The 133,421-nt window shown below is 54.4% G+C and overlaps 6 protein-coding genes and 1 long non-coding RNA gene across 14 annotated transcripts; 3 read left to right on the forward strand and 4 right to left on the reverse strand.

Annotated features, from left to right (window-relative positions):
- Positions 1-2,654: 2,654 nt before the first annotated feature.
- On the reverse strand, positions 2,655-29,250 carry ST7L (suppression of tumorigenicity 7 like). Of its 3 annotated transcripts, XR_012584396.1 has the most exons (17): positions 28,917-29,250; positions 27,936-28,018; positions 26,211-26,370; positions 24,939-24,993; positions 24,148-24,263; positions 22,112-22,190; positions 21,137-21,291; positions 20,516-20,613; positions 19,768-19,882; positions 17,887-17,959; positions 17,137-17,239; positions 13,870-14,020; positions 13,632-13,724; positions 10,734-10,873; positions 7,217-7,382; positions 5,843-6,202; positions 2,655-5,639 (listed from the first exon to the last, which is right to left on the reverse strand). XR_012584396.1 is itself a non-coding variant. In XM_074564672.1 (16 exons), exons 1-15 carry the CDS (start codon positions 29,119-29,121, stop codon positions 5,867-5,869), a joined length of 1,680 nt encoding a protein of 559 aa, XP_074420773.1. In that variant the 5' UTR covers positions 29,122-29,250; the 3' UTR covers positions 3,873-5,639; positions 5,843-5,866. The 3 variants fall into 3 exon arrangements, 2 of the variants coding, with proteins under 2 accessions (XP_074420773.1, XP_074420774.1); XM_074564672.1 differs by lacking the exon at positions 7,217-7,382 and having other exon boundaries at positions 3,873-5,639; positions 5,843-5,920; XM_074564673.1 differs by lacking the exons at positions 2,655-5,639; positions 5,843-6,202; positions 7,217-7,382; positions 10,734-10,873 and adding an exon at positions 10,881-13,534.
- Positions 29,251-29,267: 17 nt separating this feature from the next.
- Positions 29,268-39,792, forward strand: CAPZA1 (capping actin protein of muscle Z-line subunit alpha 1). Its single transcript, XM_074564675.1, has 10 exons — positions 29,268-29,513; positions 33,604-33,667; positions 33,930-33,981; positions 34,828-34,891; positions 35,735-35,941; positions 36,356-36,435; positions 36,863-36,941; positions 37,439-37,510; positions 38,135-38,197; positions 38,774-39,792. Exons 1-10 carry the CDS (start codon positions 29,343-29,345, stop codon positions 38,912-38,914), a joined length of 993 nt encoding a protein of 330 aa, XP_074420776.1. The 5' UTR covers positions 29,268-29,342; the 3' UTR covers positions 38,915-39,792.
- On the reverse strand, positions 31,878-42,415 carry LOC141733790 (uncharacterized). Its single transcript, XR_012584397.1, has 3 exons — positions 42,249-42,415; positions 33,910-34,052; positions 31,878-32,339 (listed from the first exon to the last, which is right to left on the reverse strand). It is a non-coding gene; the product is annotated as an uncharacterized LOC141733790 (long non-coding RNA).
- A 569-nt stretch (positions 42,416-42,984) lies between these two features.
- MOV10 (Mov10 RNA helicase) lies at positions 42,985-49,672 on the forward strand. Of its 3 annotated transcripts, none has more exons than XM_074564100.1 (22): positions 42,985-43,174; positions 43,826-43,922; positions 44,044-44,177; positions 44,270-44,499; positions 44,579-44,819; positions 45,061-45,183; positions 45,290-45,443; positions 45,523-45,677; positions 45,810-45,986; positions 46,072-46,219; positions 46,310-46,471; positions 46,557-46,660; positions 46,876-46,973; positions 47,073-47,192; positions 47,278-47,380; positions 47,596-47,719; positions 47,799-47,990; positions 48,133-48,207; positions 48,291-48,416; positions 48,579-48,667; positions 48,839-48,960; positions 49,172-49,672. In XM_074564100.1, the coding sequence occupies exons 1-21, from the start codon at positions 43,041-43,043 to the stop codon at positions 48,951-48,953; spliced, it is 2,901 nt and encodes a 966-aa protein (XP_074420201.1). In that variant the 5' UTR covers positions 42,985-43,040; the 3' UTR covers positions 48,954-48,960; positions 49,172-49,672. The 3 variants fall into 3 exon arrangements, with proteins under 3 accessions (XP_074420201.1, XP_074420202.1, XP_074420203.1); XM_074564101.1 differs by having other exon boundaries at positions 49,141-49,662; XM_074564102.1 differs by having other exon boundaries at positions 49,407-49,662.
- Positions 49,673-50,019: 347 nt separating this feature from the next.
- RHOC (ras homolog family member C) lies at positions 50,020-59,513 on the reverse strand. Of its 3 annotated transcripts, none has more exons than XM_074564106.1 (6): positions 59,382-59,451; positions 57,601-57,865; positions 51,838-51,995; positions 51,443-51,563; positions 51,018-51,148; positions 50,020-50,845 (listed from the first exon to the last, which is right to left on the reverse strand). In XM_074564106.1, the coding sequence occupies exons 2-6, from the start codon at positions 57,620-57,622 to the stop codon at positions 50,672-50,674; spliced, it is 606 nt and encodes a 201-aa protein (XP_074420207.1). In that variant the 5' UTR covers positions 57,623-57,865; positions 59,382-59,451; the 3' UTR covers positions 50,020-50,671. The 3 variants fall into 3 exon arrangements, with proteins under 3 accessions (XP_074420207.1, XP_074420208.1, XP_074420209.1); XM_074564107.1 differs by having other exon boundaries at positions 57,793-57,865; positions 59,382-59,404; XM_074564108.1 differs by lacking the exon at positions 57,601-57,865 and having other exon boundaries at positions 59,382-59,513.
- A 1,463-nt stretch (positions 59,514-60,976) lies between these two features.
- PPM1J (protein phosphatase, Mg2+/Mn2+ dependent 1J) lies at positions 60,977-69,759 on the reverse strand. The gene is made up of 10 exons (XM_074564109.1): positions 69,432-69,759; positions 67,978-68,104; positions 67,172-67,486; positions 66,517-66,629; positions 65,031-65,115; positions 63,357-63,475; positions 63,075-63,138; positions 62,802-62,909; positions 62,516-62,667; positions 60,977-62,237 (listed from the first exon to the last, which is right to left on the reverse strand). Exons 1-10 carry the CDS (start codon positions 69,671-69,673, stop codon positions 62,090-62,092), a joined length of 1,473 nt encoding a protein of 490 aa, XP_074420210.1. The 5' UTR covers positions 69,674-69,759; the 3' UTR covers positions 60,977-62,089.
- A 6,615-nt stretch (positions 69,760-76,374) lies between these two features.
- TAFA3 (TAFA chemokine like family member 3) lies at positions 76,375-95,526 on the forward strand. 2 transcript variants are annotated; one of them, XM_074564133.1, is made up of 6 exons: positions 76,375-76,543; positions 83,204-83,288; positions 83,577-83,692; positions 91,566-91,715; positions 92,740-92,864; positions 94,176-95,526. In XM_074564133.1, the coding sequence occupies exons 3-6, from the start codon at positions 83,578-83,580 to the stop codon at positions 94,185-94,187; spliced, it is 402 nt and encodes a 133-aa protein (XP_074420234.1). In that variant the 5' UTR covers positions 76,375-76,543; positions 83,204-83,288; position 83,577; the 3' UTR covers positions 94,188-95,526. The 2 variants fall into 2 exon arrangements, with proteins under 2 accessions (XP_074420234.1, XP_074420233.1); XM_074564132.1 differs by lacking the exon at positions 94,176-95,526 and having other exon boundaries at positions 76,411-76,543; positions 92,740-93,215.
- Positions 95,527-133,421: the final 37,895 nt, after the last annotated feature.

A 133,421-nucleotide genomic window follows, 5' to 3' on the forward strand; every position in this document is an offset into this window, starting at 1 on the left:
AGGGAGCCTTTTCTGCAAGATCATCTTCTAATTATCCTGTAGTCAAAAGCACGTCTGAACTCAAGGACAAGGAGCAGAATTAATTGCTTAATGAGTTCCTGAATAAATTACCTTCTCTGAAGCAGCTGGACAGGGCACACAGGAGAAGGGAGAAGGCACTGGAAACACAGCATCCATGTAAATCCAGGGCATTTCTCTACTAAACCACGTGCGAGTGAGTGCGGGCTTGGCCCAGGTGACACCACGGTTTTTCAGGAGGGATGCAGGGATGAGACGGATGGAGTTCGGAGTCCCAGCAACGCCAGGGGCACACACTGCTCCGCCGCAGCCCCTCTCGCTGCCCTGGGCCCTTCCAAAGGCTTTGCTCCAGCCCAGGGGGGGCATCTGCTGTCACAGGTCCAGCTCTCGGGGACAGACCTATTGGGGCATTTTCACTAAATTTGCATAACCGGTCAAGACCAGAGCTTTCCCGGGGTGGGCTGGGGGGGCTGTTACTACACTGGAGCCTCAGCTGTGAGTCAACACGGGAGAACGCACCAGTCACCCACTGGGTCACAGCGCTGTCACTGGTGACAGCCTACGGCCAAATTAGAACAGAAATCAAGAGGTTCTTAAGAGAAGGGTCCGAGCTGATGAGGCCACGCTGTGATTGCACAATTCCGTGCATCCAGAGTCAAAGGAAAATGTCACTGGCCAGAAATAACCAAAGAAGATGGCCAGTGGAGACACGTACTCCTCTGGGTGGATGCAGCCCCGCTGATGCAACGAGTGCGGGTGTGTTATCCGGCTTTCCCCGATGACCAGACTCACCAGAGTCTACTGGAAAGCACAATACAGCAGTCGAAGCTGGAAATGAGGAAAATTCCAAGCACATGATCGGCATCCCTGGTTGCCCTCTTCCCCTGCAGTGCTAGGGGCCGGGGCAGGCAGAGCACACCCCGCCTGGGGGGCGCAGGGAGGGAGGGAGCCAGGGGACCACGGGGCTGGGGACCGAAGCTGCTGTTCCTCTCTATCCACATTTGTCACAAGTTGGGGGAATTCAGACCACAGAAGACAGTAGAGAAGCCCGCTATGATTGCTACCATCAGCGTAACCTCATGTTTAGGTTTATGACCCACGAGCAGAAGATCGGAATAGCTCATACGTCACCCAGGCGGCCGTACAGCCTTAACGGCAGGAGAGAGAACGGAGGAGCGAGTCTGTCCTTCTCAGCAAAACAGCGCAAGCCGCGTACTGCCCGGAGGCTGGCAGAGCACGAGCCCCCCTGCTCTCCCCGCCCTTGCCACCAAGGCTGTCCTTGCTAAGGACTCGGCACCGGGGCACATCTGGTCCCTGCTCCACAGCTGGGCCCACCCCGTGCCCCGGCGCAGCCCCCCGTGGCTCCGGCCACACACCCCATCCGTCAGGAGCAGGGAGGTGCAGCTCCCCGCAGCCGGTCCTCTCGGGCAGGGGAAGGGCAACATTAATTTATGTCTGTACGAGCCCCGTACACACGGCTCCTTTTCTCTAAGGGAGTTTGCTCTCATATTTAACCTCTTCATCCTGCTGGCACCGGCGGCGGATGATGCAGCTCGTAGAGGTGCAGGCACTTCTCTCCCCCTCCCCCTGGAATCTTCCTCTCACTTGTGGTCCTTGGGATTCACCCAATGTTTCTCAGAAAAAAAGAGGACCTCAAGACAAGTATGCATTTAATAAGTAGTGAGACAAATAAGCTCCAGTTATCCCAGCAGAATTACAACACCAGAGAACAATTTTCTGCATTCCTCCGAAGGCCTGAAGGAACCCAATTGCCTGCTCTCAGCCTAAATAGGTACCAGACACCAAGTGCTCCATAAGCAAACAGAGCCCCCAAAGTGCAAAAATGAAATAAGTAAAAAGCTTCACATTACATATAAACCAGCCGTTTGCACCTTGTTATTAATGGTCTTGACTATGACCTTTAAACCCTCCTTGCTCAGAGTCATGGATCTCCGAGCCTTGGCACCCTCACAACAATTCCAGGACGAGGAGCAGGGAATAAACAACCCTGCCCCGCACCGCAGGAGCTGCGGAGGGAACCGGCGGCGACAAACCGGACCGAGAACCGCCGCGGTGCGGCAGCCAGGGCTGAGGGTGACCCTTCCCACGGAATCTGTCACCGTACCCTGGGTGAGCGGGGCTGCTGAGGGCACGAGAAGTCCTGCTGCCGCACAGACACGCGCATAATAGCCAGGAACGCACTCATCTATGCCCAGTTTCAAAGGACGTGGGGCTCACAGCATGGTAAATAACTGCGAGGGGGCTCATTGCCTCGAGGATAACTCCCACGTGGTTTATAAGCCCCCATGAACTGGAGTTCCTCGCGCAGGCCCTGTTACCCAGAAATATTTATTAGTCTGACTTTCCTCACCGCTGCTTGAAGAGTTTTATTAGTGTAATAGCGCCTATACCAGTGGGAAGTTTTCCCCCTTGGAAGCCATTGGGTACAAACCACCCCCTCTGGAGGAGGTGACCCTGCAGGAGCCGGGGCTGGTGGGGGCTCTGAGACATGCGTGCTCCTGTCCTTCCCTGGGGACCAGCATTGGCCACCTCCGAGCCCCCACCACATCGGAACATCCCGGCTGGTGGGAAGGGGCCATCACAGCCTGAAGCCCTGGCACTGGCTCCTCCAAACTCAGCAATTCCCCAGCTAAAGCAGGAATACAGGGGGAGCAGACCTGATGGACATGTGTCGGGCTCACAGGATTAGTGTGTCCAAATGACAGCAAACAGCCAACAGCATTTAGGTATTACCTTTCAAATACTTCATTTGAAGTCAGCCAACATGAGAAAGTTCTGTTTCAACAACAGGATGACAAATCATGCTCGCGTGAGCTCTCCAGATGCATATGCAATGAAAGTCCTGATCCACAAACGTCTTCTAGACACTTTTCATTACGATCAGTGGTAAGACAGGGCAAATTCACACATGAATTTAGCTGCCTAACTGCCTCGCAGACAATAGCGCTGCTCTCTGTGACAAGACTGCCCTCTTTCCTTCCCTGTCTGCCCTTTTTGGCGATCACTTCTGGAAAAGTAAGAGGTTGGCAGGAAGAAAGGCAGCGTTCCTCTGCCTGGACATTCCGATCAGAAACCGATCTGTCATAGCACGGTGAGGCACTGAAAAACCCATCAAACGAAACCCACCCCACCCTCAAATCCTGCCTAAATGCACCAGAGACTGTAATTACCGTTTTACAAATACACGTTAGCATCAGGTACATAAATAAATGCTGCTGTTCAAGTTCCTTGACTTTCACTGGCTGCTCTGAAGGAAACGGACTTTTGGGAAGTCACTACCATCGACACAGCCTCCCGGGAAGGCTTTTGCCAGCCCAGTGGCTGTAAGGTCACCCTAGTGCACGTCTCAGGGAAACGGCAACAATCAGCGCTTACCTGTCGTAAGCCATAATTGGTTTTTATAAATATATATATATACACACACGTATGCAGCTTAATCGCGTGTGGGCTGAGATGGCATTACTATGGTAATAGATGGCGAGTCCCTGCTCCTAAGTGGCAAAGGCAAGTTCCTACAAAGCACGGACAATCCCGCCGGGAAGCCACAGAGAGCTCCTCCTTCCTCAGGAGTTACTGGCACTCCTAGAGTAGGGAGACGGTCATTACGCAGCCTGCTGCCAGGCAGACTGTCAGCACGAGCCCATCCCCTCCGTTACTGTTCTGTCAGGGGAGGACAGTGAGAGAAAGCAGCTCTTGGGATGATACATGGGCAGCAGCGCTTCATTTATAACCCCACACAAACGCTGGAAAATGTTCAACTTTAAAAAGCATTAGGTTGGTTACCTTATGGGCCCCTGCGGAGCGAGAAGTGAAATTGCATGAACACAACATACCTATTAATCACCACAATGATTCCACAGTGCGAAACAGCCCCAGTGGCGAACACGCAACTGGAAAGAAAGTTGAGAAAATTACCTACTAGTAGTTAGGCAACTCCAAAAATTTGGTACTACCTTTCTGTAGGGCTGCCCTCTTGAATTCCTCAGCGAATTCAAGTATTTAACTTGGATTAAAGCCCAGTCAACAGAAACATGCAGTGGAGAGTAACAATGGTATTTCTACCTAAACGCGCATGTCTCCTCCCCGCCAGTCACCAATAAGCTGCAGTGATGAGATGCACAGGTGACTGTCCGCTTCACAGTACTTTGTTTATAAGGTAAAGGATTTGAAAAAGGAAAAAAAAAAAATCCTTCAGTCTTCTGCATCAAGATTGATTATAGGTCAATTCAAATTGAGCTGTAATCGATTGATTTAGGTATTATTTCAAAGAAGAGAACAGGCTGCAGCAAGCTTCTTCCATCCAGGATTCAGTAACTAGAATAATTTACACCACCTTTGAAAGAAGCCATCAACGTCACAGCTTACCTCAATCCTTCACAAAGACCAGTGAAGATTAAACACGTAGAATCTCCCTAGTTGTTACGGGTAAGTGTATGTGTTTATCTGTAAAAGGGAAGATGATGGACAACTTTTCACGTGCTCAGAATTAGCATTTCTCCACAAGCCTGTGCTGTTTTTATCATTTCCCTTTGAAGGAGCCTTGGCTAACATGCCTCTGCTTCCTCAGCAGCGAGCAGCAGACCCCGGCGTGAAGACGACGTTTTCTCTAATGGGGGAGAGTGGAAATGGAGGTCACACCAATTACCTCAAACCACTTGGCTGCCACAGCCATCTTTTCACCTTTGCAGTAAACAAACCCTTGTGGCTGGTCTGTACATGAAGCAATTCCTTTGAAGAGTGCTCCACATCTCAGTTCTCTTCAAGTCTTGAGATCAACAATGACAGTACTTTGGACCAACACTTGAAAGTTCACGTCTCCCCAAGACTCCCATGCAGATACCACAACCACTTTTGGCAGTTTCAGAAACCCTCTTGTTTCTTCAAGGCAAAGTGGTTTGGAAAGATAAAAGATGCACAATTAAATCTAAAGAAATAACAATATGAAATAGAGGAGCTTATACTCCAATTTCCTTGTGTAATGCAAGCTTATAGGATACAGAAGAAAATCTTTGCTGCACACTATAATCTATATTAAACAGACGCTTAAGAAGTCAACAAATTCAACGTGTTACGAAGCAACCTTTTAATAAAGAAAGCAAAACCATACTTTGCTGTTAACAAATATTTTGAAAAAGGCTTATAAAATTAAATCTAAGCCAATTATCTGGTGTATCTGCAGCTGAGAAGGAAGCGCCAATATTCCAAACATCTGCTCAGTGTGTGTCCTCTCCTTTTTACAGAGGAAGTATTAGCTTCCAGTCCTACAAGTGATTGAGAGAGCAATACGGTATTGCTCAACAAAAAACTATTTTCTTAGATGATTACAGACTAAGGCCAAAGAAGAAACTCATGTTAAGCACCTTTACCAACATGGAAGCCTGTCAAAGATACCAGTTGGACCGGCACAGCTTTCATCCTTGCCCCCCACGTCTAGGGCTGCGCTAGACAGCGGGGGCGAGGCTGGTGAGAGCAGCGAAATCGAACCATGGTGGAAAGCACCCCAGTCACACTGGAGTCTGCTGAGGCCAGAGACTGGGCAGCAGGAGGACCTCGATGTATTCCATAATGAAGCTGAAGGGTGAAAGAAGAGTCCTAAAGCACTGCAAGAAACAGAACACAACGACAAAAAATGAGATCGCTTCCAAAACCACGATCCTTTTACAGGCTGGAGGTATGAACAAAAACCCACCCTGTATCTTTCCCTCAAGGCAACAGAGCTACGATCCCTCCCCTCAGTGCTGATGCCACAAAATAAACATTGGCCAAGACACACAGAAACACGGCTCCAGCCTCGTCCACTCACCCCCGGCGCCCGCGGCGTGTCCACTCAGCTGGAGGCCAGAACGCTGGGAGCACTCACCGGCCACAGCACCCGCAGCACCTGGGCAGGGGCAGAGGCGTTAGGATGGCGTTTGGCTGTGCCCCAGCACCCCCGCAGAGGCAGGGGGGGTTAGGATGGCATTTCCCTGTGTCACCGCTCTTCCAGCTGCCCTGAGCACCGCGCCTTCAGCGTTGAACCGACCGGGGAGGAGGGGAGCGCATTTTCTTGGGGATTCAGGCATGGATTATTTATAGGTCATCGACTCAAACGTGTGAAAACTGAACAGACCATCCACCAAGGCTGGCCCGTGCTTCCAGACAGGATCCATATTCTAGATGGCATCTAAACAGTTCCACAAGTAAAGATTAGGCTAAAACAAATGGTGCAAACTCCCCTGCACCTTCTCAACCCATCCCCCAAGTACTCCGCTGGGACTCGGGTTATCCTCGTACAAACCCTCTTTTCACGAGGCAGCAATGACAGGACTCATTTACTTTGAGGGTTTTACTTTGGCCCTCCTGGCTTCTATCATAACCCCAAATATTACATTAAAAAGGCTTTTAAAACATAACATTCACAGCAGCGCAGGAGCTTTCCATTGCAGCCAGCTTCTTCCCCGCCTGTTTGCGTGTGGCACCTTCACATTAAGTGCATGAGTTAAGATGTAGATTAGCAAGGCAAGAAACCTTTGCCCTTGGCATCGACACTCAGCTGTGACAGGAAACTTCAGGCTTTTTTTCTCTGAAGTGTAGAACCACTCATTACACATTGGCAGGGAAGTGCACATCTCCAAACTATACACATTTTCTCTTAGATAAGCAAAAGACTCAAGTGTTTATAAATATGAAAAGTTCAGCAGCTGGCTAAAAAGTTAATTCTCCAGTCTCACTTAATGAGCTTTGGGGAAAGTGGTAGGGGGATTTGTTCAGAAAGCAAAGCAGAGTGTCACAGAAAGCAGGACTTGCCAGACGGGGCTCTGTTTAGTCCTATTTTCCGTCTCTCGATGGCTGCTATCAGCAAAATGGCAAGGAATCCGCTAACAGGGAGCAGCAGAACCACCAGAACGAGAAATGTTTTCTCCCAATCTTGCAATCGTAAAAATTAGCCAATTTTTAATTTGAGTCCCATGACTTCTTTCTTTGTTGTGAAAATATCAAGTGATCCATAGCAAAACACTCTGGAACATGGACTGTCTTAGGATTTTGTCCAGTTCCCTGAACAAGGAACTTGTTTCCAGCAGGATTCAGCAGGATCACTGCTGCAGTATTTTTGCAATACTTTAACTAATACTGGTCTATTCCAGTAGCCTGAGGTTCAGACTTAAAATAAGGGACTGGTCTGTTGGAAGGTAAGCACCTTGGCTGTTATCAGGAACTCCTGAGGAGACCATTTGCGGTGCCTGCTCTCACTCCGCATCTCTAGTTCTCTGGAAGGCAGACCTCTCAGTGCCTTCACAAGACAGCACAGGAGTTGTGCAACATCGCTTTTGCAAGATGATACGTAGCCACCCCGTTCTCCACCTCTGGAATGGTTAAAAAATAAAAATTCATTCTGAATGGTGCAAAAATCAGACCCTATTGTCTGCGGTTTCAACAGAAGCTGTTTTATGTACCAGAGCATTTCTCAGCTTGCTCAGAGAGCTGCATAGATGACCGCCATCCCATCCCTCTTGCGTACCTCCTCCCTTCTGTCACGTACTGAGAAAATTCTGAACAGCAGCTACTTGAGAAACAGAGCTGTCTGATGACCAAGAGCAGAGTGATTCTCCACAAGATCAGAAACCTGGCTGCAACAAAGAGCAATGCTGAGCTCTTGCCCTCTGAGAGCGCCTGCACTCGTTGTGGGTCACACGGAGCGCTCTGCCACCGCCTGCTCGCTGTCCTCGCCCGCACCCACTCACACGGTAGCTCCCCTTCGGCACGGAATATCAAAAGAACGAACAAGCCACAGCTGACTAACTGCACCCGTGAGCGCAAAGCACATCTGCCAGCACCAGTCCCTGCCCTCCACCTGGGCAAGACGAGGAGAACCCTTGTGGCACCTGGTGGCAGGGCAGGACTGCCGGACTGCCGCCATCCCGGGATTGCCACTATCCCAGGACTGCCACTATCCCAGGACTGCCGCCAGCGCTCAGCCTCCGTCCATGGAGCATTACACTGTATACATTGGAACCAGCAAGCGCTTCACTGTGATTTTTGGCCACTTGGAATATTTTTAGCAATTTGCCAAGGTTTACCCTGTGATTTATTATGGAGGAAACAAACTCAAGCACTAACAAATGAAAATATGTAAACTCAGACTTTTCAAGTCAATAGAAAGGTATTCAACTTCTAAAAGCCCTTTAGAGGCATGCAGTTTGCTCTAGATTCAATTGCTGGAGACTACAGTTTGATTAAGAAACAACTGAAATGTAATCTAAGGAGTCATACTTAAGACTTAGAGATTTACAGTGAAAAATTCCATAGACACGATACTCTCCAGTTGTCGTTCCTAAAACTGTGTTCTAGATTTGTTGGAAATTCAACAATCTGTTGGAAATATATTTTGTATCGCTTTTTCGGTAAGGCCAAAGCACTCCACGTAGCTACCAGCTAGAACTTTATTATCTGAAATTACTATACTTAATAACTTAAAACACAGTATCATGAAAAAATACTTGAAATAATTAAATACACAGGAAAAAAAATCCTTTTAAAAGCTTAAAGCACTGGAATTACCTGCAGATACAGCAGATACAGATACTAGATACAGCAGATTATAATTGTTTTATTACAGTATTCTTGGGTGCAGAGGCAAGTGTCATTGACTAGAAGGTAAACTTCCATTTTCCATATGAAAATTCAACTAGATGCTACTGCCACATACCTCCAGAACACAAGAGAGAACGCTTTATAAAGTGTTAACGGCATTATCTATAGTTAAAATACTGAAGCCATTTATGAATAAATTCAGAAGTGTTAGTTTGATATTTAATATCATTGCCTTACAAGTTTTCTGAAAACATCAGGAATGGGATCAAGAGTACAATAACCTTAAATTAAAATAAGGGAGACTATTAGTCATCACAGTATATTGGGAGTTAACATTAATTCTATCTAAACCAGCAGAATACTGGAAGATGGTATTTCCTTCTCAGCTGTCAATCTCAAGACATTAATAAAGAATTGACGTCTGGCCTGTTCATCTCAATACCCAGTTTCCACTTTTACCGGTACTAAACTAGCTCAGTGAGTGGCAAGGACCGCTCTGTCTGTGTGTGCCACCACTGGGACATGGTTGGTGGGATGATCGGGCGATAAACGTGCTTCGATCATCTCTCCAGCCGAATAGCCACTATCCATCCTTTCCTATGGAAAATAAGTGAAATAAGCACACTGCCAAACGACCAAACCCTGGGAGTTTTTTCCCCACATTTGGACACGTCACTTGACATTCAAAAAGCCATTATGCAAAGCCAACTAACTCGTACTAGGGCTTTTTTTGGTTCAAGAAACCCAGCAGAGAGAACTTCACCAAGCAATTCTTTGTTAGCATAACATTTGACCTTGTATCTCTTTGGAAATCATACAACTTTGCTAATGCAATCCTTACAGAATTAATCAAGCAGATAGTTAGACCCTAGTTACTATGAACCCAGCCAATTATGAGCAGCACTGAAATTTGTCACTGGCATGTCCAGCTACATTTTCCAACATAAAGATCAACAGAACTGTGTGTAAGTGAGGCCCCGCTCTCGGACCTGCATGACTTGGACACCGTAGACTAGAACCGCTAGCAAAGCCAACGCTTTTAGGAACAAAGTATTCGCAAGAAAAAGGCTTAGCTCCCGAGACTCCATTACCTGCTGCATTAAGACAGCAAGAAAGCGCAATGCCTTTCACCCTGTGTTCTGACTAGCAAAGCTAGAGCTGAGAGTTCAGAGCTCTTTACGTGCCACTCCGCTCTACTGCATGAGATCCACGGCTCAGCAAAGGCCAAATACACTGCGTGGCTTAGCTTGGGGAGGGGAAGCTGCCCACGCAGTTTCTCCCTCTGTCAAAGCCAGAGAGCACAGCTTGCAGGGCCCAGGGAAAGATGACGAGGTGCCGGCAGCAGCGATGGTAAGGGAGAAGCAGGGAAAAGAAACCCTAAAAAGAGGAGGGGGGAGAGAGGGAGAAAGACGATGGGCACAGGAGGCACCCATAGGAACAAATGGCTCGAGAGCAGACACACTGAGATATATTTAAAGCAGCACACAGAAATCAGCTAAAAGCCTGATGGCCATTGTCAAGTCCCGTTTCTATCCTTGAACAGGTACTCAAATGACAGAACTGTGGTCACTGAACACGTTCTCCGTCTAGTACCTGGAGCCAGATGAGATATAAAACCATCGGTCTAGTTCCCAAAAGGGAAGTGACAGCTAACTAACTCCTGAGCCTGGCTTGGGCATTAACAGTTCCCTTCCCATCATGCTGCCAGTTCCAATGCTCAGCAACAGACCCGTTTCCCTGCAGCCCAGCCTGCCTTCTGCTCACTGCTCAAAATCTCCAGTCAACGGACTTAGTTCCGAGGCTCTCGCCCTGCAGTCTTCCACCGCTATGAGAATAAAACCCGTACTCACCACAGTGCGCTCTGGTGCCGAAATGCTGCTCTCTCACAGTAAGAGTGCAAATTAAAGCCCTGCTATGTTATAGTAACAGTTCACCTCCTTGTCAAAATAGACATTTTGCCCAAATTTCAACAAGCGTTTGTCACTAATTAGATTCTTACAAAGGGAGATAAAATAATTCACGCCCCACAAGCATGAGACTGCCCAGAGCCTACGTCACTGTGGACCTCAAGACTCCCCAAGATCCCCCAGTTCCTGAGCGAGCCCCGGAGAGACGATACTTACAGCTTTAGCAAAAACGACCATCAGCTCGGGGAACTGGTGCGTGAGGAGGGCGAGCATTGCCGAGAAGGAACATAGGCCTGCTGTGAAATGGATGAAAAAGGGAAGTTCCTTCTGTGGGTAAACGGAGACTTCATGAAATGCTGAAAGGAAGAAAAATGAATATTGGCATTGATAATTGAGGACAGTTTTCTGAATTATTTACACGCTCTTGTAACTCGGGTCTAGACTTTCAGCAGTAAGCATGGACTCAGGACTATCGTGCAGCACGTTAGGTCCCAGTACCTAAAGGTCTCAAAAATTTCTCCCCTAGATTAAATGCTTTTCTTCATTATTAATAGTCATTACATCTTTCTCTTCCCAATCTTCTTTTCCACTTGCACGGGCTTTATTTTTGCAGCACTTTATCAGGCTTACTTTTTGGTACCCGCTGTTCTAACAGGACAGAGGGAAGAACTGTAAAATTCACAAGCTGTTAAGATTTCCTAGACCAATTTAAACAATTCAGGCGTTTTCAACCCTCTGCAGCATTAATCCCGTTACCTGAAGAGAACGGCACATCTCCCCATCCTATAAGCAGCTCAGCAGGTACAGAACAACCATCACGATATACATACATGCAAGGTAGCTCCTTAATTCTTTTCCCAGATTTCTGGTTGGTAGGCTACGGTAAATTTTTCAGAGCAGCTGACAGAGCAGACCTCAAAGCAAACAGTGCCAGGACTAGGTTATAAATTCTGTAGGTAGCAGCTCCTTGCAATTTCCAATCTCTGGTAACAAAAGCAGAGGGCCGTGGCCAGGCGGGCTGCGGGCTGGCACGCGGGGCTTTCAGCACTCAAGACACTACTACTGGTTACTCGCCCAGGGCCCCGCTGGTGAACTGGCAATTACTTACTGGCGCTGAGTACCTGCAGCTCTGACTTTTACCCAATGACTTTAAATGAAGAAAAAACCAGTTTCTATAGACATAAGTCATTATGAAAGGGCTTCACACTTCCTGACAAGTTGTTTTTAAAAATCTAACAAAAGCGTCAAAATGTAAGTTGTTTGGAAAACAAGAAGTGTAATTGTATTCAATTTTTACTGATTTTTTCATCTTGTACTTGTACTTTTTTGGCTTTTGATAAGCATTAAACTGAAGGAGGAAAGAGACAGTCACCCTCTCAGTTACTGTTTCTGAATGCTGGCACAAAGAAAGATATTATAAAAACAAGCCCAGCAAAAGCAGCTCGGGCTGTTGCGACTCATTAACGGCAAAGTGTTTGGGGGTTGTTTCGCTTTGGAGCACAAGCAGGCAGACCTTTTGGAGTTCCATGTCTAGCGCCCATCAGAGATGTTTAACGTTATCCCAGGGATTATCGGTTCTCACCAAGCAAGCAGCCCTGCCAGGCCAGGACGGCACCACACTCCTCGACTGAGCAACCCGCGAAACCACCGTCTGCCACGGACCGCTGTTATCCTCTCACACTGCACAGAAACTCACCTGACTTTTACAACATCGAGCAATATAATTTAGGAAAGGCCCCAACCTAAATTAAGAAAGCGTCTAAGCAATAAAGGCAAGGATTCTTTTTGCGCTACATTTTCCTACACTGCGAAATTAAGATCAAATCCCAAATAGATAAGGACAACTAAGGATAATTCTATATGTTCAGAGCCATTTGGGAATTGTTTCTAGGTAGACCAATACAGATTTTTGAATCATTAACTTCGCCAATATTATTTTAAATAGATAAATTTTAAAAAATTAAGTGTCAAGATTTCTCGAGGAAGTACTGCAATAAAAGTGTTAAGATGATTTTATTTATGGGTAGTTTTATATTTAAAACATAACAGGAATGCGTGAGTGATCGTGTTGAAATATCTGCATGTGTTGGTGTTTAATTATGCTGGGAAGTCTACAATTTAGGGTTAGTTGCTAACCAAGGAATTCCTTGTGCAATATCCTGCATAAGTGAGAAATGAGTAATTTAAAGCAGTCTAGGGGCAAATTTAAATTGCACATTTTAAATATAACTTCAGGCTTTTAAATAGAAACACGTATGTGTAGTTTTCCTTTCCACAGCTGTGGTCTCAGTGGGTCTGACAAGGCTTTTGCAGTAGCCCTTTCCAGTCCCCCGGGACCTGCATTTCTTCATGATGCAGAAGCTCCCCCTCAAAGGAATTCTATTAACGTGTACAATTAGCAGTCCAATTCTAATCTAAATTAATGCCATTTTTCTAAATATGATGAGCATGGGCCCAAGTGGTTTAGTTTGTTTGCCTTACCTAAAGAAAAAAAATACGTAAGCTCATAATTGCATAAAGTAATGTGAAGTAATGGGCAGTTGGAGACCACTTGCTTTTCAGCATCGAGTGTCAGTACAAATCCATAAACACACCTACACGGATAAAGGTTCCAGGAAGCAGAGCGTCCAGCAGGTGAATACGCACCCACGAATGAAGGACAGAAAGGAATACACAACCTACAGATTAAGCAAGGATTCTCTGTAAGATCAGAGACAGGTTCTGCAGATACCCGACTGCAGGACTGGAACTGCGCATTTATTCCTCGCCAAAAGGAAAGAGCTTCTCTACAACAGTGGTCAAATCCATCACTTCTTTTAAGAGTAAAGAACCGGTCCATTTTGTTGTTCTCAAAGTTGGCCAAACTTAGTCTGAATGTACCACACACAGACTTCATCTTCGAAAGACTTCTGTTATTGCAGAATCAAGCTAGCGTTCAACCACACACGTCAAGTGCTTCGGGATCTTGTGGGAGGGACATCAACAAATAGCTGAACTCCCTTCGCAGGAAGCTCAAACTAAAAAAATCACAGTAAGGTAAATACAGAATACCGCAAACTGAACACGTCCTTAGCTTATGTTTTATTATCATTACTGCTTAGAAAAACCACTTACTTGGCAACAGTTCCCTGTCTGCTGTTTCTGTGCAACTCGGATAGGGATAGAAAAGATGACCTTTCTCTAACGGGTACGGGATCATCCTAAATGCTGAAAAGAGAGTGAGCGACATTAGATCTGTATCTAAACCGAGCCACCAGCTTCTCACAAAGAGAACCAATCGTGTTTGAGGTGAATAAAGGCAGTGAGATTAGTCTACTGTACAGAAAAAAATAAAACAAGGAGAGATACTTACTGCCTTCCCATGTACAGTGCAGCAGATTCAGAGCCCCTTCTATCCTCTTCCAGTGCTGGAGGTGGAAAAAAGCATACGCCACTGCCTCGCTGTCCCCTCGTTTCAGAATGTGCTCCGGAGGCAGCACTAAGCTTTTCATTTCTAGTAAATACTGAAAGTACAAATGGAAAGCACATGCGTTTACATGGAACATTCCAAAATTTGTAATTGTGGAACATCAACGATCACTTGAGGCAGAACTCATTGATCACACCGGGGCTGACTCCTACCTGCTGAAGAAACAGCCCAGCCCTGGCACAGCGCCTACGGCCTGCGCTCGCCCGGCGAGGGAAAAGCCACAAAACACACATCTGGGTATGAGACTCTTACATTGGGATTTTCACATACAAAATACCAGGTTTAAAAAGTGCATCTTCAGTCAGCCAAAATAAAAACACATTCTTGTGGAATATACACGAAGTATAATGCTGCAGCCACAGTATCAATGAGCTACAAGTTTAGGCTAACAAAAAACAACCGCCACAGTATTTTTTGCTCATCACCGAAAGTTTCCATGTAGGAGAGCTAACAAGGACCGAGCCTCAAGTATGAGTGGCAAACCAGAAAGTGTCAGGATGCAAACCAGAGGAAGCATAATAAACCAAACCCGGGAAAATCTTGGTTTAATGTGGTTTTGCTGGACTACCACAAAGATTCTCTCATTTCAGATTTGTTCAGTTTCAGCCTTCTCCCTACATCAGCAGAATCTCTGATGCACAGAAGGGTCAAAGAACACGAGGATTAATCATTTTCCATTTCGCCTGAAACACAGGACATGCGATTTTGTTTTCTCATGATACATTAAAAAAAGACAGGTATTCATTTTAACTTAGCTTTTAAAAACAGATGAGTAATTTTTACAAGAACAAAATGAGAGTTTCAGCTCTAGTATTCACCTGTGAGCTGCTCTCTCCTAGCACACAGTGTCTCATTCAATAACAGCCAAAGTTAATCCGCATCTTTGATCAATGTAGCTGGCAATTCCTTTGACTGTCTCCCGAAGTGTAAGAATGCAGCGAACTCACCGATTTATTTCAGCAGATGCCACAAACTATGAGATTATTTACTAATCCAGTTTGAGGACTTAACTTTTCCCATTCAGTTTCTTGAAGGAATGTAGGAGGGGTTATGCCCCGGCCAAATAAAGCACATTTACTGCCTGGCTAGGTTCTTCTCTTACCGCCTTGGGCCTACACTCCGGAGGGTAATATTCTTGCTAATCCGCTCTAATCCTCTTCAATTTTTTTTTTTTTTTCCAAATTTTTTTTTTTTTTTAACACAGTGAAGGATCACTCACACAGGGCTGCTGTGGGAAAATGGTCTCAAATATCTGCCCCCTGACCTCCGGCAGTGCCCGCTCTTCCCCTGCGGTGACTGCGCGGCGAGCGGGAATAGTGGCGCCGCAGCGGTGAGGACGCTCCGCGGCGAGTTTCGCCCCCGCACACCAACGCTGCACCCGCGCTTTGGTGGCTCTGCACCCATCGTACCACGGGAACAGAAAAACCCCAGGCTGGTAGGTTTTCCCATCCGTGTTTAATCGTAAGAAAGGTTCGGTATCGGCACTGAAAATATCTTGGGGTCTGCAGATTTAAGAAAGTCTTTCTACACAACACAAATTTGTAAGATATTGAGAAGATGACTGGAAAAAGATGCTTTCATACGTTACCAAACGTCATTACAGATCTCCAATTTGAAATGGCTTAAGAATTCCCATTTTCTAGCACTGTAAAATGCCTTCCTAGCTTTCCAAACAAAACCATCCTTGTAAAAGCTTTACTCGGAACAAAGAAACAAACATTATTTTCCTTATGCAAAACGATGTTATGTGCAAAGACAACCACTTTCATCAGATGCAAGAACAAAGGGATTTCTACTTTACATACTCATTTCTTTTTAGTCCATGGGAAAGAACAGGCTGAAAGTTCAGAAACCAGATGTTCTTCCCCGCTAGTCCATTGTATCCCATTGGGAAGTTCCTTCACTTGTTTGTGCCCTTCTTCACTTGTTTGCTCTGACTACGCGCCTTTCAGAGCTCGGAATAGCCAGTACCGCTGAAATCCTGCCCTGCCGTCTCATAAATTGGTGTTTCATGGCAATATTGTAATAAAAAAAAAAATGAAGACGACTGGGTAGCCATACAATTAGAAGAGAAGATCAAATTACTGAAACCTGGAATCAGTTTCCGTGATTGTCTATAGAACTACGGAACGTGTTTGGCAAACAGCCTGTTTGAAATGATATCTAACTTCTTTGAAAAGGTACATGAGGCTCCTGAAACAACTGAAGGATATACGAAATAAAAGAACTTTTAGATAATGATAATGCGTTATAATCTTCTTCCCCTAAAGGCAGAGGCTAAAGAAAAATCTGTCTGAGACTGTCTGAAATGAACTTGCTACGCTCTTGATCAGTCATGCAAACAAGCAGCAATTTCTGCCAGCAATTAGCTTTCTCAGTGCACATTCTATCGGATTGGACAGGCAGACAGAGCGGAGCGGCTGGAGAATTCAAGCCTTCACAGCAACAGTCACTCGGACTCCAGCATCATTTGCAGAGGATTAGCTCCAGGACTAAGCCAACCTTCCGCATTCAAGGTTTCAAACCAAAAGCAGCACAATGCGAGTACAGTAAAAAGCAACTGAAGAGTTTATTTTCACTCAATGCTCAGTGGAATCCACGTCTTGGCCACCTCAAGTCATGCCAGACACTAAACTACAGCCTGTGGCAATACGGACTCTTAATCTTGCTTACACTTGGATGAAGAAAATAAGTGACGGCAGATCTTGCGCTAACCCGAGTGCTGGAGCCGTGCTTGGACGCACAGCAGGAAAAAGTATTTTGAAATTCTATGAGTGGTTATTGTTTGGAGAACTTCATTTGGCTTCAGGGATTTTAAATATCTGAATTTACATTTATTAATGCTTGCCCTTGCCCACCAAAGGGCCTTCGTTAATACATTACCGGGTACTTTCCAATGAGTTAGAACATTTTGAGTTTAAATTTTTTGTAAAAAACCCAGTTTAAACATCACCTATTGCAAAGAACTAATTCTGGCCAGCAGACCTTTATCACGCAAATATTAATGCGTTTAACAACCCAACAGCTGGAGTTATAACCACCTTCAAGAAAAGAGGGGGCTAGAGAGGCTCAAATAACAGATGATAACATAACACAACCTCTTTCAGAAGACAATAAAAAGTGGCCCAACAGGAAATAGAATACTCTTACCTTTGGAACATGAGGGTTAAACTCCACAGCTCTGTGAATTGCTTCCACAGCATTAATTTCTGCTGTACTGAGCCCTCTTTTGGAGGCAGTTTCTGGGGAGAACCTGAAGGGAAAAACCCACGCTAAGCAAAGGTAACTAATAAATGCTAACCAGGTGTTTATTTGCATTTTAAGTTCATTAAAAACTGACTGATTTATCAAGAAAGATAAACAAACCCTTCTAGGAGACAAATGTTCATGTTAATTTAGATACCCTGACTGTCCTTCATACCCATACGACAAAGCTATGTTCAACTTTGTGAAACTTCATGCCAATGAGGTAACTGAGTGCCCAGGCTTCCGTAGGATTGTCACGGCATCACCTACTCGGAGGTAAAGCTGGAGTCAGCGGTACGGACAGACCCGGGCCAAAGTGAAATGCCAACATCAACTACTGCAAATCTCCTGCACCCACCCACAAAAAAAAGAACTGCTGAACATCACGAGCATGACACTGAAAACAGATTTTATACAAAAGCACATGTGCAAACATGGCCTCTTGAAAAACATCTTCACCTGCATTAATTTTACGGATGTTTAAAAGAAACTTTAAATTATGTTTAACTACACACACACGTATATATAAATACACTTAACTTGCTCTTAGAAATGTAACTGCTACATATTGGATTTAGACCTTTTTAGTTCCTACTCTACAGCATAAGCCAAGATAAGCAACAAACCACTGTTTTCACACAAGTGCTTGCTTACCTCTCTGAAACCGCTCTGGCTTTTAACAGGGCTGCTGTGTAACATATTGCTGCCGATTTTGGAAGACTGATATCTACAATAAAATAAAATAATTAAGGTGTAACATTCTAAGGCAAGACAAACACGTTAAGCTCACATCCTTTGTGCTTAGAGATTTTTACTTGGGCAGACACTGAAGGCAACATCTGGAACATTTCAGCTATGATTAGAAACTTTGAATTTCTTTGTATAGTCTTCTTTCTGGTCACCAGTCAGTCTCAGATTAAAAACTCAGAGTTGTAGTTAGGTGGTAAAGAGTAAGTTTTTCTTCGAAACGTTCCAAGACACTGAAACTGAATTCAAAGAGGAATGCATGCACAAATACACACTTAAGAACAATGTAGTTCTCCTGTATTAACTCACAAAGGTTTAAAAAAAGCTTCTCATCTTTACCTGATTTTGCAGCTGTACGTTAACACACTTTTACGTAATAGTGAAAGAGACTGACTAGAAGCTGACCAAAAAAATTACATTACAGGCAGGTAGACAAATTTTAATGAAAATGCAGTTTCCATTCTTTTCCAGTTCCATGGGGAAAAATTCTATTAGTTCTAGGTTTTATAGAATATCTGAGGCCAAGTTTGAGCTGACAATTATAGATTAGAAGGTTAGCACTCCACAGTACAAGTTTACTTTAAAAGCAGACAAAGTCTGGGGTCTAATTCTCAAGTACCATGCTGTGTATAGTCAGATGGCTCTTGCTTTTTTTGTAAATCCCATCCTGGGCTTGTCCATCACTTACCAGAAGTCTGGCTGTCGCGTCAAGCAAAACACAGGGGTACTACAGAGAGTTTGAAGCTCATACTCATTTCTCCAGATGCTTAGAAAAAATCAGCAACCCTTTCTTAAGAAACTGTCGCAATTCCTGATGTTAACATAAAGAAGCACCAGGAAAAGAGCAAATGGTTTTGTTAAATTAGTAAGAATCCACACAGAGGAACGTGGACGGTGAAGTAACAGGAGCAGGCAGCTAGGGCTGCTATGCAGAAGGGGCAGAGGATTTGGGCAAGAATATTGTACTTTCGACTCCCTGAAGCAACAAAGAGAGACACGAGAGAGAACATTACCGACTTCTCAAGGGCAGGGAAGAATTGCCACAAAATACTGCTTCTGTGTCCCTCTATTCTAATGATGATTTAAGGGACAGCTTTGACAGCAGCACTTTGTACACTAATGATGTGGGCTTTATCTAGGTGGCAAAACTCTGAGGACAGTAAGAAAATAAGTATATATTTTATTAACCTTTATCGAAACTTGCACAACTCCTGGAACTTATCAGTTGAGATGGAAAGTGAAAGCAAACTACAGCCATTTAATGGCCCAAAGCTTGCATCCCACTGATCCCCGGGCAGCAGCACGCCTGCCTGGGGCTACGCTCTGGCTGTAAGCTCACCATCACAGAGCCACGAGGCCAAGCCTGGAAGATGACAGAAGGGAAACCCAGCTTTTCCAGCTTATTTACATCAATTACTTAGGGGGCTATGTGCCGACTGAAAAAGGCTGATGAATTTAGGCATAACCAGGGATGTAGAACAGATTAAAAAATTAAAATAATCCTTGAATTGAAGCAAAGTGAGCTCCAAGTTTGCTTTACAGATTAGAAGTAACTTAAAAACATAAAAAGTAATTTGTATGCAATTTAGCTTGCTCAAATTTGACCTCATCATTCAAAATAAAAAAACCCAAAACTTGACTTTCACTCCAGAAGCGCCTATTTGAGGCTGAATCTAGTTGAGTAGCTGAGATCACGGTCAGACACCTGCTTTTGGACAGGCACACTGTGCCCGCTGCACCTGTGCTCTTACGCGAAAACACCAGGATTTCCCAACAGACCTCACTTACCATCGTACTTGGCTAACACTGCCTGGACATCCGCGTAAGCCTGTAACTCCAGCAGTGCCTCCAGCAGGTTTTCATGAATATTCAGCATGCTGAGAAGTGGAAACTCTTTCATCAGCTGCAAAGCAGTAAAGAGAAATAAAATGGGCACATACAGAATTGCACCTGAATCCCTGAAATACTTAACAGAAATCCCTGCAATAATGTAAGCTTTTTCTTTTTCAATATTCTGTTCTTTCAGGGTGTCAGAAACTGGCATGTAAGCAGCATGAAAAGAATTGCATCATTTCTACCTTGAAGGCATTGCTTTTTTCACCTACTAGACAACAGGCATACTGAGGTTCAGACAACGCAGCCCAAATTTGCACATCTCCCACAGTGAGTTCTTTTGGTCAGTAATATTTTCCTACATAAAAATAACTTACAATACACCTTGGGCAAAAGCGAAAGAAAAATTATGATGAAGTATCAAGCTGCTATTTTGACAAGTTAGTCGTTGAGTCAAGCATGAAGCAAACTGGACAACAGAACTGTGACCACCTGGCATTCTATAATTTAAAAATTTAAAATCTAGACATAGGAACTAAAAAAAATGTTCTCAAAAAAAAAATCATGAATAGTGATGTGGCAAATCTCATCGGAAAATAACTCAATTAGATTCATTATGATGCCTAGAAAGGAACTTCAAACCATCAATTCAGACAATGTGACTGAAAACACCAGGAGTTGCTCACTTTTTTCTTTTACTTACATCTCTCATCATTTTCACTGCTTCTCGTATTCTGCCAAGCTTTCTTGCACACATGGCTAGTCTCCTTTTCACATATACCAATACATTGGTGTCTCTTCCTGATTAAAAAGACAAAGAAAGTTAGTCTATCAGTTTCATTCCTCACCTTACTCTCCCTCTCTCACCTTCCCTCCCAAAAAAAAACCACAACCTTTTTCCTAACTGCACAAAAAGGCACAAAATCATTACTACTGCTATCCCAGCCAAGGCCCATCTGCGCTAATGCCAGCAACTTTTACCCAGGTTAAATGACAAAAATTTCTGCTTTTTTCCAAAACCTTGGGTGGAATGAAAGACAGTGCTACTGACACACACTAATTGCTTCGTTAGGCTGCTCTACCTACCCCGCCTTTCAAGACAACACCAGCCAGACACCCCACGAAGGATACACAGCGTACCTGCCGCTGCTTACATTCATTCGGGTACGAGAAAAGATCATACCGCAACCACGCGGAAGCGGAGCTAAAATAGTAGGCACTGCCTCACCAAATTGGGAATCAAACTGGAATCACTAATTATAACTTTAGTTTTACATTTCTGCTCACACAAACCCAAGAGTTTATGTGATTCAAAAGCACTTACTCAGCTGTGCTTCGTGCTGGGGACTTTGGGAATGGCAGTTCTGAGACTTCCTGTAAATCATTTCTCCTGCTTTCAGAGCCTGCTTGAAATACCTCTCAGCATCCACAATCGTTGTTGCCTCTTCCTCAGCCAGGAGGACATATGCAGTGGCACAACTGTAATAAGAAAAAAACCCACTAATTATTCAGAGGGACAAAGCTTAGTATTTTTTTTAGTAAGCGTTAAAAGCGTTAGAAATGGGCACTTTTCACTTACCTTTAATATCTAAGCATTGACAATATTAAAGTACCAAAATACTGACATGAGTTCAAATGGTGAGTGTCAGGAAAACAGAAACCTTTTCCATTTTACAGAAAAAATGCACATTTGGAAAAAGAACAAAAGAAAGAATCGTAACAGCAAGTCAAATTATTTTCCTTGAAATATCAGAAATGCTCTGGTAATTGTCTGGAGAGGTTTTCTTGTGTTTGGTTTGCTTTGCTTTTTTAAAACCAGGAGGCAGACATTTTACACAAAAACAATGAGACCACATAACAGAGCAGAACACAGAAGTGTGTGAAATTCTTTGGTTTGTGTTATAAGAGTATTTTTAAATCCCTTACAGGAGTGCCATCTGTGATCTCCAAATACACACAATGCCATCTCTGAAACACATGTGATCTCACGTTCAATTCAGACCGTTCCAGTCTGAGCAAGATTTCTCATTTGTTAGTGCTATGGAGACAAAGATTAAAAAGAAAAACCTTTCCCAAGAAAAAGAGAAAATAAAAGCTAATTTTTATGGACCAGTTCAATACTTCAGTGCAATTGACAGCCCCAAGTGCAATTCTCATAATAACACAAGTCCCCTTTAAGCTATTCAGAACTTTGCTCAAAGTAAATGATTAGAACAAGAAACTGGTAGCGTGTTCAGTATCGCTCCACCTAATCTCTCACAGCAGAAATGCAGCAGCTGAACTTGTACTCCAAACTCACTCGTTGTTCAACTCCAACGCCTGATGTGCTGCTTTAATCCGGGCTTGCGGGTTCCTCTCGCGCCAGGCTTTCTGCATAACTGTGGCAAAGACAGGGAAAGGCTGGTGAGGGACAGGGACAGCGGCCAAACACTGGGGGGGCTGCGGAGGCAAGGCTGGCTGCTCACGCCTCAGCTCTACGTTAACAGTCACCTCCGCTCTGCAAATTCCGCTTTGCTCTATGATTGTTACAGGGAAGAGTAAATGAGTGTTTTAATTCCAGCATGAGTTTCTACCACAAGCAGCAGAATCTCACAACTTCTCATTACGCCCCAAATTTAATTGGAGAAAGCAACAGCAGCAGGAAGATAATTCACTGGCCATTCAAGAACTCCTACACTGAGAAGCAGAGACAGCTCACATCACCAGGCAGACGTACAATTTCTAAATTGCTACAGATTTTTGGAAGCATTTCCCAAGACTTGTTGAAAGCTTGGCAGGAGCAATTGTTAAACACAGGCTCTTGTACGGACCTGCACAGAATTTTAATTTAAGCTTTCAAACAGAACTTCAAAGAAAACAGTGACAGAATAAGCTGTGTCTTGCACAGGTGTAGTTTCATACTTAGGTACTTAGACAACCACCGGATCATAAAAGGTTAAACAACTTCCTTCTAAATTTACAAAGCACATTGGAGTGGCATAACATGGCAAAGCCAATTCAAGATAAACCGTAGTAATTTATCACCTTATTAGAAATATAGAATGTGTTGGGTTGGAAGGGACCTCTAAAGGCCATCTAGTCCAACCCCCTGCAGTCAGCAGGGCCATCTTTAACTAGATCAGGTTGCTCAGAGCCTCGTCAAGCCTGGCCTTGAATGTCTCCAGGGATGGGGCCTCCACCACCTCTCTGGGCAACCTGGGCCAGTGCCTCACCAACCTCAGTGTACAGAACTTCTTCCTAATGTCTAATCTAAACCTGCCCTGCTCTAGTTTAAAGCCATTGTCCCTCGTCCTGTCACTACACGCCCTTGCAAACAGCACCCCCCAGCTTTCCTGCAGGCCCCCTTCAGGGACTGGAAGGCCACTATAAGGTCTCCCTGGAAAGTGTTCTAGGAAACAATTACAAAGCGTGAAATCTATCTATTCAAAAGGGTCGATTGAATTACAACCTGAATTCAAAATTATGGTCAGATAAGGAGCAAAGAAACAGTTCAATGCAGTGAGTGTAAACCCCTCCCCACTATGTCTCCATTAGGGAAAAATGGAAATCCCACACTGAAACCCAACTTCTAGCAAAAGAAAAACAACATACTTGGAGCTACCATTTTCTATGCAGAACTAACAGCTTTCACACTAAGGAACAGTTCTGAAAGAACTCCAAAGCCTTAGGTTCATGGAGTTACATATCTGGCCTGTCTCAAGTACGATAAGAAAACTGAAGAATCTATACATGTTTCTTTTGGAACGAAACCTTCTGCTGTCCAGCAAGAATAACGTGGAAAAATGTTTGAGTTTTCTTTTGGAAACAAAATATTAGTCTTGGCTTAGTGAGTGAGACAATACACTCCCTTTGTGAAATGAAAACATATCAAGCATGTCACAGCCAGCTGACAAGTAACACTTCCGGAGCTTGACACACTGACAATAGTTCGCACCTACTCTGACAATAACCAGGTAGAGAACATTTTCTGCACTAAACATGTGGAACAGAACGAAAAAATTCTGGAGACTGCACTATTCATCACTAAGGTTTAAATGAGACCGCGTCTTTGGCTGTTGAGAATGCAATCCAGGTTTTCAATATCGCACTGTTAATTATTTGAAAAGTGTGAGATCTTGAAATATGTCAGGATTCTGACAGCCTTGAAGTCAGCAGAGAAAGCTCAAGGTAAAAAAATATCTTTTCACTACATACACCTATTAAACCTCCTAAGCAGTAAAAAAGGCTATCATTTCCCAAAATATTTGATATAACTTGCACTACCTCAAAATATATTACAAATACCCACTTTACACACTTTAACAGCTATACACCTTACGCATACGACATCAGTACCTGTATCTGAAGGCCGAAGGGCATCTGTATCGCACGTGAAAAAGTTTTGATGATCTTGAGCAGACAAATTCATGTCATAGTACGTAAGAGGCTCCTTCCCAGTCACCCACATGTACCTGTAATGGGAGAAATTTCAGTAAGAGGCACTCCCAGTAAGTAGTAATGCTGATACCAAGGGGGAAATTTGATGTGCTGAACAACCAAAGCTAATGCAGAAAATTTTTACTAGCAAGAGACTGGAGCTACTAACCAGAAGTTTTCGAGTACTACAGCTCCATAACTTGCACAGGTTGCCAGAAGGCTTCCTGCAGGGGGGAGAGAGGAAGTATTTTTTGATCCTAAATTTCTAAACAACATGGGAGGTGCCTTCCTAGAAAGCATCTTTTCCTATGAAATAACACAAGGAGACTTATAACACAGCCATATCAGTCTAATAAGAGAGAATTTAGATTCAGAATCACTGTCTCAACCTCTGAATAAAGTAATAACAGCTGTAAGACCATTATTTTCACAGGGGTTTTGAAAAGAGGAGGAAAGTCATTCTGGGAATATTTTTCTCCTACTTTACTCTCAAAAAAACCTGTTGTTACAGTAATATTTGCATTCTTAACATTGAAACTGCCAAAGCTTGGACAGATGCCTTTTAAACACAGGATTGGCATCAATCACCCCTATAATCTTGCAAGTCTCAGCTGTCTCCCCATATTACTAGAGCCAGCTCTGTGAAGAAGTCATGTGTATGCTCCCAATTAATTTTAAAAATATGCAATGGAAAGTAAGATAATTAATACCTGCTATACTCTGCCCCTCTGAAAAGATTGAGAGGATTTCGCCACACTTTGCACTCTGAAAAGAAAGAAAAAGTGCTTTTTTAATTAAGAGCACAAAAAATACTACCTTTAAAACACAGTAATGCAAATGCAATTTTACTTTCACAAGCTGCTTTAATGTTATTTTTATACAACCTGACCACAATCATACGATCTTCTCCCTAAGCTTCTGCTATCCCGTAATATTTTTCCTCCCCAACATTGCTGGGGTACAAAAGCACATGGTGGAAAGATTAAACACTGTCATTTATAATGACACAATGTTTGTCTTCCACATATTTAAAATAGCAAGTATTGCATGTTACTGAAACAGTTTTAGCTGAATGTGTAATATACAGGGGCACAAAAAGGCTGGAGCCCCTCTGCTGTGGGGACAGGCTGAGAGAGCTGGGGGGGTTCAGCCTGGAGAAGAGAAGGCTCCAGGGAGACCTTCCAGTCCCTAAAGGGGCTCCAGGAAAGATGGGGAGGGACTTTTTAACAGGGGCTGTTGCGACAGGACAAGGGGTAATGGCTTTAAAGCAAAAGAGGGAAGATTCAGTCTAGATACAAGGAAGAAATTGTTTATGCTGAGGGTGGTGAGCTGGCCCAGGTTGCCCAGAGAGGTGGTGGACCCCCCATCCCTGGAAACATCCCAGGGCAAGTTGGACGGGGCTCTGAGCAACCTGATCTACTTGAAGATGTCCCTGCCCATGGCAGGGGGTTGGACTGGATGGCCTTTAAAGGTCCCTTCCCACCCAAACCATTTGATGATTCTATGTACTTTCTAAAAGATGTTTTTAATAACAAATGTTTTAGATCAAAGATACATTATTACTTACTTTATCTTTACCATTACTAAAAAAAAACCCACATTGTATTGGGGCAATGGGCACAAGCTAGAACATAGGAAGTTCCGTTCAAATACACGGAAAAACTTCTTTACAGTGAGGGTGACAGAGCACTGGAACAGGCTGCCCAGGGAGGGTGTGGAGTCCCCTTCTCTGGAGATTTTCAAGACCCGCCTGGATGCAGCCCTGAGGGATGTGGTTTAGGCAATCCTGCTCTAGCAGGGGAGTTGGACTAGATGATCTCTAGAGGTCCCTTCCAACTCTGAAGATTCCGTGATTGTAAAATGTAGGTGTTTCTCCAGTTACGCCAAGCACTAATGTAAAGTCAAAGCCATTTAAAAGCCAGTTCATGTCAAGCAGCTGCCTTGAAGCTTAGAGAAAACTGCTGGGAAACATTATCAGTCACCTGGCATGTTCTGCCTGCTCATCTCATTCTCTCCAGCCGAGAACGCTGCTGGTGCTGGGGGGCTGTTTTCTACACCACCGATGAGGGGCCTCAAATGACTCACAGAAACCTGCTCAATGAACGACGTGCCATATTTTCGAAAATGCCACCACTCAAATACCTGTCACAAGAGGAAAAAAACCACCAGAAATTTCCTTAGGCAACACCCTTCCAACATAAACATCAGCAATGAATTGCCAGTTGTTCACAGCCAGGACATCCCCTTGCTAATGACTTTAGGTGGAACTTATCACTAATCCACGTACAAATCAACACTATCTATCTGTTTTGGCCTGTCTTGTCATGCAGGATCACCTACATAACGTGAAAGAGATTGAAAAAAAACCCAGTATAATTTTAGTCAAACATGTTCCTCCCTCCCCAAATCATTAGGATAACTTCTAAGCCCTTCCAGGAAGCGCCTGTATAGGGAAACTGCACACAGGGGCAAGAACTACAAGACAGGTGAAGGCTTTTTCATTTCACAAAAATAATCTAAGAGAATAAAGCACAAAACGGACAGTTAAACCTACGTGTTCTGCCAGTCAGAAATGCCCAAGAACCGAAGGGTGAATTAACAGCAATCAAGTTCACTTACCAGAAATTTTGTGTCAGAAGTATTACTCTCTCACTCTTTGAAGCTATTAAAAATACGTGCACATCACAGTCCTCCAGCACTACACAATACTGTCTGCCCTGGGCCAACTTATCTGAGTATTCCCAGTAGCATACAGAAAGAACTGATGTTTAGACAAACTGTATTTTTTATTAAGAAGCATTACTATAAGTAGTGGCTAACCAACAACTACTTTTTTCTCTTGAGAGCAAGCCTATGTAAAAGACACAAGCAGAATCCATCTCCTTCTATGACTTTCTTCAAATCCTTCAATCAAAACCCAAGCAACATTACTTACTGCAAACAAGTTGTTTCCAGCACATAAGACACTTTTTTTTTTAAATGGTGGCTACAAAAAAAATTACTTAAGAAAGATTTTGCATATTCTTCTAAATAGGTTTAATTGATGAGAAGAGATATATTCTTTAGCTTTTAATACTGAAAATAAAGATTTGTATGTGGTGTCAACAGTGTGCATCAGGGTCAGATGATCAGCGCTGCAGAAACAGCTGCGCCAGCAGAACCGACCATGCAAGGGTGCCCCATTCATTTGGTGCAGCCACGTCTGTGCGCACTCTCGTCTGAAGATGAGCTGAATTATTGGCTCATTTTCACACCAAAGTGGTTAAGATAGTTACATGATCACGCATAAAAGCCCCCCAAAAATTACTGTGGGAAGTTACGTTCTTAACGACCTAGATTAGAAAAGATAAAAATCTCAGTGTTTTCTTTACCCAGAGAGGTCTGCAGAGTTTGCATGTGTATTTCATGCTTTTTAATCTATGTACACACATATACCTAGACACACACGTGGACACACCCCTCCTTGAAACAAGCCCGAGTTTCTAAAACAGGTACAGCTTATTTCCATAGACTCACCCCAAGGTACAACACACATAGCAAAAGAGTATGTATAATACATCAGAAAAGCTGCTCAACAACAAGTTCCTTCCTAGTACAAAGGCACCCTCTAGAGTCTGATCAAAAAAAAGCCGATCGCATTTACCCCAAATGAGAGCATTCCAGAGGTGCTAAGGTTGTTTAAAAATAATAAAAAGTGGACTACTTACAAATATCAGTCCAGATATAAAAGACGACGTCACTGTAAGGGCAAAGTAGAATTTTGGAGTCAAAGTGCTTAAGAACACAGTCACTGTTAAGGGAAACAAAAACAAAGACTTAACAAGCAGAACTGGAAAACACAAATAGTTTTTCATTAAACAATGCCAAATGAAATATATGCAACTATATAATATAATATAGTCCTAGTAACTTTACAGATAACATTACTTTGTTAGAGAACCTTTTCCATATATTATTTTCTGTCTGTAACCACCTGTGACTGTGAATTAGGTTATATCCCCAATCTAAAAAATTCAGTGTAAGCTCTTGGCCAAAGCAGCCTATGGTTTCAACCGTATCATGGCTGGTGGACAGCATCAAGCCAACTTAATGTATTATTTCATTTTAATTCAACCAGAAACGTACTGTTTTGATGCAGGTCCACGTTCAGTGTTAAGAACACAATTTCACTACGGACCTCTCCTTCCCGGTATTCACAGCACAGGGCAGGGAATGCAGATTTTTAGCGCTATCCTGACCATGGTTTTGACCCAAACCGCATATGAGTTTTGTCACCCGCCGCCAGCCGGCCCGGAGGGAGCCCCGAGGGGCTCTGGCGGCCAAGGGCGGCCGGGCCGGGGGCAGGCGAGGCGGCTCGGACCCGGTCCAGGCCTCCAGCCGGGCAAGGCACCGCCAGGGCGGTGGAGCGGGGACACGGGGCAGGCTCGGCATGCCCCGGGGCAGCGGGGAGCCGTCCGCCTCCGATCCCTACGGCGGCCCCGGACACCGGGGTGTCCCCAGGCCCGGCGGCACAGCGGACGCGCCACCCCGGGGCCAAGTGGACGCGCTCGGTGTGTCGCCGCGGGAGCCCCAGGACTCAGGACCGACCCTGCCCGGCCCGACGGCCCCGCAGCCCTCCACGGGGCCCGGCGGGGACGGTCGTCCCCCGGCGAGCCCTCAGCCCCCCGGCGCGGCCCGCCGCGTCTCACCGGCCGCCAGGCTGTCCCGGAGCCGCAGCGGCACCCGCAGCACCAGGTAGAAGAGGCCGAGCCCGGCGGCCACGGCCAGGAGCCCGCGGGCCCACGGCGCCGGCGCCGCCTCCGCCACCCGCCGCCGCAGTTGCTCCCAGCGCCGCAGCGCCGCGGCCGCTCCGGGGCACGGCGGCCCCCGACCGCTCCCGCCGCCCTCCGCCATGGCCGCCGCCGGGGGACGCCGGGAGAAGGGCGGGCCGCGCGGCGGGGCGGGGCCCGCTGGGCTCCGTTGGGGCGAGCAGCCCGCTCCCCGTGCCCATCACCGCTCCCCGTGCCCATCACTGCTCCCCCACTGGCGGGGCGAGGCCCAGCGTCCCCCCGGGAGCCCTGAAGGCCCCCGCCAGCCGCTGCGGCCAGCCCTGGCTCAGCCCGCCCGCTCCTACGATGGCCGCCGCACGGCGTCTGCCCACAACCAACAAGGCGCTGGCCGCGCTTCCGGCGCAGCCCGGCGGCACCGCCCCGTCGCTGCTCCCGGCATCCTCCGCGCGGGGCTGGGCCGGGCCCAGAGCTGCCAAAATGGCCGACTTCGAGGACCGGGTGTCGGATGAAGAGAAGGTAGGGAGGGGGCCGCTCTGCCGCGCTGGGCCGGCATCGCCGCCCCCGCGGGAGGGCAGCCTGCGGGGAGGCTCGCCCGGTGCCGGCGGGCCGGTCTCCCGCTGCCTCCGGGCGGGCGGGCCCCGAGGCCGGCCGGGCCGCCGCTGCCCGGGTGAGAGGCCGGCCGGGATCAGCGGTTATTTATCAGGGCAGCGCTTTGCATTTCCATTTCCTGACTGCCTGGGTGCCGCTGAGGCGCCTTGGCGCGTCTTGGTGCATGAAAATGTATATTCTGCATGGAAATATATTTTTCGGCTTTCTTTTCCCAGGACAGCAAAGTTAACGGCGGCTTTACAAGGTGCCGTGAAACCTGCTCGGTTCCAAAACTCCTTCAGAGCATGTTTCCACGTTATCTGCTTGCCGCAGCCGCTGACAGTAACTTTGATGTGGATCCTACAAATTACACTGAGTGGAGGGACTAAGTAGGAGCAAATAGAGCAATATTTATTTTAGGAAATGGCAAAATGAACAGATTGTTCCTTTTGTGTAGGAATGTGGAAAAAATGACAGTCTTACAAGCAGCACTGAGTTTCATGTAACAAATTAACAGGTAGTTAATAATCACTAGTTACCTACAAATGGTAGTTTAAAAATCCACCGCTACTCCTCCTTACATCATAAAAATACGACATGTAGCTTTTTGCTTTGTTCTTGAATGTTAGGGAGTGGGGCATTAAGGCTCATAGATCTTCAAGGATCCTAGAATTTGTTTCCTGCTTTCATTTGTCTCTTAAACTGACAATTTCAGCCTCATTACAGTGACATTCATTGTGAAACAAGCAGATGCAGCTTTAAAGGTGCAATTCATCCTTTAGTTAATATTTTAGATCACATGAGCATCGTTTGAAACGAGTACTCCAGGACAGAATTCAGAATAGGCCTAGAACTTTTATGCATATGTTTCATTTTAAGTCTGAGTTTACCAGTGCTTTAAAATAAAGCAAAGAAACAAATCAATAGAGCAACAAAATTAATTCATTCCACTTCCCCCCAAGCCTCACGGTTTTATCCTCTATAGGCATATTTTAGGTAAGCTCAGGGATTCATTTTGGTGTAAGGTCTACCCTGTTGTCTGCTTCAGTTCATTCTGCTGCTGTTTTGACAGCTTAAACTAATGGCGGAGCAGCTTCCCTCTCAGCTGCTTTCCCCATTTGAGAAAGGGGAAGTTGGTTTTGCTGGCGTGCTGCGAGCTACCTGAAATGGCAGCGATGGCCAGGAAGTAGGGCAGGTTGCAGAAAGTCTTATTTTTGTGCTTCTGCAAATGAACATCCTGCCGCTGGGCCGACACCACTTTGAAACAAGTCAACTCTAAAACAGCGGTTCAAATGCTTGACATTTAGAATCACTCCGCAGCCTGTTTCCTGCACTCCACTCCTGATTTCAGTAGTTTGACTTAAATGCTTTGTGTTCTGTTGCTCCAGAAGTGAGCACTTTTCACTTGCAGTGTTTGCTTTATTTATTGCTGGTTTTGTGATAACGCTTGATTGAAATGCAGAGTCCATTCTGTGTTGACTTAATTTCGTTCATCCTTCCAAGTGGAAGACTGTAAAAATCTCTCCAGTAATATTTGTTTTTTTCACAAGGATCTGTTTATGAGAATCTGTTAATCTAAAAGTCAACCTATTAAAACAGTCATCCCTTTTATGAGGGTTTCATGTACAGTACAATTCTGCAGACACAACATTGTTGCATAAATTTATGAGATACTACATTTTATGGCTTTTTAGGGGCCTTATTTTCTCATATGTTGAAGCACCTTACAAAAGGGAATCTGTTCATCTGTTCAGTTAATTTGCAGGATATGTTCTAGTGCAGTCCTCCCACTGAAAGGCATCACGGCATGAAATGGTCCATATTTGTAAGCGCTTTAGCATGGTCTGATGTGCCTGTACTAGCGCTTACATTTGTGCTTTCTTGGAAAAGCACATGCTGTCATTTCAGAAGTCTTTCAGCCACGTAGGGCTGGCTGTTGGCAAAGTCCACAGAGGATATAAAGCAGCAGTGTCCCTCTTAATTACTGCTAGGTTATCTTCATCACCAGCCAAGTTTCTTGTAGCAAAATTGACAAGATTATAGCAGCAATGTGTCCTAATTACAGTGAACATTTTTAAACGGGAAGAGCTATGTGTTTAGCATTGCTGTACATACCAGCCTCATCTAAAAGCGGAAAATTAGGAGAAAACAGTTTGACATTCTGTATTGTGTCAACTACATGAGTGACCAACTTTTTAGTTTTTCAGTTATGTTGTATAATTACTTAAAGCATAAAGAATGTATATATATTCTTTGAAATAGATGCTAATTTGGAAAATGATCTATTTTTATCTGAAGCTCAATCCAGTTAAGGCAGAGTTGTTACTTGATACTGTTGGAATAAGGAATATACCCTTTGTTTGGGAAGGTGTTTATTTCCTTTCATGGCTTGCTTTAAATCATTATGTGACAAACAATACAAACAATAATTTCTAATTAAAACAGGCAAGGCTCTTGAGAGAAGCAAGTTATTTCCAGCTCTGGCAATAATTCAGCTGAAGTAGTTGGCTGTATGCACGTTCCTTTGTTTTACTGTTCAAAATGAAGAGTAGAAAAAGTAATCAGAGTTGTAATGAGCACTGTTCTGCAGTCGTCTTCAATAAATGTCTAGTTGAGCAAGAAAGGCTTATTGCACAGCTTTGTTAGCTGTGCTTATTGGAAGAACGGTGACATTTTTATTATTCTAAGGGAGAGGTTTAATTTTGTGACATTTCCTCTTTCAAGTCTTCCAAGATGATTCTATTCCCTGTGGTCCTGTAAAAACCATAAAGGATTTGATTATGAAAACCATAAAGTCTTACTAGTTTCAACAGAATCAATACCTCGACCACCTAAATTCTAACAATGCAAGACATGTATGTTGCATTTCAGAACACAGTGCAGTGTTGTTACTGTTTAGAAGAGAATGGGTTTTTCCTTTTCCAGCTTCAAAGCTTGCAGATAATCAGGTATTTTCCTTACAGTTGGCCTTTCAGTTATTTTTTGTTTCACTCACAGTTCCACATGCCTTAATTCTTCCACTACTGTGACAGTTCGTGTCTGGACTACAGTGCAGTTTCCAATAATACAGTACTTCAAGATAAGAGGAGTGACGTGCCCCAGAATGGCACAGGTGGTGTGCCTGCTGCTCAGCATTAGAAGTGACCAGGGCAGCATCAGAAGACGATCAAGAAAATAAAAAATGAAAAATCACCTGCTGAAATATGGATGGTTTCATTTGGAGGCTCCGTCTGACCTCTCGAGTTCATTTTGGCACTTTCCATAACCTCCCCCATTTCTGTCAGTTCCCAGCTTTTTACTTCTCCCTACCACTTTCATCACTCTGAGCACATCAGTGGCTTTTCCAAGTCCACGAGGCTTAATTAACTCTGGAAGCAGTCCCACGGATGTTGACGTAATTGATTTACTGCTCCATTTCTAGAGGGATCAACCTTTCATCCTTCAGACGCTGTTTGCTGTGAGGGAGCGGCGTCTCCTTCAGCCAGTCATCAGCAGCAAACAAGTTGCATCACAGGAATCGCGCTGCGTGTCAGACACACCTTAGCTGTGTGGTTGTGCTGTAGGTTACCACCTAGTTAGTGTTTCTTTTACTGCAGTGTTTTCTTACTCCCTCTATACCTTGGCATTTAGGTTTCTGCTTACTAGCAAGGATCAGGAAAAAAACATTGTTTAGGAATGTCCCCAAGAAGAGTGGCTAGCCAGCATTCCTATTCTTTAAACAGGTTAGTACTGTGCAGGTTGAACAGTTCCCATTTTTGCAGGCGCCCTGTGAAGTTTGCATTTCTTCCTGAGTGCATTTGGAATTCCTCTGCTTGGTTACATTGAAAAAAATCTGGTCTTAGAGACTGACTGTTTCCATTTTGACAATGCATGTCTAGATTTCTCCCTAAATCTGGCACTTCCCATCACTGTCTGAGTTGATTTTGTTGGTGAATTGCTTCAGCGTCAGTCGCAGTGTGTATGAACTCAGTAAATTATCTTCTGTCTTTAGTTTAATGACTTTTCTCCTTTATTGTAGGTGCGTATAGCTGCAAAATTCATCACTCATGCACCCCCTGGAGAATTTAATGAAGTATTCAATGGTAAGTAAATAAGGAAAAATGATAGGTGGTGTTTTCTTCACATTTCATCTATTATAAGAGTCTAAGGCTGTGCCACGATATACTGCTTGTAAGGTTAAGAAGTGGTGAGGGAAAAGCGTGCTGTCATTCTGTGACTACATGTGCTTAATGAAGTGATTTAATCATTTTAATGTTTGCATTTGTACACTTGAAATTGAAATGCATAAAGAGAAACATTTGATCAAAAAGATCCAGTAACCTACCTGAACTCTCTCTTCTCCAGATGTCCGGTTATTGCTCAACAATGACAATCTTCTCAGGGAAGGCGCAGCACAGTAAGTACTAGTATTTCAAACACATGTCAGATTACCATCAGAGATGCGTGTGTTTTCTTACACCCATAATTCTGCAACAAAGAAAAACGTTTGTTGTATTGAGAGCAATCTTCTGCAATTCCTAATCTCCCTAACAAAATACATAACAAAAGGCATGGATTATTCTTTTTAAAAGCCCTAAATTGGAATTTGTGCTGTAGAGGCCATATAAAACTGACAGGAAGGCACTCTGACAGAAGGTTTAACTCTGCAGCAGCAGGAATGTCTGATCTTGTTGAAGCATGATGTGTAAAGCAAGGGAGGCCTGAAATACTGAGTAATCCTTAGCCGAAGTTTAGAAAAAGGACTGCCCTCAAAAAAAAAAGCTTTCGAAATATCTCCTTTACTTGCATTGACTCATTAGAAGGTGCTTAAAGGTTATGCATACAAGCTTTTTGATATTAAGGTTTTACTTCAAGCTAGGTGACATGTCACTCAGCAGGTCTTCACATAAGAAAATTGTTGTAAATATTAGTCTGCTAATTTGTTTACCTTGCTGCTGTCTAAATTGTGGCTGTGGTGTTCCTGTTTTGCCTTGGCTTGCTCATATTCCCCCAGGCTGCCTGCTGTTCTACTTTTGAACTCTGTACTTTCCTAATCATCACTAAATAAACCTGGCGTTAGACCTGGGTTTTTATAGCTATCATCAGTAAAAGGTATTGAAAAATCCTTTAAGACTGCTCATGTGTATTATTTGCCAAATTGAGTTGAAATTTTCTGTAATGTAAATCACACCATGTACTTATTCTTGAGTCAAAATAAATATGCACATACAGCTAAAGTTCATGTTATTTTAATTCTTAACAGTGCATTTGCACAGTATAACATGGACCAGTTCACTCCGGTGAAGATAGAAGGGTATGATGATCAGGTAAGAGAAAACTTGTTACACTTGAGGTTTGTATTACTACACTGTGCAAAAACAATAAATATGTTGTTTCTTTGAGATCTTGACTAGTTTTGTTCTACTCAGAAGTTATCACCGCTCCTCCTTTCCCCATACACCATTATATCTCCAAACTTGCATTCTTATAGAAGTAGCATAGGTGAAATGTTCTCTTAAAGTATTGTCTGATACTGCCTAGTAACTCTAATTCGTTGTTCCTTGAGTAAAGCTCCTCCATGCTGTAGTAACTGGAGTTCTTCTTAGAGTATGAATGAGTAAAGATTACTGTGTATTTAAAGCTCACTTGCAACTCCTTATATTGCTGCCAGCTTACAGTTCTTGCTGACAACTGGTAGTAGACTCTTAATAGGTGATTTTTTTTATTTTCTGCATTTTTAGTCCGTTCCCAGTTACTCTGAAAACATATTGTGTCATTGATTGTACCGATCCAGTCTATGCCAGCAAAAGAATAATTTTTTTGAGAACAAGCAGCAAGTCCTACAGCAGATGGAGAGCTGGCCTGACTGTCTGTTCTGAGCCGAGCACTGACCTCGCGTCCCTGGTGTCCCACATATGTTCATGGGAGGCAGGCAGTTTGAAGAGGGCTGTCCATAGAAATAGCTTTGACAAGGGAAAGTTATAGTACTTGGCCTCGCTACATCTACTCGTGGTTGAAATGATTACTGACAATCCTTGTTTATTTATGGATATTATAGCTCAATGAAAGAATCTATTGAAACATTGATATCTCTTCAATTAGTCAGGGAAAACGCAAAACGACACATTTACAGCAGCATAAGTGTATCTTCGTTTCAACTTCTTTTGCAGGTCTTAATCACGGAACATGGTGATCTGGGCAATGGCAGATTTTTAGACCCGAGAAACAAACTTTCTTTTAAGTTTGATCATTTAAGGAAAGAAGCGAGTGACCCCCAGCCTGAGGACACAGAATCAGCTTTAAAACAATGGAGAGATGCCTGCGACAGTGCATTGAGAGCTTATGTGAAAGATCATTACCCCAATGGCTTCTGTACTGTTGAGTATCCAATTGTTTCACTACAGTTCGTTGCTCCATGTCAGTCAGTCCCGTGAGCCGACTTGGTGCTGGGCAGTGCTGTTGGAGTTCTCCATCCTCACTAGCAGTTCTGCTAACTTTGGAATCACACGTTCCAAAGAGGGGGGAAATAGCTTAGCATGCCCACAGGGGTAAAGATGTCTTAGAGGTTTTTTTCTTCATAGTCCTGACTGTCAAGCAGCTTAACACCTGCCGTTAATAAAAAAGAGGCATTATTTGCACATTTGTGCAAGTGGAGGTGTTGGACAACGTAATTAGTGGTACATGTCCCAGTGAGATACCACAATAGCAAGCCTCCACAATGCTGCCAAGAACAGAAATTTAGAATGGCTTTCCTCAGTTCTGGGCCTTTTTAACTCTTTTTCTAAATACAGGTTTATGGTAAATCTATAGATGGGCAGCAGACAATTATTGCCTGTATTGAGAGCCACCAGTTCCAGCCCAAAAACTTCTGGTAAGACCATTTCAACATAGTCTATTTTCTTCCTTTACTAGTCCTCAAACCAACCCATGCTCTATGTCTTCTGACACAGTCTGAAGGGCAAGCAGTCTTGGGCTTCCCCAGAAGCTCTGCTTCTCATTCTGTAGTCTCTTTTCCTTGCACCCCCCTGGGTGTGTGGCTCAGTGACCTATCCAGAGAGGAGGGCGTTAGTGGAGTTAGATACTCCCTTACACGTGCCAGAATACAAGTCCACTGCAGCTAGCCTGTACTGAAACTGCGTTGTATTCAGCTGCGCTCCCGAAATTGGATTCAATGCCACGTAAAGGACTGTAATATTGGTCATAAGACAAAAGCAGAAACAACCTCCTTTTGTTAATTAGGTTCTTTTTGTTGTTAGAGCTTTTTGGAAATACAGTTTTCAAGCTTTGATTGTTTTTAGGAACGGTCGCTGGAGATCAGAATGGAAGTTTACCATCACACCACCAACAGCTCAAGTGGCTGCAGTGCTCAAAATCCAGGTGAGTTACTTTTTCTGGCAATAACAGGAGAAGCTGCATTCTGCTTCTCTTACACTAATGCATTCAACTCAGAATGAGATGCTGAAATACAGCCGAGATGTTCTTCTCAAGTCAAGATGCTATTAAACTATACAATTCAAGAAACTCATTGCTAAAACTAGTGTTTCAGGCATAGTCTACAGTCTGGCCTGCGGCTTATTATCTAGCATTACCCTATTTGCCTCCACGTCTGCTTCACTTTATAGGGCTAAAACCTATTTCATGAATTCTTTTATAATTGCTCTTATTTCAACTCTAGGCGTTTACTGCATTAACATAATCTTGAACAGTCTTGACAAAGAATGAAACCTTTTAGAAAATCCATCCTGCTTTTAGTCTCCACGTAAGCAGAGAAGACTGGCACAACGATGCTGTTGTGCCATTCTGATAGCATTTGGGGGCTCTAGGGATTATGAAATGAGTGTTAATGATAACCTGCAATTTGTTTCTTTGTTCAGGTGCATTATTATGAAGATGGCAATGTTCAACTGGTTAGTCATAAAGATATCCAGGACTCTGTACAGGTTTCAGTAAGTATGCTAAAAGATCTTTTTATGATAAAGCAACTATTTTATTCCTTAAACGTCTCATGAAGCGTACACTTCCATGACTGCGTTCTCTTGACTTTAGAGTAGTGTGATTTTAGGGCGACTCGTCAGTGGTAGTTACAGTGTTGAGAGTCACGTGGGAAACCCAGATTCTCAATTGCTTAAAGCGAGACCGTATTAGAAAGTACAGTCTCTATTGGAAAGCTTATCTTAGGAGTTTCAGTTTAAGAGGGCAGAATATGCTTTTCTACCTATGTGCACGGGCAATGGGCAGTAAGAGCGGTGTACCAAGGGAAAACAAGTCCTGCAGTACAGTAGAGGGAGCAACAGTCGCCAAATCCCTAACCTACACCACGAAGCTCTACTTGCCTTCTGCTCACTAGGGTGCAGCCCTGTTTTGGTTCGGAGCACAAGCCCTAGCCAGGACGTTCCTCTGTCCTGACCCTCGCCGAGACATCCCTAGAAAGGAACCCAGCTACAGGCATGAGGCAGAAGCTGCTGTTGTCCACTGCATCTGTACTCAGCCTACCATTTGAGAAGAAATCTATTGTATAACTTTTGTAAGTTGCTCTTAAACATATAAACATTTCTTTTTCCCCTTTGCAGAGCGATGTGCAGACGGCTAAGGAATTTATTAAGATAATAGAAAATGCAGAAAACGAGTACCAGGTAAGATTAGTGGTTGTTAAATAAATACGGTGGAATCATAGCAGTCTCCATTTACAGTGAATGGAAACATGGAAAATTGGCCTCTAATTCTGTTTCTGGCTGAGTCTAGTATTGACCGTAAGAATTACTTCGAAAAGGGCAGTAGCATTTGCTTAAAGAATATAGTTGTAAAGCTATGTGTAATTAATAATCGGGTTTACTGTATAGTTATTTTAAAGGGTTACAAATGATGCCTGGAACAAGCACGGAAGGGGAGTGGGTGAGTCTAAACGTTTTCCTCTGTGACAGTTAAAAATCCTGAAGAGGAAACGTGTGTGACAGCTTTTGACGCTGTCCCAGCCCGTGCAAGGAGACTGGGCACCGCTGTGTCAGTGAAACGCTTAAGGAGACGCTGCTACATTCACAGGGGATTTTAATAGAAGGCCCTTTACTTGCACACACACACTGGTGACCGCGTTATTAAATTAGTTACTAGTGTGCCTTTGCCTTGGAGAAGGGGTTTTGTGGCTTTAACGCCACCTCGCACTTTCTAGAGTGTCTTATTACTGCCGTAACCGAAGCTCCCTGCCATTGCAGACAGCGATCAGCGAGAACTACCAGACCATGTCGGACACCACTTTCAAAGCCTTGCGCCGGCAGCTGCCCGTCACCCGCACCAAGATCGACTGGAACAAAATCCTCAGCTACAAGATTGGAAAAGAAATGCAGAATGCTTAATGCAGAAATAAGGAGATTTATGAAATGTTTGTGTGCAAAAAACAAATGTGGTCCTCTGCCAAGTAGATGGTTTCTAAACCAGTGCAGCATTTTTCTAGGGCTTTCAAAGTTAACAGGTTTTCTAGCCTCAAAGAGAACTGTGGAACAAATAGCGTTGTCTTTGTGTTTTGTGTTTCCTGCCGCATAAACTTCCTATTGTGACTGCATTTACTGATCGGTCGTTTTAATTAAGCCATGTTCATGGTTCAGAAGTATAGCTGTTTTCAATCACTGATTGTACTGGTTGGAAAACTTCCTAGCTGGAAAAGCCCTATAATAAATAGAGCTGAGGGTGCAGAGCATTCCCTTCACCCCTCTACAGCACTCCAGGTACTCCAGTAAGTCTGTCAGATCTGCCAACAGCTCCGGGCGCTATGCTGCAAGGTGTAATAAATGCGAAAGACAGCAAGTCCTCGTGTATCCTTGTTACTGACCTCCACAAAGCAAAAAGGCTGCAGGTTTAGATTTTACTATATGAAGTGAGTTTACAAGATTCTTTACAGAAATCTCCACACAGCCAGCTCTTTCAGGGACATAATTTTTTTTTTTTTAATCTGAAGATTTGAGCCATGTTCCCAAAAAGTGAACATTTTTGCTCTTTCCCCCGCTCATGTATGTACGGTTATCAGACATCTGCATTTTTGCAGAACTACAAGTTCCTGTGTTGAATCACTGCTGATCCACGTAGGCTGGATGGTGATTGAAAATGCAAGTGTCTGCAGAATAATAGGTATGTTGTGCTTTAATGCTTTGTGGCAGGTTCATGGAATTTGTATCACAGGTGTATGGATGGATTGTGTACAAAATAAATAAACTTGCACCAAAGTGAGAGAAAAATATCTTTCCATTTTGTCTCAATTGTGGCCGGTTTCTTGTCATACTTAAAGGGGATTTGGGAATTAATCTTTTTGTTGCTCTCTAAATCCTTGCTCTATGTTACTTGTTGTTTCTGTAGGATCAGAAGTAACAGTCCTACGAGTGTCTCTTAAGGGGAGGCGGGAGGGGCGCGTGTGTCCCTTTCTTGGTCAGGGCACGGATTCACTGCGGGACGACTCCCTGTGATGAGCTCCCGTTGCTTTGTTCGCGCCTGGTTCTCTCTGGGCCTTCTTGCAGGTTCTGGTTTTCAAACTGGCTTGTGTCTTCCTACTTTTAAACATACAAAGGGGTTGGGAAAACAGGGATGGGACTGCCTGTGCACCGCACTTCAGGTGTGTAATAAATAAAATCATGTTTGTTAATCAAATCAGGCTTTCTTAAAGGCTGGTGAAAAATTACAATGTTTTGACCCTTCACATACTTAAATCACAGGCATCCGGTGTGCTATCTGGTGCGCTTTGACACCTCAATACCTAAATCACAGGCATCCAGTGTGCTATCTGGTGCGCTTTGACACCTCAAGGTCTAAATCACAGGCATCTGGTGTGCTGTCTGGGGCACTTTGACACCTCAAGGCCTAAAATCGCAGGCATCTGGTGTGCTTTAACACTTCAAAGGGAAGAGCTAAGTTGTGCGATAAGCTGAAAAGAGTCACCCAAAGGACACCGATAAAGATGAGGAGCCTTCAGCCTCACGACCACCAGGAGGCGGGACAAGACCGACCCCCTAGCAACACGTCGCTCAGACACGGAATATACCAGGATTGACACATATACGGGAACCAGAAGAGTATAGAATCAGCTACTTTCGGGAAGTGGGTGCGCGCCGTTGGCGGAGCAAAGACTCCCTGACTGCCCAGCGCTGTTTTGCTTGCTGCCGCTTGCTTAATAAACTAATTTGATTAATTGGACTGGTTCCTGTCAATTATTGGGCCACCATCTATAACAGGTGTTGCACAGTAACACCACAAAATACGCGTGTCTGTCCTCTGTGGGAAGTTTTGTCTAAATAAAATCTATTTGTATTTGCTGTGGAGACTGACCGTTCATCCCACAGGCATCCTGTGTACCAAACAGTCCAGTAGAAATACACCAGTCTGTGTTAACACCATTGGTGTCTGTGCTTTCACGGTCTGGCTTCTGCTAGCTCCCGAGGAGGCCCATCTGCAGGTCCCAGCCCGAGAGCAGGGACGGCATCGCCTGCCGACCCGCGGGTGATGCTCCCACCCTGGTGTGTGGGGCAGGGAACGGGAGCTCTAAGGACTTCCCAATTAAAAGAACAGCAGCCACACAGCTCTAAAGCAGCGCTTCACCCCAGGGAAAACAGCAGAGGGGTTACTGCGCTCATGGCCTGCGCCTTGCTGTAGCGCCCACCTCACCTCGTCTGCCCGGGTAGAGGCTGGGGAAGCCCCGGGCGCTGGGCGTCTGCGCGGGGCGATTTGCCGGCTGCGCTGCCCAGGGCTGCTCAAGGACGGTGCCGCTGCCAACCGCCGTTTATAGAACGGGTTCCTCCCCGCCCGCAGCGCCCACGGGAGATGAAAGTGTATGTGGATGAACACCTAAAGTGCTGTGGTCTGTGGCCGTGGTCCCATCCCAACAAGGGCTGCAGCAATTCCAAGAATGTGAGGCTCAAGCAGGGCCAAGATAAGGCTGTGCGCACAAAGGGCTTTTATCTGCCTCAAGGCTAGTCTTTCCCCACTCCAGGCTAGCTGCAAGTACCTCACTGTGCTTGTTCCAGCCTTAAAACCGTTTCTATCTCTTTGTCCTTCTCCAAATCTTTAGCTAATCATCCTTCAGGCCGACTTGTTCCCTGCCTGCCTCCTCACCCTTCTCCCCCGCCAGCCCTCTCTGCAGCTGGCTGGGCTACCCCAGCCCCAGCCCCTTCCCACCTCCTCACGGGGCACTAAGCAAGTGCCAGCCCAGCAGTGACACATGCCCAGAGGCATTCAAATCCCTAAAGCCATCGCCTATTGTCTGCTGGAGACCAGAGGCTTCAGTGGAGACCAGCTCCAGAAAAACGTGTATCCTGGGCCAGCTCCCTGAAAGCGTGCAGAACTGGAAGCCTGACCCCAGAAGAATTACAGCGAGCAGCCGGAGCAGCTTGGCAAAGGCAAAGCCAGCACAGCCCAGCGCCGCGGGACGGGTCCTGCCCACCCAGGCAGCAGCCAGGGTACCCAGCTGCCCACTAAGAAAAGCACTTTCCTACCTGTTTGCAAGATCAAAGCTTAAAGCTCCAGCTTTACACGCAATACATGATAGAACAACTTAGACACAACTTCTCCAAAGGCAACACTCCCATTTTTCAAGCCTCAGAGCCCTCACACAACCTGCCCAGGGCCCTACACCACCAGAGTCTATCAGCCACCTCCAGCCATGGGGAAAAGCCACCTGAGCTCAGGTGGGGAAACCAGCAGACTTACCCCAACGTCCCCGGGCCACAGACAAGGCAAAAGCAGCACCGGGAGCTGCCGCAGGGTCTGGAGCTGTTTTACAGGAGCAGGTCAGGGATCACCACCCCAGGAGGGTGAAAGCGCAGGAAACCAAAGACAGAGACAAACACAAGAACCAGCTCTCGCTGCTGCTGCCGCCCTCTTTATACAGCTCCCGGAGCTCATCCCCTCACCACTGGGTGCAGCGATGCAGCGCACCTGGGCTCCCCTCCGGTCCCGGCAGCAGCATGGCTGCGAGCCCGCAGCCCCCGCTCCCCGCCGTGGGGACAAGCAGTGCCAGGGCTGGGGGCCTGGGGGGCACCACCCAGCCCAGACCCCCGACACCGGACAGCTCGCCCCCCCCCCGGGCCCTGCAACCATCACCCGATGGGGGGGACGCGTCCATCCCTCCTGGGGGAGCCCTGGGGGGGACGGGGGGGAAGGGGTGTGCACCCCTCGGGGTGCCGGGCTGGGCCAGCCCCCGCCCCAACCCCTCCGCTCGCAGCCGGGGCGATTCCCCCCACCCCGGGCATGCCGCAGCCGGGACCCTCTGCGGGACGCGGGGCCAGGCGTTGCTCCCACCGGCCGATGCTGCGGGGACCCCGGGCTGCGGGGCCAGAGGCGGCGCCAGGAGCCGCGCCCCGTCCCCCCCCCAGCCCCGCGCGGGCGGGCCCGCAGGGCGCACGGCCCCTTTCGCTTTCGTTTCCCTGCGGGGCCAGCCCCGGCCCGGCACAGCCCGGCACAGCCCGGCCCCGGCCCGGCGCAGCCTGCTTCGGCTCGGCCATGCCGCGGTTCAGCGTGGCGGAGGCCAGGCGGTGGGGGGATCAGTTCGTGCAGTTCCTGCGGGACACGGGCCGGGAGCAGGAGAGCCGGCGGGACACGCTGCGCAGCGTCTACACCCAGGAGTTTCGGGGCAGGTGAGAGCCCTCGGCCGAACCCGGGCAGCATCGCCTGGGACGGTCCCCCCAGCCAGCATCATCCATTCCCCTGGCCAGCACCACTGGTACCTGGCCACCATTGCCGGCCCCTGGCCAGCATCACTGGGGCTTCATGTGGTGTGTCAAGCCAGCTCCGGCCAGGAGCTGGGTGTGAGGGTGGCACTGGGGAGGCACTGGGAGGTGGGGGTTTCGGGTGCTCTCCTCCGTTCCCTGCCTGGGTGGGATAGAGAGCATGTGCTTACCGAGCAGCTTGGAGACACCCGGACCAGTTAAATTCAAGTGCAGGGGCTCCGTTCTCTCCAGGCACGGAGGACACAGAGCAGCATTGCCAGGCAGCCTGTGGCCCGCTGGGCTGTGGATGGAGTGAGTGGCAAAACTGCCTCTCTGGATGCCAGCCCTGTGTACCCCCAAGCCCCACCATCTCGCCACAGCCCTGCTGGGATGTTCCCTGGCTGCAGGGACCCACCCGGCAGCCGCCTGGGCGCAGCAGTGGGCGCCCGCAGTGCACCATTCTTCCTATTTCACCCCGCTGACACTGGTCATGCTGGCCCCTGTGCAATGTCACCGCTGTTAATCATTGGCAAAGATGGGGTCCAGCCCACGTAGAACCTCTCTCTCTCGTCTGTGCAGGACTGATACAAGGATTCCCAGCTTCTCCTGCATCTTGTACGCGCTGAAGGTGACCCAGCGGGCCCACGTGCACGGGGAGTCTGTGCACTTCAAGAAGGTGAGGGGGGCCCCAGGCTGGGGCTGCGCAGGGGCTCCCGTGCCCACCGGGGCTGGCTCCATGGGAGCCCCTGACCCTGGCAGGACCCCGGGGCCACACTGATCCCGGCTGCTCCTTGCAGGAGAAGAGGCGTGTGGTAGTGGCAGACCAGTACCGGAGACCCAGAACAAATGCACAGACGACGGCGTCCGCATCTGCCTCAGGCCAGCAGCCTGGCTCTGCTCCGCGAGTGCCCCAGAGCTGTGACAAGAAGCGGTACGAGCAGCAGCACCCTGCCCACGCCTGCCCTAGCACGGCCCCGGGGACCCCGGCCCCGGCTGGGGAAGCCTGACCCTCTCTTCCCGCAGGGCTGAGCTCAAGCACGGGGTGGAGATCGTCTCGGAGCACGACCAGGGCAATGGGAAAATCCGCTTCCCGGTGGTGCCTGGCGAGCCCCAGACGGTCACCCTCCTGGTGCAGAACCACGGGGCGGAGGCCGTGACGCTGCGCCGGTGCCAGCCACACCAGCAGCGCCGGGAGTTCTCCTTTGCGGACGAGCAAGGGGTGACGCAGGGCCAGTCCCTGCTGTTGCATCCAGGTAGGGCACCGTCCCCTGCCCTGCACCCTGCCCCGCCAGGGGAGAGGAGGGACCCAGCTCTCGCCTCATTGCATCGCAGGCGGCACGTACCCCATCCAGGTGCGGTGCCTGGCCACCTGCAACGGGTGCTTCCACACTGTGCTGCTCTTCGAGTTCACCAAGGAGCTGGACAAGCCCTTCAGCATCAGGCGCCACATCGCTGCCGTCGCCGAGAGCCAGCTGGCCAAGGACCTGGGGCCCTCGGCGCCCTTCCAGCCATACCAGGCCAGCCTCCGGCACCCTGTCACCGTCATCACCGAGGATGGCATTCCCCCTGACAGGTACGTGGCAGTGTCACCTCCTGCCATCCCGCACGGAGGGCCCTGGCCTGTTCTCTGGCTGGGGCAAGGCTCAGCTTCTTGGGACCTGGCTGTCCGGCACCCTGGGACAGTTCTTCATCCCTGTGCAATGGCTGGTGACGGCAGGGTTGGGGACACTCTGCTTGCCGGGGCCGTGGGTGGTTGCAGCGCAGGGGGAGCCCAGGCCTGTAGTCCCTGTGGCACCGCTGTCCCCTCTGCCCAGGTCCCTGAAAAATGACCTGGAGAGGGAAATCCCTCTGGGCATCTACCAGTACCCGAAGAGCCTCAAGGACATGATCCTGTTCGGACCCAACGCTAACACCGGCTCCCGCTGGGCTGCCATGCAGTGAGTGCCACGGGGTGGGCGCAACGCCGCCCGGCCCTGCACCTCCCACCCGCTGCCCCTTGGCCGGGGTGTCCCTGGGGCACGGTGATGTCTCTGCTGCCCACAGGTTGCTGCTGGAGGCCCCCCTTCAGGCTGGGAACTACCAGCAGAAGTTCCAGCTGCTGCTGCACCTGGAGGAGATCCAGATGGAGGTGGCCATCCGGCGCTACGACATGCAGGACGTGCCCATGGTGCAGGACAGGGGGCTGCTGGTCCTCGACGTGCGTAGCGGGAGCTGGGGGGGGGGAGGGGTGCTGGGGCTCCCGGGGCGCCCAGCGTCATGCCGGCCGCTTGCCACAGGTGCCCGGCGTGGCTGAGAACCGCCCGTCTGTGCTGAGGGGGGACCACCTCTTCGCCCACCTGAGCAGTGAGCGGGACCACTCCCCGCTCGTGCAGTACAAGGGCTACGTGCACAGTGTGGAGCTGGAGAAGGTCAAGCTGGGCTTCTCCTCCAAGTGAGTGCTGTCGGGCCCCGGCTGGGCTGGCGGGGACCTGGCAGCCTTGCTTGGACGCGCCGAAAGCCAGGTGTGGGCCAGGGAGGGCAGGGGGGAGCATCCCCGTGCTCTGCTCACACCGCTCCTTCCCAGGCTGCAGAAGAAGTTTGTCAACAACCTGAAGTTCGACGTGACCTTCACCTTCAGACGGCTGCCGCTGCAGGTCCAGCACCGGGCCGCAGCCCTGGCCATGCAGCGCGGCTTGTCCAGCCTCCTCTTCCCCACCGCCTCCTGCCACAAGTCCCTCTTCCCAGGCGCCTTCCAGCCCCGGTGGGTCCCCGCGCCTGCGGGATGGGAGGGGACGGGGACCTGGGAGGGGATGGGGACCCGGCACACTCAGCCTCTGCTGCCACAGGTGGTTCGACCGCAAGCTGCAGGCGAACGAAGAGCAGTGCAGAGCCGTGACGAACATCGTGACGGGGATGTCCAGGCCAGCCCCGTACCTCATCTTTGGCCCCCCCGGGACTGGCAAGACAGTCACCATCGTGGAAGCCATCAAGCAGGTGAGTGGCCAGGGGCCAGATCCAGCCCCGGGCATCGCTGCCCACCCTGGCCCGTGGGACTCAGCGCGGTCGCCCCCTCCTCCCACCTAGGTATGGACGTGCTTCGAGGATGCCCGGATCTTGGCTTGCGCCCCTTCCGGCAGTGCCTCAGACCTGCTGTGCCAGCGCCTCATCAAGGACATCGCTCCCCGGTACATCTACAGGCTCATCGGCAGCTCCAGGAACTACCAGGAGGTGCCTCCCGATATCAGGGTAGGTCCCTGTCCCTTTGTCCCACAGCACGGCCGGGCTGGCACCCCCAGGGAGAGCAGGATCCCACCGAAGACTTGTGTTTCAGCCCTGCTGTAACTGGGACGATGGGCAGAGCTGCTACGTGTACCCGAGCAAGGATCACCTGCGGCGCTACCGGATCCTCATCACCACGCTGGTGACTGCGGGAAGGTCAGAGGACCTGGGGGGGTCCCCACCACCCGCAGTGGGTGGACCCGGGGCTGCCTTGCACCCGGACGGTGAGGGCAGCCCCGCTGGGGCGCAGCGGGGAGGGGGTACGGAGGAGGATGGGTGGCAGGGGATGAGGGAGGGTGAGGGCAAAGGCAAGGAATGACGGCCAGCCGGGGCAGGGATGCCAAGGCAGCCTCACTCCACCTCTCCCCCAGGCTGGTGTCGGCCAACTTCCCTCCAGGGTTTTTCTCCCACGTCTTCATCGACGAGTGCGGTCACGCGATAGAGCCGGAGAGCGTGGTCGCCATCGCAGGTGAGTGGTGCCCAGCTGCCATCTTGGGGACCAGCATCTCTGCATGGCCCAGGGACCCCCCTGACCCCCTGTCCCCTGCTGAGCTCTCCCTCTGCCCAGGGCTCCTGACCGTCATGGACCCAGAGACCAACCCCAACGGGGGGCAGCTGGTGCTGGCAGGAGACCCCCAGCAGCTGGGCCCTATCCTGAGGTCGCCACTGGCCATCAAGCACGGCTTGGGTGAGTGGGGAGAGGGGTGGGAGCGCTGCCAGCGCCCGGGGGCCGAGCAGCCTTGCAGGGAGCCACAGGGTCTCGCTGGGCGCAGGCACCTCGCTGCTGGAGAGGCTGATGCTGCACAACCCCCTATACAAGAAGTCGAGCGCAGGATACGACCCGCAGTTCGTCACCAAACTGCTCTGGAACTACAGGTGGGGGATGGGGCCAGCGCGGGGACGGGCAGGGACGGGGCTGCTCTGCTGAGCGCGGCTCGGCACAGGATCCGTGCGGGCACCCCGGCTCCCCAGCACCTCGTGGTGCCCGGCTGGTGCGGGAGAGGGGAGCGCACCCCCTGTCCCGCACACGGTGCCCGGAGGGTGCTGGGGCCACGCGGCAGCCGCCCTGGGCACTGTCCTGCCTCTGCCAGGTCCCACGAGGCCATCCTCAGGATCCCCAACGAGCTCTTCTACGACAGCGAGCTGAAGGCCTGTGAGAGAATCGAGCCCGATGTCCGGAGTCTGTATTGCGCCTGGGATGAGCTTCCCAAAAAAGTGAGGGGGGCAGCAGGGAAGGGGCCCGGGGCAGCCCCGAGCCGCAGGCGGAGCAGAGCCCAACGCTCTCCACCCCCAGGGCTTCCCCATCATCTTCCACGGGGTTTGCGGGGAAGATCGTCGAGAGGGCACAAGCCCTTCGTTCTTCAACACGGCTGAGATCGAGGTGCTCGTCCACTACCTCAAGAAGCTGCTGCAGAGCCGGGGCAAGGGGGGCTGCCCCAGCGTCTCGCCCAAGGAGGTCGGCATCATCTCTCCTTACAGGAAGCAGGTGAGGGGCACGGCTCTGCGGGCAGGGGACGGGCAGAGAGCTCCCCAGGGGACAGGGGACACTGGGACGGATGGGCAGCCCCGGGGCTGGCCCACGAGGACAGCTGTGTGGTGGCTGGATCGTGCTGCGTGCCTCCCCCCAGGTGGAGAAGATCCGGAAAGCCATCACCTCCCTGGACCCTGTCCTGCGGACACTGCAGGACATCAAGCTGCTGAAGGTACGGTCCTGGGCGTGGGGGGAGAGGAACCCACCCCAGCCCGGGGGTGCTCCCCGGCCCCTCACCTGCTGTCCCTGCCCCAGGTGGGCTCCGTGGAGGAGTTCCAGGGCCAGGAGCGGCGCGTCATCCTCATCTCCACCGTGCGCAGCTGCAGTGAGTACTTCCAGCTCGACCAGACCTTCAAGCTGGGCTTCCTCAAGAACCCCAAGGTACCGTGCTGCCCCGAGCAGACCCGTCTCCCTCGACACAGGCAGGCAGAGATTCTCCGGGTGCTGCGCACCGCACCGGAGCTGCCTGCACCCAGGTGGGGCTGGGGAGGGACCGAGAGGCGCCGCTGCAGGGTAAAGCCCTGGCTCTTGTTCTCTTTTCAGAGGCTGAACGTGGCCATCACGAGGGCCAAGGCGCTGCTGATCGTGGTGGGAAACCCGGCCGTGCTCAGCAAGGACCCGCACTGGCAGAGGTCAGCTTCCCCGCCTGCGCCTGGCCCCTCCACACACGCTGCTCGCGAGCCCTTCCCTGCTGCCAGCGGATGGTGCCCGGCCATGCCAGCGCCACGCAGGCAGCGAGGCCAGTGCAGGCAGCGAGGCCAGTGCCGCCTCCCGCTCACGCTGCCCTCGCTCTGCGCCCGCAGGTTCCTCAGGTACTGCAAGGAGGAGGGCGGCTACACAGGCTACCCCTACGAGGACGAAAGCGCGGCGGAGGATGGCCTCGCCACCGACCTCCACGCGCTGCGCCTCAGCGATTAGCAGCCAGGTGAGCAGGGCTGGCAGCTGCCGGCGGGGCGAGGGGCGGCAGAGCGGCCGTGCTGCAGTGGCACCGAGCCCAGCACGGGTCCGTGTGTGCGAGGGGCACTGGGCGGCTCCTCCTGCAGCAAACGCGACAGGGCTCAGGACGGGCTCTCGCTTAAGGGCTGCCTGTCCCCTCCCGAGACAGGGGCCAGCTCTGCCACGGGGTTTCTCTGCAGGAAACCCGCCTGGGAAAGGAGGAGAAGCCCCGTGGAGTCCCAGCACCCCTTACCCTGCCCCTGGCCCGCAGCAGCCGCCTGCTCTCCCCCTCCTTGGTCCCGGGGTGCTCCGTGCATCCCTGCGGGGATGGGGTTGAGCCCACGGGGCAAGGGGGTCCTGCCCAGGGCACGCACCTCCCCTCGCAGAGCGGGGCTGTGCCGGCGCTGCACTGGGACCACTCCCCATTTTAAACAGTTTTTGATACGGCCGTGGAAAGCTGATCGCCTGTGACTGGTCTCACCGTTCAGTGAATGGCTTAAGCGAGAGTCCGGCCTCGGAAGAGCATCACTGGGTGCGCAGGGGAGCTCAGAGCCGCTGCGGTGGGTGACCGGGGTGCAGGCAGGGACCCGGCCAGGCGCTGGGTTTCCCCACCAGGCAGCTGCCTGGCCCGAGAGCTGGCACGGCCACACAGGCACACTTCACTCTGTTTCCCTGGAATAAATGTTTAGATAAAAACGGTGTATTGATGTTGTCCTGGGCCCTGCCCCAACCTGCTCTGGGCTGGTCACAGAGGAGGGATGGCTCCAGCAGTGACGGTAGCATCTGTCACACCAGGGACTGGGTACGGCTGGGAAACGCCCACCCGGCCCTTCCCACATACGCTGCGCCCTGGGTCTTACCCAAGCACATGGTGACGAGCCCTGATCCTGCTCCGAGCCCTGATCCTGCTCCAGCAGCTGAAGCGAGAGGGGCTGGGAGCCAAGCAAGCCACCCCCACAGTGCATGGATCCGGTCCCCAGGCAGCAGCCTGGGCCAGCCCAGAGGCATGGAGGACAGCCAGAAGGATGCCACGCAAGCAGAGTTACAATTACTAAAATACCAGTTTGCATTTATTCTCCCAATTACGCAGTTCAATTTACTGGTGCTACGTCCGTGACCAGTGCAGGCTCGGGGGCGGCGTTGCCGGCAGAGCTGGGCAGAGGCGCTGCCCCAGCGCGGGTCCTGGCAGCAGAGTGCTTCTGGCAGCGGCCAAGCCTGGCTCCGCACGCAGACGGGGCTGAAACCTGCCCTGGGCAAGTCTGTACAAAACCCCGGTGTGTGCCGCCCGCACGGCTGAGGGGAGCGGGCAGAGCACCCCAGGGCCCAGCAGACCCCCCAGGCGAGCAGCGGGCAGCAGCCAGCGGCACCTCCCGCTTCCGTGGCACCTGCCCGGAGCCGGGGAGGAAGAGCAAACGCTGCGACAGTCCCCATGGGAGAGGCTAAACCAGGGAGATCGGTACAAAATGGGGCGACACAGAGAGCTACGTAAATGCCTGGCCCGTAGAGAGCAGCAGGGACTGAAGGCACTGGCCTCTCACGGCCCCGGGGCCACGCAGGGACACCCCCCGGCCTGGGGTGGCAGCTCTCGAGCAGAGGGTTCGGGGCAGGTACTGGCACCGCAGGGTCCCGTGTCGGCCGCCTGCAGCGGTCCCTCCCCGGGCAGCGGGTGCAGGCAGCTGCCTCCTGGCCAGCCGGGCTGCTCAGAGCAGCGGGCAGCCCCTGCGCTTCTTGTTCTTCCGGACCTGCAGGCCTGCGCGGGTGGCCATCTCAAACACCTCCCGCACGCCCTCCTTCGTCTTGGCCGAGCACTCGAGATAGCCGAAGGCATTGATCCTGTTGGCCATGTCCCTCCCCTCCTCTGGCTTCACCGGCTCCTAGAACGCATTAAAAACATTGCCAGAAAACATCAGCAAAAGCGCAGTGACTGCCCTTGGGGCGTCCAGCCCTTAGTGCCAGGATCCGGCACAGCAAAGGGGAGTCCCAGCAAGGCAGCACGGGACGAGGGGGGCCACTGGCCGAGGCAGCGGGACCCAGGGCTGCCCCCACCTGCTTCATCTTCGCCAGCTCCCGCCGCGTGTGCTCGTCGTTCCGCAGGTCCTTCTTGTTCCCCACCAGGATGATGGGCACGTTGGGGCAGAAGTGCTTCACCTCCGGCGTCCACTTCTCAGGGATGTTCTCTGCAACGAGCACACGTGGACCCCCCTGAGCCGAGGGGCTGCTCCCCCCCTGCGCCCCTCGCAGCTGTGGGAACTGGCGCCGGGCTTTTCCCGTGGGGAGTGGAAAGAGCTTCCCCCTCGGCACCCTCCTCTCCCACCACCTCCACCAAGCCAGCACGTTCCCAGCATTTTCCTGGAGCACGCGCAGAGCCAGGAGATGGCGGGGAGGGGCAGCACGGGGGCTTCTCGAACCCTGGGGGGTTTAACACCCCGTCCTGGGGAGCCCCAGGTCCCCCCTCGCTCCCTGATCCCTACCGAGGCTATCCGGGCTGTCGATGGAAAAGCACATGAGGATAACATCTGTGTCCGGGTACGAGAGTGGCCGCAGCCTGTCGTAGTCCTCCTGTCCCGCCGTGTCCCACAGGGCCAGCTCCACCTGGGGGGGGAGAGGACACGGCTCACAGCTGGCAGATGGCCCGGCAGGAGCCAGCAGGTTTATCTTCCTCAGTTGTAGCTACGGTCTTCCTCAAACTGGGGCAGGTTCAGGGTGACCCAGAAACGCAGGACCCATGGGGCTCCCCCGAGCGCTGCGGATGCGTCTGAGCCCCGTCGACCAACCCACGGGGCAGCGCCGGGCGGTGGCACTGCCAGCGCGGGACCGCGGGGGCGAGGGGAAGGGCACAGCTCCAGCACCCCGCGACGGTCCCTACCTGCTTCCCGTCTACCTCTATATCGGCAATGTAGTTCTCGAACACGGTGGGTACGTAGACCTCGGGGAACTGGTCCTTGCTGAACACGATCAGCAGACATGTCTTTCCGCAGGCACCGTCTCCCACGATCACCAGCTTCTTCCTGATGGCCGCCATCGCTGCGGGGACAGGAGCGGGTGAGCGGGACAGAGCAGCCGTGGGCAGCCCATGCGCCCACCCCTCCCTCTCGCTGGGCCACCACCCCAACGGCTTTTCTGACGACCTCCGAGTTGCACACACCCACCGCTTTTATTTCAGATTATAAATTCTTCAGGGCAGAAACTGTACTCCAGGTTTCACCCAGGCACGTTCGCCGGCTCCCAAATAATCTGATCAGTGGCAGGAACGTGCCAAGCCGAGCTCTTGGAGGTCCAGGCGAGCACGACCTGTGCGCTGGCACCCGGTGCCGCGCTGGCCCTGTCCCAGCCCGTTTGACAAAGGAGCCTTTGCCACACAATCGCTGAGAGCCGACGCTGGCAGCGGCAGCGGGAGGAGCTGCCAGCCATCGCTCAGCAAACAGAGCCGAAACCCCGCGGTAAAGCAGGCTGCTTTCTGCCCCGAGTGAGAAGGACGCAGTCCTGCAAGTACAGCTACGCCCTCGCACCCTGGAGCTGCAAAAGGAGATTACAGCCAAGCCTGGGAATCGCCCGGGATGATGCCATGGAATGTCTGCCACGGCGTCCGAACGAGGCATGAGAAAATCAGCCGTGGTGGGATCACATCCCTCCCCGACCAAAATCTCTTGCCCATCCCCAGCTTCTCAGATGCTTCAGTCCAAAGAGCCGGACCCACTCCCCCGGCACCCGCGGCGCACGGCCAGCCCCCATCCCTGCAGAGACCCCGGGCAAGACGCAGGACGGCAGCTCAGGTCTAATCCCTGGAGAGGCGCAGGCTGCTCTGCGGGCTGGGGGACAGAGAGGTGACAGAGAACTGCTCAGAAGGCAGGGACGCTCCCGTCCTCCCACTGCGAAGGTCAGGAAGGCCCGGCCACCGCAGGCTTTGCATCGCACAGGGGCACCAACACCGAGCCCTGACAGCCGGGCGCCTGCCCCCCCCCGGGGCAACCACACCCACACCCGTCCCTGAAAAAAAAGAAGGAAAAGAGAAAAACCCGAGGCAGGCTGCATCATAATTAGCTGCAAGTGAAGGATTAAGAAATGAGACTCAGTGGCTGAGTCACATTTCAGGAGCAGCCCGGAGCGAGCTCCTCTCCTCCGCGCACTCCGCAGGTCACCACCAGGCTCCTGCCCCAAGGAACCTCCCCGAGGCTGGCACACAAACCCACGGGGACCTCGGGGGCCTCCCCAGCTCTCGCAAACCAAACTGCCCCACTGGCCGTGGGGTTGGGGCAGAACAGAGGAAGGTTTCCCCCAAATCCGGGCCAGACCCTGCCGCAGCCCCAGGTCTCTGCAGGGTAGGAGCACTTTGGCTCACAAGCCAGAGCAGGAATGGTTGGTGGCTGCTGAGTGCTGTGGAGCCGTTAACAAAAATAGCAAAACGGCACTTGTAAGGTGAGAAGAGCGAGGACGAAGGGCCACGTCCGGCAGGATCTGGCGATCCTCAGCATTAAAGACACATCCCAGTGGAGCAGCGTGTCCATACAGAGGACGAGCACATTTGTGCAACGCTAAAGTTGAGGAAAAAACCTTAAGTGCCCAAAGGGTCCCACTGCCAGGGGCTGAGTGTGGAGGGGAAACCCCGGCACGGCTCCTGGCTCCTTTCCTTCTGCTCTACGGCTCCTGCCTGGCCTGCCTCATCCCAAGGAGACGCGGTGTTTGGGTTGTGAAGGCAGATAAAAGGGCCGGAGGAGTCTGCTGCCTCCTGACCACTTGAGGAGGGAAAGCTTTCGAGGACAGCGTATCCCTGGGGACACAGGAAACCCATCACCCCACTGCAAACCATCCTCCTCTGAGCAAAGGCTCGTCCTCTCTCCAGCCATCACCTCCACGGCACGGAGAAAGGAGAGCTCACGGGCAAAAGCGGCTGCTTACTTAGAAAGCTCCTTTGCCCACCACAAACTGTGATTTGCTGCTTCGCGACTCTGTACCTCAAAGACGGACGGAGGAAGAAATGTGGTGTGGGACGCGCCGCTATCTGATCACAGAGCAGAGCAGGAGACACAGCTGCAGCACAAGGAACAGCCGACGCCGGGGAGGCAAACACCCGCTCCCGGACGGACGCGGAGACCTGCCCGTGCCGTCTGCCCATCCCACCTCAAACAAAGCCAAGCGGTGTCGGGCGCACGGTGCTGCGGGAGCGCGGCCGGCACGGCGAGGAGGGCGGCAGCTGCCCAGACTCTCGCTGCAGAGGCTGGGACGGGCTGGAGGAACCAGAGATGCTCCGACCCCAGAAGAGTCGCCGCACCCAGAGCTCCTTCCCACGGCTGCCGGTGTCCACCCTGACCCGGGACGGCTCCAGGCGCCGGCAGCTCCCAAGCCCGGCATGATGCCGAGTGGTGACTCAGCGGGCAGAGGCACTGTCCCCACCCGAAATCTCAGCACGACTCATTCCATTACTCACGACAGCGGCCCAGAAATAGCCCATTACCAACCCGGAGGCGGCGTGCAGAGGCGAGCGGGGTGAGGAGGCTGCGAGCACCGTGCTCCTCGGCGGCCAGCGGGGCTGCCCCGTCCCTGCCCTCGCCCGCGAGCCAGCGGCACCAGCGCCAGATGCCGGTGGCATCTGCTCGGGGAGGGATTAGCTCCTCTGCCAGGGGAAGCCTTGTCACTCTGCAGGACGAGGCTGGTCCCTGGGACAGGGGTGCCCGATGCAAAGGGCCTTGCACTGTTCCCAGACTGCGATGGGATAACAGAGAGTGGAAAATGTGGAGCCAGCCCACATCAGACGTGGAAATTCAGATTTTAAACTCTTCCGAGTGTTACCCACCCTGAGCCACAGCCCAGGGTGCCCAGCCAAGGGCAATCCCACCCGGCCCCGACGTGGGCGTGAGCAGCCCTTTGGGTGCCTCACTGCAGATGCCTCCTGCTCATCCGCAGAGATAACGAAAGGGAGCAGCGACTTCGCACCGGCACCGCCAAACCCCGCCGGGCTCCCATGGCGGGCATGGGGGATGGGCACAGGACCGGTCCGCGCCACCCGCGCTGACAGCACCGGCCTGACCCTGAGCCCGCAGCTCCTCCAGCACACCGAGGAATTGCAAAGTGAGACCAAATTGCTCTGCCCTACTTCCCAAGCAGCTATTCTGAAGCCACCACCATCCAACCAGGCAGCGCTCCAGGACAGCCCCTGCGTTATTGGCCTCTCCCAGCTTCGTGCCTCAAAATGTGAAGTTCCTGCTGAGCAGGAAAAGGGGAATTCCTCTGGCAGCAGGATGCGTCCATCATCCAGTGCCTGCTAGGGAACCTCAGGAAATGGCAGAGAAAGACGTTAACGCCTTGAAGAAGGAATCGCACAAGGGACAGAAATCTTTCAACAGACCTCCCCGGCGAGTCTCGGGCTCCCCGAGCCAACAGAGGGGTTTTGTTCTGAAGCAGAAATTCCCAAGCGCTGCTGCCACTGCTGGCCGCACCCCGGCCAGACCCGTTGCACCACCCGGCAGCCAAACCAGCTCCTTTCGCTGCTGCCCACAGCCCTGCCCAGAGGCACGACCCCGCAGCCCGGGTGGGGGGCACCGCGCTGTGCTGGGAGCAGCCCTCTCGCCGGGACACCCCCTTTGCAGGGACACCCCCTCCCACAGGGACACCCCCTCTCTCTCGCAGGGACACCCTCAGCGCTGCCGGCACAGCAGGGCCAGCTCCCCCCAGATGTCCCACTCCAAAACCTCTTTGTCCTGGAGCAGCGGCAGAGAGCGGGGCAAGGAGGGCCCAGCCCCCAGGCAGCACTCGAGCAGCCGCTCCCATGGCCCCGGTGATCTCCTCGCCCAGGGGTGGGAGAACAGCCCCAGGGTGTGTGTTCCTGCCCTGCTGAGCTGCCACCAAGCATCTCCTCACCGCCTGCCTGTCAGATGATTGGAAAATACATCTCTGCCCCGGCAGGTTTCCCGTCACTGCCCTCGGACTGCAGGCTCAGGGAACAACCAGCCCATTGCATGCAGCCCCGTCACCCCCAGCCCCATCACCCCCCAGCCCCATCACCCACCCGGATCCCCCGGCACCATGACACAATCACAGAAGGAAAACCACCTCTTTGAACAGACCGAGACCTTCCTGGCATTGCTGTGTCTTCAGCTCTGCTAAACTTTTCAATGCTTTAACAAACAAAAGCATCCAAGTGCTCGGTTGGACTGGTTTAACTCCTGTTTGGGAAGGAGCCGGGCTCACACGGCACAACGGGCTCAAGGTGTGTAACTGGATCTCAGAAACCCCAAAACACACCTTCAGCTCAGGCTGTGCAGCCTTGAATACAGAGGAGACCCACGGCAGCTCGCAGCATCCCGAGAGCAGGGAACTCCAGCAGGGAACACAGAAAATGTTTTCTAACCAGCGCAGCCAAGGACAAGCTGTCTCCACTTCTAAACATGGCCCTGTGTGTGCACAGGGCTGCTGCCACCGCCCCAGCACGCCAGGCGAGGGCACCTCGGGACAGGCCTCCGGAGAGGAGCCACTGGGCAAACAAGAGCCGCTTTGGGCAACCCCGCGCCACCATGGGCGCTGCCGCAGCCCGGGGGGCGCCCCCCTCCAGAGCCCCCCGAGCAGCTCTCCTCCCGCCCCGCCAACGGGTCACGGCTCCCATCAGCGCAGGATGGGACCTGTCCCCAGGTGAAAGCAATTGGAAGGGGACTGAAGGCGTTTGGGACAGTGACAGAGGCACAGGGGTCACTCGCGCGTTACCAGCAGAAAAACCCGCAGTGCTGTTTCACAACAGGAACGGCTGTAGCCGTAGGACTTGCTGGCACAGCCCGTGCAACGAAAACAGAGTAAACTTCCAAACTAAAATCTGAGAGGTGTGCCCACCGAGGGGAACTTAATTTGCCGAGACATCTAAATGATGGCCAAGCAGCACAGGAGAGGTGTCCCGGCAAGGGTCTCGGGTATCAGAGGGACTCCTACGCAGAAGCAGAAGAAAGTTCCAAAAAGGGCCTGAAGCGAAGAGCGATGCCAAAGGGAAACACAACAGCCAGGGCACAACTTTGGCCCCGAGCTCCCAGCAATCGCAGCTTCCCGACGACGGCAGCGGCGCCGGTTTTGGCACAGCAGCATCCGCAATTCCAGGCTCCCGCAGCCCCGGCCAGGCCAGGCTGGGCATTGCTGGGAGCGCAGAGACCAGCCTCCAGCCCTCGCTCACGCCAACAGCCCTCGCGACACCCCCAGCACGACCCACACCCACAGGCAACGCCAGGGCCTGCAGCTCAGAGCCCCCCCGTCCCGCTGGCCACCGCTGCACCGAGCGCCGAGGAAAGCGGTGCATTTACCCCCAGGAGAGCTGCCTGAAGCCGCCTTAAAACCTAGACCTGCCATACCCAAATGCCGAGCGATCATCAAAGAAGGGGCTCAAACTCAGTGCTTGATTTTTTCCTGAAACTGAGAGCTATTTTGGGGCGTGATGAGGCAGCCTGGCTTCACCGCACGCCCAGCGCGGCAGCAGGGCACCGCTGCCCAGACCCACAGCAGGGCGGCCAGGCTGGCCTCTGCTCACTGCTAAAGCCCACAAAAACATCCACAAGCAAAACAGAGAAAGGGACTTGGAACAGAAGAATTTTAAAGCCTAAACAAAGCTTGAACCACAAGTGCTTGAGCTTTGTGGGACAACGCTGCCTGCCCTTACCTCCTTTTCCAAAGGACATCATGCCATGTTCTTATTTTACCTCCCGCGGAAGTGACAGCCTTCCCAGGCTCACGGCAGACAAGTGTCTTGCTGAAAGCTTCAAATAACATGGCACAATCTCAGCGGACGCCTGTACTTGGGCAATGCCTGACTGCCCCGGGGCCGATCAATATTTGCTAATACATTCCTTACTTTTCATGTCAATACGCCTCTCCAGCGCAAACAGCAAGTTAGGAGGTGAGCCTGGTTAAACGCTCCCGATAACCTGTTGGAAGACAGTGACTTGGCTTATTTTCCGCTTAAAAAAACGTTTCCCTGGAGAAGCTGTAGTGGTCAGGAACACGGACCCAATCTGAAGTCCATAAAATCTCACATCGTCTCTACCTACACTGCCTGTAGCTGAGAAGGAGGCGCTGAACATAAACTGAAACTGTTCGGACACCAAAAGGCACTCGGCAAAATGAAAATAAAATGCCCCTGGTCTCAGTGAGACACAGAGAGCCAAAGCCACGGCCCCCCCGTCTCCGGCTGCGCACCCCGAGTACCTTGAAGCAACCCGGCATCACGCTGCCGGTTTCCCGGGGGTGTCGAGAGCCTGAGGCTGGATTTAGGGGGGTTGGCAGCCGCCGGAAGACTTGGCTGCCGGATTGTTAGTGCTGGAAACGGCCGCGCAGTCATGCTTTTGGAATGCTCCCTTGCTCCTAAGACATTACACAATTGTTTCTCCTCCCCGCAAGCCCCCCTAATATAAATGTTTAAAAATGAGCTCAGCAGTAAGCAAAGGGAACTTTTTTCCTTTTTCCGAAGAAAACACAGAGCGGCTGCTCCGTGAGCAAGGCCGCGCATGGGGACGCTGCTGAAGAGGGGGGTGTGGGAGGGATGGGGGGGACGGGGCAGCAGCCCCTGGGCTCTCACCCCAGCCTGGCCTGGGTCGGTCACTGGCTGGGGGGCAGCGGGGAGCCCCGTCTGGGCGGCACCCGTGAGTTGGGACCCACAGCCCAAGGCCACCCTCGAGGGACGACCTGCGGCGGCCAAACTGCTGCTGACCCATCCCTGCCCCACGCCCAGGGACCCCCACCCCATCCCAGGGACACCCATCCCGTCCATCCCCACCCAATGCCCACCGGGCCCCACCCAGCCCAGCTGGGGCACCCACACCCATGTCCTGCTCCCCCAGCAGCGCCCTGCACCCCACTCCCCACCCATAACCCCACATCCCAGTTCCCCCAGACCTCACCAGTAACCCCAGATGCCAGTTCTGACCCCACCAGTACCCCCAGACCCCAGCTGCCCAGCCCCCAGCACTGACCCCAGCCCCCTCTCCCCCCCACCCCAGCACTGACCCTACGCCCCACTAGTAACCCCACACCCTGGTTCCCCCAGACCCCACCAGTACCAGCAGCCCCACACCCCACCAGTAACACCACACCCCAGTTGCCCAGACCCCACCAGTAACTTCACACCCCACCAGTAACACCGCACCCCAGTTGCCCAGACCCCACCAGTAACCTCACACCCCACCAGTAACACCACACCCCAGTTGCCCAGACCCCACCAGTAACCTCACACCCCACCAGTAACACCGCATCCCAGTTCCCCCTGACCCCAGCTCTGACCCCACACCCACCAGTAACCCCAGGCTCCAGCTCTGACCCCACACTTTACCAGTACCCCCACACCCCAGTTTGCCCAGACCCCCCGCCCCCCCCAGCAGTGTCCCCCGCCGCTCATCCCCCCCAGACCCCGCACCCCAGCCCAGCCCAGCCCAGCCCAGCCCGCACCTCTCGTCGCCGCCGCCGCCGCCCCGCTCCCGGCCCCGGCTCCGCAGCGCGGCTCGGGCGGCACCGCCCCGTCCGGGGGCCGCCCGCGGCGGGCGGAGCGGCAGCGCCGAGCCCGGCCCAGCCGGAGGAGGGGGCCGGGGCCCTGCCCCTGTCCCAACCCGGCTCCGGGGACCCCCGAGACCCGCCGCCGGGTCCCCGCGGAGCCGCGGGCGGGGGGTGCCTCCGTCCAGCCCCGGCTCCCGGAGGGCTCCGGGCGGGGAGAGGGGCGATCCCGGCGCTGCCGCTCCCAAACCCCCTTCCAGGTGGGACCGAGAGCAAAGCTTCGCCCCTCCCCAGGCATCCCCCGCCGCCGGAGCGCCGCTCGGGGAGGCGCCTTTGCCCCGTGGCGCGGTTCTGGTGGCGCTCTGGGGGGGCAGGTCCCGGGGGGGGGGCCCAGCAGCAGAGCCCCATTGCGCCCCATCGCACCCCCTGTGCCGCCCCATGGGCTGCTCGAGGCAGGCCCCGTTTCCCACCCAAACGAACACAGCGGGGGGTGCGGGACATGCCCTGTCCCCCAGGATCTCGAGTCCCCTCCGCAGGGGCGCTGGCAGAGGGGGGCTGTGACACCCCAGGGCTGCGGGTCTCCTTGTGCACCACGGGTTTCGGCTGCTCCCCACGACGCCCCGGCTGCAGCGCTGAGTCCCTGTGGCTCAGCCAAGGAAAGGCAGCCCCAGGGTCCTGGCCCAGACCCAGGCTCATAAACTGCTGCTATTTTAAGGGCTCGGAGACAATTTTTCTTAATTTATCAAGCCCCAGGCCAGGAGCTGGTTCCAAAGGAAATGTTTCCTTAGTAAAAAAGGGAACCACAGAGGACGCTTTAAATGCCGCCTCTGACTCCTTGCCTTATCCAGCAGCTCCCAGGCCCTGACCTGGAAAAGCAGAGCCAGTTCTCAGCCACCAGCACGAAGAGCATCGCGCAGGGGAATGGGGCTGTGCAAACAAGTTGGTGGGGGGAACTGGTGTGTGGGGAAAACGTGTGAGCATCAGGAGCACCAGAGGGTCTGGGTGCAGTCGGTGGGGGGATGTGGGACAGCAGGGATACTTCCAGCAGGCAGCCCGCCCTAGAGGCAGGGGGTAACTGCTGGGGGATGCTGAACTCCCCGAGAGGGGTCCATGCAGAGCTGTGTCTCTATCCCCAGCCCACCCCCTCCCTGAAGGAGGGACCCTGCGGGCAGGAACACCATCACCCTTCCCTCCCTGTCCGTGTCCGGACACTGCCTGCAGCAGGGAGCAGCTTGGTGGGGGGGGCAGGCGGGTGCCTGCTGATTTTAAATCCTCATCCAAGCCCAGTGCAGTGCTTGCCAGCCAGGTCCTGGTTTGGGTCACTGACCCTCCCTGCAACCCTTCCCCGCCAGCCCGGTCATCGCCGTGCCCCCCAGCCAGCCCCCGGGCAGCGAGGGAGGGACACGCCATGGGGTCCAGCCAGGGCCAAGGGCAGAGGGACAGCAGCTCACACGGCTCTGCCTGGGCCTATTTGCTCCCAAACCTGCCTACATAAATTAATCAGTGCTAATTGGCTTTTAGGTAAGTCGTCTTTGCAGGAGCTCCGCAAGAAAGACTTTGAAGTGGGATTGCGAGTGGCAGAACCTTTATTTAAACACAGGGTGCTACGCAAGGACAGGCTCCCGGCCCCGGTATCGCTCCCTGCTCCCTCCAGCACAGAAGATGTCAATAGGTTAAAATCTCGCTGGGTAACTTTTGCTTGCCATTAAGTGCGCCCAGTTTATTTACCTCTCACTGATTACAAGAGACAAACAGCGTTCACCAGAGGTGACACCCGATGAGCTGGCTGCACCCAGTGACAGCAGGACACCGACTACTGGTGCCACGGGGCCTTCCCAAAACAGGGGCCCATGGCCCAGCTCTGCCCATCACCACGCTGCCAGGACGGGACCATCCCTCGTGTTTTGGGAGGATGCAACGCTCTGCAGGGGTCGAGGAAATGCATCCCCCAGGTCAGAGCGATGCAAAATAAGATCCTGTGCAGAGATCAGCTGCTGCTACAGCTCTGCTCAGCACCAGCTTTGAGATTATTAAGAAAAATTGTTGTCTCCCCCCCCTGCTCACAACCAAGCTGCTTTTACTGTGGGTTTCCAGCCCCCGGCTAAGCAGATCCACGCAGCACGTTTAAGCTGTTAAGCTTGGCTGAACAGGGCTGCTCTGTCTGCAACCGCTGCTCGGCAGCGGCCAACTTCACACTGCCCAGAAGTATAGACATATCTTCATACAGACTCCCCACACCAAGACAGGATTTAGACATTTCCCAGCTCAGCTCTCCAGCTAAATAATCGGCTCCAGAGACGCAGCAGTGGTCCCGGGCATGCAGAGGGCTGGGGCAGAGCCGGTGGCACAGCCAGCGCAAGTGCAGGAGCTCATTCCCTCCCAGGGGCTCTGGGGAAGGCAGCACGAAAATCACCCCTTGATCCCTGTCCCCACTCTCCGTCCGGGACCTTCCATCTCCCCGGGGCTGGATGCAGCAGGTGGAGGGGGATGCTCTGGGCAGGGGCACGGACAGAGATTCCAGGTTTCTTACTCGCGGTCGGCTCAGGAGACATGGGCTTGGGGAAGAGGTGGCCCCGAGGCAGCGCCAGTGGCCCTGAGGCAGCCCCAGCGTCCCGCACGTCTCCATCCAGGCAAGGCCAGCCCCACTGCCCCGGGGACGTCGGGCATCACGTGTAGTTGCCCGGGCCGCCCAGAGGGATGACAAAGACAGAGATGTCGTCGCCGGAGCCCAGCTTGTCGTTGGCCAGCCGCCAGCCCCGCTCCTTCAGCACCCCCCTGGACCGCACCACCAGCTCCTGGGCCACCATGGTGTACCTGGGGGGCACAGCACAGCGCGGCTCAGCAGCCACCCCACAGATGCAGCACCCTGTGGGCCCTGGCAAGGGAGGAGAAGCTGGAGGAGCCAGAGGTGCAGGCAAGGGTCCCCGGAGAGGAGAGATCTGCGCTCAGACACGCACATCCAGAGGAGCACTGCACGCTGCGGAGCAGCAGCACCAGCCCCGAGGCCAGAGGGACACATGGCCATGACACCGCTCCAAGGAGAGGTGTCAGAGCGCAGGGCACGCTCGTCCCCCTGCACACTCGCAGCTCACCTGCACGGGTCGTTGGGCTCGTAACTCGTCAGCACCTCCATCACCACGCCAGCTACCTCCGTGTCGTTGGTGACATCCCAGAGCCCATCAGTGCCCAAGACCAGAACGTCGTCAGGGCAGTGCTCGTACTGCGTGAGGTCGTAAACCCTGACCTGGCGAGCAACGGGGCGAGACGCAAGGTGAGGGGCAGAGGAGGCTCCCGCTGCACGGGGTGCACCACGGATCTGGTCACCCCGACCGGCTCCGGCCACTGAAGGAACGCTGGGCGCAGAGCAGCCAGGCTCACCTCTGGGAAGCAGGACAGGAAAGGCTTGATGTGGATGTTGGAGCTGAACACCTTGAGGTCGTGGTCTCCCAGGCCCCGCGTGACCCCAATCGTGGCCATCACCCGAGCCTGGAGAATGGTGAAATCAAAAGAAAACTTTAAGCCACTTCATCTCCACCTCCATTCGGTGGCATTGGAGTGGTGACAGCACTAGCAAAACCAGGCTGGAACCCCCTGATTCAGTGAAGGCGGGCAGGAAGCAACCCCTGTGCAGCTCCTGCCACAGCTCTTCACCTTTTTGCCTTCCCCGTAGATGAGTGGAAACTTCAGGTCATCCTCTTCTATCTTCTTGTAAGCCCTGGTCAAAATAAGCCAGAGACAAGGTGTCAGCAGGTTGAAGGCTTCCAGCACCTCCCCGGCTCCCCGGGACATGTCATCCCCTGGGACGAGGCCCCGTCAAGCTCCGAGTGCCCCATGTGCCACAGCCCCGCCATGGGAAGGACGCTGGAGCCGGGCGGTCATGCGGAGCGGGACCCCAGCGCCACACGGACCCTGCCAGGCGGGCCGGGGAGTTACCAGCCATTCATGTTTTGGTCTCTGTACAGCATCTTCTTCCCCAGCTCCCTGGGCTGGATCCTGCGGGGGAACTCCAGGTGGGTGAACTCCTTGCCCAGCAGCTCGGGCCTCAGGAACGCCTGCGGGACAAAGCGGCTGCTCAGCTGCAGGGCTGGGAGAGCGGGATCCGCACGGCATCACCTGCCCCGCCAGCCAGCACCGCCTGCAGCACCTCACCGGGCACCGGCACCGTGGCACGGGACCCCCCAGCCTGCTGGGACCTCAGCTGCGGTGTTTTGTGGTGGGGCGGGGGGGGGGGGGTAACATCAGCAGCTTCAAGCCACCGGTCTGTGCTGCATCCCGAGGGGAGATGAGCTGGGGACGGCCATGCCAACACCCAGCAAGAAGGTGAAGCTCTTGCGTGGAGAGTTTTGGGAAATAAGGATCTCCAAAAGGGGTCAAACCCCAGCAAATTCCAGGAGAAGCTGGAATTTGCCCAGGAGGAGCCAGAGCCGCAAACCCGCCAGGACCCCGGGCTCAGCACAGGGCACGGCGCTCGCCCGAGGAAAAGGATCTTTTCAGAAACCGTGTCCCGGCTGCGGCCGTGACGAGGGAGGAGAAGCAGCACAGAGCCCCTTCCCGGGGCAGCACCCGTGGCCCCAGGGCCCCCCCACAGCCCCAGGGCCCCCCGGAGCACAGCGTGCAGGGGACCGGGAACAGGGACAGCGTTGCAAAATGCAGATGGAGGAAGAAAGAGGTGAAGGAAAGGAGGAGAGCCCTCGGGAACACGGGAGGGCTCAGTGCGGAGGCACGGAGAGCCCCGTCCTGTGCCGGGGGGGCCCTGGGCACCGTGCAGCGAGGCAAGCGTGCGCCCGGCCCCCCGCCTGCGCCCAGCCCATCACAGCTGGCTGGAGAGGATCCCGCTCGCAGCAGTTCCCTCCTCTCAGTCATTCAAAAATAGACTCAAGAAAAAAAGCCTCAGTGTTTTTCCAAGTACGTTGCAAGCCAGGAAAACGCATCCAGCAAGACCTCCTCCAGCACAGACGCCTCCTCCGCTCTGCTGCCGTCAGAGAGGCCTTTATAACCTTAAAAAGGCTCCCTGTGTGGCACAGGGGAATTTTGGCCAGGCAGGAGAGGGAGCTTTCAGGAAGAAAACTAGAAACCCGTTGGCACGTGTCAGCTCCCTCCCTCCCCAGGGAGCAGCCGGGGAAGAAACTAGGACTCGGTGCAAGCGCTGCGGATCCTTCGACCGTGCAAGAGAGCACAACGGAGAGCAGAGCCACACTCCCCCCGGTCACCGCACCAGCCAGCCCGGTGCTCCTGCAGCCACAGGCGGGTGCCCAGCCGGGGCAGGCGATGCTCCCCATTCCCCAGGCGGGAGCAGGACAAGATGGACCAAAGTGGCTCCGTGCAACCGTACGAAACTCGCCCCACGCCCAGCGCCCAGGACCCCCCCTCACGCTGACCCCGCAGCAAACCGTGGCTCCACCAGCCATGAGATGCCCCACACCAGTGAGCCAGGGCAGCTCCCGCATCCCAGCGCCTCTTCCCAGCCCAGTGAGCTCGCTGGGATGGACCAGTGCTGTCAACGTGTCCCAGCCATGGGGCTGCCCCCAGCAGAGGCAGCGCGGGGGGCTGGGAAGGGGCCGGGAGGTGGTTCTTCAGGAATGAGGTTAAAAGAAAGGACTTTCTTACTAAAAACTGCAGCCTCTGCCTCTCTGTCTCTGGAGTAAACTCCCTGGACATTGGAATGATTTCCCCATTACGGATGATAATGGCCCTGCAATGAAACATGGAGGGATGAGATTAGAGAAGAGGAGAGGAGACGTGGCGGGGGAGCTAAGCCCGGCTCTGGGGCTGATTCCCTGCCCAGCTGCCCTGGCAGGGCAGCCCCCTCCCCTCTGCTGCCTGCCCCCTTCCCAGCCCCGAGCGGGGGGCTGCCTGCTGGCGCCACTACCGCTAGCCCCCCCAGCCCCGGCGGGCACGCATCCCCCCTGCGCAGGACAGGGAGCGAAGGAAAATGGAAGAGACGCATGGGGCAGAGGGGGATGAAGCAGGGCAAACCAAAGGACAGGATATGGTTGGAAAAGGAGCAGCACAAGGGTGGTGAACCCTCCTTTAGAGGGGAGCCGCACACGGGACCGGCAGAAGTTGCCAGCAGCAGGACACGGGTGCAAGTGCCTGGCCCACACCAGCACCGCGGCTCGCTGCCGCAGCCGGTCCGATTCTTTGATGTGTTAAAAAAAATAAAAGTCTGATTATGAGATGTTTCTGGCGGTCATGGGGGGACTGAGGATCTCCAACACTCGTGGCCCAGCTGCCCCACTGGCTGTCCTGCCTAGGGCTGGCTGAGCCCCAGGAGGGAAGGCAGACCCTCACCCAGAGGCACGGTTACAGCCTCGGGACCCTGCACACGCTGCTGTCCCGCACGGCTGGCGCCAAAAGCAGAGGCACGAAGGATCTTCTCTTCCTCTGTGCCAGAGCTGGAAGCACGTCCTCCAGCCTGGGACAATTTGCAGAGCCTGTATTTGCTGGCATGACGCTGCTGGGGACAAGCTAACCCTGCAGTAAATACAGGGCTTACCAGCTTCAGCCTCAGCATAAGGCGGACTTGCCTTCAATGCCATCACTTGGGGGGTGCGAACACACCCAGGCACAATTACAGCAACGCACCCAAGGAGATGCATGTATCAGTCAAAATCCTTGGGCCCCAAGCTCCCACGGGACTCGTCTGTGCATGGATTTGCATGTCCTTCTCCTGGAACAGTTCACTGGTATGAAGCGTGCCCTAAAATGACTTCTGAAAGCTTTGCTGAGGGCAATTTTCACTCCCCAATTCACAGCCCAGGCCAGCGCTGGCTGCAGGGGCTGGGGTGTGATCCAGAGCCATCTGGGAAGCAGCCGGGATGCTGCTGGGAAGGAAGGGAGCAAGTCCCAGATCCTGCACCTCCCTCTGTGCACCGAGCAAACGCAGAGATGACAGCAGGGCATGCTGTCCCCAGGGCGTGCAGGCAGGCAGGGGGTGGCTCTGCCTGGTCCCGCTGCCTCTGCCCTCCCCACGACAGTCCAGCGCCAGGGATGGACCGGGTGCTCCTCCCAGCCATGCCTCCGGCACGGCCCTGCCCTGCCGGGGTGCTCTCCATCACTGGGCGAGAGGCAGGGGCTGCCAGCAGGGCCGTACCTGCTGTCGCCGGCGTTGGCCACGTAGAACTTGCCCATGAGGTAGACGGCAGCCAGGGCACAGCAGCCCCCGGAGAGACGCTGGGACGCTCGCTCCCGCTCGATCTGCTCGTCCTGGGGAGACAGAGAGCGGCTCCAGGCAGGGCGGGCAGGTGGCCCCAGGCCAGCAAACAAAAGCAGCCCAAAATAGTGCCCGGCTGCTCTGGCAGCACCTCGGCCGCTGGCGGAGCTGAGCTCCTGCTCCAGGTGGGGAGCAGCAGCCATCCGGGACCCAGGCACCTTTCCCCACGTGGCCCAGGGGCGGCTGCAGGGCTGGGGGACGCAAGGGTCCTGTGGGGCAGCCAGGGATGGGGCTTCACCAGGGCAGTGGAGAGGGCAGGGAAGAGTGAGACAGAAGGGGAGCAGCTGGGACTGCTGGAATGAAGTGCAATGGAGCCCCACACAGGTCCAGGGCCCAAAGTCTCTGTGTTCTGAACCCCCAAAATATGGCAGAGCATCGCAGTGCCCTCTCCAAGACCGTCCTGCTAGGAGCCCACAGCCCCCTCCTCGCTGCAGAGCTGCCTTTTGCCAGGGGGGACAAGTCACTGCAGCCACGGACAGCAAAGCGATGCTCCCAGGCCATACCCGGGTGTCCCCGCGGGCAGGGGCTCGCTCACCATGTGCTTAAAGGCGTTCTCGATGGCACCAATCACCAGGCTCTCGTGAGAGACTGCTTTCTCCAGGTGAAACCGTGGCACGGCACTGTTGGGGACCTCCCCGTTGTCGTCTGCAAGGGGCACCTGGCTCAGCTCGGCCCTCGCGTCTTGCGGGAGGCAGATGGGAGGCGGAGAGGGGTCCTGCAGGATGTCCACCAGGTCCCGGAGCTGCTCGCAGATGTGCAGATGGAGCCTCTTGGATGCCATGACAGCAGCACCGCTGCCCGCGTGGCCATCAAACAAGGCCCAGTAGTGGAAATAAAAACCCTTCCTGCCCTGTGGGGAGAGACGGGAAGGTTTAGCGAGCCTGTGAGGAAGCAGATGGCACAGGGAATTCGGAGCAGCCAGGGTCACCAGCTGAGGACAGTGACATGGGACTTTGCTGCCGGCTCGCGGGCGCCAGCCCAGCGTGGGCAGGAGCGATGTGGGCAGCTGGTCCAGGGTGTCTGGACACGGCCGGTCCCTGGCTCCAGCCCAGCCCTGCATCAGGCACCTCGTGCTGCCAGCAGCACATCTCTGGCAGCCGGCTCCTCCAAAGGGGAGGCACGACAGGGCCAGCGTGGCAGCCACCCCCACAGCTAGCCCCGCTGAGGGCCAGCGAGGACGAGGGCAGGAGCTGGCAGGGAGCAGGGGCAGCTGGCTTGGGACCCGAGGGAATCCCTGGGGAGGCTGCGGCGCACACACATTGCCACATGTCCCATCTCAGGTCCTGCCGCTGGGCATCCTCCCTGCCACGTCCCTGCCTGCGCACGCCACCTGGCTCTCACCCCGTCCAGCTCCCCGCTGCCTTCCCTGGACGGCAGCCGGCCCCTGGGGCTGGGCCTCCGCTCCACAAACACGACCTCGCAGCACGCCTGGTCCTCGTTGTGCTGGCTCTTCCCCGCATTTATCACCCTGCCAGGAGGAAACAAGGTGTAAAGGCTCTTTCTTTCAGATCACGCTCCAGCAGACGCCACCGCGCAGCACCTCATCCCCCCTGACCGCCATTCATGCGCCCACATCCCTGGGGTTGCTCTCCACAGTGCTCCTGCCCTGTCTGGGGCAGCAGCAGCCAGGCGAGATGTCCCAGACTAGTTGCAGAGGTTGATCTGGAGCCAGCGGCAGCTCTTGCTCCCACCAGAGCAGCTGGGTTTGGGGCAGAGCGGCCACTCAGGCACCCACCGAGGGAGGGGACCCGGAAAAGCTGGGGTTTTGCTGCAGGTCCTTAGCACTGCCCCAGGCACAGCAATTGCCTGAAAACCTGCACCAGCCTCAAACACGCACACACCCAGCCAGGACGCACGGACACTCAGCAAAGGGATTACAGCCTCATCCGCGTCCCATCGCGCCCAGCACCCTCAGAGGGAGCGGGTGCCTCAGAGGAGGAGGAGAGAAGGTGATGCAGAGGAGACCAGCAGAACTTTTGCAAAAAGATTCACGCTAACTTTTCACAGCCTATGGTGGCAAAGCACATTTCAGGTCTAGACTGCAAAACCTGCTCACAGGAGAAAGCTGTAAACACGCACAACAGAATGAGCTCTTTGGGCACAGACTTTTCAAGTGGTTTGCAGAAAGAAGTCTTAGGAGACGGAAGAGAAGCCTTGCTGCTAAGCAGAGGGTGGTTTTTGCTCTAGGTACTCCCACCCCAGTATCTCCTGGAGCAAATTAACATCCCAAAAAGCTCTTGGATATCAGGGAGATCAGCTTGAGCCAGGAACGTGAGAACTGACTGACAGCACTGAGCAGCAAAGGTGGCCTTCAATGCCTGACCTTCCCCACCTGCCTTCAGTTAAGGGTGAAACTCGCAGCAAGTAAAAGGAGAAGAGAATCAGACCCTCGAAGGGGAAGCCGAAATCAGGTCCCGCTCCCATGACAGCCTCAATCCCTCCTCCCCCCGAGCCCTGCGAGAGCCGCAGCAGTTCCTTCACCCCTCGGTGTCAGTTCCCCATCAGCGAAACCGGGGATTGCGCAGAAAACAAAAAAGACAGACGCGCCTGAAAGCCCCGGGGATGGGGAAGAGCATTCCCCGCGCTGATGGCGCTCCCGGCAGCCGGCACGTCAAGAACGACCTTCCCGCCTGCTCCGCTGCGGGGCCGAGCGCCGCTCCCCGCGACCCACTTTAGCTCCCAAGGACCGAGCGCTGCCGGTTGCCCCCTTCCCGGGCTGCAAAGCCCCCGCCCGCCGCCGGCAGCCCCGAGGGCCCCCGCGCTCCCTCCCCGCTCCCGCTCCCGGCCCCGCTCACTCGGCGTAGCCGGTGCTCCAGGGCAGGCGGCGGCGGCCGTCGCGGGGGCTCTGCACCGCCCGCCCCGCATGGTCGTCGGCGCGGCGGAGCTCCTCGGCGCTCAGCTGGAGGAAGGCCGGCCGGCAGAAGGAGGGGGCCGCCGGCAATCCCCCGTCCCCGCCGCCGGGCTCGGCGGGGGGCTCCGCGCCCGCCCCCAGCCCCGCCACCAGCTGCGCCAGGGCGGCGCGGACCCGCGGCAGCATCGAGCCGGTCCGGGCCCCGCCGCCCCGCCCCGCCCCGCTCCCCCCCGCCTTCCGCCGGCCCCCAGGGCGGGGGGGGGAATGGCGGAGGAGGGGGGAGTGCGGGAGCTCTCAGCGCCGCATCGCCCCGCCGTTGCTCGGTACACAGGGCGGGACGGCTCCCAGGCCGCGGGGCATCCCGGCTGCCAGCCCGGGCGGAGCGGGGCAGTTACCGGGGGGAGCTCCGAGGGGCCCCCGCCGCAGTCGGCCTCGGGGGATGCGCAGCGCGGCGGCCCCCCCCGAGCAGCCGCTCCGGGGAAGGCCGTCACCAGCGGCAGGAGGCCGAGCGGAGCGATGGGGCTCCGGGGGGACAGGCTCACCCTGCCCCTTCCCGAGCGGTGCCGGCCGGTGGGATTCCCGGCTGGACCTGCCCAGGGCTCCGGCAGAGCCTCCTCCTCTGAGACAACATCCCCTTCCAGCGGCAGGTGCTTTGTCACTCTCCTGCGCCCGCCGGCGAAACCCAACCCCCCCGCAGCCGCGCCAGGCTATTAATAAATAGCCAGAGCCTGCGGAGGAGCCAGGATCAGCGTGAGAGCACCGAGAGCTCTCCCCCTACGCCCCGGCGCTGACGGGGATGCAGATTTAGCTGACCCAGAACAACACGTTCCCGCTGGCTGGGAGGGGAAGATGTGGCAGTTTAAACAGCATCACTCACAGAGCCCGACCTCAGCACCCCTCCGCCTCTGGGTTCCTATGGCAACAAAATATCTACTGAAAAAACACGGTATTTGTCTACTGTGAAGTAAAATTGAGGGTATTTCCTAAGACTCGTGTACCCCAGTACCCTCAGTTCCCCAGAGGAACTGTTTATTCCTTTCTAGCCAGGGCTTCTGCACTGCAAAGTCAGAGCAGAAGTAGGGCTCTTGCTGCTAGCTCTGTAAAACCCTCCAAGATTTAGCTGCTGCCTTCTTCTTTAGCCAGAGCTCTTCTAACTGTACCACGATCACCCTATAGAATTTATTCAGTACTCTCTATACTCCCATCTTCTAAGCCCTAAGCTACTCAGCAGTCTGTCTTTTTGAGACCCTCACCTACCTAAGCTCACATCCCTTTTCCCTTCTTTCTGCTGCCTACTCGAACACCCCTATTTGAAGCTGCTGCCTCATTTCCTGCCTTGCTTTGCCCCCACTGCTCACCTGCGTGTCCCAGCTGCCGCTTGGCCCCAATTAAAGTGTTCCCTGATAAATATGTCCCTGCTCCCCCATTCTCAGTGTTACAAGGCTGAGGGAGAGAGCTAGAAGAAGTTCTGACCTGCAGCTCTTTGCATTAGAAGCCTGGGTAAGATGCAGGCAAATTTAGTGGCGTATATATATGTTTCTTTATTGCATCTCACGTTAGGGGGTCAGAGTACGCAATAGCTGTTTACCGCTAATTGTGGAGATGCCTGAGCTGCTCTGCTGCTAGCGCTGAGCTGCCCGGGTAAGAACATCCCCTGCTCAGGACTTTTTGTCCCTCTGTCTCCTGGCAGGGCCCGTGTTCCCTTCCCCAGTAGGAGCTGACCGCGTTTGCGCCCTGGGGTGGGCTGCAGCCCCCCCAGCCCTTCGCTGCTCCCCCGGTGCCGCCGCTCTCCATCACCCCCTGATTCCACCGGGGTCGGGCTCCGCCCGGGGGTGCGCAGCGCTGCTCCCCCCGCGGCTGGGAGCTGCAGGGAGCCGAGGAGGCGCTGGATGGCGACACAGGCTGCGCCACGGCTCCGGGAGCGGTCGTGTCCCCCCCAAGCTGTGCCCGGACGGTGCGGGGTGAAAACGCTGCGGGGGGGGCTGTGACTGCGGGTAAGCCCCTCAGCCACCCTCCTGCCCCGCTCTCATTGGGGGGGCGGGTTAGGGGGGGCAGGGATTGGCGCTCCGGCTGCCTCGGAAATAGCCAAGTACAAATGGTTTTGGAATTCCCCGGCTCTTTCAGCCCAGGGCAACTCGGCACAAGCTGCTCTGGGGTGTATCGCAGCCGGGGGGGCAGGGAGCCCCGCGGGTGGCTGGGTTTGCGGCCCTGGCACACGCCCGGGTTACCCAGCTCCACCTGGCACTGCCTCCCCATCTCTTTCCTCGTGGTCCCCTGGTGCCTTCTGGCTGGGTGCGTGCCCCGGCAGCCTGCACCCTGAGGGGCTGCCCCAGCGCGGCCGGGAGCCGAGGTGGGCAGGGGAGCAGTGGCCAGGGGCCAACAGGGAGCAGCTGTGCTAGCCCAGAGGCCAGCACCCCCCCAGTCCCCCTCCCACAGCCCTGGGTCCTCTCTCTTTGCTCCAGATGCCTCCCCCGTTACAGCATCTCTGTCCTGCTGCTGGTCACACGGGGGGTCTCAGATATTATGAGTGCAATATCCTTTGTGTTATTAAGGTTGAAAATCACCGGATTCTCTGGGGAATGTATCTCTCCTCTGTAGGGCTGCCAATCCGCCCTGTGCTGCTGAGTCACCAGGATGCTTTCCTTGGAAAGAAGGAAATGGCAATTTCCAAAATGACTTCTGTGTACGGCTGATCCTGTTCCGTATTTGTTGTTTCCATTATGTGAAGCGCTGCACAGAAAGAATGGCCTGACATAAAAACACGCTGCAAGAATGCTCCCTGAAACAATGCAGTGCTAATAACCGTTTTCCAAGAAAGAGGGCTACATTTCCTCCTATTCATCCCGCCTGCCAGGTCAATGTGACGTTTCCTCCTTGTCTTCAACTCCAGTGTTCCCCTTCACGAAGCTGCCCGGCACCGGACGCGTGTGCCGGGGGACACGGTTACAGACTGAGTCAGACCATCAGCTCTGGGAGGCGCATGCCAGTAAATGGCCACTTTGGATGGCACAGACTCTGCCCTTTGCCCTTCCCACCCCTCAGGGGTTCCTGCCTGGGATGCCCGTACTTTCCCTGCCTCCCCAAAGTGTCCCCCTGCCTGAGCACAGCGCCGGGCACTCGCCCTCCATGGGAATGGCCTCAGGTGAGCCTTCGGTGCTTTACCCACAGCCCCGCTGTCCTGTGTGATTCCTACCAAAGCCACCACCTTTCTGCTTCCAAACTCAGCTCTGGAGCCACATCTTCACCCCCGGGCCGCCCCGAGCCATTTTTAGCAAAATGGTTAAATTGGAAGTACTCCTCTCCAGTGGGTGCAAAGCAGAGGAGACTTTCTCCTGCAGCCTCCAGAGCTGTTGGGGTTGCTCAGGCTGATCTAAACCCCGGATTTCTCTGTAGCTAAGCATCGTTTGAGGGTTTCTGCTGGACCTGGCAGTGGTGTTTCCCCTCTTCAGCTGGGTCCCTCCCTGCCCCACAGCTCCAGGGTGAGCTCTGGGGTCCTTCCCTCCCTCCCGAATCGCTGAGGGTTTGCCTATGCAGAATAGAGGGGATGTGAGGTTACGACATCATCTCTGTTTCTGGACAAAGATTAAATTATGCGATTTTGCTTAACTTCTTGTGCAACTGCTGAGCATCAGAAAAAGCCTTTCGAAGTTTCATCGTTCGCCTATGCTGCTGAGCCCCAACGGAGGTAGGATGCAGCCAGGGATATTTCTTTGTGAAAGAATGACATGTTGGTGGCATTTAAGCCAGAACAGAAGTAAATTAAACATCTAGATCATAAAAGTACCAGAGGATGTTTTAAAATAGGCTCTTTGCAGCAGTGCATTAGTTGACTGCACAGCTTTACTGTGTAATGAGCAATATATTAATTTATAATTAGTGTAATACAGTGAAGCTCAGCAAATAGCTCTGTGCACTCTGGATAATTCATCAAGAGAAGCAGCAGCTCTTAATGGTTTCCAAGGTTTGCCTGTCCCCTGTAATTGGGAAGTTCAGAATTTATTGTTATTTCTTTTAAGGGATAATTTGATTGCAACCACACATCTTTATTCCGTGCCTGTTCCCGCGTGGGTGGGGAGAAGCCTGTGGAGCGTTGCAGCTGGGGGATGTGACCCCTCTGCAGGCTGTTGTGGTCGGTGTTCTGCAGACCAGATGTCCTGGTGTCCCTGCGGGTTTCCTGCCGTGGGGGAGGGTCAGCAGTGTCACCCCCTTGGGTCACTCGGCGCGTCCCCCTCTGCTGCTGCCAAAACTGCTGCATCCCTCTCGCATCGCCCGAGGGACCCTTATGCTAAATTCTGCTCCCAGAGGCTTTGTGAGTTCTCATATAACACCACCTGAGCACAGAAATAGAGAAGGATGAGAGTAAATGTGTGGTAAAAAGGATAACTGGGACTTAGGGAGCCTTTGGGGATTTCATTTTTCAGTTTGGAAGCTCAGACCGACGTCCCAGAGGATGCAGGGACCCAGAGTGGGACCCGTCCCTGGTTGTGCCCAGGCTCCCCGGGGATCCCCCCTCCCGTTCCGCGGTGTTGTCAGGCTGGGAATCCGCACTGAAATTCCCTGCTGTCAGCAAAGTCTTCTGAAAAGAGAACAAAACCCTCAGAGCTGGGTACTCGGCTGAGACAGCCTGGGGGCGCCGGGGCTGCCTCAGAGGAAGGGGATAAAGAAGCTTGAATCTTAATTCAGCGACCCACTGAAAACGCGGTGGGACAAATCTTCCCCAGGAATACAGCATCAGGAGTTCTGCTTTTCCCAGCTTTAATAAAATAATCGGTATGCCTCTGCCTGCTAGCCGCTGCAGATGAGATTTGAAGTCGTCTGGCGTGCCCATCCGCCTGGGCGCGACCATCCAACCCAACCCGTCGCATGAACCCTGTTTCCTTCCTGCGAGCAGCAGGTTGGCCGTCCAGAGAGCGCAGGCGGGCTGCAGGTGTGACCACGGCCGTCTGCTCCAAGGGGAAATGATTTCGTACGCAGCAGCAGGAGTGTCCATCACTAAGATTTTTTCCAGTGCAGGTCCTTTCCTTGCCAAACCTGTTTGTTAGGGACACTAAGAACTTCCCCCCACCTTGTCGAACAAGACCTCAGGGGGAGGGGGGATTACTGTGCTCGCTTCCAGTGGAATTCAGATGAAATCAGTTTTACTGAAGTCTTAATTCTTCCCCTGCATTGAAATGCTGTGATCTGGAAAACAGCAAGTTTGTGTTTCTGTACCATTACATCAATGAAGAGCTTGATTTTTGCAGGCTTCTGTATTGAATAATCTGGCCTAATTTAATTGGAATTTGGCTGGTGCGAAAGGTAGTTTTGATGGTCTTTGCTCTTGATCATTTCCATTAAAACTTTGTGATCTGAAAAGTACTATGTTTGTATTTACTTATCATAGCAATGGAGACCTGAATTGGCAGACTCTCTGTCAAATTACCTGATGAATATAAACAGCAGATTTAATTTAGTTTCATATTGATTTTTGCCATTATTATTAAAACCCTCTGATCTGAAGAATGAGATGCTTGTATTTCCTTAATATCTTATTGCTGGGGTTTTCGTTAATCTTGTAGAGCTTTTCCCTTTTCTTTTGAGCAACCAAGTCTAATTAATTGGAATTTTACATAAGGCAATTTTCACTCTAAAAAGGGGGAACAAGAACTCAGTTCCCTCAGATAAAACAGCGAAGAAACCTGTTCTTATTGTGGGCCTTTTAAAACTAGGAGTACTTTCCCCTGGCTCCCTTTGTGCATTTTGGGGTGACTCTTCCCTTGGGGAAGGAGCAGGGTCTCAGGTCCCCCCGGAGCTGGTGGGTCACCTCAGACACCCGATGCCCCCAGGCATGCAGGGAGCAAGAGGCTGCCCCGGCAACGCTGAGGGGCTTGTACAACCCTGGGGGCCAGTGGGTGCCTGGCAAGGACAGCCCAAAAGCGGCATTTTGGTGGGCTTTCAGCAGAACCCTTTCCAAGGGCTGGTGCCTGCGTGGGGAGAGGGGATGCACGGAGGCTTCGGTGATCTCATGGAAAGAAAATGGGTGGGAGATTTGCAAACTGCCCACATGTGGTTTGTCTGAGCAGCTGCCATTGATCTGTAACTCAGATTGGTCTTGGAAATCGTTCAGTGCTTCCAGCTGAGCAGTGGCTTGAAAGGTCCAGGAGCAAACCGTGATCTGTCTTCAAAAAACAAAGGCTTTCATGGATACATAGAACAGATTTGGGTAAAGTGAAGAAAACGTGCTATATGCAATTCCAGCCTCTCGTTGCAGCTGTCCTGAGGCTGTGGGACTAACTCCTGGCAGCAATTGTGAAAATTCAACCCCTGCTTCTGCTGTTTGTTGGCATTTTACAGCCTGTTGCAGCAGCAGCGGCAGAGCTGTGTGCTGGGGTGCCCTGGGCGGGGGGGGTGCTGAGCCAGCCTCATGCTGCACTGTCCCAGGCGGGTGTCGGGGTCCCCTGCCTTGGGCTTGGCAGCCTCCCGCAGGGCTGGGTCCAAGTCGTCACCAATATTTTGGCAGTTTTTGCATTGAGGAAAACTATGGGGTTTGGTGGGTTGACACTGAAGCCAGCCTCCTGCTTTGAGTCGGAGGGTGCTGCTGGAGCGGGGCCAGCCGCCTGTCCGTCCGTCCATCCGTCCGGCCGCCTGCCTGCACACCATACACCACCACTCCTTGCTCGTTGGGGCCATCACGCCTTTTTTTGGGGAGGAAATCGCGTTTCAGGTACCATTGGCTGCCTGACCAGTCCTCCCTACCGCCTACATTAACGCCAACCGGGGCGGGTGGGTGCGGAGCCGGGTGCCAGCCCGGGATGGCGGTGCCGGTGCGGGTCCCGGGGCGGCGGGCGGCAGGCGGCGCTGCGCCCCTTCTCCGCACCGGCCCCGCCGCCCCCGCCCAGCCCAGCCCCGCACCGAGCCCAGCCGAGCGCTGCCGGCGCCGCCGCCGCCCGGCGATGCCAGCGGCCCCCGGCCGCAGCGGCCCGCGGACGCGGCGCTGAGCCGGAGGACGGACGGACGGACGGACGGACGGCGGCCATGGGCAGCGGCGGCCCCGGCTCGCACGGACGGCACCGGCAGGTACGGAAAGTTTGGGGCGGGCGGGGTGGGACGGGACCCCCGGTGCCGAGCGCGGCGCAGCGGCAGCGCCCGTCCCGGTGCCGCTGCGGGCAGGGCCGGTGCCGGCTGGGCGGGGGCAGCCGCCGGGTTCGCCGTGCCCACGGGAGGCGGCGGCACCGGGGGCGCCGGTCCAGGGCTCCGCAGCGGGATGCGCTCCCGGCCCGGCCGCCGCACACCGACGTGTCCCGGTGCCGCGTCGCCCCCCGGAGCGGTGGAGGCTCCCCGCGGTGCGCGGTGGGGGGCTCGGGCGGGAAGTTTCTCCCTGCCCTGGGCCCGGTGACTCCGAAAGAAGCGGTCACCTCCGGCCCCTCCGCCCTGCCACGGGGGGACAGTGGCCGCGGGGGGGGGGGCTGGCAGGGTCCTGCCGCGGGGGTGAGCTCTGGCCGGGGGTGGGGGGGTGAAACGGCTCTGCCAGCCCTGCCGAGCCCCTGCCGTTTCGGGGGGCGAAGCACTGCGGGGGAGCTCCGAGGTTACAGCAGCCAAAAACGCCTCTTCAGCCTGGGGGGGGGAAATCACCAAGCGTCGCCTTTGGTGCAAGCTGGCCCCTCAGCCAAAGCTTCAGGCAGGGTGGGGTGGGATGTGGGCTTCGACCTTCCTCTACTTTGTTCCTCTCTGCCGTAACTCCTTGGCTTGCTTCTGGCCGATGCCAGGCTGGAGTGGGGCAGCGGTGCTGGGGTCCTGCTGCCTCCTGGGGTGGCTCGAGGGGCGCAGATGGGGAGTGGCTTGCACAGGCCGGGTGTCCCCCTCGCCTGCGAGGGGAGGCTCAGCGGTCCCGAGGAGAGCATCACTCGCACCAGTCCCATTCTGTAGACGGGCAGGAGTGGATCCATGCCGTGGAGTTGGGCAGAGAGCAGGAGTCCCCTCCTCCTGCCTGATAGCCGTCCCTTTTGATGCAGTGTGAGGCCTGGGGGGCTATGCCCTGGGAGATTGTCTGTGCCAGGGCACCCACACCCCAGCGAAGAGCCTGCTCAGGTGAGGTGGTGCGTCTCCTGGGAAAACGATTTGAGCTGTCGAGTCCTCTGCTTTTCTCCACTGACAAGACTGACTGAGCTGCTGGTGACCTTGGGTTTCAACCCCCCTGATGAGTGGCCACGCTCTGCCAGAGAGAGGTTCCTGGTACTGGATGGCTCTGAGGTTCGAGCCGCCAGCAGAGCTGACCTTCAAAATGCCAGCGGCAGCGGGGCAGTGGGATTCACCGAGTGAGGGAGCAGGGACAGGCCCATGCTTGGGTGGAATTAGAGTTAAAAACTCTCCTGCTCACCTTGTCTGGGAAGGAAATGCTGCAGACGCTGGAGGAATGAGCAAGGAGCTGGAAATAAATCAGCGTAGAAGAGAGAGCACACTTGGGGGAAGGAGTCTTCTGCATTTTTATGTGCTCCCCTGCCACCTCTTTGCCAGGCTGGAGGGCACATGCCTCGTGGTGCCCTCGCCAGCGCATCTGTGGGGCTGGACTGCTGTAAGCGTACCCAGAGAAAGGGCTAAAATCGAGTGTGCAAAAGGGCTCAGCTCAGCCTGGGGCTCAGGCCAGGCTCCTCTGCGGTGGGGAGGAGCAGTGCGGGGTTCGGGGCAGTACGGAGCGTGGGAGGGCGCAGGAGTTACTGCGTGAGGCTCCCATCAGTGTGGCTCCGAGTGGGCATGCCGGCCTCCCGGGTGCTGCCCCCTGCTCTGCAGCCGCGGTAGCTCTGACTTCCCAGTTTTGCCTGTAATTGAGCATCCTCAGTTCTGCGGAGGGAGGTAGGATGTAGCCAGTCTGACGGCTGATGAGCCCGAAGCTGTGGGGATGGAGGTTGCTGCCGTTGCTTTGTGCTCGGGGGATGGCAGCATCTTGCTAATCGTCCTCCCCAGGGACCCCCTGCCGCGCTCAGCCCTCACAGCCCGTTCCCAGCACGGGCGGCAGTAGGGTGTCTCCAGGTCCCGGGTGCAACCCTCACAGCCCTGTCTGAGTGTTTCCTCGCCTGCCTGGGCTGGAGGATCCAGCGCTCAGCTGGTTTCCAGCCTCAGGGGAGAAGGGAGATGCCCCCTCTGCCATGCCTGCCCTGCTGCCTTTGCCCGCTCTTTGGCTGCTGGAGGCAGAGTGGTACCGGAGCCTGTGCCGTGCCTTCCCAGGGGACTGTGGGGGTGTCTCCTGGCTTGTCAGGATCTTTCAAGGAGGTGTCAGCTTCTCGGGAGGCTCGGCAGCCCCTCCCTGCTGCTGCCATCGCCTGTTGTGCAGCCCCCGGAGCTGTGCGAGGGGAGGACACCCTCCCTCCAGGCAGCGCCTGCGGGCGCGGAGCAGACAGGGTGGTCTGGGGGTCGGCCACTGCTGTCACGAGGTTTGCCAGGTGGCCGTGTGGCACGGCAGGGATGCGCAGGGTGGTCACAGGGCTGGGTGCGCAGCCTGGACCCCACTCCTTCACGGGGGGGTGTTTGCTAAGATGGCCTGACTTTTTGCTTCAGGGAAGTATTAAAACAAAATCGCCCCCTCCAACGGGCAGCCTGACATCCCCAACGGGGATGTTTCTGTGCCAGCCGGGCTCTGGCCGGGTTTCCTTCGTGGTGTGGGGCTGCCCAGTGCTGCAGACCCCTGGATCGTGCTCTGTTGGCCAGAGCCTGCACCTCTTCCTGCACCGAACGAAGGTGCCCAAGTTCCAAGAAGTGCTGAAACAGCAGGAGTATGAAAATAGCTTTTGGAAAACCAGCGGAACTGTCGGGCCAGATGTGTGCGAAGGTTGAGAGCGTTGGAGCTGCAGCGGGAGGGCTTGTGTCACTCGGCACAGAAACCAGCCCCTGTGCCAGCCTCCCCCACCTCTCTCTGATTCTTTTTTGGGTGGAATTCTGCTAACTGTCATTACCCAGCTCACAGGGACCTTTGCAAACAGTGCTCCAGGCTGGCAGGGCTGGGAGCATAATTTGGCACGGCAGAGAGTCCCTCATTAGCACTGCGGGGCACCGGGCTGCATTCCAGCCGAGCTGCGACAGAGCGCTCCTGGCCGGAGGGCTGCAGTTCCACGTCTGGCTTTAATGAAGAAGGAGGAAAAAGTCTCTAGATCCCGTGGCCGGGGCCTGGGGGGACGGCGCGGAGCTGCTCCCGCTGTGCCCAGGTGTCTGCGTGCCGGGGGAACCTCGGGGAGGCTGCGGTGGCGGTGACGGCCCGCGCGTGTGGGGAGGGACATGGGCCCGTGCAGATGAACAGCCACCTCCTGCCACACTGGCTACGACTGAGCTTCATCTTCCGAGAGATTTGGGCACTTTGCAGTTTCTTCAGGTCCCAGCTCAGGCCCAGAAGGCGGAAAGCAGCTAGCGAAAGATATTAATGAGAAATTCCACAAAATTCCAAACAGAACGTGACAGAAGAGAGAATACCGATATTTTCAATCAAAATTAAGTGCTTTGATGTGCCAGAACACCACTCTTCATTTCAAAATGACATTCCAGGCTGAAAAATTTCAAGTCAGACCAAACACTTGTAGTTGGAGTCTCACGACGGTGGAGGTTGATAACTGTCAAAATAGCAATTGCTGCGAAGCTGTTTTCTGACAGGAGTTTGCGCGGGAGTGGGAGCCCTGCGTGCCTGTGCCCGCCTGGCTCCGGGGGGGAGCGCCGCTCCGATGGCCGCTGCCAGGGATGGAGCCTGTCGCCTCCTGCTCCTCCGCACCCCATCGTCTCTCCCTGGCCGCTGCTGGGCTCCTGGCGCGGTGGTTCCCCTCGGAGCGCGGCGTGGGCAGCACGGGCTGCATTATTGATAACGCTGTGATTTATTTATGTGTCCTCGGCTATAGCAAACGGCTCAGCCTTTCCGAGCTAAATATAGTTAGCACCGGGAGCGTGTCCCTGTCCCGCACGGGACGGAGGTGCCCAGCGGTGTGCCTGCTTTTTGTCCATCTGAGAGACTCAGGAACGTCTCCTGGAGACCCCGCGTGGTCTGGAGGGTCCCTCGGGCAGGAGCTGGGGGTGGACGCCTCCGGAGGGGCTCCGGTGCCTGCTGTGGGACTTGGGGCCCCGTGCCTGGAGCCTGGCCGAGCTTCCTGCATGGAGATAGAGCCGGAGCAGCAGCTGCGAGACCAGGGATGCTCGGCACAGGCTGACCCCCCCGGGGGCTGGCTGCTGCTCTGGAAGCCGCACGGGATGTGCGTTGGCGTCGGGGGCTCGTAATGTGGAAATGTGGAAGCTGGTGACAGCCTCATGTCTGCTGTCCTCACATCTGGGCGGCCAGATGTGTCCCCTCCTGGGGCAGGACAGATGTGTGCTGTGGCACGTGTCCCAGCCCAGCTGGCGCACGGCTCCTCCATGGCCCAGCATGGCCGGGGGGTGTGTTGGGGGGGGTGTACGTGTCGGGGTGTGTACGTGTACACGCGTGCTGCCGTGCTGGGTGCTGATGCACACACAGCCCCGGGATTTCCACGAAGGGCTGAGCAGCTCTGAGAGCGCCGTGTACTTTTTCATTGAGGAAATAGTGCGCGTTTCAAGCTGCCATCAATATTTACATGTCGGGCCGCGACATCTCTGAGGGGATGCCGGCGGTGCGGGCTGCCGTGTGAACATCCCCCCGCTGAGGAAGCCTCTTGCAGAGCAGGTCCTGCCGACAGCCCCGCCGGAGCGCCGCAGATTGCCTAAATATGGTTTACACGAGGGAGTCGGCGCGGTCTTGTCACATCGGCTCATGCCCGCTTCCCGGAGCGGGGGTTTTGTTGTCCCTGAAGCCGTCTGGGGCTGGTTCTGGCGACTGGGGGGGTCAGGGCTGCCCGGCCGGGGGCAGCGGTGCCGGGCTGCGCAGCCCCTGCCGTCCCCACAGCACGGGGTGTACCCGGAGTCAGGGCTGTGCTGCTGCAGGATCCGTCCTCGTCACCGGGCGGGCGGGGATGGAGCCAGGAGCGTCGGGATGCCCGCGCCCTCCCCGGCCACGCTTCAGTCTGCTCCTGGCCGAGCTGACTATCCTGCAGTGTTAATTAGGAGTATTTTCTTACCTCTGAATTCTTTTCTAGCATAAAATATGTGTTTTTGTCAAGATACCTTTCCTTTTTTTTCTGGGCAAATGTCAACGTTTTTGGTGACATTTTCTGATATTTTTTTTTCCAGCTGGGAGAATCAAAATGGAAAATATCATTTTAAATCAGCATTTTGGAGTGAAACATTTTTCATTTTGAAATGTCAGTTTAAAACAGAACAATTCATTTTGAAATGCTTCAAAACAATAAATGCCCTTTTACCACCTCAAATCACTTTGTTTTGATTAAAAATGTCAGCGTTTTCGGTTCTGGCACTTCGTTATATGAGCATGTTTCACTGTCTCAGCCTGGTCCGGAGCAGAGAGAACTTTAGGAGATGGTTGGAAACTAAAGGTTTCTTCTCCCAGCAGCCCGGGTCTGTCGGCTGGAATCCCGCGCCCCCTCGTTGTCCCCGGTGGGTGCGGGCGGCGGGGGCCGGTGCAGCGCAGGTCACCAGGATGGGGACCGCGGGCACGAGCCTTGCGCGGGGCAGGGGCAGCCCGGGCACCCGCTGCCTGGTCCTGGCAGCGCTCCTGAGCCCTGGCGTCGTTGCCGCTTGTCTTCATGGCCTCTCGTTAATAAATTATGAGCCGGCACTGAAGTTTTATGGGGGACATGGTTATTTGCCCTGGACCTGGTTAGATCTCCGCAGGCGATAACGGTCGCCGGGGCCAGGAGGTTGTCACTTCACCCGGCAGCTGCCGAGCGCAGATGTCGCCGTCAAAGCTGTTACGGCTGGAGCCGCTGCCTGCGGAGCCCCGGAGCCCTTTCCACCTGCGGGGCTGCGGCTGATAAATAGTGCAGAGAACGTATTTAGAGCAGTCGACAGTAAAACACTGAGTCTTTGGGGATTAAGATTTTTCCTTAGGGGCCCTGCTCCTTCCCAGCGCAGCGCTGGTGGCAGCGGTGGGGGAACATGGCCCTGGTGTGCTCGGGGGTGCCAGGAGAGGCTACTGGGGGAGCGGGTGTGCAGAGGTAGTGCACCCAGACTTGTGTCTGTGTGGTTTTATGAACTTTGCAGCTGCACTGAGGGGAGAAGCAACCCCCAAAGAAGGTGGTGCACTGACACAGCGGGGTGCGGGTCCCAACGCTGCTGCGGGCTCTGCGTGTCTGCCATCGGCTGCCCCATTCCTCAGCTCCCTGAGCAGCGCCGGCCCCGCCGAGCGGGAGGGTGGCGGGCACTGGGAGAGCCTGTGCGGTTGGTCCGTCCGTCTGTCTGCCAGCGAGTGGTTTGAACAGTGCCAAACCCTGGGCGTCACTGCAAGGGACGTTGGTGACGCCGGGGCGATGACAGCACCTAGCCGCGCATGGAGAAGGCGATACCTGGAATGACTCACTGCTGACTTACTCTGGCTCTTCCCACACCCCCTGGGTCTGTATTTAGTGTTTGTGATCTGTGTTAATAAGGAACTATAACGGGCCGGATTTTGTGCTCTCAGCAGTCAGAGTCAGGAGCAACGCCCGCAAAGCAGCTGCAGTCCGGGGGTCATTACGGCGGTGAGCAGGGCTCCGGGGCGGTGCTGGTGTGTGCGATGGCGGGGAGGGGGGGGTGTGGGGCCAGCCGAGCCCTGGGCTGTCCCCAGCTGCTCCTGGGGGACGCGCACCCCCAGGTACTCACGGCAGGCATCGCTGCCCGCGTTTCTCTTTCTCCTTTCAGATGCGCTGATGTCTGCCCCTCGCACAGACCTGGCCTGCCCGAGGCTGGCCGATGCGCAGGCGTTGGTGTGAAACCCCAGTAAGAGGTAACTCGCTCGTCCCTGCGGCTGCTGGTATGATTCCTCCCTGTCCCGCTGCGGTGGCCCGTGCTGCTGGACAAGTCTGAGCCTATCCAAGGGCGGTGGGTGGGTGAATCCCGGGCATGTGTCCGGCCTCCCAGGGCCGTGTCCCCACAGCCGGGTCACCCCGGTGCCCATGGCCATGCGTGTTCGGGGGCCACAGCGCTGCGTGCAGCAGCATCAGTGCGTGGGGGCTGCGCCTCCCAGCCCTCCTCAGCCCCTCACCCTTCACGTGTCTGTTCTTGTTTTTGGTAGAATGAGTGAGAGAGACGTACAAAGCCTGAGCAAATGGGTTTTCGTGCTCACTCTCTGCCTTACCACGCTGTGGGGAAGACTGACGCTGGCCTCCACCCATCACAGAAGCCATTCAGGTAGGGGAAGCGACGTCCTCACTACACGTGTCATGCTCCCGTGCAGTCGCCTGGGACCCCTGTGACAATGGTGGCACCTTGGGGTCTCCATGGGATGCCCGGCGCGGGGGTCGTGCGGTGATGTTTGGTGAGATGGCGTGAGATGGTCGGTGAGTGTCTGTCCCTCTTTCCTGGGTGGGAGGACGAGCGCAGGAGGTCTCGGATCACGGCATGCACCAGCTGCGGGAGCGGGCGAGCATCTCTCTGGGGATGAGAAGCTGCTGGCCCAGGGGACCTCGGTGTCCGGCCCCGTGGCTGGGGTCCGGGTGGTGAGGATGAGCGTGCCGAAGGCGGGAGACAGAATCCATCAGACAGACGCCGAGAGGCACCGCTGTTTTCTCTGCGGTGCCGCTGTGACGGCTGCGGGATTTGCACTTCGAGGGTCCGTGTGTGCAGAAAAGTGCCTGGGCACCTCGGAGACAGGCAGGAACGTGGAGCCATAGAGCAGTAAAGCTGTTCCTTGGAGTTATGACTTGTAAATACTTAATATGGGGCATTTAAAAGCTGTTGCTTGGTGAGCCTAGCTGGTCTGAGGAGCTGAAAAGCAAATTTCTTCGTGTCTGTAGCAAAATCTGAGACACGTCTATGTTTTCGAGTTATTACCGAGGTTTATTACCGAGGTTTATTTGAGACACATCTATATTTTCGCGTTATTACTTGATCTGTGAGCAGCCGAGCCATAACTCTTTCCATCGAAGTCACAATGAGTGTCACAAACACACTTGTCATGGGATGGATACCCTCCATTTTAGCCTTTCATTAGAAATACAAATTTTCAGCCCTCTGGTTGTAAAGATCGTCTTGGAACGTGGAACAAGTATGAGCTGCTGTAGAACTGAAAGTCTCGCTGGAGAGCGCAGCTTTGGCCCGGGGGTGTTAGTTTGTTATTCCCAGCGGTGGCGTCGAGGTCCCGCTGTGTGCGTGTCTGGGAACGCGGCTCTCTGCGACCGATCTGGTGCAGGACGTGAGCCCGTGGTTGAAGTGTGTCTTTTGAGAAGAGAAGCAGCTGAGGAGTCGCGCTCAGCCCTCCGTGCCCACCCTGCCTGGCGCAGGAGCCCGGGGGGCCACGCTGGAGGGGGGATATGGTCCTCCTGTGGGTGGGAGGACGGGAAGGTGGGTGGGAGGACGCCGCGGGTGGGTGGGAGGACGGGAAGGTGGGTGGGAGGACGCCGTGGGTGGGTGGGAGCTGCCGGTGCTGGCAGAGTTGTGCGGCAGAGGCGGGCACTCGGAGTACGGAGCGACCCTGGGGCACGTGCCGCCCGTGTCTCGTGCTTGTGTTTGCAAGAGAAGGTATTTAAGGGTTGATTTGAAATTGTTCGTGCCCTTGCCTGACCCCACACCTAACCCTGTCCTCTTTCTGTCATTTTTGCCTGGCAGTTAAAGCAGTTCTAATCCTGTAATCCCCATCCTCGTTGCTTAAAACCAAACGTATCTTCCAGAGTGACTCCCTCAACCAGCTAGTCAGCAGTTACCTGCCCTACCCTCTCTCTAACCTGTGGCAGAAGAGAAAACTCCTCTGTCGTTCCTGGAATGACGTTTTGGCACCATCTGGGGACTCCCCGGGCCGGGGGCTCGGGCGCTCGCCCCGGCAGCAGCCGTTTGCCAGGAGCTGCTTCTTCGGGGAGAGTCAGACCTGGCCTTAATAAAGCAGCGACTCGCCTGCGTTTAAAGTGCAAATGCCTACGTGGGCTCGGGGGTGTGAATTATGTATGAATCTCGCTGCATACGAGAGGAGACAGGCTCAGGTACTCGCGTGCTCGCAGGCAGAGCCGGGCATCCGCAGCAGAGCAGGTCTTGTACTTTTTGTTCCAGCACGTTCCCGCACAGCAAAGAGGGCACACCAGGAGCAAATACTTAAAAGTTTGACCCCGCTCCGCGTCTGTACTAACACGGCATCTCTCTGCGCGTCCGGGTTTCCTGGCACCGTAAGGATTTCGCGTGGCTGCGCTGGCGGCTGCCCCCTCTCCTGGGCTGGGTTTCCATAGGCTCCAACCAGGAATTCTTCACCTGCTTGCTGGGTTCATGGGCTTTATTTTCCTGTTGTCTGCCCCGTGCTTTTGCTTCGTTTGGGACAGCTTTCGGTTAAGGTTAGGTTTGAAATGGATTTTCCTAAGGTTGCCTTCTGAGTTGCAATGACGTTTTTGTCCTGGGAAGCCCACTGTTTCCTTTCCGTGTGTGGAGTTGGTCTGCAGGCAGGAGCAGGGATAGCGGTACTGCGGCTGCCAGCCTGCGACCCCCGAGTCAGAGATGCTGAGGGATTGTGCGCATGAAAGGCCAGACACATCCAGAGTGAAAACCAGGTGTGGCACCTAAACATGAGTGATAGCAGAGGGAGACCTTTAATGGTGACAGTGTGGCCGCAAAGTTTGAGAGCCCCCAAACTCATGAATTTCTTGACCAGAGACGCCGCATGCAGACCCTCTGTCAGCTGTCCAGGGAAACGCGGCGCTGGGGACGTCTGGCTGTGGAAATCGGAACTGGCCACTTGTGCTCAGCCAGCAGGTGGGGATGCCCATGTGGCCCGGCAGAGCGGTGCTCCCGGGGATGCCTGGCTGGATTTAAATAGCCACATGCATCAAGTGCGGAGATTAAGTCATTTGGGAATGGGAAAGGAGAGACCTCGGTGAGAAAGACTCACCAGCAGCTGCACCCCCGTATAACGTGGTGGGCTCTACGTGATGCACAAGGCTTTGCTTGTCTGGATACAGCTCCCGCAAAGGTGCCCCAGCATCTTCACATAAACCCCTCTGATGCTGGTAATCAAAGTGCCATCTTTGCCTCCGTTCACATCCATCACTCAGCCCGGAGCAGAAGTGAAGACGTTTAGTCAGCTGGGATTTGCTTTCGGGAAATGAGGTTCTCTGAGTGAGCGAAGAGCCCCGATTTCTGATTATCTTGTATGAGAGATTTACCGGTCGGTGTGTCGCAGCTCTGTGGCGTTTATTTGTGACATGCTTCTGCGAGATTCCCTCTCGCTTGGGTGGTGTTGGTTTCTCCATCCTGTGCAGCCTTTACACCACACTGGGATATTTTCCTAAGCCGCCTTCTCTCGACGAGGCAGGAGTCGCTCGGGGTGAAGCACCGCCGGGCACCGCGGAGGAAGGCAGGTCGTGTGCCGGGGGCCGCATCCTCTGCGTGCCGGGGGCTGCGTCCTCTATCGCAGGGTGCCCACGCAGGTACATCCGTCACCCAACGGCAGAACGCTTTCAGCCGCTCTCAGCGCACTGCGGGCACTTGGTTTTCTGCTTAGCAGGTGTGAAGTGATGGGATTCGCAGGAGCAGTTCGTGGATGTGCAGACAGAAGGGGGACGGAGCAGGACGTGGAGTCTTGAGGTGACAAGGTAGTGAAAAATCCCAACTGACACGCAGCGATAATGAGCAATAAAAACAAGCCTGCTTCTCTCCAAAACCTTCTTAAATAATACATGCGCCTAAGGCTGTAGTGATTTTAAGACTTTAATTATTTAGTGGATATGAGTAGTAGGGCTGTTGCAGGGCACGGGGTACAGACCGCTCATGCCACCGGCCACCTGGGGCCCTGCTGCCCCCGGGGACGGGACCGCTGTCCCCTCCCGGGCTCTGCCCGTCCCCGCGGTGCCGCTCGGCTCTTGCGGGACACCTGCACCCCTTCAGCAGCCTTTCGGTGCCCAGGAGGACGGGGTTTGATGCAGAGGTTCGGGCATCGCCTGGCAGTTACGTGCGTCCATCTTCTCTTCGTTTTACTGCTCCCCACCATCAACCAGAGCGGTATTTTACACTGAACATGCGGAGCGGTGCCCACGCCTCCCTGAGACACACAAAATGTGTCATTTCAGGTTATGCCATAAAAAAACATGTTCTGCCGCTCGCTTAAAGGTCATCCAGAGTAGGACAACGTTTTTATTTTATTTTTGCATGCAGGATTCAAAAGCCTGGTGCTCTTACAGTGCTTTTATGGTTCCATGAGATAAGGTTTTTTTTAAAAATGGGTTGCAGTGAGGAAACACCAGTTAAATGGGAGGGAGAGGCGTGCCAGGAGCTCTGGAACTTATCCCAGGCTCTCTGGGGCTTTCCTGCGCTCGGTGTTAAATACACCATCCAGCTGATCTGCATTCTCAGTTCTCCCTAGTTCAAAGCTTCCTGCTGCTCAGCAAGAGGAGCAGCGCCTGCAGGGAGCCCGTCGCTCCCCCCGCGCCCGGGCTCCAGCTCTCCTGGCTCTTCCCAGGTGTGGGACACGAAAGCCCGGCACGGCAGGGACCCCCTCGCTCCGCTCTCCTGCCGGCACCCCCCGGCACGCGACTGCTCATCCCGTCTGCAACAAGGAGACAGCAAAGCCTCTTGCTGGCCTCCTGGCAGTCACCGTATCTGACGCAGAGGGAGTCGTTTGCGTCTGGTTACAACCCCCAAGCTCCCGAGCTCGCTGCGATGTCGGGGTCCGTGGTGCTCGTGTCTGGTGTGGTCGTTGCGGTCGAGGGGCAGGAGAGCGGGTCGGTCCCTGTGGTGTGTAGGGAGCCGAGACGCTTTGCAGCAGGCGGGGTGGCTCTTGCCCTGCTCCCCAGCTCTCCTGCTCGAAGGAGCCGACAGCGCTGCTGGGACCGTCCCTTAGCGAGGGGACACACGGTGCCCTGCCTCGGGCTGGGGCTGGCGCCTGGAGGGGTCTGTGCAGGAGAGAAGCGCCCGCGGCAAGTTTCCACTGTCACTGAGTCCCAGGGCAGCGTATCGGATGCTCCCAGGCCTTCAGGCAGGCAAAAGTATTTCATGGCCCACGAGAGGGCCCGTTCCCGGGGTTCCCTGCTGCTCCCCCCGGCTCTGCAGAGCCCTTGCTGCAGGGCTGGCGTGTCCCGGGGGGGCTGGTGCCTCCGTTTGTCCGTGAGCTGCTCACGGTTTGAGTCCCAGAGCAGGAGCAGGCGGGTGAGCTGGGACCAGCCCGGCTGCGGCGATGGCGTGTCCCCGCGCGCGGTGCTCCCGGTGCTGCAGTGTGCTGCCTGACCCCGCTGTTAGCTCTGACCGGCTCAAAGGAAAGCTCTGCGCTTTTGAAGGAAAACAAAGGCTTTCTGAACCTCTCTCTTCTGAGGCTTGCAGCTGACCTCCGTGTTCCCTGCACAACGGCAGACCTGCACCCCTGGTACAGCTCGGCTAATTGCGGCCGGGCTGGGTCCTGCAGGGCTGGAGCACAAAGCAGCGTCTTATCAGCCGGGGCATCTCTGGTCTGCCGGGGTTCGGGGGCATCTCTGGTCTGCTGTGGGTTTTGCCTTCCCTGGGTGGCCTGCCCGGAGGGCTGGGGGGTGAGGTGTGAGCTGGAGACGGACCGTGTCCGTCTGTCCTGGCGGAAGCGCCTTCCTTGTGTCTGCCGGGACGTCCAGGGCTCCTTGGTGTGACTGGCAGGGACACGGTGGGTGACACGGCTCAAAGCCGTGGGTCTGTCACCCCGCTGCCGCCGTGCTCAGCTGCAGTAAGGCAGAGGAGAGGCGAATTTCTCTTTATCTCCGTGCTGCACCTTTTTGAGCAAATTAAAAGGGCTTTGGCGTGTTAGTGAACTCTTATTGCATGGCTGTAATGAGCGATTTCTCAGTTCTGCCTGGCTGTCCCTCAGCTGAACCTTTTTAAATTAGCTGAAAATGAGAAGCCGAGGAGCAGAAGTGAGCGGGAGCAGAGGGGTCGTCCGGCCCTTCCTCCCGGGAAGAGCTCTGCTAACGAAGCTTTGCGGGGAGGCTTTCATGAAAACCAGTCAAAACCACAAATACGCACAAGGGCTGAAGGTGGAGGCGACAAAGCCCCTGTTGGGGGCAGGGGACTCTGTTGGGGTGTGCGGGGTGGACGAGTGGCTCCTGGTGGTCCTGGACCAGAGCATGGTGGGAGCGTGGGTTCGTAGTCAGCTAAAGCCACGGGCCTCCGCTTATTCCTCAGATTATTTGAAAAATCCCATTAACCCTGAAAACAGGGCGAAACAGTCACATTTGTTGTGTAATGAGTTGCTTTCCTTCTCACTTTCACCAAATTCTACTGTTTCTGCATACAAAAGGAATGGAAATTATCATTAAAGCTGAATTATGATGGCATTTAAAAGGGAGGATAAAATTTATGGCCAAAGATGCTATTACAAAATATTTCCAGGATAGGTAATTATTATGGGCGGAAATGAAAGTGACGGTTCATTAAAAGAAAATGACCGTGAAATAACAATAAATAAAGCCAAATTAAAGCCGTGGTAATTGCGCAGCCCCTCCTGCCCGTGTTCCAGCGGATGCAGGGCACAGGGGTGCGCAGCTCCCCGACGGAGCGGGCTGTGAGGGACGAACGGTGTTGTCACCGCCCACGGTCACTTTAGGACGTGGCCTTTCTGCACAGCAGCGAGTGTCTCTGCCTGGCCCCGGGCTGGTGGCGTCAGTGGAGAGCGGGTCCCGAGGCGGCTCCTCTCGTCTCCCGGCCAGTGCTCGCAGGGGTGGGAGAAGGAGAGGGACAAGGGCTGCTGTGGCTGGAGGCCGACACAAGCCGGAGGTTGCACTTGGATCAGCGTTTCCCAGCAGGGATGTGTGTGAAAACGCTGCTGGAAGGCAGAGGGATTTCCCCCGGTGCCTGGGGAGAGATCCCGTTGCTCTCAGCTTTCGCTTGAGGAGGTGAAGTGGCTGCTTTCCAAAAGCTCCTGGAAGGCTGGCGGTGTTTGCTGGTGAGTGTGGGGATGGGCTGCCTCTCCCCGGGGACCCACGGGAGCACTTCCCGGGATGCAGGTGTGCCCTGCATGTCCTGCTTGCACCCTCTCCCGAGCCTTTTCTGCGGTGGCTGCCGGCAGCTCCCGTAGGATACCTGCCCACATCCCAGGGCATGGAAGGGGCTGAGTGCACGCTCCCAAGCTGAGGACACAGAAGACAGCTCTGACGGCGCGATGCGTGCTCGTCTGCGCGCATTTCGGGATGGCACACTGCAGAGACGCAGCTTCCCCGTCCTCCCCGCAGCCCGGCCCCGGCTCGCTGCAGAGATGAAAGCCTGTTCCCGGTGACCCAGGGGACGCCTGGGTGCGCGGCTCTGCGCTGGCTGCTCCGGTGCTCATTAAACAGGAGCTGCAGGGATCACCCGCTCTCGGGTCATGGGAATGGAGGCAATCCAGCTCCATTTGGCTCATTTGTATTGTGCTTGTGTGGGCCATTACCCAGCGAAAGTCATTGATTTGTGATGCTAACTAGCTTCTAAACCCGGATCCCAGAGGTGATAAGCCAGCACATCAGTTTTCTTTCTTCCTTAATATTTTAATGGCACTGGGAGGGGGAGCAGCAGAGCAGCCCGGATTTCTGATGAACACCGTGACATTTCTGTGTCACCGCAGGGCGCAGGCGCCGTCCTGTCCCTCCCTCCTCCAGCCAGAGGATGGTGCGTGATGGTTTTAGCCGGGGTTGGAGGTGGTGGTACTGTGTCCGAAGCCAAACGCAGCTTGAGGCACCATCCCCTCTGGTAGCAAAGTGTGCATCTCGTTATCAGCTGCAGTTAACTAACGTGCTCATCCATTTCAGCAAAGCTCTTGGCTTGGCCATGGCAAGAGGCCATTGATTTTGCTGGGCAGGACGGGTGTGAGGGTGTCAGGAGTAAGAGCTCAGATGCAGGCGGTCCAGAGCAGGACCAGTGCTTCTCCTGAGGGGTGGGCTGGGGAGACGCTGGGTTGAGCCATGTGTACATCATCATCATCATCATTACCAGCCCTGGGGCGACTGCCGAGGCCGGGACAGCGCTGCCCGTGCCGGGCTCTCCCGGTGCCTCGGTGGGGGCAGACACTGGCAGCGCTGCCCGGGGGTGGTGAGCGAGAGGTGGCCTGGGGGCTCCGGGGCGCAGCCCTGCCTGACGGTGGCTGTTTCTCCTCCCGCAGTGGACGTAGAGCCTGGCACGTGCGAGGTCATTGCAGCTCACAGGTGCTGCAACAAGAACAAGATCGAGGAGCGCTCCCAAACGGTGAAATGCTCCTGCTTCCCGGGGCAGGTGGCAGGGACGACGCGAGCGGCTCCCTCCTGCGTGGATGGTGAGTACCCCGCAGCCGCAAGCTGGGTCCCTGCAACCCCCGACTGCGTCTTCCCCATCGGTCCGGCTGGAGCGGGGTCTCTGTGCCCCCCGGGTTAACGGAGGGACCTGCCCCAGGGCTCCTGCAGCAGAGCAGAGGGCAGAGGGAGCGTTTTGGGGATGCTCTCTGTTGGTGTGGCTGCGTAACCCCATCCCGAGCAGCCCCCGGCCGTGTGCCAGGGTGGGTTACGGTGCTCCAGCCGCTCAAGCTCCTCCAGCGCGTGGCTGCCCCAGGACCAGGCGCCACAGCATCGATTGCTGCACGTCTGCTCACCGGGCTGCTGCGTGACGTGACTCCAGCCGTGCAGCACCATCACTGCAAGGGGCACTAAGCAAAGCTCCAGCCATGTATATTTTATTGAATGGCATCACGTGGCGTCAATGAAGAGCTGTTGGGAGCGGCTGCGGCTTCTGCCAGTGTGGTATTGATTCGCTTGACAGCCGTTGTCCTGCGAGCGCGGTTGTGTGCGCCACCAAGAAATCCAGGACGGATTGTCAGGGAAGGCTTTCATTGTCCCAGACAGCTTGCGTGTGTCTTTCCCAAAGACAGGGGCGCCTGCTCTGGTTACGCAGGTTGGAGGCATCAATTAGAAGAGCCTAACAGGGTTCAGCAGTGGTACGTCGTCCGTTTGCCTCTGTAAGAGGAGCCTGCAGCAGGTTGGGGAGCAGCACAGACCTCCCTGCTCTGGCTGGGAGTGAGGACGGGGCTGTGCGCAGGCTCTTTCCCTGGGGCAGGGAGGGAAAGCAGGCGCTTTGGGGGCAGGGGGAGCAGCTGGGACAAATTGAGCTAGTCAGGCGATGTGCAGGGTCGCTCCACGCTTGGACTGTGCCAGAGAGAGGGGCTGCACCTGCTGCCCGACGACGGGCAGGGCTGGCACCCTGTCCCCCGCGCACTGCCAGCCCAGAACAGCCCCCCGGCTGCTGCCGTGCCGTGTCCTCGTGCCCCCGTGCCACAGCCCGGCTGCTGACGCCCTGCTCTCCCCCAGCCTCCATCGTGCTGCAGAAGTGGTGGTGCCAGATGGAGCCCTGCCTCGACGGGGAGGAGTGCAAGGTGCTGCCCGACCTCTCGGGCTGGAGCTGCAGCAGCGGCAACAAAGTGAAGACGACGAAGGTGCGTCCCCTGGCAGGGTGCTGGGGGGAAGCCGGGCTGGCCTGTCCCCATCTGGGGGCAAGCGAAGCCCAGGGAATTGTCCCCGGAGAGTTCGGAGGGGAAGGGGAGAGCCTCGGCTCCTCCAGGGCAGTGCTGTTTGTTACGGATGCACTGAAGCCGAGAGAGGGGCCAGGCTGGGCTGTTGTCACCGGTGCTGGAGGGGGTGGCACGAACCCCGCGTGGGTCCCACGGCTTTGCTGATCGATAATTCCTGTGGTGAGGAGGGCGCTGGGTGGCTCAGCCCCTGGGCAGACATGGGGGACGTTCCCGTACCAGCCCGGGGCTGCGGGTCCTGGCTGCTCCCCAGCGTCTCCCCAATGCCCCAGGGCAGAGCGTTCCTCATCCCAGCCGAGCGGCGCAGCCCTGAGCCCGTCACCGCTCCCCCGGCTGAGGCGATCATCTGTGACAGTGCTACATGATTATTATTTTCATGGCTTGCTGAATGCCCCAAAGAACAAGGTATAATTAAAATTTTATCAAACTCATTAGTAATTACATATATGCCATGGTTAATCAGTTGCATAATTTTGTAATCATTGTTCATACTGTTGAGCATAATTATTCCTTATGCTTTAGTTTTTCTCACCCCACATCCCCTGCCATAAAATTATCGCATTAAGTGATGCTGAGATTTTTTTCATTATTGCTATTATTTTTGTGCACTGAAAGCACTTTCACGCTCAAGTGTTTTTATGGACATCCAAGAAGGTTCCTCCGGCCCTGGGCGTCCGTCGCTGACCAGTACCTGCAGCACTATATTTAGCTCATTGTCTTTTTCCCATCTTAATGTTGTTGTTTATTTTTCCCCCAGCTGCTAGCTCAGCCCAAAGCCTCGGCTCTGGCGCTGCTGTGCTGGGCTCCCGCTGGAGACCAGCCCCGTCTGCAAGACCCCAGGGCTTCTGCGCACCCCCCTCCTCCAGCAGCCCCGGCCCCCACGGCCACGCTCCTGCCACCCCTTTGGGTCCCTCGCCCTGCCCTAGGGAAGCCCTTTTGGAAATGCAGGCTTATGTTTTCTAAAGGATTTTGGGTGCCCCATTAGGATTTGCCCCTCTGCAGACAGACCCCCAGAGGAAGCTGTAGCCAGAGCACGAGGTTCACAAACAGTCCATAGGCTGAAATGATTGCAAAGAGCCAATTGTGTTTGCATCTCCTGGGGCTGTTGGGCAATTCGCGGTCGGGGGAATCAGTGGACGTGTTGGGTAACTCGCCCGCTGCGAGCAGCTCGACCGTATCCATCCACAGGCGCCTGCCCACTCCTCTCTCTGCCCGCAGGTCACGCGATAGCCTCCGGCCAGCTCGGCAGCGACTGACAGGCCTCACCGTGGGTCCCGCAGCTCTGTGGAGCCGTGAGCGGCAGGACGGGGCCTGGCCGTGCCGTGCCTGTGCCGGCGGGATGCACCAGGGATGCCGTCCTGCGTCCCATGCCTGCCCAAGGCACCCTGCCAGCTACCGGACCAGAGCATCCACTGAGCCCTGGCTTCCCCGAGGCTGCAAGTACGGGAACTGGCACAGCCGCGAGACCCCTGTCACTCCGCCGTCCCCTCCTCCCCGACGGACGCACTCACTGACCAAGAAATGGGCTCCTTTTCCCATCCTCTTAAACAAAATACTCCAGTCATGTAAAAGCTGTTAACAATACAGAGACAGACAGACAGCGGTCCCCCTAAACAGACTTTATTCTGAAATAGCTGAAATCATCGCTGTGACTTGCCTTTCCCCGTCTCCCAGGAAGCTGAATCAGGGTCGCCGTCAGGCATTGGGGGGTCAGTGGCTGTGTGACACCCCGTTTGGCTCACGGCCCCTGGCCCGGTGGGGTCCTAGGAGCAGGCATTGAGCTCCAGGCCTGACCCCATGTCACCGGGGGTCCAGGGGGCTGCTCTGACCCCGCAGCGATGGGTTTTCCCTGCCCCAGGATCTGGCTGCCTCGACCACGTGCGGCGGTGTGGCCAGGAGTGTCTGACCCCCGCCAGCCCCCGGAGATGGTGAAAGGTCTCCATGGAGCATGCCGCTGGTTTCTCCTTCCTTGAAAATTGCATTAATCAGGCCGTGAGTTTAATATCTGTTCTCTGCCGTGCAAGTCCCAGGCACCAAGTTACTGCTTGTGTTTGCAACCGCATTTCAGGAAGCCTCTTCTGGCTGTGGTGTGCCCCTCGCCGTGCAGATGCCCAGCCGGAGACCCAGACCCAGCCAGGCTCCATTGCATTGATTAAAAATAAAGAAAAATGTACCATCTCCTGGCCATGAGCTTGTGACCTTCTGCGGGACGCTCCGTTTCCCCTGGTGCGGCAGCAGGAGTGGGGAGGACGGGAGCCCCGTGCTCCCGACACCAGCGGGGCTGGGGACCCCAGGGTGGCAGCACTCAGCCGGAACATCGCTGCGGGGAGCAGGACCAACGCCTCGGGGCACCCCCACCCCACGCGGTGGGATATGGGTGCTCAGGAGGGGCCGGGGCGGCAGCACGGTGCGTGCCGGGGGTGCTGGTGTGCGGCCGCCTGCCCTCCTGCTCCCGCTGCCCCTGGCGGGACTCGTTGTTTAGGCGTTTTTGTAACGGGGTATGGAATACCTGCTCCACGTGTGATGTAAATACCAGACTGTGAAATAATAAATTCATTTTAATCTCTGCAAAGGATCTTTTCATTCGGCAGTGAAGGGGGGCGCTGGGGGTGGAGGGGCTGGCGGCTCTGCCCTGGCCATTCCAATCCCAACCGCCTCGTGCAACGGCGGACGCTCTCCTTGCCCACACAACTGTCTAATTCTCTGGCTCAATAAAATCTTTTGGGTGACTTACGCTCTAATTCCACGTTGCACGAGAAGACACACTCTTTCCTTTAGCCGAACTGCAGAGGAACACTTTGGGCGATGCTCAACGGGCTGATTTTCGTCTCAATGTCACTGACGTTGCTGCAGGGCTGAGTCTGCCCGTGTCTCCCTGTTTCCATACGCTGAGGTCTGACCGGTGACGACCTTCTTGGCTCCGGTGGCAGGTCCCCGTGCCCGGGGGCCACGGCCACTGACGTGCTGCCCGCGCTGCCGGAGTGTTGGTGCTGCTGCCGGCCGTGCGTGGCTCCGCTGCTGGCTTCACCCCGTGAAGGGTTTCCTGTTTTGTCAAGTGTTTGGATACAGTTTTTTGTGATTATGGGTTGTGCTGCCCGGACTGGTTTGAGGAGCAGCAGAGGGCAAAGCCTGGCAGAGGAGGGGCCGGCGGCTGCCCCCGTGCCCGGGGCCATCGAGCTCTCCCGAGATCGGGATGTGGCAGAGCTCCTGATGGGACAGCCCTGGGTGCACGGTGGCTTTCTGTCCTGGGCCCGGGACAGCTGAATGACCGAAAATACCCTTGAGATGGCTTTCTTCCATCAAAGCAGTGAGATGAGCCTGGGCCACAAGTCATCAGGAGAAGGGATGCACGGCAGGAGCCTCCTTCCCTGGGGAGAAAAGACCAAGATGGACAAAAGATAGAGAAAAAAGGCCACCATCAGCTTCCTGTACCTTTCCCGACACAGAGCCATATCTGGCGGGACATCTTATCAGTTAAAAACAGCAAACGGAGGGAGAAAAAAAGACACAAACTCAGAATAATCAGCAAGAGATTCCTCAGCATTGAAAAACAGAGGATCTGTCCTCGCAGAGGAGCAGCAGGACTTGTCCCCCAGGACTTGGCAGCGCTTGTGAGGAGGGAGGCGGAGGGCAGGGGCCGGGCTGGGACAACTCCTGCCCAGCTCCGGGACAGGGCTGCCAGGCTGGAACAAACGGCCGGTCAAGCTCATTTCTGGAGGCACAGCGTGGACGATTTACCCTGCTGCTCTCAGAGGACGCTGGGGCGAGCAGGGGCCCCTCCTGCCTCCTTGCTCAGCCGAAGCCCACCCGGGGCAGCCCCAGCGCAGGGTCCGGCAGCAGAACCTGCTGCCCCCGGGGTGAAGACGGGGCAGGGGCCAGAGGGGCCGTGCACCCCCCGAGCCGGGGCGGGAAGGGGTTGAAGGCTGGGGTGAGGAGGCAGCTGGGGGCAATGGGCAATCTGGCCCCAGGTGCCTGAGATAAAGGAGGCAGGGGTGGGGGGTGGTCCTGCAGGAGGAGGTACTGCTCCAGGAGGAGGTACTGCTCTTGACGTTCCTGGGTGTCCCATGCGGAAGCTGGGCTGTCCCTGGCAGCGCTCTGGGCCGGGATGAGATTCCCTCTCTGCCAGGGCGGTCGGGCCGGGAGCAGCTGGTTCTTCTGCTCCGGGGGCTGGGGTGGAGCGATGCGGTGCTGAGGGGATGCTCTTGTGTTGTGCTTTCTTAGCGACCCTCTGGTGTCTCTTTTCCCAGTTCTGGCTTGTACTGGGCTGTCGGGGGGCTCTGCAGCGCCTGCCCTTCTCTGGTGTCCTGGGCAGTGGGGGCTCAAGCAGGAATTAAGCAATGGCTGGGCTGGAGGCTGCAGCTCTGGGTTAATTCCTTCTTTCCCTCCAACACTGGCTGCAGCCCGTGTGAGCGGGCACTTGAGGGAAAGAGAAATGCCCAGCTCTGGAGCAGAGCTGGGAGCCTGTTCCAACCAGCAAAGGCTAATTAGCTTGTAGTGATCCTAGGGCAATGTGCATTAATTTCTCCAGGAGTCTTTGCTGAGAGCTTCCCCTGTCCTGTCCCTTCTCCCACTGCTGCAGGGTGATGTCCCCCCACCTGCCACCCCTCCCCAGGGCCAGTCTGCGTTTGTGCCGGCCCTGCCGGGACGGCCTGTCCTGCACCGGGAGTCCCTGCTGTCGAACACGGGCTGGAAATCTGCCGTTTCTAATGACAAACGCTGGGCTGCTGCCGGGAGCATCCCTGCTTGGCTAAGCATATTTGTAGTCAGCTCATCGCGTGAAGGATCTGCTCTGCAGAACTGTTGAGCTTGACACCTACAGTGATATAAAAACATTTTATTGTCTGCATAATAGCCACCCTTAACGCTTATTTTTCACTTACCGCAACACACTGTTTAGTGAGGAAATAGCCCCTTGGTGTCTCTGCTGAGTGCTGACCTCGCCTGTTGTATACCGCGATCACGGAAAGTACACAAATATGGAAAATTGCTGCTCCCCTCCAGGCAGGTAAATGCTTTTCAGAGGGAAGTGCCGCAGCCTGCGGTAGCACTGGTTTTATCTCCCATCTCGTGGGGGGAGCCGGGGAAGGATGCTCCTGCCGTGGCTCCTGGCACTCACCCTTGCGCTCACTTTCTGTATTTCCAAGGCTTTCCTTTGGCCAAGCAGGCAGAATGTCTCTAGCGGGAGCATTAGGCCAAGGAAGAGTGTGATGGAGGTGGGAACGTCCCTGTGCTGTAGTCAGTTCCTCTGGCGAGGACTCTGTGCGATGCCCTCTATCTTTGGTCCCTCGGTGGGACGGTGCCAGACCTGTGGCCCCCGGCTGCCTCGGACACCCTGTCCCCTTCTCTCCGCACGACGCCGCGCTCTGGTCATCCCTGGGGAGAAGAGCAGCCCCGGCGGCCGCACCGGTGGCTTGGGGACCTCGGGACGCCAGCCCGGGAGCAGCACCGTGCCCAGGTCGCCCAGCTCGGCCTGGGCACCTGAGTGCAGTGACTGGTGGGGAAGTCGCGCAGCCAAGGATCGCAAGTCGACGAAGGGGCGATTAGTCAGAGGAAACTGTCACAGTTAAGGTACTTTCAATATCGTTTCCCTGGATATTATAATTACACCCCATTCAATTAGTCTTAAGAAAAAAAGCCTTTTGTATTAAGGTTTGGTGGAGAATTATTAGAGAGTGAATTAAAAGACAAGGATTCCATTTTACTTCACAATAATAAAGGCATAATGTATAAAATACCCAAAAATTACAAGCTGACTAAATTTAGAGCTGTGCTAGCAGGTGAAATGAAAGGTAAAATGAAACCCTTTGAACAGCTACGATGTGCAGTACAAGGGGGGGTATTATCTGAGAAATAAGATGGAAACATAATTAACCACCCGGCATTATGCTGAAAGGTGGCAAATTGAAATGGGAGACAAAATTAGGTGAAATTGCAGAGCAGACTCATTTATTTCTGCTTTGTAAATCCGTGCCACCTGTCAGCAGCACGGCAAAGCCCTTCTGGAGCGGGAGCTTTCGGGGGGATGCTGCTGGCGGGGACCTCGCCTCGTCCCAGTGGGGACCGCTGGGCACACACCGGTACCCCGGGCCCTGTGTCACCGCGGGAGGAGCTGACGTCCCCAGAGCCGAGTCCTCGGTGCCCCTGTCCCTCGCCCGCCCGCGGTACGTGCTGGCCGGGGCTGCTCTGAGCCCTCCCCCAAATCCCCTTTGCTTTCCCTGACACTTTGCTGCTGTAACTAGTGCCACCCTTGTCACTTCTGCCAGTGTCGCTCCTGTGTCACCTTGCCGAGAACTTGTGTTCCGTGGGCTCTTGCAGCCCCCGTTTGGGGCTGGAGGAAGGTTTTTTTTCCACTGGCTTTAGATTTCCTCCTCTCAGGCTTAATTGGCTGCCTTCGCTGTAGCAGGAGAGGCAGAGGTAACCTCTGCCACCTCCATCCTGCTGTGGCTCAGGCGGCTCCTCTCTCCCCGTGTGGTTTATTGCTGCTTTTACAATGGATTCAAACAAGGACAACGAAAGTTTTGTCTTTTCCAGAAGCAGCAAGATTTTTGCTAGAATCACCTCAGCTGTGGGGAAAAAAATTACCATGCAGCTCCCGTGCCATATTTAGGAATGTAGAAAACCAGAACTGACTTATCAGACGAGAAGCAGAGTCCTTCTGGTGCAGCTCAGGGGATTCCAACAGGTGGAAGGCGCATGCGGCGGGACCGGCAATAGCGTGTGTGTTTGCACGTGAGCATGCGGTTCAGTATTTCTTTAGTTTGCTGTTACCTTGCACTAAGAAACTGTATGTTTTTTCTCTCTCCGTCATGCTTGTAAGTAGATATATCCCTGTTTGACTGAGGGGCTGCAGGGGGGGAAGCCAATGGCTCCCCGCTGGGCCTGGGAGCAGGGGGCAGCCACGGCCCCACTGCCAGGACGGGGGGACATGGGGCTGTGGGGACGCGGGGCCTTGGGCACCTTCCCCGTTATCCTGCACGCGGCGGGACTCCGTTACAGTCACCAAGGTAAAAATATAACTGCACAGTGTTTGCTCTGGTTAATAAACTATGATGGGGCTGCTTGAAGCATTAGGTGGCTCTGCCAAAAAAGCGTCCTCATGTTTTATTAAAACGTGCATTTGTGGAGATGTTCTTAAGGGAGTGAATAAAATATTCAGTCAGACGCTACTGTGCCATAAAAGCAGAGCCGGGGCGCAGACCACGCTGCTGGGGGTCGCCTCAGACCTGTGCCCGCCGCAAGCAGCCGCTCCTGCAGTGCCCAGCAGGGTCCCTGGGGATGGGCACCCTCCAGATTTGGGTCCCTGCACGTTCGGAAAAGCTGGATGCTCCCCCCCACCCCAGGCGAAAGGCGCAGAGGACGGGGGGTTGCAGGGGCATCGGCTCGTTCTGGGCAGGCTCTGCTTACTGACCGCATCGGGGATTAAAGCGGAGTCTCATTTTTATGAAGTGATTTCTAACCTTGTTTTCCTGCTGGGGAGGCTGCGGTGGCCGGAGCAGAGACGGTGCCATTGGCTGGGGCAAAGCAGCGGGGGAGATGGCAATTTAATTTGTGCGTTTCCCAGCTTGTTGTTAATCTCTCGATTTACTGCTGGTATTTGGGTTCTGTAGCATTGCTTCATACTAAAGGGATTAGCTAGGACCATAGGTCTTCTCTTTGATGCTCATCTGCTGGGGATTACTGGGAAATTTTGTAGTTAGTTAATGGGTCAAATAGGTAAAAATGAAAAGATGTGTATGATTTTGTTGACATTTGCAGGAACATTCGGTCTGTGATCTGGCACTTGCTCTCCCGGCCCGTTCAGCCTCCCCTGCCCTCGGTGTCATGGGGGTCCCGGTCCCCTGCCGTCAGGTCCCAATCCCCAGAGCCATAAAGCGGGCGCTGCTCTCCTGGAGGGGTCTGCTGCGCCGCGGCAGGCGCTGGGGGAAGCATCGGCATGGCTCGGGGGACGGGCATGGATGTGGCAGCCAGCGGTGCCCCCGGCCAGCATCACACCCAGCGTGGTCGGGAGGCGCCTTGGGCAGCACGTAACATCCCTGCGAAGGAAGCGTGGCTTGAATTTCTCCCGTGCACATCAGTGGCAACGGAGGTTAATGTAATATTCGCAGGTTGACCTGAATATGAATAAGTCGGACATGCCTAATAAATGCCTGCGAACTGAAAACACGGACAAATCAGCACATGCTCCGTTGCCTTCTAACGATGTGCCTTCCCTGGTCTCGGCTTCCCCAGGTGTGCTGGGAGCCGGCTGTGCCCCGAGGCCCGGGGAGAAGGACCGGCCACCTCCTCGCTGTCGCCTTCTCCCCCAGACACCCCCGAGCCCGGCCAGTGCTCCCACGCCCCCGCAGCCTGGTCCTCCAACCCCCGGGAGGGGTTCTATGGGCAGGGAGACGCACAATTGATTTATTGGTGACATGGTACACTGCACGCAGCCAGGATCAAGTAATGATCCAATTAAATACTTGTGGATGCATTCATGTTAGCGAGCTCTAAGTCAATCAATTATTTAAATATAGCGGGAACCAAGTCCTGTGATTATTAAAGGGGCTGAAACCATGTTGCATTAATAACAATAATTAATATTGTGCATACTCAGTTCTTTAAGAAAATGATTCCACGAGGTGTGAAACTTGCAGGAGCTGCAAGGCCGGGAGATATGAATATGGATCAGCGGGATTATTACACATACCAGCACCAAGGGACAAAATTAAGGAGTGTTTAAAATTCTCTGCAAAGACAAAATGTAGAATATGAAAACTTTTGCAATCATTTATAATAATGAAATTTTGCTTAGAAAGCCAGGATCATGCATAAGTGATTGCACCAGCCTCCGGGCCAAGCAGCGCGTGGCAGCGGTGAATTCAGGGAAAGGTTCTGGCTGGGCAGCAGAGTGGGGTGAGAACGGGATGGGCGACGGCAGAGCGGCCTGTGACGGCGGGGGCTGGATGCACGGGGTGACCTGACCTGGAGGAGGAAGAGGAGGAGGAGGAAGAGGCAACCCCCGGGCCGGGGTGTCTTTCTGGAACACCCTCCGGCTGCTGCGGGTAGTGCGTGTACCCTGCGGAGGAAGGGAATCTTTCTTCTGCGTTTTCTGCTCTTGCATGGTGGGTAAAACAGCACATAAATTATTTAAGCTGGCAGAAGATAATTAACTCTAATCAATCTGGATTCTGCCCAGGTTATAGCTCTGCAACAGCATTAATCTTACTAATTACTTAATATTACTAACACAGTTTTCAATGAGTTCAACAATGTGTTCAGTGAATCCGGCACTGAGTAATAGATGTAAAATGATCGATTCCGAGTTGAAAAGCCCTTCAGTACTGCAAATCTGACCATTTTATTAATCAAATTGTTACTCTTAGGGCATTCAAGAAGTAGCAGCTCAGTCTCACAAGGAAATTTTTTCATTACACTGATGGGTTATTGTTGGATTGCATTAGAGAGGATGTTATTTCAAGAACATCAAGAAAGAAGAATTTAGACTAAATTAGCAGTATCTCTGATAAACAGTTATTCAGATTAAAGGCTCGGTTAAAAGCCTGCTGGAACTGGAGTTAGAGCTTGTGTCCAGCTTGGTGGCGATGCACCCCACCGCAGGGTTTGGGCAGGATCCGTCCAGGCGTCCGGTCAGAAACGGAAGCCCTCAGCGATGCTTTCCGTCCCTCGGGCTGCCAGCTGGCACCGGCTCTGCCGACACGCTTTCTTCTGTCTTTTCAGGCAGAAATTCTTGGCTGTGAGGGTGGTGAGCCCCTGGCCCAGGTTGCCCAGAGAAGCTGTGGCTGCCCCATCCCTGGAGGGGTTCAAGGCCAGGCTGGACGGGGCTTGGAGCAACCTGGGCTGGTGGGAGGTGTCCCTGCCCAGGGCAGGGGGTGGCGCTGGGTGGGCTTTAAGGTCCCTCCCAAACCCAACCAGTCTGTGATTCCATGTCCAGGAGCAGGGCAGGAGCCTGGCCGGGCTGAATTATCTCCCCGGCAAACGCCGGCCGCCGTTTCTAACGCCACTGGACGACTCAGTCTGTTACTTTCCAGTCATTCCGCTGTGCAAGTCACAGAAACCTAGGGAAATGAAAAGGTGAGAATGCATTATTGATTAATTACTTAGTCATCTCCAAGCGGTTATTGAACACGGCTGTGACTTTGACAAATTACCCCTCAATTTTTGTGACTGATATGCAATTTGATTAATGCAGTTTTACGATGCTCCTGTCGGAGGGTGACACGGAGTCTGATTCCAGTGCCTCGCAAGAGGCAGTGATGTCATGTTTTCAGTAATTGATGGCATTTGCAAGCGGTTAGCCAAAAAAAATAATTAAGCCGTGTGATATTTTGTTTGAAAGGAACATTGGGTTAATAAGTTGAGCTGAAGGGGGAATATCAACTGTGCAGTCACAGTGACGAGAGAGCTGGTGCCGTGGCCACGGGGTGTCTGAACCCGGGACCCCGACCAAGGTCCGTGTGGTCCCCACTCAGGAGACAACGCTGGCCGGGCCTGAGGAACCCCCCGGGGATTTCCCCTCGCCCTGCGGTGCCCCGGCACGGGGGGGCCGGGCAGCCCCGTCTCGGGCTCTCTCCGGACTGATGCTGCTCCTGGGAAAAGGGACGCGTCGGGGCTCTGCGGTGTCTGATCAACCTTTGGTTTTGGCTGCCCCACCCTCCCTTTGAATCACAAGCCTTGCACAGCGTAAGGAGGCGCAAGGAGGGCAAACCTCCCACTGCCACGAGGAAATGCTGTTAAAATCCTTTGCAAGAAATTGGAAGATTAACCACCCGTGGATGCGGCGCCCGGCAGCCCTCACCTGCAGCATCGTCGCTTCTTCTGGAGATCCTCGGGGGTCAGCGGCTGAAGAGCAGGACGGCGGGGCCGGAGCGGACAGGCTGTCTCTCTAACAAATAGCATCGGGGATAACAGGGAACATTACACGCTGCAAAAGGCCATTCTCGTAGACCAGAAGGCAAGTGGCCTCATAAAGAAGGATTTCACACTATTTAAACAATAAAATCCCTGCTGGCTGCCTGGGGAAAATAGCCTTTTACCGTGAAAAACCTGTGATTTGGAAATAGCGACTGCCAGATGCCGTCCCAGTAAAGGCTCATTGCGAAGGGAAAAGCCAGATGAGCCGGTGTGATACCGGCCACTCCGTGGACACTAATTACTCATCGGCAGTCCATCCCAGCCAAGCGCCCTGTGGCGCTGGCAGCGACTCGGGGGCAGTAAGAAGCCACAGACCAAGCCAAGGGTCTGCAGCGGCAGCCTGGGACAGGGAGGGGACACTGAGAACCGCCCCCGTGCCCCCCCGCCCAGCTGTGTTCCCCTGCCTGGCCCCTCCTGCCCCACGTTTGCTTCTCCGCGTCCCCATCGTTGGTGGGGCTGGTGCAGGCCCCCGGTGCCGGGCACTGGCGCGGGCAGGGGGACGCTGCAGCCCGTGGGTCCGTCTCTTGCGGGGCAGAGCTGATGGCTGATGCTGCAGTCACCGCTTTCAAAAGTTGCCATCTCTATTCCTAGAAACACCCATCACTCATACCCCATCCAGCGGCTCCGCTTGTTTTCTCTCCACAGTAATCAATAATTTGCTTTTTAAACAAACTGGCTTTCTGCTCCACTGAGAACCCTTTCCCTCTGGTTCCGCTCGCTGCTCCATTTAGGACGTTACGTGTTTAGCAAGCTGTGCACTTTGCATTTTCCTCACCCCGTTCATGTGCAAAGGGTGTTTCTTGCTGCTCGTGCTGATGGCGGGGCTGCTGACACCGTGCGCGTGTGGCAGCTCGCGCTGGTGGCAGCTATTCCTGCGCCTCTGACTCACTCCTGTTAGCGCCTTTCCCACCCGAGACCTCGCCGGGGGAGCTGACGCCCAGCACCCGCCCGCAGCGAGCACGCAGGGCCGGTGCGCAGGGAACGGGCATCTTAAAGGTGGCAGGACTACTGATGAATATTTTAACTGCTTTGCTGGAATAAATTCAGCTTTAATGAAATAAACTGAAACCAGTGGCCTAGTGCAGAACGTGCAGAGGGACGGAGCTTCCCTCGGCAGTGAGTTTGTAAAGAAAAGCCGCGTTTCAGGCAGAGCGAGCTCTGGCCGTCGGATGCTCTCCCCGGCATTGCTTCCAAATGCAGCGCGGCTGCCGCGAGCTGGGACCTGGCCATGTGCCACCGGATGTCGGGAATGAAAGAGAACAAGCAAATCTGCCTCTTAAAAAATAAGCCACTGTTCTTTGGGGTGGGGCCAGGGGACTTGGCACCAGGTTCCCTCTTCTATTAATCAGTATTTGTGCTGGTTTTAATTAGTTTTGATTGCAGTTTACAAATGTAAATGTGTCTCCCATGACATCTCCCTCACCTCCTGGGAATATGAAATGAGTGTTTGGTGTAACAGCATCTGAGTTATGCACGGGAAGGAAAACAAACAGAAAAGCTCCGTGTACGCATGCGGCGCCGGTGCAGCTCTGTGACCTCCAGCTCAGCCTGTGGCCGGCGCCAGCTGAACAGAAAGGGGAGAAGGTCCTCGGAAGGAGAAGGGAACCCCATCTTGGTGTCCTTCAAAGAGCATCTGATGCTCTGAGGAAAGGGCCAAGGACCGGCCCTTTGCCAAGGTGGAGTCTGCAGGAGTTACCGGTCCCGGCAGGCTCAGGAGGAGGAATGGCGGCCGCACCACCCTGCGGGTGCCGGGGGAAGGTGTCCCGGGGCAGGGGAGCAGCCCGCCACTGCCACCGCCAGTGACACCAGGGCCACCAGGCTCCGCCCCTGCAACGAGCTGGGAGATCTCTGGTCTCCGTCAGATGGAGGGAAGCTTCCTCGCTGGGAGGTTAATGTACTTGATTCACCACCCACAGGGATATCATCTTTCTTATTAGTGTTTGCCATTTTATAGTTTAATTACGGTCACCCAGCGTGCCTGTAAATGACATCTTAATTAATAACCTACGATATCTGCCATTGCCAGCCGGGCTCGCTGTAGCCGGCGCCCCAGGGAGAGAGGGAGAGCGGAGACACGAGGCACACCTGCAGGTGGGAGCCTGGGCTCGCCCTGCGCTCCCCCGGGCACGAGCAGCACGACGGCAGCGCCGGGGCACGGCCGGCAGGCGCTGCGGGTCTGCGGGAGAGGTGCAGGGGGGCGGCTGGTGGGAGGGTGCCCCCGCTTCATGTCCTGACAGAGCAGTGGCATTTCACACCTTCAAGCCTCACCACTTTCTCCGGGGACGTTTCCCCGCTTGCCCTTTCCTGGGTGGGTGCGAAGGGCTCCCAGCGCCGCTGGCTCCTCGCCCCCGACGGCAGCACCATCCCAGATTTACACCCCGGCGTTTTCTCAAAGCATGAGATAATGCAGACGCCACCTCACCCGCCCGTGAATCGGGGAGTGTGATCCGACGACACGCTTGCGACTCAGCCGCGTACCCACATCCATCTCTCCTGATTTATGGCTCAGCTTTGTGACTTATTTCAGAGTCAGTCACAGTTCAGAGCCGACCGATAACTCAGGGCCATCACGTATTCATCAGTGACACAGGACTTGGATAACTCGGGGATAACTTCAGAATTAATTGTGTTACTTATGAAGTTGCTGACATGACTTATAAATTGCCACATGGTCAATAAATCAGCGAGACACCTGAGAAATTCATCATATTTTTTTTCAGTCAGGAACTTCATATGCCTTATAAATCAGACATTGGAGCAGCTTATTGTGCATCAAACCCACACCTGGAAAACAGCTTTTGGGGGAGAATATATATTTATGGAAAATCTGTCCCAAACGGCTTACCGGGGTTAAAGAAAACATAAGGGCAAGTGGAAGTGAAATGTGTGAAGGAAACGCGCGCATCGCCGTCCCGTACTGCAGCGTTTGTGCTGACGGAGCCGGCGCTGCCCCGTGTCCCCCCTGTCCCGCTCCGTGCCGCTGGCAGCCAGGGACGTCCCCAGCAAAGCTGATGGCAGAATGTTTACCGAGACCCACCATGGAAATCCAAGTGCAGTGTTCAACCACCTGAACCGTCACAACCGCTATCTGTGAGCAAGTGATGAACTGGAGACTCCCTGCAGCCACGGCCGAGCGGTTCGGGTGGGCGCAGGACAAGGCGCTGTGTCTGAGCCCAGGCGCATCCTCCCCGGGGACGGGCTCTCTTCCAGAGCTGGGAACACACACGTGGAGATGGCTTTTATATTTCCCAGGGCTGCACGCAAGATACATCCTTTCTCTGTTTCATGCTCGTTTATCACACGTGCGACAGGGGCACCAAGGGCTGAGGTTTCCCGGTGTAGGACGGAGGCTTTAGGGAATTGCCAGGGCTCAGAGGGACGCAGGGACCAGCAACGCTGCAGCCCGCGAGCCCAGTGGTGCTGGCTGCTGCCATCAGCCCCCTGCTCGGAAAGTGTCACAAATATGCTCTTAATGATAACAATCAATACATTTGATGAAGAATCGGATTTTATTTAATGTGCAATTCACTTAGAGCCTGACACATCTATTCGGATTTATTAAAGCAATTCTTGTACATTGACTCAGTACTGACTGATTTCCTTGAAATACATTTTAGTGGGACTTTAAAATCCCAGCAAGAGAGGCATTTTCTATATCCTGCATTTAAACTACTACAAATGCAACATGTTCTTATCAGTAGGTGTCCCTTTAGAATACAGAATCACTCTATTTTTGTTCTATATAAAATGCATGGAAGAGATTATTCAGGACATATTTAAAGGATGGGGGTTTTTAATGAATCTGTGGGCAATTTACCATAAATTACACATGGAAATGTAAAATCTAATCAACTAGTTGCATAAGCATAGCCATATGTGCAGGAGTTTCACTCCTGCAAAAAAAGGCAAATTGAATGAATACATTGGAGATGATTTGAATACTTCAAGCAGATTTTTAAAGTATTTCCCTAAGAAACACAGCCTGCACAAAGCCCTGTCACTAATAGAATGGGAATAGTTGCCAGTAAATATTTACATTACAGCTTTTGATGGAAAAACAAAACTCCAGGCAAAACATGTAAGGTTTCCCCTCCGCTGTGGTCGAGACTCGCTGTCTCCTTGCTGCTCTCCCCAGTGGAGCGGGATCCTCGGGCAGCTCTGCCCGGCTCCTTGCAGAGGGACCCCCGGGACCCCCCCGGGACCCTGGTCTCTGCGCCCCACCCCGAGGCACCCGAGGAGAGAGCTTTTCCAGAAGCTTAAATACACTCGCTCCTGAGAGCTGCTCCCCTGTGGCGTGCACCCAAACTGGAGGCCTTAAACTCCTTTTCCCCGCACAAAGGGCTCAGGGAGGGGAAATCGCCTCCGTTCTCCAAGGCCCTTGGAAACCCGCGGCACTGGGGAGCTGCTACTGCCGGCCACCGAGCCTGGCCCTGGCCCTGCCCCGGGATGCTCCCGGCTGCGGTGGCTTTGGAGGGGGGCTGCCCCAGCAGGCAGCAGAGAAGCTGAATTACCCCAGTCTCTGCTGCTCCGGGAGCAGGTGCTCGGCACGTGCCCTGCTGCTGGCAGCCAGCCCGCGCGGCGGTGGGACACGGCCATGCAGTGGTGGGACATGGCCCTGCAGCGATGGGACGTGACCATGCGGTGATGGGACATGGCTCTGCAGCGATGGGACATAGCCCTGCAGCAATGGGACACGGCTGCGCAGTGATGGGACACGGTTCTGAAGTGATGGGACACGGCCCTGCAGTGGTGGGACACGGCTCTGCAGCGATGGGACATGGCTCTGCAGTGATGGGACACAGCTGCACAGTGATGGGACATAGCCCCGCAGTGATGGGACATGGCCCTGCGGTGATGGGACATGGCCATGCGGTGATGGGACATAGCCCTGCAGCGGTGGGACATGGCACTGCAGTGATGGGACATGGCCCTGCAGTGATGGGACACGGCTGCGTAGTGATGGGACATGGCCCTGCAGTGGTGGGACTTGGCCCTGCAGTGGTGGGACTTGGCTCTGCAGTGATGGGACACGGCCCTGCAGCGATGGGACACGGCTGCGTAGTGATGGGACATGGCCCTGCAGTGGTGGGACTTGGCCCTGCAGCGATGGGACACGGACCTGCAGCGATGGGACATGGCCCCACAGCCCCCCCGCCGCACATAGGTACAGCCCCTGTGCAGGTGCCCACAGCCAGAGCTGGGTCTGGAGTTGCTCCATGTTTTCCATGGGAGCAGCACAGCGCTGCTTCTGCTCCTGCCCTGGAGAAGGGTCAGGGCTCTCTGCCGCAGGGAGTCTCAGCGCCAGGAAAACATCCCATTTGGGAGCACACATCAACCAGGGAAGAAACGAATGCTTGTGGGCAGCAGATGCAAGAGACGAAGCCACAGCTGGAACGGATTCATGAGATGAAAATATCGACAGCAAACTTTTTGCAGGCTCCCGAGCTCTCCAGGTGCCGAGCATGGGAGCGGTCACACCGAGTCCCATTTTCTGCTGGCAGCCCAGGCGGAGCAGCTCTCCCTAATTCCAGCTATCAGCACGGCTTTCTGAGGGGTAGAATAAAGGTTTGATGATAACTTAAAAAACCCCAGAAGCCGTGACTTTGTAGTGGTGTGCTGCTTGGTTTCTATGGGAACAGGCTGAGCCGGTTGATTAGAAAAGCACGTGCAGAAGAGGCAGGAGGAGCAGTGAGTGGTGCTGCTGATGCAGAGATTAATTGGTGTGACTCAGGCTGGGCTTTCATGTAATTTGCAGCCATCCCAAAAGGTGCCTCAGCGCCCGAGTTGGGATGTAATGAGGAGATGTTCACAGGAGAACAATCTCATCGCTTGTTGCAATGACTGTAGCTCCTACTTAAAAAAAAAAAAAAGGCTGGAGTGGGTGATTTATTTATTTATTTTTGTCTGTTGGCTTCTAAATCAGCTGTAACTTCACCTGCGAAGCTGACTGCTAAGGCACAGGGAGCATCTGCTGCCGCTGGGAAGGCAAGAGGCCGGTCCTCCCTTTGCCCTTGCTCGGCTTTGTCTCACCAGCGTTGGCCGCAGGTTAAAAGTGCGGTTCTGTTCCAGGCGGGAGAGTCTTCCCAGCCATGGAAAGGACCCAGAGAAGCCGCGGGACTGCTGTGTCCCTGTCCTGGCAGTGCGTCACACGCCACAAACCCACCCGTCTCTCCTAAAAAAGATCCCCGAGCTAAAAGCCTCCCTGCTGTCAGCCTGGAGCAGGGAGAGGGACCGTCTGCAGCGGAGGGGTCTGCAGCCGGGGAGGCAGCCCCGGGGCTTTAAATGTCTTCCTCGGGCGGGGGGTGAAGGCTGAGCCGGTCAGTGTCGGCACCCCTCTGCCTCCACCGACCCTTCGCCAGGTCAGTGCCTTTCCCGGCCCCTTCGGCAGGTGGGTGCTGCAGGTTCGGGTGCACTTTTCGGGACGGTGCATGGGCTGGGAGGGGGGTGGAATATTTGCCAAGTGTGCAGAATATGCTCCACTTCAGTCACTTAGAAATGGCGAGTGTGGCTGCAGCCTCATTTGAAAAGAAAACGCATCTGGAAACCAAAATTAGAGCCAAAGCTGAAAGATAAACTCTGTTGTAAGCACTTGTAAGAAAGAGTTTAAGAAAAGGATTAAAAGGGATTTGTTGTGTCTCTGAGCAGAGGAGCTCCATCAGTAAATCTGATTACCAGCTCTGCGTAGCGCTCAGCGATTGAAAATGCCAAAAGGCTGATGCTGGAAATAAAAGGGATTTCCAGATGCGCGGCCCTTGCCCTGCGGCGCTGGTGACAGCGGCTGGATGGGGCCACGGCCCCGCGCACCCCTCCCGGAGGCCGCGGTTCCTGGGGAGGGGGCACGTTCCTCCCCTCCCGCGGGACACGTCGTGCCCCAGGTCCCGGACGAGAAGCTGAAGCGGCGGCTGTTCGGTTCCCTGCCGTTAGCTGGAGGGTAGGTGGGGTTTTCGTCCTCTTCCTAATGAGCGATGCTCAACGCAAACCGGGAGACGTTACTTCCGTGTCAGTGGCTGCTGAATTATTCATTGGTGAAAAAATCACCCGGGACCAGGCAAAGGAAAGCGCAATAAGCAATTAACTGCCTTCATTGGTGCTGCCTCTCATTAGTCTGTATTCAGGGAATCAATACTGTTTCCGAGGGATGTGCGTGGCTGAGGAAGGGAGCAGAGTGCGGGAGCACAGGGTAAATCCCGCTGGGATTTCCTGGAGAGTGGAGGAAGGTTTCTGTTTGGCCCTGTGTGACTCTGGCTCTTTGAGGGGTTTTTTTGTTTTTTTTTTTTTGTTGGTTTGGGGTTTTGGGAGGTATTTTAAAGAATTTCTGGCTGCTGCCAGTGCTGGATGGAGCCATCCCCCTCGCCTGCTTTCAGGTGCCCCCACCCCGGACAGACCCTGCGGGTGGGACAGCCTCATCCCAGGGACACGCGGGTGAGCGCGCAGAGCCCCGGCGTCACATCCTCCCCCCCCGCCCCCGGCACCGCATCTCCCACAGCATCGCCCAGCCCTGGGGACCCCCCGCCCCAAGAGGTGACATACAGACCCTCGGGCTCAGGCTAACCAGCAGCAGCTCGTCACACCAGTGTTTCCAATGTCTGGGTGGTTTTTTTTTCCTTTTCACAAAGATAAATGCTTCTGATGAGCTGGTTAAACATTGGCGATCAACAGAAAACTGTTTTTAATTAAATTTACATACAAAAAATTGGTTGCAATTACAACAAATAGCTTGCTATGGAAATTGGGTGTGTGGAGAGGATAAAAATGTTCTTGCAAAGAAAAGGACGGAAAATTCACCATCACACTTACAGAAATAATCTCCTTAAATCTGTCACTTTGACTCCAATCCTGTACTTCCAGTGCACGCCTGACACCCCGAGGGCTGCGCTCACTCGCTGAGTGGTGCCACGTACGCCACACCGCAGGAGAAAAAAAATGCCACATTGCAGGAGAAAAAAAAAAATCAAAGGTGCAGGAGGTGTTCTGAAGGCGCCGTTGGTTCGGCAGTTGCGTCTCCTGCCCTTTAACCCTCTGCTGCTCCCCTCGGTGAGAGGCACCAACGGAGACCTCTTGGAGAGCTGAAATGCTCCTGGACATTTAATTACAAGAAAGCGAGGTGGTTCTTTTTATTTAAGACTAGGAAAGCAAAAAAAAAAAAAAATTTAACCTAAAATGTTTTTGTGTTCTTGGGCAGCACAGCTCATGTCCCAAACCAGGTCGGTTTTGACAGTGATGTTTTGCAGAGAAAAAAACCAAACGCTGCTGGGAATCCCCAGGATCGACACCGTCAGATCACAGGCAGAGGAGAAAACATTGAAAATTCTGTTTGATCTCTTCACAAATTTACATATTTTATTGATCCTAATGAGGTGCGAAAGGAAGTAATGCAGGGCGGTGGAGTAAATGGGAAGAGAGGAGACAGGAGAGGGTAAATCCACGGATGTTGCTTGGCCTGTTGACGTGAGGGAGAGCCACTATCGGTTCCTTTACCAATTTATTAACAGCTGCCTTCATCATCTGCTATTAAGACTAGGAAAATTATACATCCTCTGCTTGTTCCCATCCCCTGCTTCACCTTTCTGTATGAGACCTACAATTTGAGTTCATTTTGTACGTCGAGCAGCGTTTATTTGTAATTTGCTCAGTGGTCTTTGCTGGGGAGAACCGCAGCAGAGCCGGGACCCCGGGGAGGCAGCAGCAGCAGGAGGCGTTTCTTTTCTCCTGGCCTCCTTTGGCTGCCCTAGAATAAATCCTTTCCCCTGTTCCCAGCCCTCGGCCACGAGCTGGGCACCCCGGTGCCGAGTCCCAGCTTGCCCAGTGCCCGTTAGAGCTCCAGCCTCCCTGCCCTGCCCTTCCCATGGCTCTGAGAGCCGGAGCTGGGCAGGAGGAACGTGGGGGACATGCCAGGGGAGGTGACACCAGCCCCGCCAGCCCCTCGCAAGGGCCACCCAGCTCCACTCCGGTCACCCCTGGAGCCTGGGGGGCTTTGCCCCCTGCAGCCTCCGCCGCCCGGGGCGCACAGCACCCTTCCCTGGGCAAGCCTTATCGAGCAGGGAGACTGCAGTGGATTGTAAATGAAGCGGATAACAATTATGTTTATGCCTGCCATTTAATCCATTTATTTGAAGCTGTAAGCGCATCCGTCCAGTGTTTGCCACCGGCACCCGCCCCCGCTCGCTCTCACAGCACGGCCCCGCGTCGCGGGGGCTTCCCGCGGGTGAGATCCAGGTCTGCGGGACAGAAAGGGTCATACATCCCGCAGGCGTTCCTGCAGGCGCTGCCAAATCCTGGTTTAGCTGATAAGAGGAAGCTATTTAAATAAAAATCACATTTAGAGAGGCAGAGCTGCCGGGGGGGCACGGGGCTGCTCCCCACGTCGGCTGGGCTTGGAGGGATGGAGGGAGGGCTGGGGCCAGTGGCCGGGTCCCCGATGGCCCAGGTGGGTCCCCAATGGCTGAGTTGGGTCCCTGGTGGCTGAGGTGGGTCCCTGACGCCGGCTGTGCCGGGCTCTCGCCCCCCCTGGGCAGCCCAGCTGCACCCAGAGCCCCCCGCATCCACCGTGCGGCCTCCGTGCGGTGAAACAGTGCTTAGAAGTTACATTTCACTCGGAAGAACTGCAGCCTGAGCAAAATTACTCTTAAAAAATGCAAATGAGCTGCAATTTCTTTTCATTTTTCCCCTTTAACTGCAGTTCTTCCGTCGCTGGTGGATTTATGGAGTTTGGCTGCAGATTTTAATTGCTGTTTGCACACACAGCGGTGTTACATCCAAGCACTGACTAAACGTGTATTTCCATGTTACACCCAAATCTGAACCGCTGCAGAAGAATTATCAGTATGTGTGTTTTGATACCAGCTACATCTTTATCTGCCCTTAGAGCTGCTGAGGCGAAGGGACTAAGTGTATTTGCTTTATTTCAAGTACTCTGTGAAATAGCCAGTGAAGCAGAGAGGAAGCGGCTCCGGGGGCGGAGGCCGGGCAGGACGCGGAGGCTCGGGTTGACTTTGCGGCTGGAAGAAACGCAATAAAAGCGTGTGTCAGGCGGGTGGGACGAGCCGAAGGTCCCCATGCCGGAGGGCACAGGGATGTGCTGTCCCTTGGGTCCCCCCCATGCCCTGGTTTGGCCGGTGGCAATTCCAGCCCAGGGGACAGCGCGGGTGGCTCTGGGCCCCCTCCGAGTCACCCCGTCGGTGTGTCCCCAGCCCCGGCCGGCTGCCAGGGCTGGCACTGAACCCCAAACCGCGCGGTGCCTCCCCGGTGCCGCGCACCAGCCAGGTGCCTTTCCTCCCTTCTTTTTTCTCTTTCCTTTTTTTCCCCTCTTCCTTACTCCCCGGTTGATCAATTATTTAATACATTTCATCCCAGTTCAGAGCTCCCTGAAGTGAGTTGTTTTAAATTAAATACATTTCTCTTTGAATCAACTTGAGTCCCTGGGAAATTTTTAGCTCTGCAAATGAGCTCATTTGAATTTTTGAGGTGTACCTGAAGCTTGCCTGTGTGGTTTTTCTTTATTTTTATTATTTCAAATCTCATTCCACTTTGTTCCAGGTTCAATCTTTTCCCTGCAGCAGTGCCCTGTGCACTGACTTATCTGAATAATTTCAAAAAGAGTGTATTAAAGGGCCCAACATGAAAATTCCTTGGAGAATTGATGTGGGTTAACCATCTGTATCTTATTGTGCTGGCTTGTTTGGAAGGCTTCTAGCAACCATCCATTATAGTTATAAGGCTGAATGATGACTACAGTTACACCAGAAAAAAAGGGGGGGGGGAAAGAAAAGAAAAGCATTTTTCTATGAATAACCGGACTGGGGTATTTAGACCACTATTGGCTGCATGCTTTTCAGGCAGCCTGTGCTGAAAACTACATTTCTCCTCTAATAACATTTATATCTCTTGTATGATATGGGTTTTCTCTAATCCTCTAAATATGTTTGGAGGAGACAACAAAAAATACGTACATCACACTACGGATTATGGCTCCCCGTATGCGACCTGCCCCTTCATCTTCCCGTGCACGCAAACAGAAAAAGCCGGTTTTCCAGCTGCGCCGGTAGCAGGGAAGAGCCTCCCTTCGCCCCCGTCGCGGCCAGGCAGAGCCTGGGGGCCCCGGGCACGGCAGCGGCGTGGGGAGCACGGAGCCCAGCGAGGGGCAGGGGGGGCCAGGGGCTACGGCCCCCAGCATGGACCTGGAGCTGTTGGAGTGGGGCCAGAGGAGGCCCCGGAGATGCTGGGAGGGCTGGAGCCCCTCTGGTGTGGGGACAGGCTGAGAGAGCTGGGGGGGTTCAGCCTGGAGAAGAGAAGGCTCCGGGGAGACCTTCCAGCCCCTGCCAGTCCCTAAAGGGGCTCCAGGAAAGCTGGGGAGGGACTCTGGAGCAGGGAGGGGAGCCATGGGACGTGGGGGAAGGGTTTTACACTGAAAGAGGGGAGATTGAGATGAGATCTGAGGAAAACAGAAGACATTCTTTCCTGGGAGGGCGGTGAGACGCTGGCATGGAAGGAGCCTGCAGGATCGGAGACAAAAATCCTGCCAGGATGGAAAAACACCAAGAGGGCCTGGGGGGAGCTGCGGGCCCCGCGTGTCGACGGTGCGGGAGTCCAGCGAGCCCAGCAGGAGCCTCTGTTCTAACATCTGCATTTGTGTTTCGCTCCAATGGAAATTTTTCCCGGGATGACCGCGATACCTGACGTTGGCAGGACGCACCAGCCCAAACGCTCTGCCCGAAGCTCTGCTGCTGCCCCCCTCCCTCACCAGAAGCAAGACAAGGGTTAACCGCAGCAGAGCCAGGCAGGTTTACACTGAAATCCCCCCTGCAGATCCCCAAACAAAAGCTGCGAAAACGCCATGAATAAATTTCTTCCTGTTTGGCTGCGTTTCCAGTGTTAAATGGACTATTTATGTCCTTTTGCTACCCCAGCAGGGAGAGAGGTCTGGCGTGTTTGCAGAGCGGAGGGAGTTCAGTCTGCCTTCTGCTGCCGTGTTATTTCATTTTAATCACGGCTAGTTTAAAGCCCCCGTAGTCGCGGGGAAGCATGGCTGAGCTCTAGTTAAAGCCACCGAGCAAATAACCATCCCCGTGCTGGCCAGGGACCGGCCGGCTCAGGATCGCTCCCTCTGCCGCTTCCCACGCTCAGGAAATGCATCTTTCGATCCCCCAGCAGTCACCACGGAACCGGCCAATTGAAAATCTAGAGCAGGCTCATTTCTTTCAAACAGAATAATTTGCGGTTTGTTCAGAGTTTTTAAGCCAAGCTGTTTCCCTGCTTATTATCTGAATTTGCCATTTAGATAAAAGAACTTCACCCTTTGTTCAACAGCAGTTGTGGGCTTACTGCTGCCGCTTGTTCTTGACAGGGAGAAAGACCAAAAACCAGAAGAATATCCAAAATGTGGTTCTGCCTCCGAAGGGAACGGCACTGTCACACCTGCAGGTTTTGGTGGGTGCGTGACCTCCCCGCGCATACGAAGAGGAGCATGAAGCCATTGGGACTAAAACAAAGCACCCTGGCATGTCTGGCCTCTGCCCCACACGCTGTCAAAATTGGGAGGCGATGGGCAAGAGCCCCTTCTCGGCGACGCTGAGCTGGTTGGTTTTGCGGCACCACCAGGGTCTGCCCGGGAAGGACCATCCGCCGCTGGGAGCGAGCCCCGGGGCTCCCACCCCGCCGGGGCTCCCGCTCCCTCGGGGCTTTTCCCCCAGGAACAGGGAGCCTTATTTCGGAGGCAGCCTTGGGCCCACGGCGCAGGATCGATCCTTTGGGAGAGGGATCAAAGGGGCTTTGTCTTTGCAGTGGCGCATGCCGGGGTTTCCCAGTGCTCGCTGCCCAGCGAGTTTCCTCCCAAATGGCAAAAACCCCATTTCCCAAAGAATGAAATGTATGGTGCTTTCTCCACATACCTAGAAAATGGAGCATAACTCATGGATGGAAAAAAATTGCCGTGTGCCATTTTATGAACATACTTTGGGAGAAAGAAAGAGGTTACTCTCGAATAACGAGTTTCATATTTTGATAACAGGGGCTGTTAATTAGCTCTGGGTGCTGCCGCTGGCAGGCATCAGCTGTAACAAGCGTGTGAAAACTTACACTTCTGGAAGTCTTTTAATAGCCCCTTAAATGTGGCACTTGGGAGGAGGATTTGTGCCAGGAGCCCAGCGGCCTCACAGAGGATGGAGCCGCAGACAGGGAGGGAGGGGGGCGGGAAGTGGGGCTCCCACCGCCCGGGATGCTCTGACGCTGCGTCCTGCGCCCGCATCCGCTCTCCGGGACGGAGTCTCCTGCACCATGCAGGGGACAGGAATGTCGAGTCTAGCAAAGGGAAAACCTCGGGTGGTGTTTCCAGGCGAGTATTTAGCCCTACACCCATTTCTAGAGCATTGCTCTCCCGTGGGGCCGGGTCGGGGAGGCGGGGAGCGATCCTGCGCCACGCGCCCATCGAGCAGGGGTGGGAGCCGGCTCTTCCCTGCTCCTCATCCTCTTACTGCTGGGCTCAGAAGGAGCCAACTGCCTCATTTATTTATTTATCAGTCAGTCATGAGCGCAGAAGATGCCTTTGAAGCTCTCTTAGTTATCTCTCTGGCTGGCAAAGAAATATTGCACATCTTGGTATTTTATTCCTTTTGATCTCCCCGCCGTGATTCTCGCTACCCCTGCCAAGCCGCTTGCTCGGGCCCCCATCTTTGATGTAGGTTAACAATACCTGCCTCAGCCCTTTGATGCTGCCTCTAATATTGCTGTTACATCGTGCAGCAGCAGCGAGCCCCGCTCCCGGTGTGGGACCCGCTGCGTCCCCCCTCGCTGCTGCCCGCGGGCAGCGCCCGGCGCAGGAGCCCCAGCTGCACCAGGGGATGCTGCGCGCACCGCCGGGGCTCTCTGCGCCTGAGCGGTGTGATTTAGGAAACTTTGTTGAATCTTTAACTGAATTGCTGTGTTTGATTATAACAAATTGTTGATTATTGACCAAGTGTTGCTAGAAAATCGTATAGCCTACTCTTGGGATTTGTTGCAGTAGTGTTAACGAGCCTCAAACTACTGCGATGCCAAAGTCACACAAGACCCGCAATGGCATGTGGAAGCACTGCGCCGCATCTCCGCTCTCCCTTTAGACATAACCGCTGACCAAGTCTGGACCAGGAGTGGATGCAGCCGCGCCAGACTCCTCTCTGAGGAAGACTTTAGAGATCGAGGGGGTCCTCGCCAAACCTCGTGACTCAACGGGAGGTTTTTCTTACCCCTTCGCAGACAGAAACTGTCGCCTTCCACATAGGAAGTGATAGAGTGAACTGTGCCATCGAACGCTAAGTCATGCTTTTATAAATCTATATGAAAATCACTTTTCTAGTGTCTTTGATGGTGATTCTTTGAGCAACCTGAAGTTCTCCACTCCCTCCAGGACACAAACGCAGCCCTGAAGTCCCACCGCTCTGTCCCACGCCCCTGTCCCCCCTGCCCCGGCTCATCCTCCCTCCACCCCAGGGTTTGGCTGCTGTTGCCTGAAGGCTCTCAAGAAAATCTCCTCGCGGTGCTGGGTCCCAGGGGAGCTGCCGCAGGTGGATAACTGATAACCACCCTCCAGCTCTGCAGAGCTGCACCCCAAAAACAGGCCCATCACCATCCTTGACAAACAAGCGCTCGGCTTTTTGCCCAGGTGCTTAAGGGGAGTGGGACCGGGAGTCCTCATTCAATGTTAAAATCGCACACGCTGTGACTTGCTCTGTGCTAGTTGTTGCCACCGCTGAGCCAGGGGCCACTTCTCCTGTACAAACAGCCATTAAATGTCACCCGAGGAGCCCATAACAACCCCGCCACCTGCTATTTAATGCAAAGCGTCTCCTGGTGTGCCAGCTGGTGATTGATTCCACTTTCTTGCGTCAATATTTTAATTAGGACCGTGTTTTCAGGGTTAGGTAAATTTGGGAGGGGGGCAGTCATGGCGTGTCTTTACTGGGGAGCTGCCATCAGCCTGTGGGGGTCTCACCTGTGGGATTCCCAGCCCACCGCACCTGGGGCAAGGTGTTAAAGGCCCCGGGGCGGGGGGGGGCTGGGCTCAGGGTGTTTCTGCAGCTCCTGCTGAGCCCGGGAGGGTGAGCTGCTGCCGGCGGACCCGTGAGTACGGCTGTGGGGCGAGCAGGGTGGGAGGGAGCTGGGATCCTGCGGCTGGCGCTCGGGGGGACACTCGGGCGATGTTCTTGCCCCCGGCTTTGCAGCTCACAGCCAGCATCTTGCTTAGCTGCTGCCAGTGCGTTCACGCTTTAGCCAACGCTTGATGTTTAATCGAGCTGCGCCCCGGCAGAGGCGCTGGTGTGAGGGGTGTCCACTCACTGGGTTCCCGTAGCCCCCGCCGCGCTGCCGCAGCCCCGTCCCCAGCCCCTGTGGGGCTGTTGTGGCACTGGCAGCTTTGGCAGCATCTGCCAAGGTCATCAACAGCTACTCGAGACAGCAAAAAAGGCTCAAATAGACCTACAAAAGCCAGAAAACATATGAGGGGGGCAAATCTTGTCTGAGCAGCCTGTGATGACGTGGCAAGAACAAAAGGGGCTAATTATGCAAAAGGGTCCCTTGGTCCCTGACCTCTTTAGGTAACCTTGGAAAGGGCAGCGTGGTGCCTGCTCTGGGGCGTCTCCTCAGACGTGCTGGTGTTGGGTCTCGGGACAGACAGAAGCCCCCTGTGGGGCAATGGAACCGTGATCACGGTTTGATTGCCAAAGGCCAGCTGGGAGGGCAGCCCTGGGAGCTGGGGGACGGAGCCCCACGCCCCCGGGCAGACCCCTGCCCTGTCCCCGGCTCTGGCCCGCGCACAGAAGCCGGCAGCAGAAGGTGCCAGCGCAGCCTGGCTCGTTTGTCACCCCCAGGCTGTCTCCTGCCCTGCGGCGTGTGTGACAGCTGGTGCTGGAGCTGCTCACCAGGCTCCTCTCCTACGCCTTCGTGGAACTTCTTAGCCTCTGCAACCATGCAGTTACAGCCTGATCTTCAGTATTAATTAAGCTTCGTGCATTTATACAGGATGAAGCGTTTTGCTTATGAATTTATAGACTGCCAAAATAAAGCCATGGACTATTAGCATAATGTTGCAAATAAAACATAGCATAGGGTTTTTATGAGGCCCCTCCTTGGGATCCTATCACCTAAATAACAAGAAAACTCCAAGCTCACAGACAGAAAGCACACAATAAAAGTTAGGAAGTGTTCAGAGCAGCGTTGTGGGTTGGTGATGACTTTGGAATTGTTTCAGGACTTGATGCTGTAACGGGCTGGAGCGCAGCGTGATTTCGCGTGGCTGCACTGCAGAGGTTTCAGCCTGTCCCAAGCCCGCTCCGAAATGCAGTGGGTCCCTCTCTGGCCGCCTCTGCCTTTGCTTGGAGACCTGGTGTGGACCCGCGGTGGTTGCTGTGTGCGCCCAGCTCCAGCGGGGTCACTGCTTGACGCAGGAGAGCTGCTGCCCGGGCGGTGACAGGACCCAGGGGACAGGAGCCTTGGAATGAGTGTTTTGGGGGCTGCAGGGGTCTCGCTCCGTGGGGTGGCTGCATGCCCGGGCTGGTGGCCGCTTGGCTGAGGAGCGGCCGCAGGGTGCCGGGCAGGACGGGCTCCCGCGGAGCTGGCGCGTGGCAGGCGGATCCCGGCAGCACCCGCTGCGCTGCCGCACACACCAGCTCTCCCGCAAACACCCTCCTGACCGCGCCGCAGGGCGGCTGGTCTGAGCGCGGGGGTAAATAACTAACACGGGGCGGGGAGAGGGAAGGGAGGAGCGGGGGCAAAGGATGCGAGGGGCTGGAGAGCACGGCCGGCACACGCGGGATTCCAGGCTGCCTTGTGATCCGTACTGATGCCTGATCCTTCCCAGGGTCTTACCAAGCTTTTTGCAGTCTGAGGCAATGAGTTTCTTAATCTAAGATAATGCAGAGGGGGGGAAAAAACCCCGCCATCGTGACACAGGCTTCCCATGGGGGCAGGAAGGTGGGCCGGGGGGGCGGCAGGAGAAGCAGGGCAGGAGCTGCAATACCCGCCCGGGACTTGCTCCAGCCTTCGGGCCCCCAGGTGTTCTGGGGGCTCCGCTGCAGCTGGAGCATGGAGAAAGACCAAAGCAGAGGAGTCTGGTGTATGATATTGTACGTGATAGCTTCACAAAAACCACTTCCTCCCAGTGGGGAAATAACACTGAAGAGGGAGAAAGGCGGAGGGGGGAAGGTTATAAGTTATCAGAGAAAACTGCTTTGAAGAAAAGTGTAAGTTTCCCCTCCAGAGGCCGAAGAAGCATATTACATTATAACCTGATTAACACAGGCCTCCTTACAAATGCATCCGGAAACGGCTTTGAACTTTTGCATGGAGCATGATCAGCATATGCTGCGCGATGGAGAGGGACAGGAGATCACGGAGCTGGCTGGCGGGGGAGCACTTAGGCAGGAATTTAATTCCTCCGAAAGGAAGTTTAAGGCATTTCTCGGAGATGCAGCTTTGCTATCTGGCCCTTCTCCCGTGCTCTCCAGAGCTGTCTGGTGTTGCCGAGGCGTGGGAAGGGTCTGCAAGACACGTGTGCAAGTGCCCACTGGGTACCCCTTCTTTATTCTCTGTGAGCTGCATTTTGACTCAAACGTGCTTCCAGAGAGACGCCCTGCTACCAGCTCGGCACTACTTCCCTCCCTCCTGTTCTCTTTGTTTGTTTTGAACATCTTCCCATGAAAGCTGGAGTGAGAAACTCGCATCATCACTCGACAGCAGGGGCTGGGACCTGGGAAAAAGGAAACAACAAAACCAAGAACAGCATTTTAAAAATTGTTAACGCTGTGGCGAAGCTTGAAGAGGAGAATTTGGAGACTTTTGCCAGTTCTCCCCTCGCCATTCCCTGCCACGGAGGAAGCCGTGGGCAGACGCCGTGCAGGGGAAGCCGAGAAGCCATTTGGGAAGGACGAGCTGGGTGCCACAGAGCGGGTTAGATGGCTGGGGGGATGGGGGTGCCAGCCCCGCTGCAACCAGGCGATAGCAGCAGCTCCTCCGACTTCTGCAGCCCCGGAGAAACGTTCCCTGCCGGGGGATGTGCCAGGGAGCTGGAGGGGCGAATCACAGGCTGCTCGAGCCTAATGAAACTGCTCAGTCAGAGCAGCGTCAGCACATCAACGGTGCTGCTGACCCTCCAAACAGGCTGTGAGCATGCTGGCATTAGTGTTACCTCTGTTATCGCTTTGCTTTCCTGGTGCTGCTCCTATTTAAAGCCCTGAATCAACACCAGACGGTCCACGCTACGCCAAGATCCTGTGTGAGTCACAGGGCTCCTGGGGCTGGGTGCTGCCGGCTTCCCCCCGGCACCCACGGCTCTGCCTGCCGCTTCTCTTGCACCCCTCCCGGGGACCGGGCAGCCCGTAATTAGCTGCTGCTTAGAAAATTATTGTGCTTGATTAGGGAAGTTGGGCTGGAACTTTGCATCGGTGTTGTTTATGACCCCAAAAAGTCCCTGTTGCCTTCAGGCTGGAGAAGGCTGCCTGGGACTCGTTTGTGCAGGCTGGAAAATAAAGAAAAGCCTGGGTTGCGGTGTCTTGGGAGATGGGCGTTAGACGGAAACGGCTGACGATTGCCTGTGCTGCGCTGCTCAGGAAGACCATGCAGCAACGCCATCACTTACGGAGGCTGCGCTTCCTGCGCAGCTCCAAAAGCAAGAAGACATTAGGGCCGTAGATCATGTAAAATTAGCAGCACGAGCCTCTGTCAGCCTGAACAGACACGGTTAATCTCGCCAAAGTGACAGATTGTTGCCTTAACAGGTCAGATGGTGGCTGTAAATCTCTGCAGGAGAGGGACTTCCCGCACGGCTCCATCGGGTGCTCGGGGGTTTGCTCAAAGGCCGGGCAGGCGGCGGCGCGGGTCTGCGATGCTCAGGCTCCGTGCGGGCACAGCGGGACAGTGGCTCTTCCCTCGCCCTGCTGCGCCGTCCGGCCACTGGAGAGGGAGGGAGAGAGGTGGGAGCAAGAGCCCGGGGCTTTTCTGCCAGGAGTGAAAGGCCCTTTGAAAGGCTGAGAGGGCAGGAAGGGGCCTCGCTTTCCTTTGGTTCAGAAGCTGCTCGTGGGCTGTGGGACGCTGCAGCCCTGGCACTGGGCTGTTCTGCATCGCCGGGCTCCTCCAGTTGTTCACAGTTTTAAAAGGAAGAACAACCGTGGAGGTGCCGGGAGCCAAAAGTGTCAGGAACAGCCCGCCTGGGCCATGGCTGCCGTCTTGAGCAGCGTCCCTGGGCTTGGGGACAGGGACCGGCATTTCTGGTGGGAGTAACCGGGATGGGATCTCGGCTCCCGAACACCCCATCCGAGCCGCTGTGTGTCCATGTCCCCTGCTCGCTGCGCTCGGCATCGGAGCACCCTGGTCTCCGCAGGGCACGCAGCGCTGTGCAGGCACCCCTGGAACGGCCTGGAGCTCCCATTTGTCATTTTAACCATTAAAAGTAGTGCTTTTCTTCAAATACAGTCTTACAAGTTATTCATTTTAATTTGCTACATCCTTGAAGGTGAATTTAATACCATTCATACATTTTCATTTATAAATTTGTCAGTAATAAGAGTTTTGGCACATGGGAGAAAGTAACTGCATAATTGCAACTTACACGCTTGTCTTACTGAAAAACTGCTGGCTCAGGCGTCGTCCGCGCCTGTGCGTCATGCATGAAATTGCAAATAGAATTTAATTTGCCCTTGTATCCTGTAGGATCAGCTTAAAATGATTAATGCAGGAGAGAATGTTGTCAAGATTTTATTCATAACAATCTCGGAGGACTGCAGTGCAAAACCATCATGTCTAACATGATAATGTCTAATATGCAGCTTTCTGAACTGCGTTCTTATAGCAAACAATCGTATTTCTGCTTTTCAGTTCCAGTGCTGAGGCAAGCGAGATTCGTCCCTCGCATGTGGCCATGATCTGGACGGCTGGGAATGTAATTTGTTTAAATTTAGAACATTTAGGGCTGGTGTCTGAGCCGTGCTGGAGCAGGTGATTCCCCAGGAACCAGTGGGGGGGGGGGCGGTGTCACCCCCTTGCACGGCAGCCGAGGACAGACCCGGCTCTGAGAATGGGAGAGGCCAAAAGTTCAGCTTTTGAATTTTGCTCGGGTAAGGTGTCAAAAACACACGTGGCTTTCCTTTTCCACTGGCTGCAGACACGGTGTTTGGCCAAACCCGGGCTCGTCCTCGGCCCTAGAACGCGGTAGGTGACAGGAGCGGGGCTGCAGGGCTGTCGCCATGGGGCCGACGCAGCTGACACTGGCCCCTGGCCTCCTGGCACGGCCTCACAGCGTGGCACGGCCTCCTGGCACAGCCTCGAGTCCCGGCCTCGCCGCGGGGCCGGCACCGCTCTGGCCGAGGGCGGGCAGGAAGGTTCCTGCAGCGGCAGCTTGTCCGGTGCTGCAGAATTGCAGGGAGGTGGAACAGGGAAAATGCTGGCAAAATCCAGAGTTAAATGGGAAAGCACAGCCGAGGCAGGACTGGAGAAGCAGGGCTGTGGGGCCGAGTCTCGGGAATGCGGTCGGGGAGCGATGAGCAGCGCCCACAGCCCCGGCACCTCTTCTGTGCGCCGGTCTGCACCTGGGTCGGTGAGATGGTGCCTAAGGGACATCGCCACGCGGAGGGATGGGAGACGGGACTGGACAAACCCCACCGTGTTGCGCTCTGCCAGGGCAACTCCGTCAGTGCATCGTTTCTGCTGCCCAGGGCTGATTTATCCCAGCGTGTTCGTTATTTTAAACACTGCAAGTTTTTTTAAAAGTCCTCTGAAGAGGGACATGTTCTTCTGCGGATACTTCCCTTTCCACTACTGACAAGTAGCCAGTAAAAAAAAATGTCTTTCTGCTCTGTTGCCACTGGGCTAATTGGCTTAACATGGTGAGAGTAATTATTGGATTGTTCCCTTTTAAAAATCATTTTAGTGATGGGTTTGTGAGGAGGTTATGGCTTAGAAACTGTTCTAATCAGAACAGTAATTGAGGAATGAAATATGGGTTGTGATTAAGTTATTGAAATGGATTGTCTGGTAATTACATTAATACAACAGAATTACTGTAGATCCCGTGTAAACTGCAGTCGAGACTGTTCCTGTCTCAGAGGAGTATCCCCTCCTGCCTCAAAGTTAATCACTGCATTACTGAAATGAGGAATGGCTTTCCCCGTCCTCTGGGTGGGGGACAAATGTCCTCTTTTCTTGGCCCCAAATCCATTTTTACCTTTTGACTTCTCGTTGGCTGATCCACCACCAGCTGTTGGAGCAAAAGCTCCAGCAAAACAGCACAAAACCTGTTGTTTCCCTCTGCCGGTGCCGCCACGTGTGGGATCCTGGGGGGGCAGGTCTGTCCCCGTCCATGGGATGGACAATTCACGCCCTGAAGCTGTGGGTTAGGGGATGCTCCTGCAGCAGGTGTTACTGATGTAATTACAGAAGCCAATTAAGGATCCGTGGCGCAGTGTGGACACCTCAAGCTGAGATGTCCAGCCTGCGCTTTGCTGCTTGCGTGGGGCAGGGACAGACCCTCGCCCGTGCCGGGGCTCGCTCTGGCGGAGCAGCACTGCTGCTCACAGCCCCCCCCCACAGCCGCCCGTCCCCAGCGGAGAGCCTTCCCTCTAACGGCACGTTTTTGGTGGAAGCTCAAATGCTGGCAATTAGATGGCTGCGGCGTAAGCCAGTGTCCCCTCGCCCCGGCTGTGCCTGCTTGCCCAAGGGCTCCCCCGCTCTGCCTCCCCCGCTCTGCCAGCCCTGCTGGGGCGGCCGCGAGCTGCAGGAACCCAGTGCTGGTGGCCCCTGCCCCGGCGAGCGAAGGCGGACGTCGGGCAGCCTGCGCCTGCCAGCACGAACGCGCCTGAAACGCGTCTCAGTTTGATGGGCTCCACTTTCGCATTCGTTTTGAAAACTGCTGCAAGTCGTTGTTCTGCCTAATCCCCTTTGCAAGCCTTATGCCAGATTTCTGTAATTAATTATTAGCAAAGAGAAACACATCAGGCTCGAAGAAGCCGACTGGACCTCCTGGAAGGAGCACGTGGACTAATGCCTTATTGGTTTAGCTGCCAGTTAGAATGAGATAAATCAATGTTAATTTCATTGTATTACAACAATATTGATTCCCTATTAAACGACAGACAAAGCAGGTTATGGCTTTAGGAAAGCTATTAGGAGTTAAAGAATGTTTTTTATCGAGAATAAATGGGAAATTAGTGTTTAATACTGCTGGGTCTGGAGAGGCAAAGGAGGAGGAAGGTATTGTGTAGGAGGTTAAGGCGAGTGACGGGGCAGAGTCACCCCAGCACTGCCACAGAATGTCCCAGCAGAAACCCATGCGGTGAAGGACGCCGCCAGGGCAGGAAAGACCCCCACTGCGGGGTGGTGGGGGACGGGGTGCCAGCACCCGGATGGGGTTCGGGCGTGGGGATGCTGCGGTCCCTCCCGGCCCCACTGCCCCTGCGCGGGATCAGCGCCCGCATCCCGTCCCCGAGCCCTTCCCGCAGAGGGGCTGCTCGTCCTGCCGCTTACCGCGGGCTCCTGGCGGTCTCCGGGTGGGAGCGCCTGGGCTGTCGCAGCAGGAAATCACGGGGGAATTTCACTACCCAGAAAACCTCCCTGCAGGCCGGGTGCCCGGGCGGCCGCCTGGCTCCATCATGTGCCTCCTCCCAAGGGTTAAACTGGCAGCCGCTGGGGGCCAAGGGTTAAGGTAAGTAAATATTAACTGAATCAATACTGACAGGCATCCCCAGTGAAACTGTTAGCTTTTTGACTCCTGAAGGCACTTTTAGGGGTTCCTTACAAAGGGAAGGCCACGTAGTCTCCACCCATGTGCGTGTGGCACAGCCCGGCAAATGCCATTATACCATGGAAATTGTTCCTGCATCAGAGGACAATAGAATGAGGAATTAGAAGCAGTAATGTCTGCTGTTAATTACCAATGACAAACTAGAAATCAACTCACTGTACAGTGGCATGGAAAGGAAAACATTATTTTATTCCCCCAATCAAATGTTTATGTCCTATTTTCTATGAACATACACCAACGAAATAACATTTTAGGTACTCCTCGCTGACCGAGGCCGTGGTGGGCCAAGGACTGGGCTGTCATCACGGTGCCACCCAGCTCAGCCCAGGGACGGGTGGTTGTCTGCCTGGAGGACGGGGTGTGAGATGCTGCAGCAGAAGCACAGGCGGACCCTGACCAGCTCAGAAAGGGAAAATTCTCTTCAGCCTGGTGGCATTTTCTTTGTAAGTTAGTTCCGAGTTTGGCTGAGCTCATGAGCTGGACGTGCCTAAGCTCTGCAACCCCACGGCTGGTTCAAAACTACCTGCGTGACAAGGGGAAGGAGGGAGATTCCTGCTGAGTGAGCCGGGCAGAGCATCCCGTGCGGCATCGGCTCAATCCGCTCCCTGCAAGGAGGTGGATGGACATTAACAGTAACAGGGGTCGGAGCTGAAATTTCTGTGTGTTCTGCTGAGCCGCAGCACTGCGCTGCGCCAGAACAGCCTGCGGGCAGCCCAAAAGGCCTTGGATTGCAATAATAATTCCCAATTTTGGGAAACCAAAAGTATGAATCATAGAACACCAGCTACAGCAAAAGCATCCAGGTAGGAATGAATGGGAGCGGCATCGGCTGGGTGATAAAACCAGCCTGGCGGGAGCTGAAACAGGATGCTGACAACTGACCTGTCGTCTTTCTCAATTAAAAAAAATGCAGTTATAAAAGCTAGGCTTCTAGGCAAATACAGTCAGTGTGCTTGGGAGGTAATTTCATCAGAGCCTTCCCTGCACACAGCCGCCACGTGAGGGACTCTGAGTGCCCAGAGGATGGGGCTGCTCTTCTCTTTCTCTTGGTCCCTGGTCAAATTCCCCTTGGTTTCTGCATGTTGCCCATGAGCTGCGCGCCTGGGCTTCACCCCCGCTGCCGCAGAACGCACGGGGAATCACAGGCAGAGCGCGGCCTGGGAGACGCAGCAGCAGGCGGGTGCTGGGGCTGCGGAATTGGGAAGCGAAGGGAAACGTCCCCCTCGGTGGTGGCGGTTCCCGTGGGAGCGGCTGCTCCCCGCCCTCACGCCTCTTCCCTGGCTTCAGGCGCTGCCCTGAATCCCCTCGGGATTCCTGACTTTCTCCGAGCTGTTTGTTGCCCATCCAAGGTGTCAGGTCTGCGGCCGGTCTCCAGAGGACAGAGAGCCAGGGCCGGCTGCCTGCCCGGCCCCACGTGCTGGGAGAGCGGGGTGATGCGTCCCCTCCCCGGGGTGCGTGAGGTTTGTGCACCCTGTGAACCCCCCGAGGCTCTGGTTTGACCCGGGTGCTGCTGGTCTGATCTTCCCCCTCTTTGCTTTAGAGCCTTCTCCGAGTGACACTCCCCGACCCGCCGTCCCCCGGCGGAGCAGCTCTGCGGGGTGCACACCAGGCGTGGGGGGGCCGAGGTCTCTGCGCGACCCCCAGGCACCACGGCCGGAGCAGGAACGTGAGAGGGACCTGCACCGCGGATCAGTCGCGTGCGCTGCCTTCGCTGGCCCGGCTGCTCGCTTGGCCAGGCCCACCAAGGCATGGGCTCTTCCCGTGGGGCTGGGGTGGACGTTACAGCCATTCCGGGGTACATCCGTCCAGTTTGTGCCTCGCAGAAATGTCATGTACTGGGGACAGCAGCCGGGGCCCCTCTGCCCCCCGTTGGGGTGTCTGTGCTGGTGATGCCCCTCAAACCCAGGTGCTCGGGCTGGGGCTACGGTTTGCCTGAGGATGACACGATGCAGACGAGTTACCCGGAGTTTAACAGGGGATTTAAAAAAAAAAAAAATTCAAGAGGGATGAGGAGAAGACACGAAAGCTGGAAAAAGACTATAAAAGAGCAGGGAATGAAATGGGAAGACAAAAGATCTAATTGCAAATGACATTATTTGCATTCTCATCAACTTAATTCAATTTTATTTTCTTATGGCTTTAATCTTTGAGCTTAATTCAGTGGAACACAGTGCGCGAAGGAGGCGATGAGACACGCGCAGGGTTTGTTTGGGGCAGGCTGCGATGGACGGCGCGGGCAGCCCCGGCGCTGCTTCCCTGTGGGCTCGATTTGCCTCTTCGCAGTCCTGGAGGTTTCAACTCAAAAAAAAAAAGGGGATAAAAATTCAGCATTCCTCCCCATGCTTGTGTGAAATGGGATCTGAAATGGCTCCAGCTTTGATTGGATACTCAGTGTGACCTGACATTTAATCGAGGATGGGAAAGCACAGGTATCTTAAAGAACAGGAGGAAAATAATTCTGACATTGTGCTTTTGATGAGAAAATAGCAGTTTTCACATTACGTCGCGCGTTACATTATATTACAAGTACTGAGGGCTACCCAAGTGGTGCTCAGAGATAAACACATTTGGGCTTCCAGAGGGAGCGTGTGGTGCTTGGGGGATTCGCACGAATTTTAAATTACATTATTAAGCAAAAATCTGGCCCAAAGCTCAAGGACTGTATTGCATATAAAATTTTTAAAATTCTTTGAAATTGTGCTCGCAGTAGACATGCCACCATAACGAAGTAGTAATTAGTCTGAAACAAATTAAGTGCTCTAAATAGCTAAAGTAACAAAACATGGGTAATGTTGCTCGTGGGAAATAATGAACTTGACAACCAACCCAGTCCTTGTGTCCCTGCTTCTCTCCGGCGTAAGGAGCAGCTGACCGGGGTGGGATCCGGGGGCCCTGCTGCTGCCCCCCCGCCGCGTGCTGCCGGCGAGCGATGCGTGACCTTTCCTTCCTGTGGAAGCAGGAACATTCACATCTTAAATTACAGATATTTCAGCCAAATAGCCCATTTGTGCTCAGTCTTTATTATCATCTTACACTTTTTGCAAAGTAGACGCGAGTTTATTTGGGGGTATATATAACGCTGGGTACACGCAGCCAGCAGATCTCCATGCATCGATTTTTGAGCCAGCTCTGAGAAAGGCAATTCAATAGACAATTAAATTAGCAGCTACATTTGTCATTTTTGGGCCAAATGAGATCCCGAGAAGAAATTGCCCGGCTATCGGCTCAGAGTTCGTCACTCTGCGAGGAATATTGCATGTTAAAGCCTGGGCTGAGCATCTTCATCAGGCTGAGAGTCTGCCTGTGGACTTCATTCTCGCTGCAGATGATCCTAGAGATATACCTTGGAACAGAGTTACTGCCTATAACCAAAGTAGGAACTTGGTGCAATGCCTTCCAAGACAAAATTAGGCAAGACTTTTAATGTGAATTTCAGTATTTTTCTCCTGGTTTGTCTTACGGCTATTTCTGCACCCACTCCATGCCAGTGTAAACACTACGTGGACTCGGGGAGTCAAAGCAGAAATGGGCTCCTATTTACACTTCTGGGCATGACAGAAGCTAAGGGAGTTGTGCACACCTCTGCTGAGGTGTTGTGCTGCATCAGGAAGGGCCGAATTCCACCTTGCCGAGGCTGGTTTGCACAGGTAGGTCTGCGTTTGCTGTGCTGTCTTAGGCTTTTCCTCTGCTGATCCCCACCCAAACCTCTGCCACCGAAGCCCACCTTCTCCCGCCCCTTTGGTCCGGCCTCCAGCAGCGGAGGAGAAAAAGAGCCCCCGGGGCTGCCCTGCACCTCGCACAACCCCCGGGGCTGGGCTGAGGACGGGGGTGTCTGTGGGAGCTGCGTCCTTCTGCGGGTTCCCGCGTCCCCCCGGCACCGCCAGGGCTGGCCGGGTACCAGCTGGCGTTTGGGATGCTTTCGTCTGCGGTGATTTCGGGTGCAGGCTGTGCCAGCGTGAAAGGTTTGCCACCAGCGCAGCACCGCGCTCGTGGCACTGGGGCACAGGCAGGATTTACATCTGCCGCTGCTGGTGGGATCTGCTGCCCGGAGCCACCCTGTCCGGAGCAAACCAGCCTCGACAGGGACGGGGACAGGGACAGGGACAGAGGAGCTGCTGAAACATCCCCATCCCTGGGGCTCGCAGCCAGCAGGAAAAGCACGCTCTGTGGCTCAGCAGTGCTGCATCGGCTCTTGGGCCTTAAACGTTTTATACATCATTTTATTCCCCAGCATTTATTGACTGTGTCGAGCACAACCGTGCTCAGCAATAACACTCAGAGAACACAGATGAAAATAATGTTTCTGGTTAGTGCCAGAGCACCAGAAAGCAACAGCAAAAGGTTTTCAGCCCTCAATAAAGCAACGAATAACCAATCAAAAAAAAGTCCAAGCCCCGAAAATCCCTTGAACGCATGAGCGATTGGAAAGCTCCTTTTCAGTGCTGTTCCTTCTGCTTTCAAAGGCAAAAGTGACCGTGAGGCTCAAAAGCAGAGCTGGCCTAGGCAGAAGGGATGTAACATTAATATTTCTGCCTTAGCTGAACATTTTTCTCCAAACCACTTACCCAGGTAAGCGTATAACCCAGCCTTTCTGGCTAATTGTACAATAATACCTGCCATCTGCTACTGTATTCCAGATTTGTGGGGGCACAGCTGCACGCAGAGAGCTTAGTGAAACAACTGCAAGCTTTTATAGATACTTATAACTTCTGCAACAATGAATCTGTTCTAATTAGCACTAGAAATAAATGTTTATGATGTAGGAAATGACAAAATCTATTTATCACCAAGCTAATAATTCACCATAGAGGAAACTTAAGGCCAAGCCATACAACATGAGTTGAAATGATCCTTTCTCTGTTTCAGTACATACGTACAGTAATATTTGCAGGTGGCGTGCTAATTAAACCAAAATACCCAGCGTAAGGCCTCTCTCACTAGGAACAGACATTGGCCATGAGTGTCTCAGAGCGCTGTCTTTATCTCCGGTGGGTTTGGACGCGGGCAGCAGCAGGTGAGGACAAGCGGAGCCCACAGCTCATCACCGGCCTGTGAGACCCCCACCGGGAGGAGCAGCTCGGGGTGACCCCATCGACCGCGGGCAGGGGTGGCGGCAGCGTCCCGCTCACCGCGCTGCAGCGATGCCGACGGGAGGAGAAGTCGGTCCATCCCGTCGGGACCAGGCGGGCTCCGACCACCGGAGCCCTTCGGGAAGCGCCGTCACCTGAGCAAACCCCTCGGCACCTTGTGCCGTCGGTCTGACGGGGGCTCGACCGCTCGCCTGGCCTCCAGAGCTCTCCTTTCCTTCTCTCTCCTTTCCTTCCTAGCTGCTGCCCGAACCCGCTTTTGTTGTGGCCCCTGAAGGGACAACAGGCCTGGGCAGCCCGGGATTGGCGGCACCCTGGGAGCCCGCAGCCGAGCCACCCCGCGGAGCTGCCGCAGCGCTGGGTTTTCGGGGGCCGTCGGGGTGACGGAGCAGCCGGGCAGGGACCCTGCTCCCGTGGCGATGGAGGGATGGCCAGTGCTGGCCATCGTGGGCATGGGGGGCTGGGAAGAAAGCGCCACCCCGCTCCACCTTCTCCATCTCAAGTAATAAACCTTTAGTTTCCTAAGAAAGCGGATCAAATAATGGGGTTTGGTTTTTACACCTCAAGAACTCATATTCTCAGTCACAAACTTGGATAAATCATCTTTATTTCAATAAATCTAATGCAATTACTTTCCACTGCTAGGAGAATTTTCTACTGTTTCCCCTTGAAAAAGAGCCTATAACATGCCTGGATTCAATATCGCCACAAAATGGAAGGGTAACGTGATTTAGGGGAGCTGGACTATTCCTGGTAAGTAACATTTTCCAGATCTTGATTTCTCTTCCAATATTTCCTCTGTCAATTAGCCAAAGCAATTTCCGCTGATTAATAAAGCAGTTGGTTAAGCTTATTTTCCAATCAAAACTCACTTAATTTCAGCCAGTAATGGTTGAAAAAAGAATTCATCAAAAGTATTTAAAATAGCCAGCCTCGCCACCCCTAGAAAATCAAACTGCCTGCCAGAAAACAAAGGGGCCCTTTTGGCCCAGGTCCTCCCTGCTGAGGCTTCGTGTCCCAACCAGAATCCCAGCCTGCCAAAAATAAACGGACACAGTCTTAAGTGAATTCCTCACATATTTAATGTCAGCCATTGATATGAAATTGTGCTTTGCCTGATAGTTTTGGGGTTTTTTGGACAGTTTTGGCGCCGAGTATCCCCAGATCGCGCACCGAAATGCGGATTGCAGAGATTTGCCTCAGCCGGGTGAAGCGTGGCAGCCGCTCTCCTCGTGCAGGACAGCGCGTGGGGTTTCAGGGAAGAATATAAAAGATGTTTCCAACTTGAAAGCCCTATGTAATTTAAGGGGAAAAATGCTGAAGCTTGCATTCTTTCTGTGCCCTGCATTAGCAGCAGCCCCCGGGCCCGCGCTTGCTGCCGGAGGGGGGACGTGGATCCCCCGCAGCGGGGCTGGGCTGCGGCCACGTCCCCCAGGGCACCCGCATGGGCCACACCGCAGCGTCCGTGTAACCCCCGACACGCGTTCTTGCCATCGGTCGCTGAAGTGCGCTGCTATTGATTGCTGATAACACCTTCACGGAACTGCTTGCTTGATAGAAAACAGCAGAAAGATTTTTTTAATGGTAAGATGATAATGATAAGATTTTTTACTTAGTTTTCTTTCCCAGAGGTGAATTCTAACTATTCTTTTCATTTCACAATGTATGACGTGCACTCTGCTGGAAGAGCAGAAGGACGCTGAAATT

Source organism: Larus michahellis, chromosome 21 (genome assembly GCF_964199755.1).
Source record: "Larus michahellis chromosome 21, bLarMic1.1, whole genome shotgun sequence".
Lineage (NCBI taxonomy): Eukaryota > Metazoa > Chordata > Aves > Charadriiformes > Laridae > Larus > Larus michahellis.

What these genes read in the sequence shown, in the direction of transcription:
- ST7L (XM_074564672.1), bottom strand. Translation starts at nt 29,121, where the DNA reads ATGGCGGAGGGCGGCGGGAGCGGTCGGGGGCCGCCGTGCCCCGGAGCG. An exon ending in CCAGCACGAAGCACAGCTGA is followed by an intron (nt 20,614 to 21,136) that starts GTAAGTGCTTTT and finishes CTTTTTAATCAG; the next exon opens with GAAGAGACACCAATGTATTG. An exon ending in TTAACCCTCATGTTCCAAAG is followed by an intron (nt 14,021 to 17,136) that starts GTAAGAGTATTC and finishes TTGTACTTTCAG; the next exon opens with TATTTACTAGAAATGAAAAG.
- CAPZA1 (XM_074564675.1), top strand. Translation starts at nt 29,343, where the DNA reads ATGGCCGCCGCACGGCGTCTGCCCACAACCAACAAGGCGCTGGCCGCG. An exon ending in GGGTGTCGGATGAAGAGAAG is followed by an intron (nt 29,514 to 33,603) that starts GTAGGGAGGGGG and finishes CCTTTATTGTAG; the next exon opens with GTGCGTATAGCTGCAAAATT. An exon ending in TAGAAGGGTATGATGATCAG is followed by an intron (nt 34,892 to 35,734) that starts GTAAGAGAAAAC and finishes CTTCTTTTGCAG; the next exon opens with GTCTTAATCACGGAACATGG.
- MOV10 (XM_074564100.1), top strand. Translation starts at nt 43,041, where the DNA reads ATGCCGCGGTTCAGCGTGGCGGAGGCCAGGCGGTGGGGGGATCAGTTC. An exon ending in GTCCCTGCTGTTGCATCCAG is followed by an intron (nt 44,500 to 44,578) that starts GTAGGGCACCGT and finishes ATTGCATCGCAG; the next exon opens with GCGGCACGTACCCCATCCAG. An exon ending in TCCCGCTGGGCTGCCATGCA is followed by an intron (nt 45,184 to 45,289) that starts GTGAGTGCCACG and finishes TGCTGCCCACAG; the next exon opens with GTTGCTGCTGGAGGCCCCCC.
- RHOC (XM_074564106.1), bottom strand. Translation starts at nt 57,622, where the DNA reads ATGATGTCCTTTGGAAAAGGAG. An exon ending in GATGTCCTTTGGAAAAGGAG is followed by an intron (nt 51,996 to 57,600) that starts GTAAGGGCAGGC and finishes CTGTCCCCGCAG; the next exon opens with CGATGGCGGCCATCAGGAAG. An exon ending in TAGAGGTAGACGGGAAGCAG is followed by an intron (nt 51,564 to 51,837) that starts GTAGGGACCGTC and finishes CTCCCCCCCCAG; the next exon opens with GTGGAGCTGGCCCTGTGGGA.
- PPM1J (XM_074564109.1), bottom strand. Translation starts at nt 69,673, where the DNA reads ATGCTGCCGCGGGTCCGCGCCGCCCTGGCGCAGCTGGTGGCGGGGCTG. An exon ending in AGAACGCCTTTAAGCACATG is followed by an intron (nt 66,630 to 67,171) that starts GTGAGCGAGCCC and finishes CTGTCTCCCCAG; the next exon opens with GACGAGCAGATCGAGCGGGA. An exon ending in GACCAAAACATGAATGGCTG is followed by an intron (nt 63,139 to 63,356) that starts GTAACTCCCCGG and finishes TATTTTGACCAG; the next exon opens with GGCTTACAAGAAGATAGAAG.
- TAFA3 (XM_074564132.1), top strand. Translation starts at nt 83,578, where the DNA reads ATGAGTGAGAGAGACGTACAAAGCCTGAGCAAATGGGTTTTCGTGCTC. An exon ending in CCATCACAGAAGCCATTCAG is followed by an intron (nt 83,693 to 91,565) that starts GTAGGGGAAGCG and finishes CTCCTCCCGCAG; the next exon opens with TGGACGTAGAGCCTGGCACG. An exon ending in GGCTCCCTCCTGCGTGGATG is followed by an intron (nt 91,716 to 92,739) that starts GTGAGTACCCCG and finishes GCTCTCCCCCAG; the next exon opens with CCTCCATCGTGCTGCAGAAG.